This window comes from Hyalella azteca, unplaced genomic scaffold (assembly GCF_000764305.2).
Source record: "Hyalella azteca isolate HAZT.00-mixed unplaced genomic scaffold, Hazt_2.0.2 contig4664, whole genome shotgun sequence".
Lineage (NCBI taxonomy): Eukaryota > Metazoa > Arthropoda > Malacostraca > Amphipoda > Hyalellidae > Hyalella > Hyalella azteca.
The window spans coordinates 166,259-310,437 of NW_025934876.1; the positions used below are offsets into that span (position 1 = coordinate 166,259).

At 38.2% G+C, this 144,179-nt stretch overlaps 2 protein-coding genes across 3 annotated transcripts in view; both read right to left on the minus strand.

Annotated features, from left to right (window-relative positions):
• Positions 1-12,472: 12,472 nt before the first annotated feature.
• LOC108664930 (anion exchange protein 3) lies at positions 12,473-65,785 on the minus strand. Of its 2 annotated transcripts, none has more exons than XM_047880111.1 (20): positions 65,351-65,785; positions 57,972-58,126; positions 56,309-56,489; positions 55,989-56,178; positions 53,955-54,069; positions 53,556-53,681; positions 39,531-39,668; positions 38,944-39,060; positions 35,398-35,590; positions 34,992-35,243; positions 34,535-34,683; positions 31,968-32,227; positions 30,656-30,742; positions 29,990-30,236; positions 25,421-25,677; positions 22,951-23,042; positions 22,665-22,787; positions 17,430-17,638; positions 16,724-16,897; positions 12,473-14,971 (listed from the first exon to the last, which is right to left on the minus strand). In XM_047880111.1, the coding sequence occupies exons 2-20, from the start codon at positions 58,017-58,019 to the stop codon at positions 14,831-14,833; spliced, it is 3,099 nt and encodes a 1,032-aa protein (XP_047736067.1). In that variant the 5' UTR covers positions 58,020-58,126; positions 65,351-65,785; the 3' UTR covers positions 12,473-14,830. The 2 variants fall into 2 exon arrangements, with proteins under 2 accessions (XP_047736067.1, XP_047736066.1); XM_047880110.1 differs by having other exon boundaries at positions 39,531-39,710.
• Positions 65,786-86,803: 21,018 nt separating this feature from the next.
• Positions 86,804-144,179, minus strand: part of LOC108664925 (band 3 anion transport protein) — a 62,397-nt gene continuing 5,021 nt past the window's right edge. The window contains exons 3-21 of the mRNA XM_018151623.2: positions 120,641-120,804; positions 119,019-119,090; positions 118,782-118,962; positions 118,459-118,648; positions 116,661-116,775; positions 115,231-115,359; positions 113,359-113,538; positions 112,662-112,778; positions 111,812-112,004; positions 111,416-111,661; positions 110,802-110,950; positions 109,894-110,153; positions 107,197-107,452; positions 105,996-106,252; positions 105,529-105,620; positions 97,811-97,933; positions 89,526-89,734; positions 88,972-89,145; positions 86,804-87,350 (exon numbers count right to left, since the gene is read on the minus strand). Of these exons, the coding sequence (XP_018007112.2) occupies positions 87,222-87,350; positions 88,972-89,145; positions 89,526-89,734; positions 97,811-97,933; positions 105,529-105,620; positions 105,996-106,252; positions 107,197-107,452; positions 109,894-110,153; positions 110,802-110,950; positions 111,416-111,661; positions 111,812-112,004; positions 112,662-112,778; positions 113,359-113,538; positions 115,231-115,359; positions 116,661-116,775; positions 118,459-118,648; positions 118,782-118,962; positions 119,019-119,090; positions 120,641-120,804 (3,236 nt within the window). The 3' untranslated portion in view covers positions 86,804-87,221. The remainder of the gene's footprint in view (positions 87,351-88,971; positions 89,146-89,525; positions 89,735-97,810; positions 97,934-105,528; positions 105,621-105,995; positions 106,253-107,196; positions 107,453-109,893; positions 110,154-110,801; positions 110,951-111,415; positions 111,662-111,811; positions 112,005-112,661; positions 112,779-113,358; positions 113,539-115,230; positions 115,360-116,660; positions 116,776-118,458; positions 118,649-118,781; positions 118,963-119,018; positions 119,091-120,640; positions 120,805-144,179) is intronic.

The following is a 144,179-nucleotide window of genomic DNA, read 5'->3' on the forward strand; positions in this document are numbered from 1 at the left end:
TAAAATTACTTTCTTTTAGAACGAAGAAGGTCGACATAATTGCGCTGCGCATCTCGCTTGTTGGAGACCACAGCAGCGGCAGCATAAGGCCTGCCGCGTCTGTTCGTCCGGTAGACAGGCCGCTGGAGCAGTCGAATCCCCCGCTTCGAGACACGACCTTCATCGTCGAACCATGGGTCGGAGACTCGTTGGGGTACCCGAACTTTGCGTACAGGAAAGAGATCGTCGAGTGCACAAGTCAACCCGGTATTGCAGAGTTGCACCCGATCGTTGAATGAGAGTGCAAACCATGAGTCAGGCTGACATAGTCGGGTACGTCGGGAAGACTGCAGCTTTTCGCGTGAGCCATCGCCGTCGAGACCGCGCCACGGACGACAGGTATCGGTTTTGTACGCTGACACCGGGCGCACACATGGCACCGTCTACTGCAGTAATCGACGGTCCTATATTGCAATCTCGATGATGTCCGACTCGATAACTTGAAGGTCAGCGGGCATGATGACAACGTCCTGCAGTCCGCCCATGTCGTGCGGCGGCAAGGTCACGTGACAAACCATGCCAAAGCTGGGCAGCAGGTTGTTCAGATCGCTTGCCGATGGGTCGTCGACGCTATCCAGTCGAACGTTTATATTGCCGGTGTCAAAAGTCTGGTGAAGACATCGCTCAATTTGACGAACATATTGTATAATACAGCAACCGATCCATGGCAATACATGGTGACAGCAACGACCGTAAACGAGGCGCAGGTAACCATATAATATCACATAGCAGCTCAAAGGTGTTGGGTCGGACGCCGATGTCACGAATGGTAAGGTGCACGCCTCTGCGACGACGGTAGCTACTCCACCTTAATTCGTCGCTAGGGTATCGGGTTGCATGCGGGGAACCTCTATCAAATTTTGAGTTGGTGGCGACCCTGAATAAGGAACCGCCTAGGACTCGGACCGCTCGTAAATCAGCTGCTCTATGTTCGCTTCGGCTCAGGGTTCAAAGGACAGCACCTGGGCAGCTTGTTAGCTCGGTATGACTCGGCTCGGCCTACTCTTTTCATACTCTGAGGTTACTTTAAAGTCGGAAAGGAGATTCTGACCAGAAACTGATTTCGATCGGATGGCTAAGCAGACCCAGAATGACTCTGCGCCGGGTTTTTATTCGGCCGAACCCTAGGCTGTCCCCGAATTTTGTTAGGGGCGCTCCCGACTTTAGGTCGAGCGATTTTTAAGCTAGTTTAAGCTTGTTGGATGAAAATATCTAAAAATTACCAACGAGCTCAACCCATGCATCTCAAAAATGGGGAGCAGAATTGAAAAATTCATCTAAGTAAAACAATTTAAAGGTATTATCTGAATATAAAGAACTTTAAACAGAATTTTCTATAATGACCTCTAGGCATATTCATAACGCTAGAATTTGAAAATGCCATGTTTAAAATTAATATTCAAACAAAATGCGACGCTTTTATTTTATTCCAAAAACTTGTCTCTCTACTCGAATGTACGTAAATCCGCCAAAATAACTGGGATTTTTCCTGTCAATCTTTTCATCTTTCTTGAAAAAAGACTCCAATTTTGAACTGCTATTTTACTGCTGGCAAAATTACTGGCATAACTTCAATAACTCATATAGGCTTTCTCTTCGAATAAGACTCATCTGAACAATTACAGTAAATGCCTAAATTTTCCATGAGTTCCAGCGCGTCTTTTACTGTCAACTCCCACACATCTTTTGCTTAGGGTTAAACTTTGAACTTTTCATTCGGCGTAGTTCAAGAAGAAGCTTTATGAGCATCTGCGGTTAAGAAGACAAGGAGGGGATCCCCCTTCTCGACCAGGCCGCAATAAATCAGCGGCTGACATTTAGGGATCGCTGCCTGGAGTCAGGTCCCCAGAACCAGAATTAAGAACCGGTTTCATCGACAAAAAATTCTGAACTCGAGATTTCACCCGAGCGATTGAAAGCTTCAGGTAATTACAAATAGAACACGATTTATCAATGGAATATATCTTTTTGTACCAAGAATAATCACGATGGAAAAATAGATTAGAGTTCTTCATGTCGAAATACTAGAATTAAATTATAAAAACATTATATGAGTGATTAAATAGGTATGAATCGTATTTTGAACATGATTAAATGTAAAAAAGAAGTGATTTTCAGTGCTCTGGTTTACCTGACTACAAACTACATTACGTACATAAAATAACATAGTGATGTCGGCGCTAGAGAGTAGGCCTGATGTGGCCTGTCGCCGAACCAATTGAACTTTTCGTGCCTTGCTCACAGAAGATCTAAAATCTTGTCACTTGACCGGATATTTTCAAGACTGACGTTAGTTTGAAATAGCTACTCGACTTTCACCGGGTTCGATATGGTGGCATTTCAAATCTGAACATATATTTTTCCATAGCTTTATCTAGTCTGTTCTTGAACGCGTTTATACTTGGAGCGTCAACGATGTAATCAGGGAGGCTGTTCCACATGTCGGTGCTTCGAAGCGAGAAGAATTGGCCATATTAGTTGTGGTTTCGGAATTTCTTAAAAATTCTATGTAGAATTCTAATGATTTATTTGATTAAGTTTTAGTAAGGCACAGACTAAGTCGTTAAACCTTGGGTGAAACTAAGTACAAAAGTTTTACCCACGTTACTATGACTGAGCTCATACTCGATTTGGCGAATTAAAAATAGTATTTGACTCTAGCCATGATATTATTTTCTGGAAATTTTGCCACGCGTGTGTGATACGAATTAACTTCTACACGAGGTTAGCGAATAACTTCAATTATAATAATAACACACGATAGCAAGCAAGAAGTTCACAGGACTTGAATTGGTTTCCGTGGCAAGCGCAACGAGCATCCACGCGTGAGCGATGCAACCACGCAGCCAATAATGAGATCTGAACGCAGAACACCGATTACATTTTAAAAAATTTATATTTAATTTGGTATCGAGGTCAATGTGAGCATTTATTATCGGATATAATCAATGGCGGAGCGTGTTTGAAGGTGTGAGTGCGAGTGCTGGCCTTTGTCGGATATTTTAGCGTGCAAACACTCGCTAACGCACTGAAGGTATATCCACGAAAATAAAAATATATGTGAACGATCCATGATGATTTATTTCATAAAATATCTGTAGTTCTTTGGAAAATTCTAAGAAAAGATCAAAAGGTCTATGTGATGCTGCCACTGCTTTTTACGAGTTCCAAAATGCAGACATGTAAAATTAAAATGTCTTTGACTTGACTTAAAATGACTTGAAGAATTTATTACGATTGCTTAATATTGACTTTCAGTTCGTGGACATGATCAAAATGCACAAGCCTCCTGTAATTCGTAGGATTTATTTACACAACGGATATTTCTATATTGTGATGTCTGCAACTAAAGCAGGCTTCGGTATATATTTTTTTATCAAGAAGGGGACCAGCACCACTGAACTTGCTGGTAATGCCAGCAATGCATGCGGCGGAACACATACATACAACACGACAATGCCATGACTGCATCTGGTCATAAACGTATTGTGCTGATGCTTTGAAAAATCACAAAAGTTTGGAAATTGTAGTATTCTGATTCAGTCATTAGCCAGTGAATATAACAATACTGGTAACCTGTTAACTACACCAGTTTCGACAGATAAGCAGAAGCGTGCTATCACATGCATGCAGAGAACTAATCATTTACTTAGGCAGTTAGCTTTGATAGATTCTGCAGTTGCATTCAGTCTAAAAACAGTACTGCTATCTAATAAGTAAATTTGAGTTAGCAAAAATGACTGGTGACAGTGGTCAATTCTCCTGAAGGCATGACAATATCTACAATTGCTGTCTTGCTAATTTTTGATCACCGTAATTACTGAAAGAAAAGTTTGGCAATCACTAATCTTTCATAATGTAGTTAGTACACTACAAGAAGCAACAATGTATAATAACAGCTTCTCTCTACGGCAATGATTGACTTATCAGGTCTCAAAGTTGGTTATTTAACAATTTTGACGCGTTTCATGCAAGCAAATAATACTAAAACTTTGGTGCTCTTGACGCACCCCTATATATCATCTGAATGGCCTCATTTTTGACAATCGAAATTCATCAAAATTAACCTTTATCTGAGGGGGAGGGTTAGACCCTAAACTTTGAAATTTTTTTTGTGGATTTCCTACTGTATTTGGCAATAAATATGGTGGATCTCCTATGTATTGGGCAACTCGATTCACCGATGTTAAGTTTACTTTAAAAGTAATAACCTGCTGCGACAAGTGAACATCGGTCATGGCTGACTTGCTTTTGATTACAGCTATTTCATCATCTTCAAAATTGTGTTTTGTGATCACTGGATCAGGAATGGTCAACGCCGGTAAAGTATACGGTGCTATAATAAATAAGTAATACTCAACATACTCATCATTTTAGCGATTTTTAAGCTAACTACAATAACGTTTAGCAAGAAGATTGTAATTCAAACGATTAGTTTTTAACACCAACATAAGGTTTGTTAGCATTTAATTGCTTATTATATGGAAATTTCAAGTTAAAAATAATTGGTATATTGGCCTAGCTACAATCACCTTAAATTCTTATTCAAATATAAATTTTAATTTATTAGAGCATAAAAATAGAGTAAATAGAAAAAATCAAGGCAAACAAAAGTTCGTCCACCCAACTCGCTTGAAGGTTGCCCCAACAAAACCATCACGCAAGCGCCACAACAATGAACGGAAATCCTGTCTCGCATACGGAAATTCTGCCACGATTTGCAATATTCACATTGGAAAAAATTCGATTCTAATAATTAAGTGAAGAGTACAAATATAAGCTTACGTATCCAATCTCTGTGAGCTCGTATTCCAAGCTTATAAAATTCCTTAGATTAGATTAGCCATTTATAGGGTTTGAACACTTATGACCTGGATATTTTTAATAATCATCATCAAGAACAATATTTATATTGATTTAATTTTTTTACAAAGTAATTTATTCTAATGCGGCGGATCCCAGAACAATGTCTGATGTTAATGTTAAAGCATTCATCACAAAACAACGGTTCCTGTTAGGTGTTTAGTCTTAATTACTTCAGCATATGACCATCCCGTACCTGAAAATTTTCAGCAGACCAGAATCGGACGAAGTGACAGAGCAATAGTTTGATCGTCGAAAGAGCTGGTGGATGCTTAATCACGCACTGACTATCGCTTCCGACTTTAAACGCAGCCCAAGTGCTTGTATTAATTATCGGCACACGATTTAACAATAACAAGTTTAAAGCAATATGAGGTTTATGTGTCAATTCCAGTACCTAGTAACAAAGATGATGGGAGCTGATGATGGTGAGGAATTGATAGACTCAGATTCTGCTAAACCATGAAAGAGGAAGTGCCTGATTGTTGCAGACACAGTGGAGTGTGATGTAAAGCTTTACCGTGTGTGTGGATGAGCGAGATAGCCTTTCTTGGGAGGCGAGAGCCGCGCCTCTATAGTATGCCGTTTAGTGTGGCATTTACTGTGAACAACCACACTCGGAACTCAGCCTTGCATCCTTCACCACTGCGAGGTGCCAGCAGGCGATAAAAACTTTGACTACAACGTTAACTACGGACGGGGCTTCGAAAAATTTTATATGTATTTTTATATGTAATAATTTATAGCAGTAATTCACAATATTATCTTAGATTGCTTTATCAGAAATGATCATATTCTTACACAAATTCAAATAGAGCACGTTATAGCTTACGTATATATATTCTGAGGAGTTGTATGAGCTATTATCTCGTATCCAACTGCTTAGAAAGGCTCATCATTAAACACTTTTTACAAGTCAAAATTATTTAATTAACAAAAAATTTTGTCTCCAATTCAACTCTTGAAAATATTTCAAGCAATTTTTCTTTAAAACTCCTGGTTTTAGCCTGTTCGTAGAATTCTTGTTGTTGGAAATAAATTAAGGCCACATCATAATAGCCCTGACCATTACCTGAATTAACATCGGAGGTATTGACGTCAATTAAACTGGCGAGGGGTTATGTTCAAATATTTCATCAATGCTTTGAAAATAATAATCCACAGATGAATTATTGTAAAGTTATTCAGCGATCAGAACTGTGTTCTTGAACATTGTTATCATATAAATGAAAACTGATGTCTCTATGAATGAACAAAGGTAGCCGACAGTTTGTTCTATTTCAACTAAGGTTTAAACTTGTGATTTTTAAAATGAACTACTTTGATTCGTTAAGGAACAGGAGAAACTCAACTCATATTATAGTCAACAGTAATTACAAAACAGTTTTAGTCAACGAAGTGATTGCTATCTATCTGTTTCAGTTTCACAGGTAGATTACAGTATTATTAATTTTCTATTTCAAATTCGTGAACATAAACAGAATCTATTTTAGCTCACTGTCAAAGAAGTTGAACCATTTTCGAAACGAGACTAATGTTTCGCATCCTGATTAACGGGCTAAGCAATTATCCCGTACACCGGGACGCGCAGTTATCCCGTACACCGGGACGCGCAGTTATCCCGTACACCGGGACGCGCAGTTATCCCGTACACCGGGACGCGCAGTTATCCCGTACATCGGGACGCGCAGTTATCCCGTACATCGGGACGCGCAGTTATCCCGTACACCGGGACGCGCAGTTATCCCGTACATCGGGACGCGCAGTTATCCCGTACATCGGGACGCGCAGTTATCCCGTACATCGGGACGCGCAGTTATCCCGTACATCGGGACGCGCAGTTATCCCGTACATCGGGACGCGCAGTTATCCCGTACATCGGGACGCGCAGTTATCCCGTACATCGGGACGCGCAGTTATCCCGTACATCGGGACGCGCAGTTATCCCGTACATCGGGACGCGCAGTTATCCCGTACATCGGGACGCGCAGTTATCCCGTACATCGGGACGCGCAGTTATCCCGTACATCGGGACGCGCAGTTATCCCGTACATCGGGACGCGCAGTTATCCCGTACATCGGGACGCGCAGTTATCCCGTACATCGNAATATAATATAATATAATATAATATAATATAATATAATATAATATAATATAATATATTATAATATAACAAAATATAATATAATATAATATAGTATAATAATCTATGCAAATTAATACTTTTTTGCAGGCTAAAAGAAAACACAAGGAAACACGGAAAGAACATTTCTTTTACATTATTTGCAAATGGAAGTCGGATGCAGATTTCGGTCAGTCATTGCTTGGTGCTTAAAATACATTTCACTTATTATCAAATTCCAAAAGAACAGTAACGGACACTTCTGAACCAGCCCTAAAGGCTCATAAGTAAATAATTGTTCATTTATAACAAGTGCTTGTCGGTTCAAGTGACAGCTCGTTGAAGATGGCAAAAAAAATAATGTTTCACTCGTACAAATAAACTATATGCATCACATGCGACCGATTATTTTCGTCAATTACAGTCATGAACGGAATGTAACATTATTTAATAGCAGCAATGCCACAATAATTAAATTACAGCCATGAAAACCATGCAACTGAAACTGAAAGCAGCGATGACACTGGATCCAAGAGAATTGGTGGAATAGATGTAGATTGTAGACCGGTAGACCGAAGTAGATGGTATAGGGTGTTGTAGCCTTCGTTATGCAGCTGGGCCCATACTTTCAAAAAAGTTAAGAGATCGTAAGTTCATCAGCCAATCATTGATGGCCTTTCAAGCAAAATCCACCAATCATAGACAAGAAAATAGAGCGTAAGTACTGACGTTCACTTAGCGAGTTTTGAAAGTATGGCCCCTGGTCAAAGGAAATTGGCGTTTATATGGGTCAAGTCTCAATCAAATATTCATTAAATCTACGAAATCGTTTGGTTAATTGTTCGATCAATTGATATCATGCTACACAATGCAGTATTTATAATGTTAATAATATCATCTCAGCCACAACAATTTTTTTTTTTGTTCCCATATCAACTTGATTTGCGCTTATGATTTATTCGAGAAATTCCATTGATTAATTCATTACACGTTTTCTATTTTAGCTTCCATGTAACGGAACCTGAATGAAATGAACCCCTTCATTGAAACCAAGCGTATAATATTTTCCCAAGTTTTAGACACCAAAAATCACTCAAAAAAAAAACGTTGGACTACAACGTCTCGGGACCGTTAATTAACCTAGCGAAGCGTACCGCATTGAATCAATGGCCAGAATTTCCTCTACCTTGTTCCTGGACGCACAAGCTTTCGCAACTAAAATGATGTCGCATTTGCGTATAGTATAAACTTCGATAAAATGATAATGATTTCCGGATCGATTACGATTTGATCATCGACGAGCTCAATAATAGGTTTTGAATGAATAATTTTTTAGCCGTTTTATCGCAAGACTCGCTGCTAATTTTGAATGAATTATTTTTACCCGTACTCTCGCAAGACTCAATGCTAATTTTTGATAAGTCAAGGAAGAAAGAAAATATTTTGTATGAATAATTGAACATGCTTATCTTAATTTTCATTAAGTTCCAATTCTTCCATTTTCAATTTCGGTTCTTAAAGAGGGTGCTTGCCACAATTATTTATAGTCACACAGACAATTTTTGAACATTGCAGTTAAACCCACAGAGATTCGCGAGAATGTGGATGGTATAGACTATAGAGGATTTATTTGTTGTTTGGTACAGATCTGGACATTACTTATATTTTATATATGAGTAATTGAGAGTATCTCGCAGTATCGCTCCTTTTCTCAATTTGGGATTGATGAAATTGGGAATGTCGTAGGCCCAAAAATTTTACAGTATACTACACCCGACACAGGTTGCAATTTGAAAGCTCATACCGATAAATTTAAAGGCATTCTTTACCTTGGATTAATATGCATTTTAAATTCCAGTGCAAGCTTAATGTCAACTTTTCTTCAAGCCAGCGGTAATCATCGTAGCTGGCGAAGCCAGATTCAGAATCCATTGATTTAGAAGTCATGAAAAATTTAAATTGTGCAAATCTTTTTCTCAGCGGAAATTCAAAAACATTCAATTAAAATGAAGACGACTGAAAGACTTTCGGCTGATTTTCGATCGTGCTCCACAGCTCCTATGCTGAGGTGATACCACAATCAATTATTTCACGAGGCGATATTCTAAACATGTTACCCCTGAAATTAAATTTCTTTGAGCGCGTCATTAAAAAATATCTCAGGAGTACTAATTTGTTGCAATGCAATGGTAAATGGGTCTCAATAATTACAAAAGATGTTAATTGTTTCGCTTGGTTGAGCTCAATCATTGTTATTTTTTCGATGAAATAGACTGACCAGCCTAAATATTTTTACGAAAAAACCTTTTCACATATTTACATCTCTTGTTTACTTAAATCGCAAGTCCACCGGCACCGTGTACATGCGAGCTATGAAAACACTAAATTAACCATACTTTCATGAAAAAGATTCGGAGCAAAGTTGAGCTCAATCTATACTCTATAGGAAGGAGGCAACGATCACCGATGCAAAAAATAAGAAATTACGAACAAATTTTTCAGGTTGAATCAATATTGAGCAAGCTACTAAACCAATCAAAATATCCGGATATAAACCATTATGATATTTTACTTATAAAATTACTTGGAAATTTTCCGAATCCTTAATTTTTGTTAGTCAACATTCAGAACAAATAAAACATGTGCTTTAAATGAATTGTAGCACGGCATTTCTACCGTGATGAAAAAATGCTAATAAAATATACTATTTAGTGAAAAAGCCCATTAGATGCATTTTCCGACTATCGCGTTTATCGAATCTCCATGAAAATTATGGACACTGATAAGTTCGAAAAGATAAATAAAATTTCAATAAATTTATACGCTGCCAGCTGAGGTAAGATTAGCGCCTAAGTGTAACATTGATCCAAAGTTATAAAAGTTTTGTTGTGCCGTACAGTGCGATCATGTGATGAGTTATGGACCATGTTTGTGCATCACTAAAATGTATAGTGGTTCCAGAGGTTATCATCCAAATAAGACATTATATTTAAACCATCAGATACCTTAATTACGTCCAATTCTTACTCGTTAACCCTATCGAAATTTCAACAACGAACACAATAGTGATGAATTTTAAGACAATAGTGATGAGCAAGTTTAAGCCAGTTATTCAGGGCCAGTTTAATAATTATTTATAACCGATAGTCGTACAATAATTCAAAGTTCTGGTATTCGGCAAATATGAATATGCAATTCAGGATCGTCTAAGAATGTAATGCAAACTTTACCTGGAGCCGTCAGGCGACATCGCCGGGAATTTAAATAGAGCAAGCGTCCTCTCTCACGCCCGCCATGCTGTTGACAGCTATTTCCATATAAAAGTGACATAATATTAAATAGTCTTCCTATTTATTTATATTTAATTTAGGAGTGTCCCTGTTTAAGTGCCATAATAAACTTCTTCCTTGTTCTCGTCTGTGCATCACGCTTAAACATTATCTCACTCCAAACAATTTTGAGCTAGCAAGTGATGAGTACTTCACATCGGGAAGAACAATGAACAGCAAGCTTACAGCATGAGAAGACATGGTTGCTACTAGTGAACAGAGGTGGGCAGTAGCGCGCTACATGTAACGGCCACTACTAGCGGCCGCTACATTTTCAGGAGCGATAGCGGCGCAACATTTAAGCAATTGTAGCGGTAGCGAAGGCGCCCGCTACATATTTAAGTAGCGATATGAGGTTTTGCCGCTACGGCGCTACCGCTACATTTATAGATAAAGCCTTTAGATTTTACTTAATAGTATTAAATATTATTTAAAAACCAGCATGATACATACATAATATTTATTACAGAATAAAACTGTACGCAAGATTTCGGTGTAATGTTGTCAACCTCAGCCTGTTACTAGTGTCAACATGTTAGTTGTTACCAGAGGTGGACAGTAGCGCGCTACATGTAGCGGCCGCTACATTTTCAGTAGCGGTAGCGGCGCTACATATAAACATTTGTAGCGGTAGCGGTAGCACCCGCTACATTTAGAGCATGTAGCGGTAGCGGTAGCGGCCGCTACATTTCAAAGTAGCGCTGCCTAGCTCTGCTAGGGAGTAATGATTAAAAAGTCGACAGTGGAATAAGGTCAGGGAGTTTATTTCGACAAGGAGCTGAAAATTTCTAGGCGTAGTGGAACGGAAATTAAAAAGCCACCAAACTGCTTGGGATAATCATGCAGGCGCTCATTCGAGTTCCTAGATGTTCAGGCTCCTACGAATTCACCTAAACTTGAGACGGACAAAAAATTTAGTCGAGATTTTTCAAAGACGTGCGGCAAGGATAGTTCCAGGATTAAAGGGCAAGTCTTATGAAGAAAAATTAGAAATTATGAAGCTTCCAAGTCTCTGTTTTCGACGTTTGCGCGGCGACCTCACTGACTTTTGGTTTATACCAGGTCCCAGTAGTATTCCTAAAATTTGAAACAAGAACCAACATCAGGGGCCACGACAATAAGGTAAAAAAACTGCGGCGCAACTCATCCACGCGACAACTCTTCTTCTCGCTTCTAGTCACCGACATGTAGAACAGTCTTCCTGAGTATATTGCTGATGCTCCGATTTTGAAGGCGTTCAAGAACAGACGAGACGAGGCCATGCAGGAGCTTACGTTTAGCCTCGAAATGCCTATTACCCTCCAGAACAAATGTAAGTTTAGTAATGATTTCAAATCACCGTCAGGGGGAAAGGTCTGGTCAAAAGGCCAGTTTTTAGATCAGCGAACAAGTCACGGAAAGTACAAGAATCGGCGAAAGGCCTAACCATGCCTATTCTTCAACGTCGAAGTTACTATACTTTACTATATAATATGACCTGTAAGATTTTACCGGTCTATTTAGTTAGATGTAAATTTGTTGAGTAATAAGCTTGCTTGTAAAGGATACTTTTTCTCGGCCAAAAATATCTACGTAAATAAAGCTACCTGTGAAATGCCTGATATTCTAATTGGTTAAAAAAAATTGATGTCGCTTGCTCGCATAGAAAAAATAAACAAAACTCATCTCCGCAATAACTTTGTACGCATTTTTTTTAAACTTTTTGACACTGCACACGGGCAACAACTAAATAGCTGTTCAGACTCGTATTCCATCCAAGGAAAAAATCAGACTTGTATCCTATCCGAGAATCGACTAAAATGCGATGAGCTCAGCAAAGTACTATACTTATGAATTAGCGCTACCAGTCTAAGTGCTCACGACGGTTAATTTGGCTCATTGAATAGTAAATGCCATTTGCACAAACAATATGTTCAAACAACGGCATGGCCTCCACAACCAGCAAGCTCCCACTCTTTAGAAACAACTCAAAAATAACTGGTCTACAATGGAGAAAACCTTTGCTGCGCTTATTTATGAAAGATTTCGAAAGGTTGAGATAATTTTTTACTTTCGCCTCCGAGCAGCAGCCTCTACACGAAGCTGCCGTGAATTGAAGGGAGAAGTACAAATACCAAACACCATTCGGAGAATATTTTTTTCAAGCATGAATTACATTACGTGAATTACCGCAGCATAACAGAAAGAACGAAAGTAAATAGTAGAACAGCCTAACATTTGAAATGATACATAGCTATAACTGAAATTCATGGATTGAAGTAGAATACATCAATTTTATTATATATTAATTATATTATATTTTCATTAATTCTCTCATATATGCGTAACCATACCTAAAATATCTTATATATCAATAACTAAGACGAGAACTAAATTATAATCTAGAATAAAAGATTGATGTCCCGAGATTAAGAAAATTGATAAGGCGGCCGATCTAATTATTTCATTAAGTTTATTGCGATACTTAGCGTACGATAGATTGAGACTTGGCAACATGCAGTCGTTGTTACAACTTATTAGCAGCATATGAATCAGGTTGGTACAATGGTTGACCAGTTCAAATTAAGCAAATAAAATAGTTCAAAAGTGTGTCTCCAAGAGATTTCTCGCGGGACACGTTCAATCCGAATGAATTACGTCGGCAAACATGCAACTAAAGATGCAAAATTGGGGGAAGATGCATTTGGAAAAAACACAGTAAACAGGATTTAGGTCTTCATCGCGTTAACCTATGCCACTCGAGAACGCTTTCATTTGTGTAGCTTAGCAGAGTGATCCTTTATGAATAAGCGCGAGTTTTTAAAACCAAAAAAGACATGCGATTCAAGTGAATGGATCGAATCAGATGAAAATTGAATACTGTAATTAGTTTGATGATAGCTGAAGGGACATAGAGCTTCAAGTGAGATGGGGAACAGGAAACAAATAAAGGATAATAATTCAAAACAAAAGGTACAAGACATAAACAGAAGCACGCTATGTATAACAGGACAATCGCGGGATAATTTTCATTAGGAAGCTAATTTTTAATTTACTCACCCAAATCATTATATTATTACTGAATTTTGCTTTTCAAGAAGACAACTCATACGAACTGACTACTCCCCAAGGCAACGCATAGCGGATATGATTAATGAATCTCTTAAATATATATACGTACTTAGTCATATTAAAATGAAATAACTTGCTTATCCGTTTGTCAAAAACCATTCATTAAATCGAAGACATTTCTTCGAATAATGATGTGTATCAGCACGAAAGACTCTAAATTAGTCAGGCAACATTTTTAATCAGAAGACCTACTGAAGACGACAGAATGCCTATAGTGCGACCAAGATAGCTTATGAGGGATGTAAGCTACTCGCATACTTAACTTTGAGATCAAGAATGCCTAGGGACATTAGGATGAATTTAGGCGATTGGGATAAATTGCAGCGGAACTATGATTTTTTTGTCATAAATAATGAGTAAAAAATTACTCTTGTTCCTGCGTTGTGGTTCATCTTGGACTACAGGAACGACGCCGAATCAATATGGGTGAATTAAGATTGAGTAATTGATTGAGTCACTGAGTAACAAATATCCCTACGATTGTTGCGGGAAATATGATTTCTTCTAGTAACGTCAATACCAGCAATTTTTCTGCGGGCTGGATTATTCAAACAATTCTTGAATAAAAGAAATATAACTGCGTCCAAACTTCAATGCATCACTAAATTAAATAAATTAATTTAAGTAGGAAATAAACAACCAATTCTCAGTTAACTCAACGTTAGCAACCATCCGTCTTTCGATAATTTTCATTTTGGCTTTGGCCAAGTCAAAGATCCGACCCATTTTTTGTAGATCCACTGCATTTTACCAGAGCTCAGAGTCATACAGCTAAGCACGATCGTACAGCAGATACCAATTTTTTTTCTCTGATGAGACACTCCGTAAGGCATTTTGGTCGTAAGTGAAAACCTTCGTGAGGCAGTTTGGTCGTAAGTGAAGACGTTTGTATGGCAGTTTGATCGTAAGTGAAGACGTTTAATGTAAGGCAGTTTGGTCGTAAGTGAAGACGTTTGTAAGGCAGTTTGGTCGTAAGTGAAGACGTTTGTAAGGCAGTTTGGTCGTAAGTGAAGACGTTTGTAAGGCAGTTTGGCCGTAAGTGACGACGACCACAGTATGGCGTGGTTCCGCTGGACTGATTTACTAAGCCTCAAAAAATAATATAGAAATATTTTCCAATATATTCTTGGATTCTTATTATTATTTTTTTGTTGTTGTTGATAAAAAGGTGTTTCGAGATTTTTGCCCGGGGAAAAGTAGTTAAATTTTCACGTTATAGATGCAGTGTTACGGCTCAATAGTAGAGTGTGGAGCCGTGAGGTAACTGAAAATCGACGGATGACAGAACAAGAAGATGACGACGAACTGACAACCGTGTAAGCTCAACGAGTGTGCAGAATACTCGGAAGGCGGAATTTTGCGCTCTCAGAGCCTGCAGCTCTCTTTGTAGAGCAGGTCTTTGCCACCCTCATCGTCTTCGTAGACGCTGGGGGAGCGAATGTTGTGCGCCTCCTCATAAAAGTCAGGCTCGTCGCCGTCGCTTGGTGGGGGTGCAACGCCGTCCAGCTGCAATCACGCGATCAAAAATAACAAATTTGCGCAAAAATAACACGTCAAAGATAAATTTTTCTTCATAATTGAATGTTTTTGGTATATACTGCAGATAATGTTTAGCAGCATATTTGTTCATTGTATTGAAACGTACGAATATATTGAAACACGTACGAATAATGACCAGAGAATGTATTATATTCTAATTTTCAAGGAATCAAATATTCTCATATGACGTTGACAGACCAAAAAGCAGGTCTCAGCAAAGATTTATGATATATTTAACGACGTTTCGAATGTATCAAGATATATTTTCAAGTTAATAGAAGCATTGAAGAATGAAATTTAGGTGGACATAAGTTCACAATACATGTAAATAGGATACAACAAGGAAACTTTAAGCGGAAAATGACTCTGAAAACTATCTCGAAGTTAAGACAATTTTGGTAGTTTGAAAACGGATAGCTGGATTTGGCCAGCCATTGTCGGTCGGTTAATACTGGCGCCATAGCTGCACAATGATGATGCCGGTGGGTTCCTCCAGCACCGTGCGAGCGACGGTCTTTTGAGCTTGTCTCAAGGGGCTCCCCTGTCCTCCAGACTGTAGGTGACAGGTGAGACGGTCTCAATGTCATGGTAGTTACCCTTCTACACCCTTCATTGCAGTAAAATTTACAGATTACATAGGCTTCTTGGAGAACTCTCGCATTTTTTGCAAGGTACATTATTCCGGATAGTCAGGAACTTGGCATTGTTGTCAAAGGTATCACCAAGCCAGTCGAATACATCGATAATTTTTTTCATAATTTAGACTACATTGAAGTTATTGGACTAACAACCACGACATTGAAACCGTCTCAGCTGCCATGCACCTACAGTCTGGAGGACAGGGGAACCCTTGAGACAAGCTCACAAGACCGTCGCTCACACTGCGCTGGAGGAACCCACCAGCATCGTCTTCAAGTTCATGCAGTGCTGGAGGAACCCACCAGCATCATCATTGTGCAGTGGCGTCAGTATATTAACCGACCGACGGTGGATGGCCAAATCCAGCTATCCGTTTTCAAACTACTAAAATTTTCTGAACTTTGAGATAGTTTTCAGTCATTTTCCGTTTAAAATCTCCTTGTTGTATCCTATTTACATGTATTGTGTACTTATGTCCACCATAATTTCATTCATCAATGCTTCTATTAACTTGAAAACGGATGTTGATACATTCGAAACGTCGTTAAAAATATTATAAATCCTTGATGATACCTGCTTTTGATCTATTAACGTCATCTGAAGAGTTTTGATTCCTAGCAAATTGGAATATAATGCATTCTCTGGTCATTATTCGTAAGTGTTTCAATAAGAAAATTCTGCCATCTGGGGTACAGTTGAGTTCTGACGATTAAAAAAAATTACGATAAGAATGCATGGAATATTTCCATGAACTTGAAAAGGAGACAAGAATAGATATTTTTGCACAATAGGGGAAATTGTGTAAAATATTACGTTTAACATCAAAGCTATCGAAATTTCAGCAGGATTCGTGATCAAAAGCTCACAATATTATCATGAATATGGTGAATATTGTTATTGAATATTTATTTTAAGTTACTGCTGAGTTATGTAAGAAAAGATTTGAATCGTTGGAGGTTTGAAATCGGTAGATTTGCATCAAAACGGATGAGGAAAAATCCATCGCAAGGCATTGCAATCGAACAGCGTCATTGAAAAATGAGCCTAAAGTAACATATCAATAATATTAGATCAACTCACAGCTTGAAGTTCTTTAGAAGAGAAAATTCGGGGAAAGACGAAGAATCTGATGGGAATGAGGCAGAGAAGGATAAAAGGAAAGCAGATAGAAACCTTTGACCCCTTCACGACCCACAGCACCACCATCACAGCGATCTGCACCAGCGTGTATAGGTGCATTTTCCAAGTGGGCACCTGTTTTTGGGAGATTTATGAGAAAAATTAATAGACCGTTACATTTACGGTAAACATAAGTGTGTTGATTAGAATTTTATTTTACCTTCCATGTCATTAGTTATATATGAACTCTCTTGAGATATGCTGCATGGTGGTTTAATTATTTCAGACTCATCATTAACATACAACTCACATTTATCATCCACTTGAAGGTAACACATTTTTACAAACATTAACTGGTCAGATAAGAAACCTGATGATATTTCCTCAGTTTTTCTTATATTCGGTCATCTCAGTTTCAAACTCATCGTCATCATACTCCATGTAAGGCTATGTTATACCATCAAGTATCAACATATTTTCAGCCCATAACTGCATCCTTGATTCTTCGACGCAAGTCTCATCATAACCTATTAATGATAGGTCCGTATAGACTAGCTAGGATGATAGTCCGCAAGTCTCTTCATACCCTAGTATGATAGTCGAGCCCACAACCACAGCTTAATCACCTCAACCTGAGGCACAGAGAAACAACCTTCCATATTCTCACCTCTTTAACGTAGGGCACATTATAGTGATGTTTGACCGGAATGAAGAAATGAATAACGCGCTCCAGGAACTGGATGCCAACGGCGCCTACGGCTCCCATATATAGGAAGACACCGAACAGCACAGAGTTCGGAATCAAATTTAAGAGAGGCGACAGGAAGATTGACAGCCCAACCAGCACAGCCACTAGTACGCCGCTGACTCGTTGTTCTGTGGGAAAAATGTCAAGTACCAGTACGAGATGAAATAGCAGGTAGGTTTAACCTCTCAACATTTATTAAACATTTATTCGTACTTCTGTTTAGAGGGCATCCTTCAGGTATAATAGTGAAGTTAAGTTAAGTAAGAAGATGTAAGAAGAAAAACGCGAATTGCTATGTCGTTTGAAAAAGTAGTTAGTTTATATAAAAATTGCAATTTACGCTTACGTCCGGTTTCTGGTCACACCCGAATGGATTTCTGATAAACCTCACCCCCCTCATCTACTTTCACTTGTATTTTATTGCGATTTACTCCCTTCACTTTCTAACCTACTGTCACTTTTTTCATTAATTTATTTGAAAATTTTAGTTATTTAATAATATCGATGCTGCTACTTTTAAGTCTACAATTTTCCACCACGTTTAGTTAACTGCCCAGGGGCCGGATTATCAAAACTTCGTAACTTTTTGTACTTACGACAAAGAAGTTCTGTGGTACGTAAATACACCCTAATTTTGGCATTATCAAAACTTTCGTACGCAAGTCTTAGCTAAAAGCCTAAATTTTTTCCCGCGCAAATTTTTTTATAATACCACCGATAGTAGGTATTACGTTGTCATAGCAACGCCACTCGTAAGTCGATTTTGCGTACTTACGAAGTTTTGATAATACGGCCCCTGGAAAAGTACCCTTAATTTTCAGCTGCTGACCCCATATTTATGATGTCAGCAGCTAAATATGGGATCAGTTTGTTTATCTCGTTACCCTTTCCTATCCAGAATAAAGTATATTTTTTCAAATTTGTGTGCAAATTTCAATTGAAAATACTTTTTCAGGGCGAAATAAAGCATTTATTCCTTTTAAATACTTTTAAAAATCGAAAACCATGTGTTAAAATCAGGAAAAACATCTAATTATATAATTATAATCTAATTTTGTTTTTTCGGCACTAATACACTTATCAAAATTTAACTTGAATTTAAGATACTAAAATAAATTATTTTTTTGCAGGTTTCCAGCACCCGATGGAGTTTGGAGAAGTTCCAACCAAGATATTTAAACTATCAACAATATAATTGACAATCACGAGTTCACAACCACCCATGAAAAATGGGATCCAAATAAACAACTAAGAAGATTGGAATTTGAAGTAATTTGGCGTTCTAAAACAGTTGAAAGTCATCAGGTTTATTATACACGAATTAAAAAATTATATAGTGCATTTTCATTCGAAGTTTACAGTCCATACGACATGTGCTTTCTAAAATATAAAAAATAGTCAGTTGGTAGCCATGCATCAATCATAGAATTAGAATCTGAAGGGGCTTTTAATTTTCTGTGGATAATTTGTGCACCAATATACATCAAATTGGTGATAACTCATATATATAATAATATAATAAATTTCGCCTTCATTTTTTCAGAAATTGAAGAAATTACTTGAAATTATTCCAGAATAAATAATAAATTAGTAATGACATGTAAAATATTACTGTGAAGTGTAAACCTCTTAACATAAATTAAAGATAGGTGAGCATTGTTTCACTTCAGTAAATAATTTCATTTTTCATGGAATTGATCATAATAAAAACAATGAATTAGTTAAGGATAAGACAAATTATACAAACAAACAAAAACACTCTGGTCCGACTTCATATCTTCAGAAACTTTGCGACATCCCAGCTATAAAAACAGGCCTCTGTCAACAAGCGCGTAACACATAGTCAAGCATTAAAACATAGGACACCCAGCTATATACTCAATTCGGATTCTCTCTAGACGGCGAAGCTAGACAACACCCGTTTTCCCAAATGCCCGTTCCAAAATACTCGTACTAGGTTCCACACCATAGTACACGTAACTCTGAGCCCCCATACACAACAACCGCATATTAAACGGGTAATCTGCACCTGGTCGTCAGTTATTGAATAAACAAGCCCTAGAGCAGTTTGTTCAAAACCCGAGATCAGACTAACGAAACTAACGAGAGTGACTCACGTTAAAAACAAGATGAGAGACCCAATATAAACCCGAGAATTGACTCTTCGATCCCAAATACTGAGTCTCGAGCGATTCACCCAACACCATCATCAGACTAAAAAAAGTAAAATCGTATTAAAAGATACAGATGTACAGGGTGTTTCAGAATTAAGTAACCCTTTTAATTTGTTAATAAATAAAAAACTAAGAACGTTATGAAGTTGAAACTTGTTTTATTTAAAAGAAGAACATTTTTATGGTAATATTGTATCCTAGTTTTTAAATATAATATCTTTTAAATGCCCACCACAATTGTTTTGACAAAATAGGGCTCTTCTCTTCGTTGCTTTCATAACCTTCATTAGTGTTTCTGACGAGAGTGCTAATATTTGATATCCGCAAATTTTCGATAAAGATATTTAAATGTGTTTTTTGAAGGATCCTTGTTTTGAAATGGATCCTGTAATCACGTTGAACTTCTGTTATTGACATCGTTACTGACTGTAGCGATAATTTTTGTTCTTTCTTCTTTGCTGTAGCGAATCATGATGAAAATTTAAGGCTTGATAATTAAACACAAATTTAGCAAGCTATACAGGATAATGACGTAACTATGATGCAATATTACCATGAAAATGTTCTTCTTTTAAATAAAACAAGTTTCAACTTCATAACGTTCTTAGTTTTTTATTTATTAACAAATTAAAAGGGTTACTTAATTCTGAAACACCCTGTATATGAATGGAGAACATATTATTTTTCTTTATCAGTGCTACGAAATGTAAAAAGAAAGAACCATCAACTATCTAACATTCCCTCTGTGTTAATCACCCCAAGCTTCCCATTAAAAAGGCACCTTGCGCCTTTTTCATCTCCTACTGTCCTTTCCATTTATGCCCTGCTTCTTCTTTCTGGCCACTCTTTGCCACGTCGTGTTTTTTCTACACGTTCCGCTGAGAAATGTGGACCTTCTCACACTGCCGGATTAGCAGGCTCCCAACTATTTGTGCGTGGCACATGGATATTGTAACGTTTCTTTTTCCGTGCCTCTGTTTTTACAATTCTATTGTCAATACACCTGCATTTCCTCACTATTTATAATTGTGTTTTCGCACTTCTTACCCCCATCAATCAACCCTTTCCTGCGAGGGTGATGCCTTTGCCCTCAACTTTCCAGGCTATTGAATAAAGCGTAGATAATGCCGCCTTTGTTTTATACAATGAATAATATTGAACATTGCTTGTGTGCAAGTTGAGTTGAATAGGAATATGGGTGGAAGCGATATAGAGTGTGTAGGACGCGGTTGTTTCGTGACCGTGGGACCGGGTGTTGTTTACATTGAACGTTGTCAAGCCAATCGCGAGGAAAATTCCATCAGTTGAGGAATTCGGCGTCACATCGAAAGGTAAGCTTGACTGTGCGAGATGTCTGCCTTTATAAGGACCCTACAATTCGCGCCAAACAGTTGTTCTACGGATGTGACCGTCACGTCAGTACGGTCTGCAGCTATCTCCGCAGACACAGGTGACAGAACCCGGACGTCGGGGTAAAAAAATGGCCGCCGTCCGAAATCCAAGAAAACGAATAACGTCCGAAATCTACGAGTAACGGCCGTAACTTCGCTTATTAGTACGGTCAACGTTCATTGCTACAGTTGTGACTTAGTCGTAAGACAACGCGAGAAGCCAAGAGATGTCCAACGATTAGAACGCCTGTAATCATGAAGGTTCAAGTCTCGAACACTGCACAAGAATTGTATTATTGGTACGGTCATTAGCGCGGTAGGGTCATAGTCATCGTCAATAGCAGTACGGTCCACGATCACCAACAGCAGAAGTACGGCAATGAGCTCTGAGTAACATCATCGATGAAACGATCAGTACGAGTAAACAACCTACGGCCAGACTGACCATGAAACATCTATAACAGCGAGACACGAAGGCGATGGAGAATGAACGACCGTCGCCAGCGGGGATGCGCGGTACAGCTGCTGTACGGCCTCTAGAAATACGGCAGCAATCGTGTGCGTACATTACGGTCGTTTACGACAGTTGTACTACTCAACGGAACTGCGACGGATCAACGCTTTCTGGTAATTTGGAAGATTGAGTGATGTAAGCTGATAGATTTTCAATTTTGATTGTGTTCAGACTTCTCTTTTTCATGTACTAGAGACTTTTCTCAACTAAGGATGGGAACTAGAATTTTCAAATTTAATATGAAATTTACCAGTGATTCATTGTCACCGTTACCCTCTATGATTTTTGCCCAACCTATCCATACGAGAACTTATACATACGCACCTAAAGTAAGCCACTACGGAAACCAACCTGACAGAATTAAAGCAATTGCATGACGATCGAGCAACTAAATCCAAAATCTTTAATATCATAAAAAATTTCCATACCCATCGAAATAACTCGTCTTTAATTACTATATATAGTGCCAGAGGACTAGGGGTACTAATCATTGTGTACCAGCACTCTCATCCCGCCACCTGGCCTCATTTTAATCTAAATCTGCAACTAATCTACCATCAACCTATCATGACCACTTTAAACCCCGGACCTAACTCACACAGGTGAAAAAATAGTGAACCACGTCTATAAACCGACCGACTAAAGACAGACTATACCTACTTTAAATGTACTTGACGCCTAACTAATTACCATTACGGTCTGCAGCTATCATCTCAAGGATGCGACATGCAATGTATGTCGCATTATTAATGCGACATAGTACCGCAATATTTTATTTCGTAACTGATGACACTAGTGCTGTCGTCGTGCTTATCAAAAAATCAGATAAATTCTAAAAAAAATTTTTTAACTTCTAAAATACTTCCTGACTAGAGAACAGAACGAACTATTTTTGTCAGACAGCTTTAAGGTTTGTCAAACCTTAAAAATTTCATGCAAAATGTCATATATATAGTCCACACGCACAGTCTCATCTGTAAAAATTGGAATGACGTGCAAGACTGACTATAAGCTTAATGTGTGGATCACGCTTTACTGAATGAACTGAAAACTACAAACAAGTAAAACGACTCACCTAAATAGCCCACAACCTTTGGAGACTCGCCAGGAGGCACATTGCTATCCAGGACGGCGAGAGCTGCCGCGTGAGACAGGGTGCGTACAACAGCGGGAGTCATGTAGGGAGCACCAAGGAACGCTGGGGCACAATTAACAAGATGAAATAGTACTCATCAACAGTAAATGCGACTAGAGGACACGCATCAGTAATTAACAAGGAATGACACTTCTAAATATTCAACCTAATGATAGAAGAAGTGTATACCAGGAACTATAATATACTTAGAATTATTTTTTCTCACCCGCAATAACGTTGCATATGGTCACAACGACGATATCCCAATGGAAACTATACCCTTTCTTCAAGTTGCGCTCGGGTTTAGAAATCAGCAGTCTGGAGAAATAGAAAAAAATAGGACTTACAAAACGAGTATGGAACCTCAGCATATCATCGTACATGGTGACTTTTTGAGGGCGCATGCTGGAGGCCAGGCTTTGCTCAACTAAACCTTTTAGTTAATGGTCCTTTCTGTGTTAAAGTACGCCTGAGTCAGTAAAAGTCTATGAAGTCTAGTGTTAAAAGCCATAAAAGCCGCAGTGAGTCCTCTGCCACCGCTTAAGCATGCTCATGATTAAGCAAGAATCGCTTGCTTGACGAAAAGGAACCATTGGAAGTAATGTATCTCGATTTTGCACGAGCATTTGACATCGTTCTATACGAGTGGCTATTACGCAAAGTAAAGTCCTCGGGCATAGAGGGAAATTTCTGAATGGATCAGAGATCTTCTAGTTACTAGTAGGTAGACACACTAGACAGACGTCAACGGGTCAGAGTTAATGAAGCTGTGTTAGAATGGGCAACAGTGTTCAGCGGCGTACCACAAGGAAGCGTGCTCGGGCTTGATTTATTAGTTGCGTTTATAAACGATCTGTCAGAAGCAGTGTCAAGCGTGTGCTCCATGCATGTTGATGACACCAAAGGTTATATTGAATTCAAGGATATTGCGTTCATAAACGATCTGTCGGAGGCAGTATCAAGCGTGTGCTCCATGCATGTTGACGACACCAAAGTTTATGATAAAGTCAAGTATGCGTCGGAAAAAGTACAGATTCAAAATAATCTTGATAGCCTAGTTGACTGGGCTTATGAATGGCAGCTGTGATTTAATGCTGAAAAGTGTGAAGTACTTCTTCACCTTGGTAGGAACAATGAACAGCAAGCTTACAGTATGACAAGACATGGTTGCAACGAAATAGTGATTGAGAAATCGACAGTGGAAAAAGATTCTGGTGTTTAGGTCATCTAGGAGTTAACATTTTCTAAGCATATTGAAGGGCAAGTTAATAATATATCCAATAAACGGCTTTTACTGATCCGACACTCTTACAAGTTACTAGTTGCAGAAACGATGAAGCCACTGTTTATCCCTCTCGTACGCCCGCACTTAGTTTTGAAACGCTGTGTGGTTAGCCAATTTTATGAAAGACGCAAATTAAGTTGATAGTGTTCAGAGCCGTGCAACGAGGATAATTCCAGGCTCAAACGGCAAGTCTTGTGAGAACATTATAGATTATGAAGCTTAGTTGTCGACGTTTGCGTGGCTACCTCATCGAAGTTTATGCAGGTAAACTCGTGATATATATACAAGATTCCAGGAAGCTTACTAGAATATCAAACAACAACCAACACTAGGGGCCACGACTATAAACTGAAACAACTGCGGTGCAACTCATCCATGCGACAATACTTCTTCTCGCTTTGAGTCACCGATATTTGGAAGCGATCTCGCTGATGACATCGTTGGCGATGAGTGCGGTGCAGCCGAGTATAAATGCGTTCAAGAATACACTAGAATGACGAGATGAAGTCATTCGGGAGTATAGATTTCGACTACAAGTGCCTCCCATTCACAAATTGGTGGATGTCCTGCACCTAATTGGCTTAATTAGGATAGATCTGGTCAGACGGCCAGTCCCCAGGTCTCGCGGAGACAACTCAAGAGTATTATAAGCATTGTTGACTGGCCAACCCGGCATATTCTTCAACAACGGCATTACTAGGTTATGTTATGATCATACTGCATCTGGCCTGACCCAATCACCTTGCAGCATTACTCCATCAAAAATCAACCTGAGCGAACTTAACCAAGCCTCATTGGTTGTATGAAATTAGAGAGGTGAGGCAAGTGAGCGAGTAGAACCGGTCATATTCTGAAAGGTTATTGCGTGAATAGGTTGGGCCAGGAGAAGCTAGGCTGGAATTAATAGGCCTGCTTATGAGAGAGCATGCTTGAGTATTGGCTTTTACCGAGCTTTTATCTTGAAAAGTGTCACTGGTCAGGATTACGGCATGCATAGTCTGCAGCATTTTAGCTGTGGGCTGAATGGAGTTACTGTATGCTAAGGTTGAACGATGCATGGCACCAGGGCTCATTTTAAATGTTAATCTTGAGGCCCACGGATGCTCTTCCGCATTTGGTAGGTATCTATGAATGGATAGAGATGCAGGGAAACTGACTCCCAGGTACTTGTTTCTATTCCAAACCTTAGAATAATTACTTGTCATCAGTTATCTCATGAGTGTAGAGTGATCGAGTTTAAACTGTATGGTACGGACCCGAAAAACAACACCGAAAAGAATTTCTGAGCTAGATGGTGATGATCGTCACATATTTCTCATCTTTCCAACAGTAACGTAGCTCAAATTAAGAATATATTGTTTTCTTCAGCCGTTTAAGACGCTACAAAATTTCATAAGCCCGCTTAACTCACTGGCTGATGTTCGCTTCGATGAAGATGAGCGTGAAGATCAGCAGGGAGGCAGGAGCGCACATGAAAATTACCCAAATGGGGATGGGTTTATGCTCGCCGAAGGGGTTAATAATCCATCCTCGGAAGGAAGGGTCACTGGGCTGGATTCCCGGTGGCATGGTAAGCTTGTCCGTGTAGGTGTACTTGATGAAGTAGTCCACGAGCACCATGGACACGATCGCAATGGGCACGCCGAAGTCACCCAGAGACCGACGAATCTGCATCAATGACAATGTTTTCTTCCTTATTGATCGGCCATATTCAGACACATATTACAACAATGAAGCATTCAATCAATAAATATTCCATATAGGTTGAATGCAATCGATTTAAATAATTATTCGCATAAATAATTGATATTAGAATAAAAGCATTCACTTTGTTATCGGCATGGACCTTTCTTATAAATTCATGCATTGACATTGTTCCGTCTAACTCAGCATGCTTCAGTTGCTGAAAAATTACTAGTGCTAGTTTCGATGATCATATTTTGCTGATATTGGTGCACAATATTTTCAACAATGAGCTAGATCCCGTTCTTGACCTTCTTAGACTTCTATATTTTTCACATTGGTTCCGAACTTTATTTGTAATCGAGCAACACTCGGATAGCCTGCACAAGCAGTGGGGTACTCGCCGTATACCTAACGTACATACTACCACAAAAGAAGCCGTTATCTAGTATTAGTAGTTTTTCAATTATTCAGATGTTCTTCTGTACATTCAATTCGCCATTATCGAATTAAGTACAGTTTAAATTTAACAATATGCCACTGTGACGAGATACGTAGGTGGCATGTGGCAACACTGGTAAATTGTTGCTGATTATCTTACTTTGAGCTGCCACAATTTCAGTGCAAATAAGTGCGCTCCGATTACCAAACATAACCAAATACATATCGTTCATACCTCGAGCGCGTTATCGTACCAACTATAACGCCCTAGCTTGTATACCACTTGCATTGCGTGTACTATAAAGTTTGGAATGACTGTATCAAGGGGAACTTCTGGGTCGAAAAAAAAATTATTTATTAACTGACCGATCTTTCCGAAACTTCATACATATATGTAAAATGTTTATTGCGAGAAATTTAAGTTGAATTTAGTTTTAGTTGGTAATAGAGGTAATTTTAGAAATCTCTTTATTTCATTTGCGTGCCAAAACATCGAGACATATCATTCAATTCGTAATGCAAATATCTAGCGACTCTCTGAGCCTTTTCCCAAAATTTTTTGTTAATGTTATTTTTTTAAATTTTTTCATTTTTTCCCTTCCCCATTCTTAAATATATGATTAAAACAATAGATAAATCAGAAAAGAGGGATTCTAGAGGCACTAGATATTCTATCTCTAAATCGAATGATATGTCATCAATGTTAACAGTCGAATTTCGGATTCCCTTCAGGGTCGCCCCGAGTTCCATCGACTCGGCTTAGAGATTATTCAGGTGCAAATGCGTTCGGTTTTGTATTAAGGCCCTACAAGTTCTTTATTAATAAATGTTCAGCTCACTATGATTTTTGAATGAAACTGCTTGATATTGTGATTTCAGGGCATTGCCTGACGACAGGCATTGAGCAATGTATTTTCAGTTATACAAACAAGGTCTACAAAATTTCAATATTTTCAGGTGAGGTTCACAATTGTATTATATTGTGGTACGGTTCACTTAATTAAACGAGATGCAGCTGGAGAGAGTGGTTGTGGGTAGATGCGTACACGACGTTACACGTTTGACTTTTGCCAAATTGCCATGCCGGCAGCAGTTCACGTGTTTTACTAGTGATGATCAGATGTGGAACGGTGAATGTTGCTCATTTCGTGTAATCATAGTGGGAAAAGTGAAGTTGTATATTATTTTATTTAAAAATAGTAAATTTTAAAAGCTGATAATTATTAGAAACTAATAATTTATTAGCTTTCCTGAAAAATGTTTTTATAGTGGAGTTCGTTGAAAAACACGAGTCACGACAGCGGCAACGGCACTGAGAGAATAGTCGGCATGGCGCAATGATGCCAGTATTCTAGAATACTCAGTTGAGCTTCAAAGATTTTGGCGCTGCCAGCAATTGCAATTTTTAACTTGAGGTATCATTTGACATGAACGTGTTAGTTTAGCTGCTTTTTACAAATATTCAAGATTCTAAATTTTAAATCATCAAGAAAGCTGAGTTCATATGTGGAAATGCAAACTCAGTTTACAGTTCGACTGCGTGGTTAGGTTTAGTCTTTATCAGTCACCGAGCCGCTGCAAGAGAAAGACGTACAGTCAAGGATACAAATCGTAGTCGTAAGTAACCAAGTTGATCGTTTTCTGTGAATATGTGCTTGCCTTCGCTGTATTTCATTCTGATTTTCGTACCAAAATGAAATCGAAGTGTTTTGAATTGGATTATTTTCGAAAAATTAAATTATTGGAGGATAAATTTCCGAACTTGCCATTGAACATGGCAATGTTAGGAAGGTCACAAATTCCAACTGGAATTTCGACGGTAGCAAGTGAGCTATTTTTCTTTACAACCAACGTAGGCAGAATTTGATGGACTTGCGCAAAACAGCTTAGTGACGTGTCGTGAGATAACAAGTCGATAGCAAATTACACTGGATGTGAATCCCCGCTGGTCTCGTCTCTCCCTGAATTTCATTACCTCGAACAATTAATTACTATTTATGTACTTCGTACCTGGAAACACAGGAATTAGCTACCATATTGAATCTGCGCCTTGTTGAAATGATTAAAATCAAGCCCGGTAGATACACTAGGCTCTTTTCAAATATTTTGGGAGAACTTCGGTATTTAGGAACTTTGGTATTTAGGAATGGTATTTAGGAAGAATGTTCAACAGTGTATGTGATTGTTTGGTACTGGTGGATATGAGAGAAGGTTTAAATACTGGTTAAGGTGAATTTTTTTCTCTTCTGTATGAGGTAAAGGTAATGTTTGGTACCCTCAATAGGTAGGGATATGGCACCAGTGAATGGGGTGGCATGTTTTGTATGCGGATAATATGGTATAATATTGAACGGTGTTGAATATTTGAGAATATTGATCGTTGAGTGCAAGTGAATGTTGAAGAATGTGTGTGTATGGGCAACGTGTGAATATGTCGAGTGCTGTTGAATATTAGAGATTGTTTTGTTCGGGCAATGTGGGAGAATCTTTCATTCTGGTAAATACTAGTGAATGTTGTGGATAATGTGGAAAGGTAGGTTGGAAAGTTGTATTGACTGATATTATTCCCGGTTCAAGTTTGTGTTTCCTTGCCATTTGCTTAATTTTGCCACAGTGATACATATTTTGTTTCCGTCTTGTCTGCACATATACACATAGTGCGTACAGCCATTCAAATGCCCCCTGCCTTTCCCACATATGTATATGAGGGAAGGGAGGGGGCTCTTTTAACACACAGTTCAGATTCGGCCGTGTCCATGCCGAAGCTACCAGGTGCCAAATACGCGTGCCCCACGGTCGCCCCAAGCTCGCTCAGTCTGCGACCGGATTCTAATCAGAGCTCATTTCGCTCCTATAACCAGAACGTAAAGCGGGCATCGAGCCGATAATTGAAGCGCTGGGCGAGCTTAAGGCGTCTTCAATTCAGAAGCTAACTACCATCAAAAGTTTGATAGGTTTGTAGCTTGAAAATTAAAAGATAGATAGGTTTTAAATAATGCGAACAATTGCGATTTAAACTATTCAGGAGAGACATATAATTTAATAGATTAAAAAAGAAGTAAAGGTTAAAAAATTTGCTTGTATCCCCAGCTTTTCCATCGAATATTTCTTGTATTGAGGTACCATCATGCGCCGCTTGACCGATCGTTATGCAGTTTAGTGCAAATAATAACGTATAAATACCATTTTCCATAAAGAAATATTTCTACAAGAATAATAAAAACATTTCATTTAATATAAATTTGCAACTGCCTTACACAAAAACTAAAGGATCCGCATACATACGATATATTGGGTTCGACGCGCCTTTTCCTCAGCTAGAATATGAGCTCAGAAACAGGAAAAAATAAAAGATTTTTACCTAAACTTTCCCCTTTTCGGACTCATAATCATGATTCTCTATGCAAAATTTACCGTATTATGCTCCTAGTGGCCATAATAAGCCTCAAAGTTACGATCCTATGGGATAAAATTAAGTCTTATTATTCCAAATTCAAAATCCTATGGCTCAAATTACTGATTATTTTATATTTATACATTTGTGAGCCTAGCAGAAACAAAAATAATGTCAAGTATATTCATCATTCTTTCGTTGAAAAGTTTCAAAATTATTTGTTTTCCAGACTTCTAGTGTTCATTTTTTGCCTAACATTTTATTAGCTCTAAATTTTCTTCAATTTATTAACTTTCAAAGGTAATATTTTTTTAGTTTAGCTGAAATTTGTAAGTTATGAAACGGGATCAAATTTTAAGGTTTACTTGAACGTATTGCTTGTGAGCATATTTCGAACATTATTTCAAGAATGATGTTTGAGAAGTGAATGAACCTATCCATCCTCCAATTTTTAATGCTTACCGGACGCCCGAGGTACTTCGAGTTTCGGAATTTCTTGAGCCTAGTGGCGATGATGAATGTGCAGAACATGAGTAACAGGGAGAGAAGGGCAGTGTTGGGTTGTGGTGGAAGTTTAGGACGAGATGAGGCTGTGGAGGCTTTGGTCATGTTCAAATAATCTTCTGTCATGTTCATCGGGTTCATGGTGAACATGTCCGTATCGTCAGACGCTCCAGATTGCATCACGTCCTCGGTGGTGGACGCGAACCTGCGTTAATTATTAAAGCTATCAATTGGTTAGAAATGTCTGGATGTTAGAGCTGCCTTAAAGTAATGAAATCAAAATCCATTTATTAAAGAAAATTGAATGAAATCGTTGCTAGGGATCTAAGTGGATAATATAAATGATCTTCACATTCGTCAGGTACCTATACACATGAATTGGTTTACGGAAGTAATGCACGAGAAGTTGCACATATCGACGAAGGAATGTTTAATAATAATGAATTTCAAAGAACGAGGCGTCTCCAATTTTGCATACAATAAAATAGCAATCGGAACATCAATGAAATTTTTGGCAAGAGCAGTTGAAGTTTTGACGGTAACTAGGGCAGTATAACTCAAATCAGTATTAGGTCAGATAGAAATAAAAGCAAGGGTAACAATAACACCACGATATGTAGTTACATGTACGCCTCCCGGTCTGATGCTGTCATGTTGCCGAGCTCGACGACTTCGCTCATGCCAGGCATCATCGTGGTGATCAGTGAAGAACTGGCAGCCGGAAATATTATCAATAACACACGAATATTAATCTGATGACTGCATTATCAGCATACTCGTTAACAATTCAGTTAACAATAATCAGTATATATTAGTGAACATTATTATATACTATACCGATCATTGTTAACTGCTTAACCAGCTTTATGTATATATTTTTCGAACTATCGGTAATACACAGTTAATTTAGGCAAAACAGACTGAGCTAAGACAAGAACTTGATGATTTGACAAATAAATCATTGGTTACAAATATCGTGATATACAAATTCATTACTTGAGAGTGATTAGCATATTATAAATATTGGCAATATATTTAGAAAAACATTTTTTTCGGAGATTGCTAGCTCAACCAAATTAAATTTTTATATTTTTTAATTAATTTTAGTTCCTCATAACTGCTGATTTCAATCAATATTGGTTCAATAAAATATTTGAAACAATAAGTACCACTAATATACATATAGGCTACTTGAGCTTTTAATTGTTGACAAAAATATAAAATCAGCTTCAACAAAATGAATTTATTTTGGCCGCTAAAGATGGTCCAAGATATTGTTTAACAAATAATCGAATACTATAATATTTGAATTAAGAGAAAAAACGTTCTGAACAAAAGTCATATCATCACTCAAGGCAAAAATCAAGGAGTCTATAATTCAAATAGAATTTTTCCACATAAGATGCGTTTGCACTGAATACAAAACTAATGAACGATGTTTTAATGTTTATATGTTCTAGGGAAGATATAGAAAAAATGCGAAAGGGTACCAAATAATCCAATTAAAAAAACTTTATTTGAGAAAAACAATGCGGAAGGCACACTCATTTACATTCATTGACTGAATCGTTGTTAACACTAAAACGCGTATAGAAAAGAATGAGAGTAATTTTGAGTCGTAAAACTTTTCTTGCAATAATATTGCACTTCAATGAATTCGTTAGTTAAATGCTAATTGAACTCAAAAAATAACTTCAAAAATATTTTCTGGTTATCACTGACTGGTCTTTCGTGAAAGCATGCAAACATCTAATCATGCATGTCGTTCATTTGGTGCGTAATAACTAATAAAATAAATTTAATTTTATGCGTAAAGAACACTTTTCCTCGAAGTTCAACAAATATCTGTTATTACCATGAATACGGCAGATTAGAGCACGCATTCACGTCAAGAGGGCTGTTATCATCGTACGAGAGATTATTATTCATCACTCACATGGTCGTCATGATGCCGTTTTCACCGAAACAATATTCGGCGAGCAGCGGATGTGCAATGAAGATGTAGACGAGTTTTTCCATGGCTTCATAGATGAAGATGACGCAGACTAATGTCGCATAAATCTCCTCGACGAAGCGTGTGATGTATTTAACGACCGTCACGCCCTCCACAGCCGAGATGATGATCACGAACACCGTCTGCCAAATGCTGATCCACGTCCGCATCACTAGGAATTCTTCTCCAATCGAATCTGCCAACTGTGAGAACAATAGTGTACATCTTAAGTAGTATTTTTAATCGCATTAAAATGTTTAGAAAGTAAATACGGACTAAATATTTAAATCAAATAACTGCCTCGAGGTCATGCAAAAAAAGTTAAAAAAATACAGTGCCATAACTAAGATTCTATAAAAAATAGTATTGTATGCATGACAATAATGCCTGATGAAGTCAGAGCGCCTTTTCTTAAAATTCGTTCTAAGTTCTTTTTGCACATTTAGATTTTTTTAGCCCCTGCCTTCACCCCCGAAATCCTTACGTTTTCCTTCTATGAGGAAAAACGAATTTCCGTAGTTAAGAGATATTTGTATGACGAATCGAATGAAATGTCTGTCGATGCTGTGGCTTCTGGATGAAAGGATCGAGTCATAATATTATGCATTAAAAAAATTTGTCTGCAGTGCCATATAACTGAAAATGTTCGAAATGACCAAATCAATTTTCACCTCTCAACGGTTTTCATCCCACTTCTAAGTTGAGCAGCGGCAGTAATTTAGAAGGTTAGTAATAGAATTACTTTGTTAGTCATTTACTTTGGTAATTTATCGTTTTCAATATATAAAGTTAACTACAATTGCCCAGTCATAACACGAACTAAAAATTAAAGCCCACTCTGTTGTTGCTTCTCAGTACTTCTTTCTTGTGTCCTACGTAATCATTACGCATCCTTGGGTGTAGAGATGCAAAAAAAACGTTTTTTTTTCCAGAGTGTTTTTTTTTAGTTAAAAAAAACGTTTTTTATGTGTTTTTTTTTGTTTTTTATTGTTTTTTTTCTTTCATGTATTTATTTGGGATCAATATATCTATACCCTTAATATACATTGAAATGATGTGTTTTTAAATCTTATTTAACATATCTCATGTGTGATTTATAATTTATCAAGCCTAATACTTCTAGTTCAAAGCTTAAAAGGGTAAATAAACAAATTTTTCATTGATCAATTGTAGGTTATGCCCTATATACACCAATTTGCCCGCCCTCTCTGCTGTCAATCTATTCCGCTTCGCTGAGTGCACGTGCGAGTGCCTGCTGAACAAGCGTTCAACAGCTGCACTTGTGGGAGGCAAGTTCAGTATCTGACTGGCGATTTTTGATAGTTCTGTGGAGCCACACAAGCCAGACCACCAAGTCGATGGTGTGGTGTGTTTCACAGCATTTCAGATGTATGGCTTATGAAATAGTTTCTGTTTTGATCGGTAGTCTGCAATCTCTCCAAAAAGTTTGCCGCCATTAACACATGGCATGCTAGTTGCAATTTCATCTAGGACTTAGAATGCATCAACCTGTGGAGTCAAGGGTGATGTATGAGTCTCACACTCTCACTATGATGCAATATGCAAGGACGATTTAACAAGCCGCGCGGGACGCGGCGCCGCCTGGCAGCCTGCACCTGCTACGTTTATTGAAAGATGATGCAATAGGCAAGTAGCTATGATGCAATACCAATGACTTTGCTGTCATTCAATGATATTAGGAATTTTAAGATACAGCATAGACCTGTCACCTATCATCCTGTGGCCCTCAGGTAAAGTGATTATGGATTAATTTGCATTTATTTATGTTTTTCTAAAAAAAAAACAATAAAAAACATGTTTTTTTTAGGCTGATGTTTTTTATTAAAAAAAACTTGTTTTTTATTAAAAAAAACATGAGTGTTTTTTTTACGTCGCATCTCTACTTGGGTGTCAAACTGTCAACGCGTCTGAAGAGTTTTACCTACTATATTCCCGTTAATGGATTATTCACGTTTCCATGGTGGAATACGACCTCGTTCGAGTATTGTGCTGCCAGAATTTGAAATAGTGAGTATAATTGCTTGAAATGTAAACACGTCCCAAGCTCAGAGGCATTTCGTTCACCACTCTTTTTTCCACTGCTAATATTGCTTTTGCTTGATCAGTTAGTGGTTTTATAATGCAATTATTTTGAACTCACGTATTTTTCTTATTTGCCTACAGGACAGTTTGTATTCACATCGTCTGTTACACATAATGACGATAAAATAAGCCAAATGCTCTAATTTTTATCTGTTTAGCGTGGGTAATAATGTACAAAAATATTATTTGTTAGCGAATATTTCTAACAGTTGTCAGTAAATATACATTTTTTCACCAGTTCGTTCAACTAATGCGATCGCATAACTCTTAGATTGTAAAGATGCGGTGAAATTAGAGACGAAGAACAACCTTATTTGTCAAAAAAAAATCGAACGTTCTCAACATCTTTCGTTTGACCAGCAGTCACACTTCGACTGAAATTGAAACGAAGTTTCCGGTGACGTTACCGAATAGAGTGCCATGTCAAAGACCATGAGAGGGCCAGTCGCCCCGATGATGAGCAGCGGCTGGCCGCCAAATAAGGAGATTATGGCCCCACCGATGCAGGTGGAGATGAGTGTCTCACCAACGCCGATCTTCTTGTTCGTCTTGAGAGCTGTTATAAATGCGATGAAATGATATATATATACTTTCTAATTTCCTCCTAACAATCAAAGATAAGGACTCAAGAAAATTTTCTAAGTTTGCTAGTAAAAGTTTACAAACTGATGTATCTTGAACCATTCTATGTTCTTGAAGAATGTGAATCAGCATTTATAAGTAATTCATACAGGCACAAACTCACTATATATGCCACTGAAATCAAAGCGGTTTAGAAACTATAAAGATGATTGGCAAATTTCTAATATAAAATTAGAAGAATAAAAAGTTCCTTACTAGGTATACATGGTGATCGAAACCCACCATATAAACCTCCGAAAGTGATAGCTGGAGCAAGACTGGCGAAGAGGATAAAGATTGAAGCGGCAAGGACCTGAAGGCTTAGTCCATCTTTGAAGTCGCTGAGATAGAAGGGTAGACGCGACTTGATGTCCATGTAGACGCCGTAGAAAGGTTTGCCAACGCGCTTCATGGGGTCTCGTGGAGGATCAACTTTTTCCTTGTCCGTGTCGCACACGTCGGTTTGATGCTTCACAGGCTGATCAGACGACACTTCTGCAAAGTTAGCGAGTAAAAGAGATATCATCCATTAGTCAGAGGCCTGCAGGCTATATTTTTTAAGGTTTACCGAAATAGTTTCAATTGAATAATTACAGTAAAAAATTGTTGCTAAATGATTATTTGAGATGATTGGTGGAGAAATACTGACGAGGCTCAGCCGCTAGGCGTTTCCTGCGAAGCGTCAGTTTCCGTTTCATCATTATTTGCGCCTTCTCCCGTATTTTGTGCAGTGGGATGAGATCCGTGTTGGTCCAATCGGCAGGGGGAAGTACGAGGGATGCGTTCAAGAATTCGTTAATGGCCGACAACAACTGGCTACGAGAGTGAGAGCGATATGCAACCTGGAAATAAATTACAATTCAATAAATTCCGATGAGTGAATGAAAAACATACAGCCAATTTTCGATATACATTCTAAATTTTAACGTTAGCACTATCGTTTAAATATTTCCATAGCATATGTATATTTGCCGTTTATAAATGAGATGTGCATCATTTATAAAAGATGTGCCGAGATGTCTGAGATTTGCTTCATTTGCTAGTTGAAGGCTGGACCAGTTAGTATTTAACTGTCGATGATTATCAACCGAGCTAGCTCTACCGTTCTGGGACCTCTCTCTCATTGCTGGCTTGCTTTCATATCGGTATGGCGGTATGACGCTATAAATGTGACAATTTTTATATGTGCGGTTTCAGAAAGCTATGCAAGAATGACAAACCATCGATCTCTAACTCAGCATAACGCCAGAGCAGATGTAGGAAGAGCCTACAACAACCGGAATGGGCCGAGAAAACGATACGGTAATGGCTCAGAGCCTCAGAAAGAAGAGTTTTTGCCCCGCAAATTGACTAGCCAAAACTCACGTCGGTCGAACATTGCAAGACATTTCAGGGTAAGAATGTGGGGGGAAATTTGAGAAGACTTTCTGAATGAAAATCTTGTTTAGGTGGCCATATTTGTCATAATTTTTTTATAAGTTCAGGCAAAATTTGTGAAATACATCAATGGAAAAGAACATCTAATTCTTCATATTACGGAACAATAGCATTTTATTTTCAGCCTGAACCCTTCGTACGATAAGCGGCTACATAAGCTTTTAAGTTTGCATCATCAAGTAGAATGATTGATGCCGTTTGTACTGGATTTTCTTGATCAAGTTTCAGGACAGGAAAATAAAAAAAATCCCATCATTATATTTTTTATCACATACCGGTAATTACCTTCTATAGCGAATTGGCTAGAACATTACCCACAAAGAAATTTCAGAAAAAAATATAATTTTAGAAATAGCTACATGGTTTAGGGATGAACTGCAGTAAAGAGCTCATCTTTGGAAAAACTTTCCTTGATGTTCGCTGTATTTCATGAGCATTTATTCTGTTGTAAAAGTTTATCGTATTCGGGGGCTAGGCCAATGCTTATTTTACTGCTAAATTTCCGTAAAATTTCCAACATACAGTAGCTGTTATAGTTGATGGGAAGTAGGGGGAAATTATTTTTAGATTTCAAATAAAATCGTGAAAGTACACGCAAATTTTTTATCATGCGTTGTCCAAAGAATGAAATTGGTTCATGATATATTAATTAAAGTAAATAAGCTATTGCAGGAAGATGAAGCATCTTCGAAAACTATTTCACCATGAGAAGTTATTCGTAAGGCATTGCAACTATGATCTGAAGTAAGTGGTGTCGATTGAACACAAGCAATTAACTCATTCATATACGTTTGCTCCATAAATTTTGACCCAGTTTCCACTATTAATTTTTTTATAAATTATTATTTGTCAGTAATATCGAATAAAATTAAACTCGTACAAAAATATTCCAGAATTTGCTGTGCATTTTTGAGTTGCTAACAAAATTCAGTCATGCTCTTTCTGGGTTGACCTTTCGTTCGAAACTTTAAATTTATGTCCGAATTTATTCTCCTTTCTCTAATGAGGTACATGTCGGTAACTTCTACATTTTGGAAGTAACTTCGACATATTTTGGAGTAAAAATTTACGTTTTCTCATTTCCTGCACGCGATAAACGGGTGTAAATGCTGATAAATTCAAATGTGGGTATGATATGAATGTAGTTACCTTGTGATTGATGAGGATCGCGGCGAGAGAATACGTCATAGTTTTTAAGAAACCGGCGTCGACAAAATACCATTTTCACTGCCGTCCGTGCACTAGGTCAAGGCCAATTCAGCACAAGTTTTGATCTGGTTTGAGCCAGAGGTGTTTGGGTAGTGTTGCTTGATGGCATGATGGACTCGCCAGAGGGGACGCCTGTCGGAGACCACCACTGCCTTGCTTCGAATGGACTATCATGATCCTTTCCCTCAAGAAGTAGCCCATAATACTTTTTGACTGTAACATTATCAGCCGCAAGCCACCAGACAGATCACATCCACTGAATTAGATCAATCAGCCCACAGGAAAATAGCTTGACGTAGAATGGCCCAGCATCGTCTGCCACATGAACGGTGAGCGCCGGAGCTGTACGTATCTGTCCCGTGTGTCGAATCAGCCTACGGTCGAACGGCCATGCGTCGTAGAAAGATAAATTTTGGAACAGAACTTTGCTATCTGAAACTCAACCCAGATGCTGTAAGCTAAAAGTTACGTAATTTAACGAAGCTGCGGAAGTCACTCGTCGGCGGACGATAGATTTTGGAACAGAACTATGCTTTCTGAATCTTAACCCCGGATGTTTTGAGCTGAAAGCGACCGTCTGGTGGTGAACGGCAGGATTCATGCAGTTCCTGTTGGGCCGGGCTGGTTGGTCGCAGTCCGTTGTCAGCTAATTACAGTTCGAGTCAAAGTCAGGGTGTGAAGTGGGCGGTAGAGTATTCGATGCAACGTTCAGTGGTGGACAACCATAACTGTCTGGGCTATTCGCTTCAGAATATGTTGGCGTAAAGCTCTTAATATTTAAAGCCAGCTGATTTCATGGGCTGGTTACTGATGGATGGCTTGATCCGCGGCTGATTGGTGGTCATCCGGAAATCTGAGCACTAGGCGTTCCTTTCAAGGCTGCTTGGTGCACAATTTTGGTGAAGACGGCTGCGTACCCCGCCACAGCAAATGTACATAGCCTAACTAGCGCCGGAGCTGAACTGTGAACAGCGTCTCCAAATCTGAAACTTATTTTCTGTCGTACTCTCTCGCTCCTCGACATCCGTCATTAGGCTGCCTCGTCGGGCTTTATTTCTGACTCTAAATTTCAGCCTGTATTTCTTTGAATGTATGTTGAATATTGCTCGGCGTACAAAATATTTTTGGCTTAAAATTTAGTGTGAAGCTTTAGCCTCGCTACCCTTCACAGCAAGCGCCGCGAATGCGCTGTAACCGAACGTGTATAGTGCCAATGGTGAGCATTTCTCACCGAACGAGTAGTGCCAATGTAAATAGACTCGGGCGTATTCAAAACCGAGGATGGTTACATTGATGTTGCTGTTATATTTACACGCCTCCTCGTTTGAGGCAGCGGGTACGGCTTAGGAATTGGCATTGAGACGTGTTTAGTCTACAAAGATAATTGCTTCGGTTAGTAATAATTAGTATTCAAAGATATTCTGCAAAGGACAACCCAAATAAGGTTGAAAAGGATGAACTTTGTTTAATAATAATTTTGAAGATAGAAAAATGAATTTGCAATAAATCTTTTGCATCTCTTGAGTCCTTAGGGTTAACAGGGACGAACCTCACAGAAATGCTGGTCTGACATCAGCGTAGAAATCGATCGTCCCACTTCATAATAATCCATCTCGCCATGAAACGGCCCCAGCAGGACGAATATGAAGCGAACAGGCAATGGAACCTGGCGAAAAATTCGGCCAACACCACAAGAGACTTAGTAGCAACTAGCAGCAAACGGACTGATATGTTTGATTAACGGAAATACGCGATATAAAGTTATATGCGAAATTATCACTAAACTGAAACAAATAAACGAGGGCACAGGGTTTAGTAATGTAGGTTAGTTTTTGGCTAATTGAAACAATTGTAAAACCAACCTCCGAAGTAATTGAAAACGGTGCTGGTTCATACAAATAGTAGTTTTGATGACAAAAGTGGTAATGTCCAAATCCGAAAAGGGAAGTAAGCAAAGCTATGATAAAAATTATATGGAAGTAGTCATTGAATCTACTCATGTTAGCATAATTGTCTTCTCAACGATACTTTTTGCGATGCATCAGACAATCAGTGCATTTTCATCACACAAATCGCCTTTAACGTATATATGGTTTTGCGAATTCGCAAAAATTTGCAACTGATGGGCATTCTCACCTCAACAAGGTTGTCCGTCATGACGCTCTCGGCAAGCCTGACGAAGACGATGGAAGGACTCTTGAGGAAGTCGACCGCCCCAACGAGCACCGCTGTCGCTTCTGTACCTTCCTTCAGCTTCTTCATGAGGTCCGTGTTCTGCAAGGTCTCCGTGATGAGGGTACCCTCACCGGTCTCAGGCTGTTGTCAAGGATCAATTGAACCAACATTGGCCCGTATGCTAAATAGGGCACTAGCACAACGAAGTATCACTATGCACTACGAAGTGTCCTGTTGGTATGCTAAATACGTCACAGACACTAAGCACTTCGAAGTAGCTCTACAATGATTCGTGTCGCTTAGTGTCGCACTACTGATTCGTATGCAGAAAGACTTTGAAGTGCTACTTCGCTGTTAGAGTACTTTATAGTGCCGCACTACGGTATGAGTCTATTGAAGAATGGTAGTTAGGTGCTCAAATAATTAATTGTTCCCTAAGTAATTCTCATTCTTTGCAGAAGATTGATGTAAAGTGTCTAATTGTGATGGTATATAATGGTACTAGTGAAAATTGTGATGGTGAGCTGAAATTCGCAATGCGTCTGCGCACCTTTCCCATCATATATATATTCAAAGGCCACGCTTCCCAAAGACATCGAACAAAAGAGAGAAGCATGGAAAGTTCTTGCAGAAGAATTCAAAATGACTCCAGAAAAAAAAACAAAAAAGAAAATTCAAAACATGGTATCAAAAACAAGAAAAGTATTTTCTACGTCTACGCTGTTCATCTGTTTCGCCAAGGAAAATGTCAGCCATAGGAATAACACATTGTTCACTGAAGCGGTACACTTTTTTATATTCATGGCATGCTGTTCCTGAGGTTTTTACGCGATGATGCCTTTGCTGTAAGCCAAACAGATACATAGCTGACGAAGTAAACAAGGTTAAATATACCGTAGTGTCGTCGTGAAGTGCGGTGTGTAGGACACTTCAGATTTTTGTAGTGCGCGTTATGCTTTTGGCCCTATTTAGCATACCAACCGTAGTGTTCCATGCCGCACTATGGCTTGTAGTGCGTAGTGCTACTTCATAGTGCTAGTGCCCTATTTAGCATACCAACCGTAGTGTTCCATGCCGCACTATGGCTTGTAGTGCGTAGTGCTACTTCATAGTGCTAGTGCCTTATTTAGCATGTCAACCGTAGTGTTCCTTGTCGCACTAGTACGGCACTACGGCTTGTAGTGCGTAGTGCTACTTCGTAGTGCTAGTGCTCTATTTAGGATACGGGCCTATGTCTGGATAATGCAGTTACCTATTTGAGGTATTTTAGCACTAACTTTAAATCCGCGTCTTATTGTAGCAATAATGTGACATGTATTCAGTCCAAAACGAAGGAGAAGGCTACAAAAGAGAAACTAATTTTAGTTCTCTGCAACGCTAATTTCAATAATTAGAAAATCTATTTAGGTGATTTGGTGGATTAATTTATTAAGTCCATGGTCCATGCTTAATTGTAGATTTGCGCAGAACCAACACTTTCATTTGAATTTTGATGTTACAAGGTCAACATCTTACGTGGCTTCTGTTTCCACGTATGACCGTCAAGCGCGAACTAAGAGCTCTGAATCAGATTGATGGAATGAAACAAAATGTTTTGTTACTTTTTCGATGCTTCCAAAGTTCTTGTTTTTGGGAACAAAGTTTAACAGGTTCTAATTACCAGGTTTTTTGCATTTAGATGCGTCAGATATAAGGAACAGATTTCTTTGTTTTAGTTATACAAAACATTTTTGCATGAGAAATGTTTGATGAATTATCAATATATATTATACACAGAGGGGGGCAGTAGCGCGCTACATGTAGCGGTAGCGGCTCTACATTTAAGGCAATGTAGCGGTAGCGGTAGCGCCCGCTACATATTTAAGTAGCGATACGAGGTTTTGCCGCTACAGCGCTACCGCTACATTTATAGATAAAGCCTTTAGATTTTACTTAAAGGGACCGGCTACCCTCCAACAAAACATTTTTGTTTACAGACGGATCGTTTTGAAACTTGGTACACTTATGTAAAACAGAAATCTAAGACCTTTTTGTTCATGTAAATTTAAAAAAAAAATGAAAGAAAACGTGGAATTAGTAGAAAACGGCACATAAGGGGTACTCTAAAAAAGTTTATAACTTCTGCAAATCACATGCTACAATGTCGAGACACATTCGATTTGTAACAACAATATCTAGCGACTGTAGAACCCCGATTTTTTATTTTCCTCATCGTTTCTTTTTCGGGTTCTTCCCATTTTTTCACATTTTTACCCTTCCACCTTCCTCCCCCTCCCATACATAAGTCAAACCATGCACATATAAAAAGAAACTTCTAGAGTCGCTATGTATTGTTACATGGTATGTCTCAATGAGAGACATACATGGTATGTCTCTCATTGCCGTAGCTTGAAAACTGTTGGAGTTATGATTTTTCTAAGATGGCGTTTTTTGGATTTTTAAATTGTTCAGGGGTGCCAAATAAAGTAAAATTCATTGAAAACAGAAGAATATGCCCAAAAAGTCTTGATATTGTAGCCCAAGCTTTCCCATTGCCAATTATTTGCATTCAAGGTACCAGCACGCGTCTTTAGATCTATTTATGTTCAATTTAACGTGAATAATAGGCTATAAATGGGACTTTTTAAATATAAATATATATATAAATATTCATTTTACATAACTTTACAACTGCATTACGCAAAAACTATTGTATGAACATCCATAGTAGTAGCTTTGGTAAACGCGTCTTGTTTGTAGCTTTCAAACGAGTGCAAACACTTTGCATTAACCTGAATAATGACATATAAATACCATTTATTTGTAAATAATGATATAAAATGATCATTTTATAAAAGGTCAAGACTGTATTACACAAAAAAGTATTGCATGTACATCTATGGTAGTAGCTTTGTTGTACGCGTCTCGTTTGTAGCTTTCAAACGAGTGCAAACACTTTGTAATTAATGAGAGTAATGATCTATATATACAGATTTAATTCAAATAAATCTTTGTACATATTGTTAAAAAATTTTCATATATATTTTTAAAATTGTCTTCCGCAAAAATTATAGCACGCACAGACATACGGTAAACTGCGTTAGACGCGCCTTTTCAGCAGCTACAAAATGAGTCAAGAAAACGGTAAAGCCAAAATTTCCGATTTTTATTGTAGCCGGTCCCCTTAATAGTATTAAATATTATTTAAAAACCAGCATGATACATACATAATATAAATTGCAGAATAAAACTGTACGAAAGATTTCGGTGTAATGTTGTCAACCTCAGCCTGTTACTAGTGTCAACATGTTAGTTGTTACTTGTTAAGTTGTTACGGTACCACTTTCAGGTATTTTTTCATCTTTCAGTTTGCTTACAGTTATTTTTACACAGTTATTTTATGCTTCACCTTCCCTACATGGATGTCTACTTTAATCTACCAATCTCAAAAATAATCCACATATATGTACAAAAAAAGACTGATTTTTTATGTATATGTGGATAATTTCTTAGATTGGTAGATTAAAGTTCACATCCATGTAGGGAAGGTAAAAATAACTGTAACTTTTATTTACTGTATCTAATCCTGGGGTAAACCATACTAGTTCGGTTAGGTTAATTGCAATAAAGTTGCATTGATATGTTTAAAAATGTTTTATTATTATTAAATGGTAATGAGTAAATCCCAATAGCAGAACAATAAATATTTAGAGATTTCCAATAATTTTGCCATTGTAGCGGCTAATGTAGCGCGCTACATTTTACTGTAGCGGTAGCTGTAGCGCCCGTTACAATCCAGTGAGTGTAGCGGTAGCGGTAGCGGTAGCGCCCGCTACATTTAGAGCATGTAGCGGCAGCGGTAGCGGCGCTACATTTCCAAGTAGTGCTGCCCAGCTCTGATTATACATATATTGTTAATATCTAGCTGATATAATATATATTTATATTATCTTGAAGTTAGATGAAGCATAACAATCGGAGGCGATAAAAATCTTGTCAACTCCAATTGTTTATTCATCATCGGTACATACCGCATAAGAGCATACATGCTTTAATTTTTTGAAGACGCGTAAATTATTGAAAGTATTTTTGAGTAAATTGATTACAGTCGGTCTTTAAACATTAAATTGTGTAGAAGCGGAAAGCAGAGACATGACAAATTTCTTCAAACTCGCGTTTGTAACAGATTATCGAGAACAACTAATAAACTAACATAATCTAAATACATTCAGATAAGAACCGTTACGCGACTTGTACAGCATTGGAAACGTTGTGTGGTCACCGAGATTTGAAAAAGACAGAAATTTAATAGAGAATGTTCAAAGACGTGCAACAAGGATAATTCCAGGCTTGAAGGGCAAGTCCTATGAAGAAAGATTGAAGATTATGAAGCTTCCAAGCCTCAGTTATCGACGTCTGCGCGGGGACCTCATTGAAGTATACTCATGGTCTATACAAGGTCCCCGAAGGATTACTAGAATTTGAAACAAGAACTAACACCAGGGGCCACTGCTATAAGCTAAAAAAACTGCGCTGCAACTTCTCCACGCGACAAAATTTCTTCTCGCTTCGAATCACCGACATGTGGAACAGCCTCCCCGATGACATCGTTGGCACTCCAAGTATGAACGCGTTCAAGAACAGACTAGATAATGCTATGGAAAAATATATGTTCAGATTTGAAATGCCTAGCACCTTATCGAACCCGTTGGAAGTCTAGTAGCTACTTCAAACTATCATCAGTCATGAAAAGATCCGGTCAAATGACACGATTTTAGATCTTCTGTGAACAAGGCACGAAAAGGAAAAGAATCGGCGGCAGGCCACGTCAGGCCTACGCTCCAGCGCCGAGATCACTATATGTTATGTTATGTTATGATGAGTTAGGCGAGCGACTTGTATAGCATTGTGATGTACGGACAAACGCCCGCCGTCATTACATAACCTATCGTACTCCAAACGCAAAGAGGATTCACAGTCCAATGACTGTTGAAGCACACATTCTTCAAACGCGATGCCACATTTATACTATCATTATGTAATTTTTTGAATAATGTTATTTCTGGTTTATTTCCCTCAATCGTCACGTGGTTTCACAATTTTGGTATGTTAATCAATGAATCGAATAGTCTATTATTTGGCAAGAAGATGCGCAAGATACTGGATTATAATTTGAATTAGCTTTTGCATAGCCTTGTCTATTTTATTCTTGAACTCGTTAATACTCGGAGTGTCAACAATTAATATCATGCTGAGAGGCTCTTCCACATGTCGGGTGACTGGAAGCGAGAAGAAATGTTGTCGCGTAGATGAATTGCAATGCAGTTTTTAAGTTTATAGCCGTGACCCCTGGTGTTAGTTCTTGTTTTAAATTCTAGTGATCCTTCAGAGACCTCGTATGAACCATGGGGGTACTTGTATAATTCAATGAGGCCTCCACACAGATGTCGATATTCGATAACAGAGGCTTGGTAGCTTCACAATCTTTAATTTTTCTTCATAATACTTGCCATTTAAGCCTGGCATTGTCTTTGTTGAACGTCTTATGAGAAATCTCTACAAAATTTCCGTATTTTGCAAGAATCGGTGATCACACAGCGTCCCTGTTCTTGCTGTCTTTGCGAGACTCATTTTTAATTCAGAACATCGCCAATTAAGCCAATCCATTTTGAGGGTAAACAGACCCCAAATATTCTAGATCTAGTGATTACTAGTAAGGAATCTATGTTAGATGAGCTTCGCGCGCCACGCGGCTCCGTTGGACAAAAGCCACCACCAATCAGTGTTTTTCAGTATTAATTAAGTGCTATACAGAAAAGACGCTTCGGAAGCTTGAACGATTGAACTTTGCGAAAGGCAACTATGTTGGACTCTGTGGTGATGCATTGAATGCGGCGAAATTTTCGGACTGTATCAATTAAGGACATGAATGTGGCTGATTCATGGTCATATTTTAAAGACACGGTTATGTCTGCAGTTGATGCCTGTGTTCCAAGATTACGCTTGGACGATTCAAAAAGTCCCAGTGGATGAACAGTACAGTTATAGCTCAGCTAAAGACCAAGAAGGAAGCATACAAGCGTTATTCACGAACTCGTAGCGATGCTGATTATAACCTGTATGCAAGAGCTCGAAATCAAGCTAAAAAATTCTGTCGTGCCGCAGTGAATAACTTTGAAAAAATATTGCCAAAAATCAAAAAAGGAACCCGAAAGCCTGCTGTTTGTACGCTAGTTTGAAGTGTAAGACAAACGATGGCATTTCTGGTTTGAAAGTAGAACGAAAGATATCCTCTGATGAGAGCAAGGCTAGCGTTCTTAATCAGTTCTTCAGCAGTGTATTCACGATGAGGATTTGAACAGTATTCCAGATATTGAGGTGCGCCTAGTTAGCTCGAAGTTAAAGGATTTTGAAATACCGTTAAAGGTTTTGAACTACACGAAGGAGAGGCCCATTGATAGTATTCTTTCAAAAAACCTTGAACGAAGGAACTTTGCCGACCGATTGGAAAGAAGCTCAAGCAACACCATTTTTTCAAAAAAGGTGACAAAAGTAGCCCCGGTAACTAACGCCTTGTCAGTCTGACAAGTGTTGTCTGTAAGGTAATGGAATCTGTTATGAGTGATAGGATTATCGATCACTTGACGTTTCACCATCTACTATTAGACTGTCAACATGGCTTTATTGCCGGCAGATCCTGCACCACTAACCTCTTGTCTACGTTGATCGATTGGATTCGCCAGCTGGACGAAAGGGAACCAGTAGATGGAGTGTACCTCGATTTTGACAAAACTTTGACAGTGTTCCGCATGAGCGGTTGTTGCGTAAAGTGGAATCTTTGGGAATGGAGGGAAACGTACTCCAATGGATCAGAGATTTTCCAGTAGGTAGACGATAACGTGTCAGTATCAACGGTACCGTTTCAGACTGGGCATCAGTGCGCAGTGGCGCGCCAAAGGAAGCGTTCATGGGCCTATTTTGTTAGTTGCTTTTACAAACGATCTGCCAGAAGTAGTGTCAAGCGTGTGCTACATGTTTGCCGACGGCATAAAAGTGTATAATACAGTGAAGGATGCGTCAAATAAAGCTCAATGGGGGCAATTCCCTGTCAAAATTTTCGTGCCGATTAAGGTCGTTTTAGAGGAACTATATTCGGCTTAGGGGTGAATCAGGAGCACCCTGTCAAAATTTTCGTGCCGATTAAGGTCGTTTTAGAGGAACTATATTCGGCTTAGGGGTGAATCAGGAGCAAGTCGGCCACGTAGGGTGTTTTGCTTCTATTTACCCTGTCTCTTATACACATCTAGATGTGTATAAGAGACAGAGATTCCATTTCGGCGCTTATTTCGCTACGGCAACCGGAACCTAATGCGGACATAGAGCTTCTAATTTACCCGGCCATAAGAACCTGGGGCGTCCGTGTGCCAGCGGCTGACAGGTCTTCGAATTTCGATAGGGTTGCAAGATGATCTCGGCAGTTTAGTTAACTAGGCCGATACTTCCCTAAAAAATTCGGGGACAGCCTAGGGTTCGGCCGAATAGTTGTTACACTCGGCGCAGAGTCATTCTGGGTCTGCTTGGCCATCCAATCGAAATCAGTTTCTGGTCAGAATCTCCTTTCCGACTTTATAGTCGCCTCAGAGTATGAGAAGATTAGGCCGAGCTGAGTCATACCGAGCTAGCAAGCTGGCCAGAGGCTGCCCCTCGAACTCTGAGCCGAAGCTGATTTACGTGCGGTCCGAGTCCTAGGCCGTTCCTAATTCAGGGTCGCCACCAACTCAAAATTTTGATGGGGGTGGCAGCTGCGTTTTAATGTTGACAAGTATAAAGTACTTCACCTCGGGATAATCAACGAACAGCAAGATTACAGTACGAGAAGGCATGGTCGCAGCGAGTCAGTAATGATTGAAAAGTCTAGTGTGGAAAAAGATTTGGGAGTTTATGTCGACAAGGAGCCTAAATTTTCTAAGCATGTTAAAACGCAAGCTAATAAATCCAACTATTTTCTTGGACTGATTAGACGCGGACTGATTAGACGCTCTTTCGAGTTCCTAGATGCAGAAGCGATGAAGCAGTTGTTTGTTGCTGTCGTGCGCCCGAACCTAGAGTTTGGAAAGACCGTGTGATCACCGAGACTTGAAAATGCCAAAAAATTAATAGAGTGTCAAAGACGTGCAACAAGGATAATTCCAGGCTTGAAGGGCAAGTCCTATGAAGAAAGATTAATGATTATGAAGCTTCCAAGCCTCTGTATCGACGTCTGCCTGTGGACCTCAACGAAGTTTACAAGTATACTCATGGTATATACTAGGTCCCAGAAGGATTACTAGAATTTGAAACAAGAACCAACACCATGGGCCACGGCTATGAACTAAAAAACTGCGTTGCAACTCATCCACGCGACAAAATTTCTTCTCCCTTCGAATCACCGCGACATGTGGAACAGCCTCCCCGATTACATCGTTGACGCCCCGGATGTAAACGTGTTCAAGAACTGACTAGATAAAGCTATGGAAAAATATATGTTTCAAAATTTCAAAAGACTTCCCTTTACGCAACAACCGCTCATGCGGAACACTGTCAAATGCTCTGGCAAAATCGCGGTACACTGCATCCACTGGCTGTCTTTTGTCCAATTATTCAAGATAGAAAGGATGTTAGTGGTGCAGGATCTACCGGCAATAAAGCCATGTTGAAAGTCTGATCGGAGATGGTTGATAGTCAAATGATCGCTAATTCTATAATCCTATCCCTCACAACAGATTACATTACCTTGCAAATATCACTTGTGCGACTGACGACAGTACGATGGTTGCCGGGGTCTTGTCACCTATTTTGAACAGTGAGGTCACTTTAGCTTCTTCCCAATCGGCCGGCAAAGTCCCTTAATTCGAGGTTTTTGAAAAAATACTATCAAAGGAACGGTCAGGACCGTTGCTAATTCTTTCGAGCAATCTCTTGTGGAAGCAGTCCGGTCTACATAATTTGTTCGAATTCAGAGCGACCAGGCGCTTGAGAACCTCTTCGACGTGTAATTCAAAACTTGTCAACTTCAAACACATTGGGCTCTCCTCAATAGCTGGAATACTTGAATAAAGTAGGTAATATTGACAGTAGGTAATATTGAACATGTATTATGCATAGATGTTAAGAATGCCAAGAATGCGGCGCGGTTGTTTCGAGACCGTGGGAAGCATCGAACGTTGGCGAGGGAAATTCCATTATAGGAATGTGGCATCATAAACTCCACGGTTAGACCGGCCGCGAGACATCACTATAGCGCGAGAAATACGGCCATGAAGAAAGAGCAACTGTGAAGAGAGAAGCGCGATACAGCTGCAGTACGGCCACTTGAAAAACGGCTGCAACGCACGGTGACAGCCGCGGTATGGTCGCGGAACGTACAGCCGTAAATATGTGCGCAAGTTTACGGTCGTTTACAACAGTCGTACAGCTCAACGGAACTGCAACGGATCACACGCTTTTCCCCGGTAAAATTAGATGAGTTTAGATGATGATGATTTAACTGTTAGATTTCGGACTTTGATTATGTTCAGCTCGTTTTTTTTATTTACCTACTAGAGATGTTTGTTAACGTAGGATGTGAACTTGAATTTCTCAATTTAATATGAAATGTATCAGTGTTTCATTACAACCCTCTTTTTGTATTTTCTTTGCCGTAACGCTTCCAAAAAGAGAACCTTATTCACGTGCCAAATCAAATGCCACTCGGCAGACTACCTGACAAAACGATAAGTAATGAATACCGGTATCTTGAACCTGAACGTAACGAAAATTTGGTGGAGTAGATCACTCCGATTCACCCAACTTTAAAAGATATGAGACGATAGGAAACGCTTCTCTCTATATATATATATATATATATATATTCCTTGAAAATCCCTATTTAATCATACTGTTCAAGTCCTCGTTTGTGAACACACGGCAAAAGAACTGATTAACAACGTTAGTCTTGCCCGTATTAGAGGATAGGTATGTTTTATTGATCTACTATCAAATCAGAGGTAGCGTCGGTTGTCTTACATTTTGAGTTAGCTTGCAAAAATGGCTTCCGGTTTATTTTATTCATTTTTGGCAATATTTTTTTTCGAAGTTTTCGACAGCGGCGCCACAGATTTTTTAGCATGATTTTGAGCTCTTGTGTATAAGTTGCAATCTTCATCGATGCGATTCCGCAAATAAAGCTTGTAGGCTTCTTTATTGGTCTTTAACTTAGCTATAATTGTAATGTTCATGACTGTGGTATTTCATCCACTTAAGTACACATGCGTGAACTGCAAACATTACCTTGTTCTTGAGGAATTACCATGACTCTGCCACATTCATGCAGTACAATCAGTGATACAGCACTCACTGCTTCATGGAGTGCAACATAGTCGCCTCATGCAAAGTTCAAGCACTCGCATTTCCGAGGGCGTCTTTTCCGTACAACATTTAATAGTGGAAAACAACAATTGTTGGTGGCTATTGCCCAACGTAGCCTCTTTGCGGAGCTCGTCTAACATTGATTCATCACTAGTATACACTAGGTCTAAAATATTGGGATTCTGTTCACCCCTATAATACGTATGTTGGCTTGGTAACGTTCTGTACTGAAAAAAAACTCTCACAGACTAAAGGAAAAAGGATGCTGGGTTATTTCTGTGATTTAATTGTAGAGGATCCACCTGTACAGCCTCGTACTTGATGGTTCAAATTACCAATGATGAGCGAGTATGACCTACGGAAAGTCATGTTTGGTATGAGGCAGCTTGAAACGATCATTTTCGGTGGAACTGTTCAATGATCGTGACTCATAAGGAGGCTATCATTGTATTTTACGGACCTCACTGATTCTTTAGAACCACACTTATTCTTTAGCTGATTGGTGCTCACTAGACAGCTTTACTTGCTGAGCCTCGTAAAGAGTTCTAACCCAGATGCCGGATTATCAAAATTTCGTAACTTTTTATACTTGCGCAAAAAGTTACGTGTTGCGTGAGTACACCCAATTTTGGCGGTATTAGTAGTTGCGTACGCAAGACTTAGCTTAGAGCGTATTAGCAAACCACGTTGCACATTAGCCAATCAGATACTCGCTTACATCATTTGTTTACATTATGAGTCATATAATGCCACGCTTCTGTGTCCAGTTATTTAAACATTTTAGGCTATTTAAAACATCCTAGACGCTTTTACTATATTAAATCAATGACAAATGCCGTTTCAAGATAGCAAAAAAATTTTAATGATCAATATGATATAATGAACAACGAGAGTAAAATTTTTGCGAATCCGTCTTGAGGTTAATCTATTCATCGTTTAGCTCCACCAACTAAACTCGTTTTCTATCGACATGTACAGAGAAAAATGTATCAGAATCGCGACCAATATAATTCCTTACATATAAAAAAGGACATTTTTCTAAATAAAACTTAGAGGATTTACCTTAAAATAATACTATTACACTAGTACTAGTACATACTAGAGTCTAGATACTATTAACTAAATGATTACCAATCGCTTCACCCATTCAAAAGTTGTGCGTAGCTCCACTCCAAGCAGGCGTAAAGTTACGCACAACTTCTTGTGCGTAGCTTACCGCGCGAATGTTTTGATAATAACACCGCTAGAGTGACGTCTTCATAACAGCACTTAGCAACACGTAACTCGTTACGCGTACTTAGCGATGTTTCGATGATTCGGCCCTGGACCCATAACCAGCCCTTCACCTGCTGCATTGTTCTTCACCAAAGTTGTGAAAATGATCATAAACTGGCAACTGAAGCTCAACTGGTACAATCTTCGCGCAATGATTTTTTGGCAGCGTTTCAGTTTTACAAATAATATCTGGGCACTTGTTCTCCTGCATCAAAAAAATTTCGCTTTTTTGTTCAAAACAGAATCAGAGTTGGCGTAAAAATATTTTAAACCCGATTTTTAAAATCGGCGACAGGCCGCAGGCCTGTCGTCGATTCTTAATACCACAATACAATCACAGCATTTTGCGGTCACGAGCACGCGACTCACTCACTGCTCGAATTTTGCTCTGCTTAAAGTGGCAGCGCTCAATAAAAATTACTTTTTAAGTTAATAATAAGGAATGCTTCGGGTTCGGCATTCAATTTCTGATAACGTTCATAATAAATGTATTTCGTTATGTGCGAGGCAATGAGTATTTATGACTGAAAAATCGAAGATTACCATAAAGATATTATAAGAATCGATTATTGATTTTGTCTTGGTATATAATGTGTGTTTTTTAGAGTAAGTACCGTCTTTAAATACCGCCGCCGCAACGCTGCGGCCGCCGTTTAGCGCATGTGCGCCACGTAACTCCGTGCAATGGAAAACCACAGATACCACAACAGAACCATTCGATCGAATCTACATAATAGCGGTTTCAGCGTTTATTAGGCCGTAGGCCTGTCGCCGATTCTTAACATTGCAGAACATTCACAGCATTTTGAGGTCTCGAACTCGCAACGCACTGCTACAATTCTGCTGTGCTTAACCGCCCGGCCTCCTTGCCGATTCTGACCAGAAACTGGCGCACAGAGCTGGGATCGAACCCGCGCCTCTCTGCTCCAATCCTGGTACTCTGAACTTTAACCACTGGGCCGCCCTGGCCCAAAAAATAGCGTCACCGCATGGGCGACATTCAAAAATTCTTGCTTATCTACGCATAAAGTTTAAACTTCTGTTTAAGGGATCTGTTTAAGGGATTATAAAATGCCTCCACCGCATGAGAATTCCGCCTATATACTGCGAAATGCGTGCGTTTTCATGTGCTCAGGGCTTCAAATCAGTTGAAATTCATCAACAAATCAGTATATGGTGAAAACATTGAGTGATGGAATGGTGCGAAAATGGGTTAGGGCCTTGAATGATGGCCGCACCAACGTTCATAATGTAGATTAGTACGAAGTGGGTGACCTTCAGTCTTTACCGATGATCTGATTTAAAAAGTAGGCTGTAAGTGTAAAGTGAAAGAGGATAGTCGATTTACGATTTCGTCCTTTGCTGAAAAACTTCCAGCTGTCTCAAGAAGAGTTCTTTACGAAATTGTCTAATCAAGCTGCAAGCTTGTTTAACTACGGCATACAAGAGCTTGTCCCAAGGTACGATAAATGACTCAATATTAATGGAATTATGTAGATAGTAAAGTATGAACTTTCAAGTGAATAAATTATTTATTGAAGAAGCATTTTTCTATGTCAAAACGGTACTCTCTACTCCTTTAACATGCCTCGTATATATGTTGAACTGACGAAAAATTATATTGCCGACATGTAGTGGATTGAGTGCAAGCCATGAAGATAGTCGACGAAAGAGATAATACTGCTGATGGTAAAGTGGAGATTGTACCCACATCTTTTTTAAATAACAAAAAAAAAACATTCTTCTGGTTTGAAATCCACCGTTTACACTCAAAATTGCTCGTTACCAGATTTCATCGAAGAATAATGCGGATATTTCCTACTGTATCTAGAATAATTTTTGATTTTTATCTCCATTTTATCGAATCTTCTTGCTAAAACGGTAAAAAAGAAGAATTTGAATCGGACATAAGGATGTTGATTCAAATGAATGTTTGAATCAACTAGAATGTTTCACTTCTTTGTTGATTCTTCGAAAAATCAAGGAAAATCGGAAGGAAAAGGAACGGAATCAAGGAAAAGGAACGGATTTCTTCTTCCAGGAAAGCTAAATAGGCAATACTTAGAAAAACGTTTTTCCCATTCGAGCAAAACGACTATGAGCCCCATTTTCTCTCTAGCCGCTTATTTTTATTGTCTTATTTCTCGTGGCACGAGTTGTGAGTGGCTTTTTGAAAATGTAGCCATTTAAATTGTTGACTAGAAATGCATAGGCAAATGTTGCTAACGAGAAGTGCTGCCTAGCCATGCCGATCAGTGATGTTTGCTAACGAATATGTACACGCTGCCGCTATAAATATAGTGTCATGCCATGGTGAAGTACCTCAGTATAAGGTCTTGAACTCACGTTGAATGTCTCGACAGTGTCGTGTTTCCTGGCCAAAGAGGGCAGTCTGCTCCTGAACTTTCCGTCGGTGTGTGCCTTCGTCAGGCTGTGCTCAAAGGTACTGTGGCGCCGACTCCCCGCTAGTTCCTACGCGAAAAAAAATGAAATGAACGTAAGTAATTCATGGAAAAATTTAAACTGTCAATGCCGAATCTAAGCCTTACAGAGAAAAATTTAACTATATAATAGCACCATCCATTGAGTGATTCATATGACGAATATAAATAATAAGGTGGACGCGAGATTCAACTGGAAATGACGCTCCTTATCTGTAAATAATTTAATGGAACTAGTAAATAATGCAGTGCTTGAATTTTACGCATGCATGACATTTTAATTGGAAAGAATTGATGGCCTTACGGGGCGAGCTTTCTTGATGGACCTCCTGATGGAGGACCTTAGGTGGCCGGTGAAACTGTTGGGGGTTCCTGAGTCCACGACGCTCGACAGTGTGATCAGGTTTCCGTCTGCGTCACTGTAAAATAAAAGGTTAGCGAAGAGGTGATGCTTGAGCATCTATGTGCGCAAGGATAGGTAACGGTGTTACCATAGCACCGTGTTGAAAAAGCCTCGAAGAACTGGCAATGCATATATTCTAAGAAATTGAAAGCAAAGAAAAAAGCCAAAAAATTCACCATTTCTTATGCGAGAAAACGTTTCAGAGTCCAGATCTTCGTTAGTTTAAAATCTTAAAGCACAAGTACAAACAATAAGTAAACTAAGATCCACATTGGAGATACCTGTATTACAAAATAAATTGTGGAATGAAAAAAAATTAGGTAAACATGAGCGGACAAATTCTTGTCTATTTACAATTTAACGGGGATATGAACTATTTTCGACATTCAGACTAGGCTTTTGTTTAAAAATATACAGGGACTCTAAAATTCGCAGGTCAGAAAAACCGGTAGTGGAGGCAAAATTCTAGAATAATTATCGGACACCGCGACGTTACACTGCGCAGCATGAATGCGTACTGCTGAATGAGGGGGATGCGCAAGCAGGTTTCCTGTTCTAAATACCCTTCCTTATGCTCCGCCAGCCTTGTCTAAAAATTTTGTGATGTCATACCGACAGACGCAGATGCGCCCAGCGCACAACTATGTTGAAAAACACGAGACGAACGTATAGAACAGGGAGTATATCTTTATACTTGAAAAAAGAACTGATTTTAAAAATATTCACCAGCAATATATAAAGATTTACATTTGGTTAGTATTTAGAGAAGAAAACTTTCAAATCCTCAGCCATAGTCTCCGAAACGGGACCGAAGTAAGAAATTGAACAATAAACAGTTTTCCTATTTTCACGTTCGGAAACGACCTAAGAATATTGCTTAGACGAAATTTTTTTATTCTGCGTATATACCAATTGCGACGGAAACCCATTTAGCGAAAAGGTACTCCGTAAAAATTTAATTTCGTAGGGCATAGCTTCGAAAGTAGTATAGTAGTACTATAGTAGGATGGTATAGGTATATACTAAAATTAAAAAATGTTGTTTAATCAATATTCTGAGGTTGTTTCCGAACGCGATAATAAGAACACTGTTCATTGTTTATTCATTACTTTTGTCCCACTTCGAAGAGTATGGCTAAGTAGTTGAAAGTTTTGCTCTCTAAATACCTCCCACATGTAAATTTTCAAAAATGGATGCTATTATGTATATGAGCTTGCCTGCTTGTGTTTTTAATTAAGCATGTGCTTGAATTGGGGGGTTGTGATGCCTGTGGGACCAAATGCTTCCTGTTGAATTGTATTTAGTGGGAGCTGTAGTTCTCTATTGGTTATGGGTGAGAAGTCTACTGAGTGGAGTCGGGTAAGAAAGCCATTATTTTATGAGTGACTCAAGTTTGTGTGTTGTTGTTCACGCGGACCAGTAATTTACGAATGTGTTCGGTGTCGAAATGTTCGTTGTCTGTATCATTCTGTGGAACTAAGTCCTGCCCATTTTTTTGTAAATCGGTCATTTTTGTTCGTGTGTGCAATGACTGTGTGAAAGTTATCATGCAGTTTGTATGGAATAAGCCGTTTGATTGCCTAAACAGCACCAGAATAAATAATTGCTCTGTCTTTGTTGCAGCTATGAACGTTGTGATTGAATACCTTAAGCGTTGTGTTGCTGTCAGTGATGGAATGGTCGTCAGTAAGTTGTACGTAGGGGTCTATGTTTTGTCGAATGTTCGTTAGCGTAAATCTTTTTGTGACAGTGGTGAATATCGTGCTGTGTAGGGTTTCATCTTGGTAGTTGTTGTTATTGCGGGGTCTGTCAAATGCTGAGAAAGTGTCGTGAGGGGCAATATTTTTGTGAGCTCGTTGAATTTTGACAATCGGGTTTTAAGTGCGTAACACACGAAACAGGGACTCCTCATATTGCCGGAGTGCGAAAACTCACAAAGCGGTGCGAGACTCCCTCCTCGACACTGCAAAGCTCGTTTCGTTGACGTGCCGTACTCTGACCAGCAAGGTGGAGATGGTGGCTTCCTTCTGGTCAGCAGGAATTTGCTCGCTCGCAATCATGTGTTGCACAATCCTGTCTACAATCTCTGCAAGATCTGTCTCTTCCATGTCAAAGATCACCGCGCCTTCATGAAATAGGAAAAGAAAACGATAAATTAATGATTTTATACTCATTTTCAGAAGATATCAAACATTGACTGATATCGTTTTATAAGCCAGACGAGTCTCAAGTTCATAAGTCGAAAGTAGACTCACCTTTATCAAGTGCCTTTCTGAGGGAGAAGATTGCGTGGAAGTTGAGGAAAGCGACGTGAGGCTTGCCCCAGCGGTCGCTATGTACGCCCTCTACGCTCTCCTCGTACTTGATCCAGCGAGCCGTCTGCCGCCACTCCAGCCCCATGGTCGACTCCTTCAACTCGCATAACTCCACGAACATCTGAGTGCGGGGAGTCAGTAAAGTATAAATACATTGAATAACGATCATTGAATATAACGAACATAGAATAACGATCCAGCGAGCCGTCTGCCGCCACTCCAGCCCCATGGTCGACTCCTTCAACTCGCATAACTCCACGAATATCTGAGTGCGGGGAGTTAGTAATGTATAAATACATTGAATAACGATCATTGAATATAACGAACATAGAATAACGATCCAGCGAGCCGTCTGCCGCCACTCCAGCCCCATGCTAGACTCCTTCAACTCGCATAGTTCCACGAACATCTGAGTGCGGGGAGTTAGTAATGTATAAATACATTGAATAACGATCATTGAATATAACGAACATAAAATAACGATCCAGCGAGCCGTCTGCCGCCACTCCAGCCCCATGCTAGACTCCTTCAGCTCGCATAGCTCCACGAACATCTGAGTGCGGGGAGTTAGTAATGTACATATAAATACATTGAATAACGATCATTGAATATAACGAACATAAAATAACGATCCAGTGAGCAGTCTGCCGCCACTCCAGCCCCATGGTCGACTCCTTCAACTCGCATAGCTCCACGAACATCTGAGTGCGATGCGTCATAAATGAAACTTTGAGAAGATGAAATGCAATGTACAAATACACTGCACAAATCCCCAGATCTATGTTCGTGAGACTTGTCCAATGTCGACTATTTTATTCCCTAATGACAAAACAAATACCCAAACAATGCGTCTGTGGTAACTGTGCCGTGCCTAATCTACTAATCGAATTGTTTGAACGCTTACTAAACATCTTACGTAGGTAATACTTTAAAAATGCGGACGGATCATAATGTGGATCGATCGAATTTATCGTAGGGTAACTCGAAGTCAAGCATATATCTTTTGTTTCAATCTCGGAAATATTATTAGTAAACCAGAATATTTAAAACCAAGTTGTCATTAGACCATTAATATTTGACTTTGTATGATCCAGACGGCAGACCTTGTAATACGCTGATTAAATAATACGATGTCTTATAACCTTGTTATACAGTACCTCGTAATACGATGCTGTTTCAGCAAAAGACCGAAGCAGGATAACTTAGCCTCAAGCAAACGAGAATGGAGTGGTTAAAAGGGATTACTTTTAGGGTGGGTTTTTAAGCGGCCAAATTCGCTAAAGTACCAGCATGTGTCGAGCCACGTTACTTTGAAAAATGACATCCCAAGCAGAATATGTAAATAAGGCTGCTGAAATTGGAACATTCGTGAAGTCATCATTCATTAGTGGTCGTACACTCATTCGTTTTTCACTCCTTATCCATCATGTATAATTAATTAAAAGTATTTTCGAACCTCAACATCTCAAGATACTCGCACATTGAAATTCTTACGTGTAGCAATTTACTTTTGCATTTTGCTTTTATCAATATAATTACTGCACTGCCAATCAAATGAGCGTAAATAAATACCGCTTTGAAATGCATGAATCACACCACTCACAGGGCGGGGCTCGTGGTCGTAGCTTTTCTTCATAGCGGCGGCGGGCATCTAGAACTGATCTGACAGAACTCGTCCACTCTCAGGCCACCGCTGCCACCGACGGCCTCTGCGGTGCTATATCTGGCCGGAGACGAACGTATAGGGGAATCTTTGACCTGAAAACAAAGAAGTATTATTTTGTTGGTATGTAAAAGGTGGTACTTCTATTTAATAATTCATTTTATTCGCACCAAATTCGTTTGTCAAGACGGTTATTTGGACCAATTAATTTTTATGATATTCTGGTATTCATTGTGATTTGGGAAAAGGTATTTCTATGTCTTAAGCAGTTCAACATACTTGGTAGAATTTGTCATATCCATTTTAATTTTCAACGGAGCGAGATCTATATACAAAATTTATCCAGCACCTCATCTGCTTAAATAAGGACTATTGACAAATATTGCTGAGTATACTTTATCCACGACTAGTTGCAATATGCACCAGTGCTTAATTCGTTAAACAATGTTATTTATTGACATATAGGCAATTTTTTCTCGAATGTCCTAGAAGTGTCCCTTCAGCAGGAAACGTACTAAGAAAAGCATGCGAATCATGCATTGAGGTCAAGTAGTAACTCAGACAACCTCACGGGTTGGTTTGCTACTCTGTCACCTCTGTAAACTTCAACCCTTAATTATTCAAACTTGATCAGAAAGGCCAGAGGCGGAGTCTATATATAGTCCTTGCATGGGTTTCTCGACGCTCCTTCAATACTTATTCTACAAATCAATTCGCGAGCGTCGATTACACCCTTTTAATCCTGATTATTAATATTAAATGCAGGTGTAAATAACAATTTGGAACTCTTCTTCTTGCCAGGTATTGAGCGTCGATAACACTTTTAAAACCGTATTATCAGACGCTATATGTCAGACGCTGAGTTTTAACCCCCGGTCATGCCAGATCGATGGCGAACGTCAATTACACTTTGTTAAACCTTTTTCATGTCACATGGTGAGAGATGATTATCATATTTTCAACCTTTATTTATGTCAAATGGTCAGCGTCGAATCGATAACACATTTGTAACCCTTGCTATAATGTCAGAGGGTGAAAGCAGATATGACCTTTTTGCAGCGGTTGGCTGTAGCGCGCTACATGTAGCGGTAGCGGCGCTATATTTAAAGCAATGTTGCGGTAGCGGTAGCACCCGCTACATATTTAAGTAGCGATACGAGGTTTTGCCGCTACAGCGCTGCCGCTACAGCGCTACCGCTACATTTATAGATAAAGACTTTAGATTTTACCTAATAGTATTAAATATTATTTAAAAACCAGCATGATACATACACAATATAAATTACAGAATAAAACTGTGATTTCGGTGTAATGTTGTCAACCTCAGCCTGTTACTAGTGTCAACATGTTAGTTGTTACCCGAGGTTGGCAGTAGCGCGCTACATGTAGCGGCCGCTACATTTTCAGTAGCGGTAGCGGTGGCGGCGCTACATTTAAAGCAATGTAGCGGTAGCGCCCACTACTATATTTAGAGCATGTAGCGGTAGTGGTAGCGGCCGATACATTACAAAGTAGCGCTGCCCAGCTCTGCCTTTTTGAGAATTTTCATGTCTAATGGTGAGCTGGGATGATACCTTTTTTTAACCCATATTACGGTATTTATCTCAGGCGGTGGCCGCTGATAAACCTCTCAACCTTTTCTTCTTCTCGCATCAAGACTTGTGCTATCACGAATTCATACTCTGTCATTCCCCTACCTAGGTAAATGAGATTAATATGGAAGTTCCTCACTTTAGAAGATGAAAAATACTACTCTTATTTGATGTTCGCCAGATTGAAGGCGAAACCGTTTATTATTGCCTTAAACTTCGCAATCTTGTTTTTAAAACTATTCGCTAGGCGAGGATATTATTTTCTGTATTATTAAGATTTCATGCGATTTCCAGCTGTAACGTAACCATTTGTCAGCCATCAGTTAATTTAATACAGTTAATATAGATACATCAATTCACGAACGGCGAAACATCCCGAGGATAACATTGTACAATTTTTCAGAAATAAATAATGCATTGGGGTGAAACGTACGGTTTAGAAAAAAATCTGAGAATGACGTCTTCTTAGATAGTACACGTACAAGCCAAACGATTCGAAAATTCTCACTAGTTTGGTGCGATTAAACTAAAGAGTTAGGAAGCCCTAAAATTAGTCCAATTTAATTACTAATTCTGATTTGTATGATCTAATTTCCGAAATTACACTGAAGGGACACGGCAATTACAATCAACCAATACAAATCATTCGTTTTTCGAGGAAAGTTAACACGAAGTATATATATGTTTCTAACTCAGATCAAACTAAATCAACAATTTATATAGATCGAAGAAGTTAGTATGATTTTAAGAAAAAATACTCCAACAGCCGTCGTGGCAGCTCAGTTTACACTCAGGCGCGTGGATGACCAAGCCTATCATCAAAACGGAATCTAGTTGTACACGCGTTTACGAATTTAGTTGTACGCGCTACACATCTGCGTGCCACGTTATTTATACATCCGGGTTTCTGAACACCACAGCAGAAGTTCTCGTTAGGAACTTCAGGCCTGCCACTTATAACGCCTTCTTCCAGGCCACTTTCAAGGTTAACAGGTTTTGAAATACACGAAGAGGTTTTCAAGCACCCGGTCGCTCGAAGTCCGATCAAGTCATGTGAACTAGACGACTTTCACCCTAGATTGTTCAAATAATTTGCAGCCGCCCTGGCCAGCCCTTTGGCAGCGTTTCTTTAAAAACGCTTGAACGAAGGAACTCAGCCTACCGATTGAAAAAAAGCTCATGTGGCACCATTGTTCAGAAACAGGTGATAGGAGTAGCCCCAGTAACTGCCAACATGGCTTCGTTGCCGGTAGATCCTGCACCACTAACCGTCTGTCTACTCTGACCAATTTATTAGACTCGTCTGCTGGACGATGGGGAGTCAGTGGATGTAGTGTACCTCAATTTTGCCAGACGCATGAGCGGCTGCTTCGTAGAGTGAAGTATTTGGAAATAGAGGCTAGAGTGCTCCAGTGGATCAGATATTTTCTAGTTGGTAGATGGCAATCTGTCTATTAACGGAACTTTATCAGGCTGGGCTGCAATGCACAGTGGGTGTGCCACAAGTAAACGTTTTTGGGCCTGTTTTGATCGTTGCTTCTATAAACAATCGTTGATTCGTTCTATCTGCCAGAAGTTGCGTCAAGCGCGTGCTCCATGCATTCTGACGAAACAAAAGTTTATAATACAGTTAAGGATGCGTCAAATAAAGTTTAACTGCAAAGTGATCTTGATAGTAAAGTTGACTGGACTGATACGTGGCAGCTGCGTTTTAATGGAGACAAGTACTCCACCTCGTTAAGAAAAATGAACAGCAGGATTGCAGGTTGAGAAGACAGGATTGCAACGAGAGAGAAATAATATGTAATAACTAACTCAGGCGTGGAAAGGATTTGTGAGTTTATGTCAACAAGGAGCTGAAATTTTCTAGACACATTGAAACGCAAGTTCATAAATCCAACAAACTTCTTGGTCTGATCAGACGCTCATACGAGCTCCTAGATGCAGAAACGATGAAGCTATTGTTTAGCGCTGTAGTGCCCCCGATCCTAGATTTTGGAAACCCCATTTGGTCACTAAAACTTGGAAAGGCAAAAATTCAGATGATGTTAAAAGACCTGCAAAAAATATAATTCAAAGCTCGAAGAGCCAGTCTTTTGAAGAAAGATTAAAGATTATAAAACTTTCGAGCCTCTGTTATCGACGTCTGTGTGGTGACCTCATTGAAGTATGCAAAAATACTCATGGTTTACACTAGGTCCCAGAAGGATTACTAGAATTTTAAACAAGATCCAACAACAGGGGCCACGGCTATAAACTAAAAAAACTGCGTTGCAACTAATCTCGCTTCGAGTCACGTACATAATGGAACAGGCTCTCTATATATATTGATATCGTTGACATTGAGTATTAAAACGTTTAAGAACAAACTAGTTAATGCTATTGAGAACTTTAAGTTTAGACTTGAAATGCCTTAATTGCACAATACGAACCTGGTTGAAGTTTATTAGCTATTTCAAACTAACGTCAGGCGCTAAAAGCTCCGGCCGCATGACCTGTTTTTAGATCTTTTGTGAACAACTCATGAAAATTAGAAGAATCGGCGACAGGATGCACCAGGCCTATTTTTCAGCTCCGACACAACTAGATGATATGATAAATTTCGCTTAAGAATAGATGCAGACATAAATTCCCTTGCAATTTCTTGAGGTAGAATCTAGGATTGTCATCCAAACGAAATGCCATTCTTTTTCGTTTAATCGAGCTTTGGTTATCACAATATCTTTTGTATTGTTTGACAAATATTTTACCTTAATGCAATCAAATAATGCAGATCAATCCATATTGCAGTTTATTTCTCAGTATTTTCATTCACTTGGAAAAGTGTCAATGAAAAACCCCAGAAAAATGTTCATTGACGAAACAAATCAACGCAAGAGTATGAAAACGAATCGTGTGTCACGCAGCTCCATGATTGAGTTGATCACATGAGCTTTTTTGAATAGTATTATTGCTAATTTTTACAGCAGTTTTAAAGCTATACAACTTTTAGTCGATTCTTAATGAAAATTAACCTCTTTAATCATATGATTAAAGAGGTTAATTGTGAAGTTAACTATGATTTCTCTACATTCGATTAAGAAATTTTTCCAGGACACATTAGATTTTACAGAAGGATAAACACTGGAGCTTCCTGGATTTATCTTTATAGATACTCCACACATGAGCGCAAACGTTTCTAATTGCGGGTGTGTTGAAAAAGGAAAGGGATCTGAATCCGTAATTAATTAAAAGAATATTAATAACGACGCTATTAAACATATAACCGGGACCAGAAATGGACCTAAAATATCATTTGTATGTCGCTTGAACTAGATAAAGTATGAAAACTACTCACCTTTTTCCAGCTCTTATCCACCTCCCTATTTCTGAGCCCCGGCCTAAGTTCAGAATAAGTTGTTCAGCCCGAAGTTATCTGTTGTGCAACCCATATGGCAGCGCCATAATAGAGCTACATTCTGACCCAAATAAGCTGTTTGAGTTTTTATTTCAGTTAGCAATGGCATAGCACTGTTATAGAGATAGTTGGCCAGTTCTTGTTTCGATAGTCTTGGCTAAATGGATGCTGTACCGGGCAGGATCGGTGCCAGTCTCGTCCTAGAATTTTAACGGTGTTACGGGGCCCTTCTTATTGACTAGGCGTAGTTCAAAACCATAACCTATTCCGCAATAACCCTTCAGCTTCGACACGCTTCTCGCGGTTCATCACACGAAGGAAACAAAGACGACCGAATAGTTTTCATTCAACACGGGAGATGACAACAAGTGTGTAAGAATCGAAGTCGATTCTAGGCTTCGAAGGTCTCCCTGTATGAGAGATAAATACTACGGCTAAGTTTACAAATTGGACAAGCCATAAACACATAATAAAGCTTAACAAGAATTCCTAAAACCTAAACTTGGACAGTTATAATTTCACACACTTAACTGCAAGATCAATATATAAAAGACAAGAGCCCTGGTCCTACTTTAAAACATCGGTGATAAAGTACACATTAAAATCCTGTTCCCTGCGGTGGCGCAAACAGAATAACGCTATTTAGTGGCTACTAACCCGGACTTCAAGGTCAATCCGGCAACATCGCGAACGCGTCTGCTTTATTCATTAAAAAGACATTCAGAACAGTATAGGTTAGATTCACTACAACGGGGTTGTAACGTATAGGAAATTATGACCTAGCTCATTACATAACTCATTACCAAATTATTGAAGGTCATCTCCGTCACTATTAAATTTCAAGAAATTCCACTAGGCATTGTCATTAAGGCAATAACAAACCGACTTCTCATTGCTTGATTTTCTACAAAATAAACAGTTTCACTGAGATCAAAAGATCGTTCAGAGTTCCTAAAGATCTGAATAACTAGCTATCAAACAAATGAATGAAATGTATTTGTAAAAGTATCGTAAGGTAGTACGCGGTAGTTTCATCGCGGTAGTAAGGAATATTTTATTTATCAGGGATCTTTTTTATTGTCATGCACTGGTCACATTCTTGAGAAGGAACTCATGTACACTGTACAGCCCACATCGTCTTGGTTATTGCATAAGAAGTAACTGTCCCAACTATCGCATATTAAAATGTTCCTTCAATATATATCGAGAGAATTGCAGCGATGAAATCGTTTTATACAACAAAAATGTTATTTATAATACTGAATTTATAGATTAGGCTGAAAATAATCGGGAATATTTTCTATCGATCCATCGTTTGGTCCAAGTTGTAATGCCAATTTCGTTTCTCACTAACAACTTGGCATCTGGCAAGGTATTCAAATTCTTGTTGGTATATAATAAGAATCTCGGAACTTTATTTACACATTTTGATTTATTTTGTTCTTTCCTTTTATAGTCTATTCATAGTAAAATTATGTATTTTTTCTTCTTTTAGCTCTTATTCACTATCCGACAGTGGTTGCATGAAATTTTTTGCAGGAATCTTTAAAATATTCTCCCCACAATTAAAAGATCTTTATTACATCGTTTGATGGCAGGGATAGAATCAGCAGTAAGCTGGAAGTAGCTGAGAAATCACCAAACCTTATCCAAGAAAGCATCTAAAAACAATTTTTTCACTTAACTTTCCAATATCTTTTATTTTTTTTCTCCTTCTGAAGAGAATGTGATTTGCACTGGATAGCTGAACGCTGACAAACAAGTTTTAAAAAACTCAATATGCAAATTTTACCATTCACAAGCTTTCTGCTGTTCTTTATTGAGTAATGCGGTCATTTTCTCGGATTCATTATTGCACTTCACAACAATGATGAAGTCTTATGTTGGTATCGAATCATTTGGGCAATTTTTTATTTTAAAATAAGCAGGCCCAGGAATTGTAATCAAGAAAAATGTGGTTGAGTGGATTTATGCACAAGGCCATATCATATATATTGAAGTGAAAATTGACAGTTGTTTCGTATATGCAGGTTTCTAAAACATCTAACCCTACTGAGCTATCATGAGTTTCAAAATTAAGAAATCATAGCTAAAATGCGGCTCATCATATAGGAATAATTTTGACTAAATGAAACATGCCATTAGATTCAAGCACTTGCTCTAGGGTTAACAATTAAAGCATTCATGATTTTCTCAAATAATAACCAAAAATCCTCCTAGTTATGAAGTGAAATAAATTTCAGGATCAGGTATGGAGTTTTAATAATATAAACAATGAGTTGAAAGAAAATGCAGGAGAAGCAAAACATCTTAGCTAGATTTATACGAACCAAGTTACTGGACGTAGCGAGCGGTTGGCGTTGCGGTAGAAGTTCCGATGCTAAATGCAAGCTCAGCCTGCACTTGGTGGAACTTACATATATGAACGCAACGGTAATCGAATCTGCAAACTTCTTAGCTTCGTTGACTATTGGAAGGAAAATGCCGTTTTAATGACGCTCCATAAAGCAGTTGATTATTTCAATCAATTATGCTGAAATTTCTAAAAACACACTAGTCAGAGTGATTCATAGATTTGGCTTTTGGAATAGCGACTGAGTGTTTCGATTGATGACGTGCGATCTATTTGAATAACTCAGAGCTGCAGAGTATATTACTAGTGATCTACCAACAATGAGAACAACGGGAGTCAAAGCAGCGGCCACAACAATCAAGAACAAATGCTGCGGACCTAGCTGGACGGAGCGTCGCGATGTTACCGCAGTGCAGCGCCCAATGAGAGTATCTCGAAACAACCGTCAGGTTACTACGTATAATCTGTACCTTGCGACACCTGAAGTGAGCGACAAGCTGGCTGTACGGAATCTCAATCGTCCAGTAAATGGTGCGTTGATTACATCTGAGCACCAAATATTTTACGAACAACACGATAATATGTCTTTGCTGAACAATCAGCGAACTAATCTGAGAAAACCGTAGAGAAATGCGAGTCAAAAGTTTTGCAGTAAAACAGAAGATAAGTTACACAAAATCTAACTCAAAGGGCAAAGAAAAAACGTACAAAATCTAACTCAAAAGGCAACAGGAGACAAACACATGTAGAAGATTAAACGATAAATGAAAATATCCTGAAGAAATGAGAATATAAAAATACATGGCGACAACAAATTCACGAGTTTAAATCGATTTGGTAAAACACATTTGTTATGTAATTAGGGTTAAAATTTGAAGTACGCTGCACTATTGTGAAAAATAGGAAGTGTCTAATATGAAGACACAGAAATAAAAATCTACAAGTTTTCTTGTGTGAGATCTTATGTATGACTGCTCTGAATTGCTACAAGTTAATAATTTAAAAAGTAAGTATTTGTCGATAATCAGCGCCAAATGGTTCAACAAACATTGCAATGCAACATCGCTTAGCCAACAAAAAACAGTAAATTAAGAATAGAAAAAAAATATTCACATATATGTGCTTACTGACTATCCATATCGATGACTTCCCGTTATAATTGATTATTATCTAGCACGAATTTTAATCCACGAAGGAACATATGAAGCTGGGTCACAATGGAAATTGTCAAGTTGTCAACGCATATGGCATGGAATGCATTGCTGTTAGAAACCGCCTTGAGTTATGCGGTAAAATGTGCAATAACTAAGCACCTTTCACACAGGACGTGAAATACCGCACGCGGCAACAACACGCAGCGGTATTTCACGTCGAACCTCAGCGGACATACGTAATCTTTACTGCTATTCACACACGACGACTTTTAACGCAGCGTCAAATTTGACGCATGCTGCCTGCGTGTGTTCTTCCAAAACTGTTGCCGCATTTGCCGCAACAGTTTACCTTGCAATGGTTGTCAATGTAATCTTTCACACAGTGCGGCTTTTGACGCAGCGGTTTTTGACATACATCCTAGTCTGGTACAGACAACAATTCGTGGAATCTTTCTGCAACATACGGAAATAATTTAAAAAATTGGCTTCACCTCCTCTTAATTTTCCAAATAGTGTGGTAAACTCTTCTTCTAAGGGTCTTAAATGTACTACATGGTGAACCCAGCACCGCCTTATTTTCCTCCTTTGCTGTCTTTATGCAGTAAGTACAACAGGAGAGCCTTCTTTTCTTTTCTTAGAGCAGCCATTTATATAGAGCTCACTAAAACTCTTTACCACTTTCGGAGAACAGCACTATGCAATACTGATAGAGTCAAGCGTAAAAAGCCGCCTCTTCTGAATGATTGTGCGGTAAATACCGCTGCGTGTTTTTTGACGCATGCGGTATTTCCCGTCGTGTGTAAAAGGGGCTTTAGGCATTTAGCAAACCAGACTCAGGATGATTTTAGCTGCCGAATTGACCCAAGTTTTATGCCTAAAGAGCAATGGAAATTTCAGTCTTTATCCGTGGATGTCTTCACGTAGAATCTAAATGCTTAGGATGAGCCGAGTCTAGACCAGGCCTAATTTCAATAAATAATGAAATAAAACTTTTAACTTACCTTTTACTGAGGCTACGTGCGCAGTATTTACTTGCAAAAACATACGACATTTTGTAAAATGTAAATATCTTTAACCGACTTCTTCGTTTTTGCGTTAGATTCTGCAAATGGCTGAAAACTATTTAAAGAATATTAATATGAGCAGAATATATGCTGATTCATCATGTACGTAAGCTAAACTAATGCTGAAATTAGAAAAGGCAGTATAGCGCGCCCACTAATTAGTGAGCAGTAGCGCGCTACATGTAGCTGTAGCGCCCACTACACTTAGAGCATGTAGCGGTAGCGGTAGCGGCCGCTACATTTCACAGTAGCGCTGCCCAGCTCTGCTCATAAGTAAGCAAAACGCGATGAGTGAAAGTATTAATAATCATTGTATTTTTAAGTATTTGAAGGAAGACGAAGGGCAAAACTACCTTCAATTACTCACTGGATTAGCGTATAGGGTGATCAGTAAGTCCGTGACAACGAAATTTCAACATCAGTTCAATGCTCGGGGAAAAATATTTTAATAGTTACACTCGAATGAAAGTGATAAATTTGCTAAGATCATTAGGGGGCAATTAACTTGTAAATGCTATTAAGTGGCATTTATCAAAGAATACTCTAGGAACATGAGTGATAAAAGCTTAAGGTACCTACACGTAAAGATGGGCATCTTAAAGCGATATTTCTTAGTCTACCGTTATACTCACTAGTTTTGTTAACAAATTGGTCATAATGTTATTTCGTGAATATCTTATTATCATGAACAGTAAACGATGAAAAGAAGAAGGCATAGGTCATACAATTTCTGGGAAAAAATTACGGCGACTTGATATGAAAATTTTGATGTCAATTATGACCTGAAAAAAATCATAGATCAATGTCAATGAGAACAACAATAATTGAAACGCTTCGATGTTTTAAAGTTTAAGCATTATTAATAATATCGTAAAGAGAAGCAGTCAATGATGTATTCTGCAGTCGTCTTGGTGGCATACGAGAGTGCAGCAATAACGCATCATGGAATATAAAAATTTAAATCGTTTTTTCATAATAGTAAAAATTTTAACACGCTTGCTGCTAGGAAAGGCAAAACACGTGAAAAAAACGCCTAACAGGGGAGATGTGATCACATGGCGCGTGCGCTATGAGTGATAAATAATGTATAAGTGTAGTGAGTTGGCTGCAGTATTGATAGGCTGCTCATATAGACCTCGGTTGCAGTCTCAGCGAGTCGCATTTCTTACATGTGTTGCAATCCAATCGCCACAATTACGGGCTTCTGCCTTGTAACAATTCTTTTGGATCTCACCAGATACACGATGAAGCTTCAGGGGCCTCACATAAATCAAGAGAAGAGCGAAAGAGAAACTTTGGCATTTTGACAATTTGAAGGCCTCTTGCGTCCGCTCTAGAAATAACAACGAGAAAGTATTGAAAAAAACCATCAAGGATACTTACCCAACTGAAGTGTCCTTCAAGTATGCTATATTATGGTGGATATACGTAATTAAGTGGAGTCTGCATCTCTGCTGACTCCGCTCTGGCCATCATCCTTCACTATATATACGCCAGCAAGCCTAGACCACATTCACTCACACCTATGCCCCCATGTCATTTAATGCCCAACACCGTCAAACAATTTCTGCTCGAGTGCCCGGAGCTGGAAGCACCCATGCTACGTGTCGGCATAACATCCATCGTACAGCTTTGGTCCGAGCCAGCTCGGGTAGTGGCTCTCCTGCCCAGCGCGGGCTTCATGGCGCCGAGGATCATCAATAACAGCCCTACTTAAGATGAAGTGATTTTGAACAGAAAACGCTTTGTTTGTAGCAATAATTGAAACAATAATTCGCAATCACTAGTTTTGGAATTGAATGAATTTATAAAATATAGCATATAAGTTGTACTACAGAAAAAAACCCAACAATCCAAAAATGACGGTTAAAATTCATCCTACTGAGTAATGCCAAGGCCTGGAGAAGACGTACTTCCCTCTAAAGTTGAACATTTCAAGAAAACTACAAATAAGGACACCATTATTGTAATAAGATTCTGTAAATTGCTTGATATCGCATGTTAATCTCTCTCTCGACACCTTGTACAACTGATTGGCGGTAATTGCAAAGCCGATACACGACTATATGATCGTTAAACTCAAACGCTAGTGCGAGGCAGAATTATGGCCAAACGATGGTCACACATCGCAGTTATATTCAAACGACGAGTCGTCGACGCGTCAATGCGGTAACCAGAATTCATGTCACAATTAACGTCCAATTGTAACAGTTTTAGAGTTGAAGTCCTACTATTCATTTCTTGAACGATTACAGTGAAAAATTTCTGCGTACTTCGATCAATTTCCTTTTCTTTTCTCTTGAATACCGGTTAGAGTGTCATCCTAATAAAATTGGGTTTTATTTTGTTGGATGCCCTAAAAATATTGGATTTTTACGATTAGTCAAATTTGACGAATATTATTGCTTCTCCAGCAGCTCGTAAAATAATTAATTCGTTTGATAGTTACTATACGTCGCACAAAATCTATAACATAGAAATACTTCATACAGGCCAAAAAGTATGACAGGTCTGAATTTGAATATTTAAAAAATACTCTTTTAAACTCCGATTGCAGCTTGAAATTCACGGGAAAAAACTACCTCTGGCTCCATGATACGACTAAAGGATATTTATCAAAAGGGACACAGGAATTACCGCATCGAACGTTTTATATTTTATTGAATTGATTAAATAAACTTGTATTTTAATTTGCGATCATCTCGGAGGCTTTCATAAATGTTCAAAAATTGTTTGGATTGAAGACAATTTCACTTCTTATAATTAATTCTGCTAGACCAAATTTCTATTTTTTCCCACAATATATGCCGAAAATATTACCTTTCTGTTTATGGAAAATCTTGAGATTATTTCCTTGAAAACCAGTGATAACCAATAGATTGTTGAGAAATCAAATTTTGTTAATTTACGATAATATTAGCACCTGTAATGTTTTGAACATTGAAGTCAATATTATAAACAAACATCATTTCTTCATGACAGACCTTATGCTAATGCAGTTGAGGTGGCAGCTGAAATAGAAGCGGTAATAAAGTATGGATGGGACTTATTATTCATTATTACTTCATTGAGCAGTGACTCATTATCAAACACATATCCGTGATATATGTTTTACTATATTCCCCAATGGTTTTGTCCATTTAGGACAAATTTGTCATGTCATCATGATGGACCCAATGGCCATCTGTCATTTAGCGCCCACTCGTGCACTTTTCTTGTTTCTTATCCACCTGAACCTATAGAGAAGAACGGTGAGTTGTGATATAAAACTCAGTACTAATACTGCTATGATTTCACAAAACTGTGCTTTAATTCTGAATCAGCTCTTACTTCCGGGATTTTGTCCTACACGGACTTCGATTGAAAATTTAAAGTGACTTTCTATTAACTTGAAATTACATTTTCATATCATACGCATCTATTGCCGGGAGACCGATATTTATTGAACTTATTTACTGGCATACTTTTTGAACTTTATGCCATGTCATCCAAGTAATTTACAGCGAACTTGTATTTCAGAAACCCGGAAAAATTCATTTATTGTGTAGCAAGAAGATTCTTAGTAAAATTTATTGAGCATAAGGCAAATTCTGTTTACGAATCATAATGCGCAGTGAAGAACACCAATTACCCCTCTTTGCTGCACCTGCAATGAAATTTCGGGGCAATCAAACCATTCTCGATGAGCTGCTATTATTGTCTTCGCAGAGAGAACTTTAACTCTTATACAGACAGGCATATAAATTTGAATTTCTGAAGACTCTACTACAATGTATGGACAATTATAAGATAAATTTACTCAAATAAACTTTTCAAAATTTTGCATGATACTGAAGAAATTCATTGACTAAAATTCTAGGAAAAGCGGCAACAACGATAAAAGAAATTAATTATTTTTAAAGTTATTAAGTAAAACCTTCTAGCTGCAATTTGGTTTAATTTTCTCCTGCTACTTTAAAGTAAAGAAATTGAATTTGCATATTCCGACTTTTTGAAAAATGCGGAAAACTCGTCAATTTCATTGTCCGAGCCAAAACTTTCATTTAAATGCTCATATTTAATTACTGGGCATGGCAGCAAATGATGCTATGAATGGATGCATGGGCAGATGGTTGGAGATTGTCAGATGCATGATAACTTAGCCTTAAACAAAAACCAATGGATGAGCTGGGCTTTTATGAAAGGAGATTTTAAGTGAACTAGTATGTTAAAAAAGGTTAAGCGAGATGGTTGGGCTTATGAATTTGAAGCAGAAAAATTGTAAATTATTGTAAGATTATCATTAGCGAGCAGTACGCTACTCAAAATTTTTGATAATGCTCAAGATAATTGATGGACAGGATTTGTTTTTCGAAACAAATACACGCGCTTTTTCGAAACTAATTGAGATTCTAATTCTAAAAATGGTATCATTCGTTAATCAAAATCACTCAAATTTCTAGATTATTAATTACAAGTTTATTCACGCTTTTGAACTAATATAAACATATAATTTAAACATTCAATTCGACATATGTGCTCAGTAATCAGCAAGGCTCTTACCTTAATAAACGATCATATAACTATAACACACTCAGTTTAAAATTTGAGAACATTGAATGTTAACCGCTTCGGATAATCTAGGTAATTAGGTTTGTGCATATTCGGCAAAACCTCTACCCAATTTCCAGCACCATCACATTGACTGTGTTTAGAGATTTTACAGAGAAGGAAGTAGAAAAATTTTCTCATTGATGGTCAGATCACGAAGCCAGTTCAAATTTTTAATTAGCATCGCATAACATTTCTTACAGATGAAAAACCTTGAGTCATTCATACCACATCAACTAGTTGAATCTATGAGGAATTCTATGTTACCATAATCTAATTGTTTAGCATTCACAAACCAATTTTAGCATTCACACACACCAGAAGTTATACATTGCAATGTAGGCCACACTTTTATTGGAAAAAAAATTGACATGCTAGCGCTAGTAGTATATAAATATAATGTGGACAATAATTAATCCAAGACCTACACCATTAATCTTTGGTGCTCAATCCGTAATTTCACGTAATATATGTATAAACTTACATTTATTATTAATTATTGATCATCTTATAACACCTTATAGGATGTGGTTATCGCACTGTAATGCTTAAAACTTATTGCTCCTTTGTCTTCTTGCAAATCCTTCACTGTCGACGAGAGGCTGGAACTAATATTTTATCTTATAGAACAGCTCAAGAAATATTAATTCATATACTAATTTTGCCAACACCTCTGCAGAAATTTCATTCACTAGCTCTTGTTTTACTCATTTTTCTTAATTATATATCAGTATATAAATTATTCATTGCTGTGCTCCTCACGAAGCTTCGTAATTACTCAAATAGGCCACTATAAACTAGCGATCCGCCAATTTTGTGATATTGCATTTAAATAATAAATTTGTCCATCATGCTGATTCATCGAATATACCCCATATTAATTATATAAAATTACATTCGTACTGTCCGATAAATGATAAACCAATATGTGAAGTTGAGATTTCAAGATATTAAAGCGAGTTAGGCCCCTGTTAATAGAGACGAACAAGAGCAAATTAATAATTAGTAGAATGGCCAGGTTGAAGGCTGTGGAATATCCAAATACAGTACAGAAATTTCTCAGAGCAAATCGAGCAAGTCATGGCAATGGCCATCAGCTCCATGCAACAGCGATGAACGTGACCAGAATAACTTCTTATGTCAGTTGTCACATGTGGTACATTTAGAAAGGTTAAAACTAGAACATTTGTGACGATTAACAGACGCAATATAATTCTTTGGAAGACAAAAGTAACACTCTCCTTGCAAATTTCGTATCAATTTGAGATTCTCATCGCATCCTGATCACAAAACTATTCCTATGCTTGGCTCTAATACACATTCATGACATTGCACATGCTCAGGCCCTCTGCTACACTTTCTACACCGTACACTGCACATCAATAACATAAAGCCTGATAGTCAACAATAAATTTGGCGTGCAAATTTAAATTTTTAAACTCCTCAAAATTACTCAAAAAACGTGGCAATTTGACTACTTTGGAGTTCTAACAAATGTAAGAGATCCCTAATATACGGCGCCTGAAATCTTCGCTGTGGGTGTCAATTAATGTATTAATGGGTTATCGTGTACAGCTTACACCCATCATGTTCTCGTTCAGTGTATGCTTGGTGTTCATTAAAATCTTGTAAATTGAAAAACTAAATAATTTTGTAAATTTCGTCTGTTTTGTCAACTCGCCAAGCTAATACCACTTTTTTCATACTACTATACTTGCAGCCGGAAATCGAACATTGGAGCAAGCATCGCTTAAAAACTTCATAACTTCTTCGCTAACTTCTTCTAGCATAACTAAGAATGTTCCCCTGTTTGCATGAAATTCTTATTTCAATAAGCCTAGTGTAATTTCTGAGCGAATATTTTTGACATAATAACATAAAAATCACTTCGTATTTCGTAAGACTTGTTGTTCACTTCTTTTTTCGGTAAAATCGATTTTTTCTGTTAATATAATTTTTACTTTAACAGACTTTTCATAATTTTTCTTGTAGGTGTTAGAGGCACGTACATCTGTGATGATGTGATAGAGGCCTGAAAAGGTTTTTCTTAGGCAAGTTACAGATTATTTAAATTTGTAATACATCGAATAAGATGCATGTTATCACAATTAGATTGTTGTAAATGAAATTAAACTTCATGAAGAACGTAGGTGCGTATTTATGTTCCAAAACGAGGCACCATATCGTCTATCAATAATACTATTTATATTAAAACGTATCCTGAGGCTGGAGAAGATTTCCGTCGTAATTTATTTTGTACAACACACTACTAACGATAGTAATTTTCAGTTATAAAAAAAAAACAGAACTCCATGAAGTCCATGTGACAACAGCCGCAACAGAGTACAGTCATGAAACTAAATAGTCCTAAGTTACAACAATTTTCGCCCTATAATATAGGTTTGGCTAGCCGGGTGTGATGAAGTCGTTATCTGAATACAAATGAAGTCTAATGACGTCCAAGAAACGCAGCAGGTCTTCACGGCTGAATCAAGATCGTTTGTGCTCCATCATTCACAGCTTTCTAAATCCACGTTGAGCTTAGTAAGTTACGGCAACTTACTTATAAATGCGACCAACTATTAAATCAAACAATTTCAAACAAAATATGCTTACAATAAATCTATTAAGCGTGCATGCATGATGATGAATTCCTACCAATCAGAAACTGAAAGTCTTTCGATTAGTTATAAAATCTGCCTGTCTACGATGCGCAGACTGGGGGAGCAGCCATAACCACGAAATTACGTACCCGGCAAAAACGTAAAAAGCGCAAACCGAATGTTAATCGAAACTATTAAAATTATTTCAATTATAATTTGAATGAAAAATTGGAAGGTCTTGCGTTAATCAGGCGTAAAAATGTCGGGAAAAGTGTCGTCACCTTCATATTCGTTTTCTCAGAGCGCTACTTTGAAATTTTGGAGATTTGTGAGTGGACCTCAGATGTCTGACCAACTGACTTTTACTTGAATGCTTCATTGCTTATAGCTGTCACTCTGCTGATGGTCTGAAAAGAAATGAGCCCAGTGTAACGAATTACACCGTCGCATAGCGAGAGGTTTCTGGCATTTCTGTATTTGTAACGTAAATTGAATTTATCGCTCTTTTGTTGTCTTCTATCTGTTTCCTCTATATTATTACCACGTTTTTTACCACGTTTTTCTTAGTTTCGCTTCGTCTCTGTCTGTCATAAAAATTTCAAACCTTAATTTAGAGCACTTTTGAATGTCCTAGAAACTTGAAATTTGGCATACATGCTTATGCTGCCTAACAGTTCAAGATTTGATCACCAGAAAAAAATAATAAAAAAATTAATTTTTTTCTTTTTAATTTAAAAAAAGCCTAAAAATTCACGGTTGGGAATCGAGTTTTTTTGTCGCTAAATTTTACAATTGCTAAAATTATTAAACTAAAAGAATAAAATAAATAAATATAAAACCATTTTTAAAAACCACGTTTTTCCGGTGTTCTCAAAACTAAAAAGGATGAAATAAAACAAATAAAAAACTTTAAAAAACCACGTTTTCTTAACGAATAAAAAAGAAAAACATTAACTCTTAGATAACATTACATAACATTTTACATAACTTTAATGTTATGTAAGAGTTAATGTTTTTCTTTTTTGTCCGTTAAGAAAACGTGCGTTTTAAAAGTTTTTTATTTGTTTTATCTTCTTTTCGCTTCGTGTCCGTCTGTCTGTCATCAAAAATTCAAACCTTAATTTAGAGCACTTCTGAAGATCCTAGAAACTTAAAATCTGGTATGCATGCTTATGCTGCCTAACAATTCAAGATTTGACCATCAGAAGTAGTAAGTTTATAGTTAAAAATCGTTAAATTTAATTAACTGACTTTTGTATGGAGATAAAAAATGTACGGTTGGGAATAGAGTTTTTTAGGTAGGTTTTTAGGTATAATCGAAGTATTGAACTAAAAAGTAGAAAATAAATAAAAATAAAAAACCATTTGAAAAAAACACGTTTTTCTGGTGGTTACAAAACTAAAAACAATAAAATAAAACAAATAAAAAAAAACTTTAAAAAACACGTTTTCTTAACGGACAAAAGAGAAACATTAACTTTGTCAGTGAGTTGTCCTAAATTTTATTCTTGACCTAAAATGAAGTCTAAAGCTTATTTTTTCAAATCTTATGCTGAGAAAACACAAAAAAACGTGAGGCGGGCACTGTGAAGATCTAAATATAATATATTTTGAGGAGCTACAGATTAATTATTGTAAATAGAACTTGGATAACGGATGTGTCTTACAGCTAGCCCGCCCCACGTTTTTTGTGTTTTCTCAGCATAAGATTTGAAAAATAAAATTCAGACTTCATTTTAGGTCAAGAATAAAATTTAGGACAACTCACCTGAAAAAGGTGTTGTTTCTTTTTTTTTGTCCGTTAAGAAAACGTGGATTTTAAAAGTTTTTTTATTTGTTTTATTAGATGAACTCTTATTATTGAAAGTCTTTCAACGTGAAGCACAAATTTGGCATTTCGGTATGGCGTCAATTAACCAAGCTTTCAGTACGTTTTATTTTTGGCCTGAGGTTAATGGATAGAGAAGCTAAGATTTGAATTGAAAATAATGTGTGCACAAAACGTAGAATGATGGGAGATAATATTATTGCGCATAGTTAATAAATGTGCTGACTGCTCCAATCGTTACTGGATATACAGTCTTTTGACTTGCTCAATATTCTTTATTATTCAAGTGTCATGAATAATTCGTCAAGAATATTAGAGTAACTTTAAGATATAGGTTGCTTCTTTTTAGCTCTTCGGGATTTTAAAGATGCTGGGAACCATACGAACCTGTATGGAACAGTAAAAGTTAGCATAAGAACAATTTGCTTGATTTATAGTATGTCTGGTGCGTGACTCGAATTCCTGCTTTCCTGTACATCATTTTAACTGAGAAACATGCAAAGCTTTAGAGACAAATGTATGCATTCGGTCATAAAAATAAGAACAAGAGCACCCACGAACAATACTAAATATTTTTGCAACCTAGTTGCGTTTATGTTCTTCCAAGTACATGGATTGCACTTGAAAAAATGTTTTATATTACGTCATGAGAGTTTGCCTGCAATTTTAGAAATATTATTCCGGATTCTGAGCACGAGATGGAGGTAAATAAATCAAGCGCAAATTTTCCCATTTAAAATACTGACGTAACTAATTTTGCCTAATCGATCAAGACATGGATGAAATAATTATTTGTTTGAAAAATACTTGTGTCTTATGTAATGGTTCAACTTTAAATCTTATCAAAATAAAAGCCACTATCAAATAGTTCAGAAGGATGAAAGTCGAACAAACTCTTTTGTATGACAATAATTGCACCGGCAATAGATCAATCAAGCCACTGTGTTTATCCTAATTGGCATTATATATAACGTATTTAATCTCGATAACAATTAGATAAGCCAATTAGATTATAAGGATTTACACAGTCGAGTTTGGATTCAAATGTTTATTTAGTTAATGAATTCAGAACAAGTAAAATTGGCTGGAAACAGCAACGGCGTTTTCAGTAATAGCCAAGATGCTTTGTAAGGTTTTTATTCATTTATTTATTCATCCTTCTGGTAGCAGCAACGATGAAGTAAAATTTGATAAGCAATAGCGATGAAGTAAAATAAGGTTGGCTTGTTCCGAGCGTGGCTAAGTTTAAAGGGCTCCAGATGTGGTCTCCTTATATAGGCGCTGCGACGTAGCCGCGACGCCAGACAACGTAGACGTTACGTATAAGAAATAACGTAGCACGGAGGAAGGGCTCATCGACAGCACTGGAACCGAAACCGTGTTATTTTCCTTTTGTTTGGTTTACATTACCTATGCTTATTTTTGCTCCTGTGGAAAGTTGGACACATTTTTGGACAAGTGTATCATTTTGCGCGGTAGGATATACTAGATAGGAGCGGCAGGATAGATATAAAGGCATAAACATAATCTTGGTCAGGTTCAAACAGGATTTGACAGTAAAATTAATTTGCAGCAATTTCAGCTATTAATTCAAATCGAAAATTTTCAACTGACCTGACTTTTTTAATGCCTTTATGAATATGGAATGAATGAGGAGCTTAATTGGAGAAATTTAGAGGAAATCGGTTAGAGGAGTAGGAAGTTGCACGGAAAAAGACAGCAAGTAAAGTTAAAAGTTTCACTGCGTGTTAAAAGAAGATGAAAGACTTAAATTAGGATTGCACATTGCGAAACAGCATAACCAATTGCCATCGTGAATTGCACGACCCCATTTCTGACATAATAGAACTATCGATATTTAATAACCTTCGATTATACTTTGAAATCATTTGAAATATTTGCTGTAATTTGATATATATTAAACATACCGTATATTTAACAACTTTGATATGTATTTGATATAGATTTTATTAAAATTAATTTAATATATTTATTTGAAATTAACATAAACTTTGCTATAGATTTGCAATATATTCGATATTAATTTGATAGAAATTTATATAAATTTGCTTAAAATGATACACTTGTCCAAAAATGTGTCCAGATTCCCACAGGAGCAAAAATAAGCATAGGTAATGTAAACAAAACAAATTAAGGAAAATGACACGGCATTCGCACAAAATAAGGAACAGCGAATCAGGTTCATATGAAGTTTGAGAAATACTTAATGAATGACTAGTATGATGCTTCTGGGGACGCTGATTATATAGTTGACGGCAGAAAACTGTTATTCGTAAGTATCACAGAGTGACGACCACCGCTCGGAACGGCCAAATGAATCTAAGAAATCTGACGAGCTTGTTCGCCCAGTCTCGGACATTGACTTGTCCGCACAAGCTGGACAAGAGGCAACCGCACTGCGTCGGAAATAAATAATTCGAGATTACCTTTATTGTTATGGAAGATTGTTAGGAAAGAATATTTAGCGGTGAAATTCAATTCATTATCTTATAATTTCTTATACATTATCTTATACATACATTAATATATAATTTCTCACAAGATCGGTATCGAGTTTTTAGGAGCATAATGGTAAGCAATGTGGGTTTAATTTTTATCCATGATATCACATTGAAAATTCTATATAAAAATATAAATAGTACTGTGCTTGAATAGAAAAATGAACTAGTAATTTCCTCAAAGACCAAAATAAAGTCGGTGAAACAGTTAAGTTTGCCACTATATGCTAAAGAACAAACGGCAATCATGACAAATCATAATGTCAATAGCAAAATTCAAAATCCGCCTTCTGACAATGACACATTATTATAATCACATTTACAATCAACCACTCAACACAACGCCCTTCACTAACAAGAGTTAGGCGGCATGCAGAAGTTTACTTATCAAGAAAGGATCTCAATTTCAAGTTTGATTGATGTCTTCAGTGAACATGGACCGGCTGTTTCCATTCGTAGAAAGTCTGATTGAGCACTAAAAATTTTTTTATAAGCCCTTCAATGAATGAATTGCCTATATAAATTCAAAAGACAAAAATTCTGAATCTATCAACAAACCAACGAAACAGCTCTTCAAGGAGTACGCAACTTGCTAGTTTGTTAATGAAAATGAAACTAAAGTTCAAGTTGTTGAAATATTCTACCTAATTCTTAAGAAAAAATGCAGAAATTAAAAGTTTCATTGATAACATTTTAAATGAAAATATGGTGAATTTGCTTATAATTTTCTTAGCTTTTAAATTCTCAAATGTAGGATTACGTATTATCCTAGTATTGCAGCTCCTACGGGATTAACAATTTATCACAGAAGTCCCAAACAAATATCACGTTCTTTGCGATACTGATACGGAGAAAAGCAGAGCATCAGGACAGATCTGATGTTTAGTATTTTGTTCAAGAGAGTCCTTTTTACGTTTAATAGTGAAATTGGTCCGAAGTTTTGGCCTTGGTGTTATAAGGCGTTTGCTTTTGGAAAGAAGAATTTTATGGGATGTTTTAGTGAGACAGGAAAATAAACAGGGGAGATGGAGTGATTGAACATGTAGAGCAGATAGTGTATCACGATTTTGGGTAGCTGTTTTAGTTTGAAGGTTCTGATGCCTTTGGAACCAGCTGCTTTCTTTTTCAATGTTCTTAGTGTACCTACGCTGAAGTTTACTCGGTGGAGTATTCGTGGTAAAGCCACCGTAATTATATGGATTAATGAAGTGAATATGTTGTTGTTTACGGGGTCTTACATTGTGCAGATGTGATCGGTGGCAAAGTCTTCGTTGTCTGCATCAATCTGAGTGAATAAGTGATGCAAGTGTTGTCGTAAGACCGGTTATTTTTTTCTGATGTGCAGTGTAGAATATTCTTGTGTTTGAGGCTTTGGTTGGTTAATTGGTATGATGTTGGAACCTAACATGCGTTAAAAGGAAAACCAGAATTATTCGAATTTCCAAAGTGTTGTTGAGATCCTGCCATGTCTTTGTTTGGAAGTGTCTGTATCACTGAAAGAAATCTGCGCGTTGAGCGTAGACAGCTAACGTGTCTAAATGGCTGAACTAAACAAAACGAACCAGTCCAAAAATGTTCGTACCTATTTTCGTCTAATATTGATAAAATTTCTAGCTTGGGCGAAGCCACCTGGCGGAAAACGTCATTGCATGACATAAACATAAGCGCTGAATTTGCTAGCAAGTTTTAATTTAACGCATAATAACATTGTATCTGGCCGAAATATCAACGTTATAGTAGTTATAATATAACAAGTAGAACATATCATGCAATAGGGATTAAACTTACGTACGACATTCACATGTTTTATAGTTTTCAGCGTTGGTGTATGTTTTGCCGCGAATACAGGGGCGGCTTTGAAGCCATTGGATATGAAATATTCGAGTACAGCCTTACGATTACTGTCTGTGTTATTGTTGAGCCAAATAAAAGATCATCCGCTGTTAATACGAACTTATTAATTATTTCTAATAATGTATGAATGTAGAAAGCTAGGTGAGCCAAAAACTTAACCTATAGCTTATGATATCATAGACGTGCTTTTAGCAGAATAAGTTACATAATAATTCAACTTATACCAAGTCAAGTATTCCGAGACGTCGGATGACAGGACGACAGACGTCGGATGACAGGACGACAGACGTCGGATGACAGGACGACAGACGTCGGATGACAGGACGAGAGACGTCAGATGACAGGACGACAGAGTACAATGCCGCTAAATCAGTCGCTTTGATGTGAATGGAGATATTGACTAAAGATAATTGAAAGTGCTTGAACAGAAATATTTATTAAATATCTGGACATGCGTAAACTGGTTGCTAGATGTTTGGCTGTAAATGAAAGGAGACCATATTAATCGTCACGATCAGACACATGATCAAATTGTATCGTGCTGCTTCCATCATATATCTATTTGGATGTAAATTAACCAAAGTTTAAATGTCAGGGCCAAATATAGTCAAATATGTTAACTTAAACTAAGGCTTCTAAATCTAAGGAAGCGAGCGAAACCGTGACCGGCTAGGTCTACTTCACCAACGCAAGTGAAGATTAAAGCGTGACCGGCAGAATTTGGCTACACCGCTGTATATGGTCACTCATTTCTACATGCATGGGTGCATCGTTTTAGACAACTTTATGTGGTTTGCGACTGCTCGGCGCCAGCATCAGCTTCCGGCCAACCCTGTTCGCGTGGGCAATGAGTTCGTCAAGCCTGCGTCCGCAGTTGGCAACCTGGGCATTCTGCTGGACTCGGAACTTTCAATGAACAGTGACATTGCCAAAATCACCACCGCTTGCTATGGCGCTCTGCGACGAATACGTAGCAACAGCCGTTGTCTTTTGAGGTCAGTCCTTGAGGCCTTTTTGGTAGCACTTGTTCTGACCATATTAATTGGACTATGCATGCATGGTAATGCCCCACTCTATGGACTTCCGACCACGGCACTTAGTATACTGTAATTCATATTGAACGCTGCTGCTCGAATCGCATGCAATCAGCGAAAATTCGACCATTTGACGCCGATATTGCGCGATCTTTACAGGCTGCTCATTCAGCAGTACACGCAGTACATTGTCGCTGTTTTGACGTTCCGATGCCTCCACGGTTTGGCGCCTCCTTCTCACGGAAGGTCTGCAGCGTGTATCGGATCTGCCTTCTAGACGACGATTGCGCTCGTCATCAACAGCGGCCCTCGCCGTACCATCTACAGGTCTATCTACCGTTGGCGACAGAGCGTTCCCGGTCGCCGCCGCTAGAACCTGGAACAGTCTGCCGGCTTCCGTAACTTCGGCTCCTTCGTTGCAGGTGAGGTTTCAGTATCTTCCATGTGAATTTTAATTTATTAATTGATTATACATGTGTTCTGGGATTTTGATTTTGGGATTTTGATTTTTTTTGTGTTGTTTGCTTTTAAATTTTGACTAGTTTTATTCATCAACATTCCGTGAAGCAACATTCCGAGTGCGCCTTCTTCCTTGTATGAGGCCCGCAATTAATCGCACGTAACGAAAAATCATGAAGTATTGAGAATTCAAACTTGACTACCAGCCTCGCTGTATAAAACATTTGAACGTGTCTATCCATAACTTTATTTTTAAATAAAGCTTATTTCGAAGTAAATCACTTTGGAGTCTCATGAGCTCATTCCACCTCGATAAATGGATAAGGAACTAAAAAATGTTGAAATTCTGCAAAGATTCAATCATCGCCGTTTATTTCACGTCTTACTATTTATCGTGAATAGTCGAAATCATGGTTGTATTGTAATATCATTGTAATTATGTGCGCAATTATTATTTTGCTCCTCGTTCGTTTATGATATCTTTATTTAGAGCCAGAACTTAGTGAACCTGTCGTCGTTGCACGAGTGTATGCTTAAGCCACGTACATGGTTTATTAATGTTTGCTCAGGCACATGTACTTGGTAAAGATCACTTTTTAATGTTTGAGACTTGCCAAAAGCAGGGATTTTAAGACACTGTATATTAATTGAAAATCTCACAAACGTCTTTCAGCCTCAAAGACAGAGCGGTAATAACCTTAAATCAAAGACACTGCTTGTAGTTATCATTAAGCAAAATGCATATAATATTTAACATTATATAACGTCAGCAATGGAGTTGCGCAAGAGAATTATTTTGAAGGACTAAAATATCAATGAGGTGAAAGCAATACAATATTTATTTTGTTACACCACCGCTGCACCTTTAAAGCAGACATTGACGCTATATAGTTTCCGATGTGCAACATCGAGACTTAATAGAACAGCAAAAGATACTGACATTTACACTGAAATTTATAATGTGACTTCCTTCTAACGTTGTGTGCTGACAAGTTCGCTTCCACTCGATACTTCGTATTTGTAGAAAAAAATATTAAAAATATTCTACAGGTCAGCACACCACAAAATTCTGGAATTTTTCAGGGTCTGACATTATCAAATTATGTTCATGTTTGTCATTATAATCGCCCACTGCAGGTATGATGGTGATCGACAGCCTTCAGTTTTCGGGGATATTAAAAAATCTTTTACAATCACGTATAAATAACTAAGAAACGTGGTTAAAATGTCCAACAAGGCCGGCAACTTAATTCAGAGAGTCATTATATACAATTAATGAGCGTTATATTTCTTTAATTCCATTTAAAACCAAATTTAGGGGAGGAATACATAATGCACGAAGTGAAGAGTTGCGGTATACAATTTGCATGGCAAGTTTCACGCTTCATCAATTCGTTATATAATCTTAATTTGCTAAACTAGGATCTATGCTATAATTACTGCCAATATATTTCGTGCCAGAAAAAAAAAAACAATAATATTTTACTTTTTTCTGCTATTACAATGCAAAAAATTGTCTGCTCAATAAGAGAATAAAAAATAATTTGCATGCTTCTGTGAGCAGCACTAAAGAATTTTTAGGTCAGAATTCACGTTTTATTGCGGCCGTAGGAGAAATAAACTTTATACTACACATGTTTTATACGACGTAAAAACAAAACATTTTTTCCCGCCAACAGATTCAAGAACGTGGACAAAAACGTTTCATAAAACACACGATCATTAATTCTATTTTAATGGTAACAATAAATTGTCTCAACCAACCACTGTTGACCTACTAGACTCCGAGACCCTTGCAGCTCTACCCCTTCCCCCCCCCCCCCCACAAATGAAGTTTAGCACTTTTTAAATGTTGAAAATAGTCAAGAAAATATTGCATGTAATTTTAAAGCTTTTTCTGTCTCTATTAATTTACCTAAAATTTTATCCCATGACATCATCACATCATCATAACAGTTTCAGGCTATAGTGTTCGCATCGGGTTATACAGATCGTGTTTTTCGTCACATCCAATTTGGGTGCAATTCTACATACAAACCGAGGCTCACATATTCGAAGCACTTCTTCCCGCATAATTGCTCGGTCGTTACAACATTCAGAAGCTCAATCGCAGTGATTCTCAAACTCTGAAAACGCACTTATTTTCATCAGCGAAACGAAGATAATTTTACATAATAATTCTGGCATGGGTAGCAAAATTGAATTACTCCAAATGCCTATAAAAATTTAGCATATATGTAATTAATTATTGATTTGAATGTGCATTTTAATCAGAAAGAGCCTTTGAATATTTGCTTCAATTAATGAATTGATCAATTATTAAGCAACCTATTTCATCTCAAATTTGATTTTTAGCTGGTCGGCGAAAGCCTACGATCGAACGATTAATTATGATCCTCAACGATGTTAATTTTTGTTTGATTGCGCTATATGCCGGTAATTTCCGGTTGAGTGCATAGACAGCTCAAAACACGACAGCTGAGTAGGCAGAGCTTGGCAACGCTACTTTGAAATGTAGCGGCCGCCACCGCTATCGCTACATGCTCTAAATGTAACGGGCGCTACCGCTACCGCTACACCCACTAGATTGTAGTGAGCGCTACCGCTACCGCTACATCTAGCGCGCTACTGCCCACCTCTGCATGTTGACGCTAGTAACAGGCTGAGGTTGATAACATTACACCGAAATCTTTCGTAAAGTTTTAGTCTGTAATTTATATTATGTATGTATCATACCAGTACTGGTTTTTAAATAATATTTAATACTATTAGATAAAATCTAAAGGCTTTATCTATAAATGTAGCGGTAGCGCTGTAGCGGCAAAACCTCTTATCGCTACTTAAATATGTAGCGGCCGCTACCGCTACATTGCTTAAATGTAGCGCCGCTACCGCTACTGAAAATGTAGCGGCCGCTACATGTAGCGCGCTACTGCATGCCCACCTCTGCGAGTAGGCAATATTACACCCGGGCTCCGAAGAGTCCTTTAATGACTTATCAAACGTAAGTATGCAACGAAATCACGAATTTTGCTCTATAACAACATATAGACACGAATGTGCGTAAGAGTTGCCTTTTGTGTATTGGCGCAAATTACGGGATGGCCCAGCTGGTGTTCCATGCTCATTTTTGTATGTGGTTTACGATACGTATCGAAGTTTCGCTTTCAATGTTTCATTGAAAGCATTAAAAACTATCTTGAAGGCAAAACCATAACAGCGAATCACGAGCTGGGCTGTAATGACCTTTAAATTCTTCCCTTGGCCAGTCCCTTTACGCCATGGCGTGACGAATTCGTCACACAAGGGACTAGCTACCTTTTCCAACAATTCCACGTTTTCTGTCATTTTTTCGAAAAATTCACATGAATAAAAAAATCTTGGATTTATTTTTTACATATGCGTACCAAGTTTCAAAGTTATCTGTCAGTAAATAACCGAAATATAATTTCCAATTTCTAATGGCAATGTCCAATTTCTTATGGAAATTCTATTTCGGTTATTTACTAACAGATAACTTTGAAACTTGGTACACATATGTAAAAGATAAATCTAAGACTTTTTTGTTCGTAGGAATTTTTCGAAAAAAGTAAAAGAAAACGTGAAATTCTTAGAAAACCGCCAAAAAGGGGTACTGTAGAAATCTATCTCCTCCTATGATTTTCAAGCTACAACATCGAGACGCATATCATTCGGTGCGTAAGGACCATATGGATCTATCGATTGGTCCTTGCTATTTTTCGAAATTCTAATTTTTGTGGGTGGGGTGGGCATTTTTCGAAAAAAAAATTATTTCTCCCCTCACCCTTTCGAATTTCCCCTCCCCTTTTTTCAAAATATTTTAAAAACTTTAACGAAATTGAAAAAAAGCTTCTACCAATCTCTAGATCTTTTATTTGCAAATCGAACGGTTTATTACTCATTGCTGTAGCTTGAAAACTCTGGGGGGAAATAGGTTTGCAGTGACAATAAGTGTGAATGTTCAGTAGAGCGCGACAAAGTCCCGAGCGCCTCGAAATAGGCATTCAAGGTGACATGGATGCAAGACTAGACATTACTGGAGCCGAAATTCAGTCAAGGATAGTGGGAACGACTGCATGAGCACCATCCCACACGACAGCAGCCGGGTAACTAAAGATCAGCGTCTTCAGGTTGCATATTTATGTGCCCAACCAGTAATTTTCGCCTATATTAAATGTGAAAGAACTCCCCCACCCCTAATACTTTCACGAACTGTCGTCAAGGCATAAATCAACGTACAGAGATGATTTTGGTACCATTGGATAGGTCAGAATGTCAGCTTCGAAGTGAGACTTAAAACCGAAAAAGTGAATTTTACAATTTTTGTCCCAGAAATTCAGGGCGTAAAGGGTTAAATCTTGATCTGGAGCCGAGCATATTGGGGGAAATTAGCTACGACTCATGATGTCCATAGCCTCTGTTGTGGTTGGTAATTAGTGAGCCATTGAAGATAAACTCCATCCACTCCTGACTTTTGAAAGGGTCGAGACCCACAGCTTGAGAAACACTGTCCTCTTGGGTTTGAGGTACACTATACTGTTTCTGCTTCCAACAAAGGAAGCCCACCCACACAACAAGCAAAAATGGGTCATTCAATCTAATAAGTCATGTATATCTAGGATTTCAGCCTATAGCAAGCCTCGTTCGACAGACAGAGACAACCATATCGTCCAAAAATTGAGAGCCTAGCTATACCAAAGCACAAGTAGGAAAGGGTAACGTTTATCTCTCCTTGCGATGGTCGCCGCCATCTTCATCGCCGTCGTGGGCGGGTGGGGAGCGAATGTTGTGCGACTCTTCGTAGAAGTCTGGCTCGTCGCCGTCCGTTGGCGGCAGAGCAGCGCCGTCCAGCTGGAACCACAGTCCTCAGTAACTCATTGGGGCAAGCTCGGTACACATTATCCACAAATTTTATGATATGGTATGGTTAGTCAAAAGTTGTTCCTATGTGCAATTTGATTGAAGACCATGGAATACTTTTATTGGTAATTTTCTTGTATGTTGTCTTTATGAGTCAAAAGAAGTTTTTTTACTGGGGGCTGGCAGATCAAAAAGCAGGGTGCCAGATGACATTCGAATACGAGCTTTTTAAGTATTCAATTTAATTTTAAAGTTCTTTAAGGGTTTACAACTCTTAAATTTGAAATTTTGAAGTGACTTATGTACAAAGAATTAGGATGGTGGAGACAGATCGAAGATTAAACTTATATTTACTCGGAAAATAATTTCACCGTCCTGAAGAATCCGGTGATTTGTAGGTTGATAGCTGGAGACCCATTCCCAGTTTAGTCATGTGTTCTTCATCCCTAATGACGACAAAACTAAAATCATGAACTAAATTGGTTTGACCTCAACGACCTCAAACCGCCTCTTCACATGCCACCAGCAATCAAGAGGGCCAAGCGAGGCTCACAGCGAGATCCTTCACTGGCGCGACAATGTAGCCTGCAACTGCCTTATGGTGCGGTGTCCCGACGCTTCAAGACTAGCGATGACTGAAGGCTACTTTATCAAGAACAGCGTTGTCAACTCTTTCAATGACCTCCAAGCTAAAACCAAGCATTTCTAACTTAAATACGCTAAATATTATAATTCTTTAGTTAAAAATGCCTTTACCTATATATTTTTTCGCACTAAAGCTCTTTTTTTTTGTCAGAATGCGTTAAAAGTACGCTAGATTTAGCGGCAAAATAAATGAATTTACAACCCTGATCAAGAATGGGTCTGCAGCTATCAACCTATAAAAAACCACCGGATTCTTTGGGACGTTGAAATTATGAGTATTTTTAAGTGTTAATTTTTTATTTGTATGCACTATAGTCCATCGTTTGTACTTACGGCACTTCGAAATTTCATACTTAAATATTGAAAAAAATTTCAATTATTTGAAAATGAATACTGTACTAGTGTACTATATTCGAAATGCCTATTATTCTAAAATGTCATGCTTTTCGATCTACCAACGCCAGCAAGTAATTCCATGTGACTAATCGAGAAAACAAACAAGAAAATTATCACTAAAAATGTGCTCTGGTCTTCAATCAAACTTGAATAAATTTTATGATGTAAATAATTTACAGAGTATCGTATAAATTAATTACCCTTGCCTGGTGTAAAATTTAATTTTTAACCAATTTTTTTATTTGTGTCTACGTTTCCATATAATATATAGGTAGCATTAATTCCCACATAATAGTAAACCACGCTGGAAATAGAATACATTATTAAAATTTTCGTAAGTTGTTTGGAAAATAAAACCGTTATATTCGGAAGCAATTGTTAAACAAATTACGCATATAAACTGAAACGTGCGCAATCACTGCGATTAGTTCACTGAACGTCGATATCTTGTTGAAACTGTCGGCATAATGTAAATCAAAATGCAGTGCATCATCCATAATGTGGACTAGAAACTGAGAGCGCTATACTATGAACATTTACTGCCAATTAAGCCATAATTTTAAATACCCACCCCGCAGAGCTCCCTGGGAGAGAAGAATCGTGGAAGGACGAAAAATCTGATTGGGATGAGGCAGAGGAGAATGAATGGGAAGCAGAGAGAGATCTTGGACTGCTTCACCACCCACAGCACCACTAACATAAGGATCTGCACCACCGTGTATAAGTGCATTTTCCACGTGCGCACCTGGAATTAAGAAAAAGAAGAATATATGCATCTGTAAAATACATTAAAATATTGCTGTCTATAACTTAAATTAATATAAGTCACGACAAATAGCATGAATTGTTTTTTGCTACTTTTCCGCGCTTGATGAAGGTATATTCATCTCAAAACTACAACGGAAAACTGATGAGTTTTTGATAAATTTTCCTGAGAAGCCTTAAACTTACGTATGCATGAAGTGGTCAAACTACCTATGTTTAAGGATGATTTTGGGATACTATCGATCAGCCGTAATAAAAACTCCTGAGCACATTGGCGAAGTTTTTTTCCAGTTTCATACCTTTGCGAAAACTTCCACACCCGAACTACTCGAACACACAGCTCAGCATGCAGACACTTGCCTCTTTCACGTAAGGCGTATTGTAGTGATATTTGACAGGTACAAGGAAGAGTACAATGCGCTCAAGGAACTGTATTCCGGCGGTGGCTGAGATGCCCATGTAAAGGAAGACGCCGTACAGCACCGCGTTGGGGATGAGGTTCAGGAGGTCCGACAGTAAGATGGATAGGCCGACCAGCGCTGCTACGAGAAGAGCGCTAACTCGCTGTTCTGTAGAATTGAATAGAATTAGAATTGCAAGAATTACAAGCGTGATAAGCAGTCTGGTTGAGGTAGCATAGCACAAATGTTTCCCACCAGTACCAATTTTCATTTTACTCTAATGTACATACTTGAACCTATGATAATGATCTCGCTGATTGTATACAACAGTATACCTACAAATTTATGCAATTATTAAATGTGTGTGGAATAATTATACTGTTAACGGGGTCATTTGGGTATAGAGAAAAGTTAAAATTTTGTATACAAATGAAAATGAGTAAAAAATTATGTTCTCATGAATTTTCTTAAACACATTGAAGAAAACGTGAAATAAATAAAAAAAACTGATAAAGGGGGACCTTTAGATTCAATTTACGTGCACATTGAGAAATATCCTTCGATTCGTAATACAATTATTAAGCGACGCTAGAAGCATCTTTTCTTCATTTTTAGAGGACATTTTCATTTTGCTTCCCCTCCTCCTATTTTTTTCATGGCATAATTCAAACAATCAATAAATCAGAAAAAAATGCTTCTACAGCCGCTAGACATTTGCTTCATTAATCGGACGGCATAATTCTCAATGCTGCAGCTTGATAATCATAGAAGGAGAATTATATGAGGTGAAAAATTTACTTTAAATGAGGCGAAAAATGACCATTTCAATGGTTCAGGAGAGCCAAATAATTGAAATGTATTAAAAAAGAAACAGCTTGATAATTTTTCTTAATGAAATCTCTGTAAAAATCAGTAAACAATGTTCATTTTGTATAAATCTGGAACTGCCAAGCAAAAACCAAAGCACACACATAAATAATTTTTGCTGCGTTAGATGCAACTTTGTCCCAGCTGCGAAATGAGCTCAAAATTAGTTCAATTAATGCGGATAATAATCTATAAAAAACATTGTCCAAATAAATCTTTGTAAATTTGATTTAAAAATGTAAATTGTAAGTACATTTGAAACTGCCCCACGCTAAAACTAAAGCCGCGCATACAGTGGAGAAAATGAGTATTTAGTCAGTCACCAATTGTGCAGGTTCTCCCACTTAAAATGATGAGAGAAGCCTGCAATTGACATCTTAGGTAGACCTCAACTATGAGAGACAACATGTGAAAAAATTGAGAAAATCATTTTGTCGGACTTTTAAAGATGTTATTTGCAAATGACGGTGGAAAATAAGTATTTGGTCACCTACAAACAATCAAGATTTCAGGCTGTCACAGACCTGTAACTTCTTTTTTTAAGAGACTTCACCTTCCCCCACTCATTACCTGTATTAATGGAACCGTTTGAAGTCGTTAACAGCATTAAAGACACCTGCCCACAACCTCTAACAGTCACACTCGAAACTTCATTATTATTGAAAATTGTAGACCTGCACAAGGCTCGGAAGACAGAATCTACAAGAGGCAAGCAGCTTGGTGTGAAGAAATCTACTGTGGGAGCAATAATCAGAAAATGGAAGACCTACCAGACCACTACTAATCTCCCTCGATCTGGGTCTCCACGCGAGATCTCAGACCGTGGGGTCAAATGATCACATTAAGGGCGGCGAGGACAAATCTCAGAACCTAGGACCAACGTTACAAAGGCTACCATCAGCAACACACTACGGTGCCAGGGGCTGAGATCTTGCAGTGCCAGATGTGTCCCCCTGCAGCTTAAGCCAGTCCATATACAGGCACGTGTAAAGTTTGCTATAGAGCATTTGGATGTCCCAGAAGAGTATTGGGAGACTGTCATTTGGTCAGATGGAATCAAAGTAGGACTATTTGGTAAAAACACAACTCGTCGTGTTTGAAGGGAATTGAGTGCCGAGTTTCATACGAAGAACATCATACTAAATGTGAAGCATGGGGGTGGCAAAATCATGCTTTGGGGCTGTTTTTCTACAAAGGGACCAGGACGGCTGGCCCGTGTACATGAAAGAATAAATGGGGCCATGTATCGTGAGATTTTGGCTGCAAACCTCCTTCTATCAGCAAGGGCGATGGAGATGAAACGTGGCTGGGTCTTTCAGCATGACAATGATCCCAAGCACACTGCCAAGGCAACAAAGAAGTGGCTTCTCAAGAACCATTTCTAAATCTTGCATGGAGTGACTTAGCCAGTTTCCCGATCTCAACTTCATTGAAAACCTTTGGAGGGAGTTGAAAGTCCGTATTGCTCGCCGACATCCCCAAAACATCACTGCTCTAGAAGAGATCTGCATGGAGGAATGGGCCAACAGGCCACCAACAGTGTTACCGACCTTGCAAAGACTTACAGAATACGTTTGACCTCTGATATTGCCAACAAAGGATATACGATAAGTTTTGAGATGCACTGTTTCTATTGTTCAAATACTTATTTTCCACAATCATTTGCAAATAACATCTTTAATAGTCCCGACAAAATGATTTTCGAAATTTTTTCACATTTTGTCTCTCATAGTTGTGGGTCTACCTATGATGTCAATTGCAGGCCTCTCTCATCATTTTAAGTGGGAGAACCTGCACAATTGGAGACTGACTAAATACTTATATTCCCCACTGTACATGCGGTTTGCTGCGTCAGACGCACCTTTTACGCACTAACAAAAGCAGCTCGATTTTTTTATGCCAGCCGACCCCCTCATTCATAAAATAATGAAATGGTATTGGATCTTAAGGTTTTTTCACAAACTTTAAAACATATGCAATCAAATCCCATACTTATCATAACAACATGCAAATTTTGGCAATTAAACAATAAGATTTCGGTGAGCTTGTGATTAAAGAGCACCTCCGTCATGCATATTGAAGTATACATCCACCAGTGTGGGGGGCACCAAGTGCCAGTTTCTCCCTATACTTCAACTATAACATTTTCAATTCCGCCTATGCAATTTCATCTGAAATGAAAATATTTAAAGCCACGCCTCGCAGACTCAACTGTTGAGATAGATAACTGAAATGCATTCCTAACTTCTTCCTTGTAATTTTTAGGTCGCATTGATGGTTAGATATGTTGTTTGGGAATATTTTGCTTTGGAATCAAGCTATCACTTGTTCACGATGAATCAAAGACATATTAGCCACTGCTAGTCTCATGAAGTCAGTCTTTTCTTGGCCTTGGAAAAGTTGTCAGTTGATGCCATTCTGGCCGGCCCAGCTGCTTTTTATTGCCCGTAAACTCTTTACAAACTGAATGAAATTTCGTGCACGTAGTCCGACATTAGATTACGTGTTAGTTCACTGAATAAACCAAACAGGTTGTACTTGATTGAAAGGAATATATTTAAATTTCAAGAAAAGGTTGATATCTGGCTCTAATATATCTTACATAAAATAAAATATGAAAGATTAAATAATTGGGACAGGACGTGCTCCGTCGCAGTATCCTCACTCTCTCCTTTGAATATATGAATTAATTTCCATGTATTTGGTTCCGCATTTTCATTAAACCAAATGTATTCCCGAAGTTTGTTTTGAAAACAATCTTTGTAATGGACGCGTCGTAAAATAAATAATGTAGGTAGATTTTTGAAAGAATATTTAATCTTATATATATATATATGCTGATTACCATCTCGTATTTATAAAAAATTTATTTATTTCAATCATTCAACGTTGCGAAAGGCTACTGTGTTAAACTTCGTGAATCAGTGAGCCCGAAAGCCTTCTTCTTGTATGCTAGTTTGAAGTGCAAGACAAGGAACGGTATCGATGATTTGAATGTAAATCGACGGAAGATATCTTCTGAGGAGGGCAACGCCAATGTTCCAAATCAGTTCTTTAGCAGCGTCTTCACAGATGAGGACTTGAACAGTATTTCAGCTATTGAGGAGCGACCAGTGGGCTCAAAGTTAAGTAGTTTTGAGATACATGAAGAGGAGGTTCTAAAGCGCTTGGTCTCCCTGAATCCCAACAAGTCATCTAGATCAGACGGTTCCCAGAATAGATTACTCAACGAATTAGCAACCGTCCTGGCCGGCCCTTTAACAGTATTCTTTCGAAAAACCTTAATCGAAGGGACTTTGCCGGCCGACTGGAAAGAAGCCCAATTAAGTGACACCCCTGTTCAAAAAAGGTGACAGAAGTAACCCCAGTAACTACCGTCCTGTAAGTCTCACAAGTGTTGTGTGTAAGTTGATGGAATCGGTTATGAGGGATAGGATTATCGATCACTTGACTGTGAACCATCTTCTATCAGACTGTCAACACCTGTCTACCTTAAATAATTGGACTCGCCTGCTGGACGAAAGGGAGCCAGTGGCTGCACTGTTCTGTCAGGTGACGATGTTGATACCATTCGTCGCTGGATATTTCCTGATTGATTATCAAATATTGCCTGATTTAATGATTGTATTTATTGAGACTTGGAAAACGTTAGCTGAGGCTTCCGTTTAATAAATAATTCCATGCACACAACAGCTTTTGTATGATTTGTGAAACTCATGAATATCATACCATAAATACATGCCCTAAATAACAATGATTTTTCATGCATAAATACGGCAGACGAAGTATGGCTTAAGTAGACCTTTACTTTCCGTCCTAAACGATTTTTTTATAATAAACAGCCGTCAAGGTATCAAGCATATGAACAATCGCCGTAATTATATAATGTTCTTTTTTTTAACAAATCACGTCACATAGACGTGTTGATATTTTGCAAACCTCAGACGAAGGCCGCAGGAGCTCAACGATGGTTCCGTGTTATGAAGTTCTATCAAGTAGTTCCGCATTGGAAACTTGAGAATTGATGAATCTATTGCGATTCTATTCATACATCGTTAATACTTACTATGCTCTTTTAATAGAATCAAGTTATGTTCTAAAATGCGATGCCGATTAATGGGTGTAAGATACAATGGTAGAGATTTCTATACACAATAATTATACTCTGTAATTCATCTACGCAGTTGTATAAACTATAATAGTAATAAATGGGATAACCTGTTTATGTAATTTATAACGGTAGATTTTTCATCATAAACGGTAGATTGAAGTTACCAGTATCGCCTTCTTTCAATGCCACGAGTAGCTCATGTGCAAAGCAGTCAAGCAGTCAAGCTCGTCAAAAGTGCTAGCTGACGCTTACTAAAGCTCAATGCTACTGAGCTTGTTTTTTTATTGCTTTGCATTCAGTCGATACTTTATCTTATCTAGTTGATATAAATATTTGATGTCAAGCAAGTTTGTAACGCCGCATATTGTAACGCGATGTTTATTGCTATCTAGTTGGTGTAAAATTTGATGTTAATCATGTTTGTAACGCCGCATATTGTAACGCGATTTAATTATAATCTGATATATTTTGCTACTACTTTCACGTGTTAAACTGTGTATATGTAGACAGGCAATATTTTTTTAGCAGAGTCATAACGATTATACTATCGTTATCATATGTGCCTATTTGAATTTCTTAATCGTCGATTCCATGTATTTTTGACCAGTGAAATCCTTATTGTTGGTTATAATCTTTCCTTATGATGTTTACATCTGATAACATATGATTTTCGGGGTGAGCTATATTCAAATGATTCAAAGATTTCGAACTGATGTTTTAAGTATACAAATTAGTTCATGTCAAATTGAGAGACCAATTTCCCGTAGGGAGGAAGGTGCTATTGTGAATCTGAATTTGCTATTTTTTTAAGATCCCTTAGCTAAATGTTTTACTGATTATTAATTCTTGCTTACAGCATGGTTTATCGACATGCTGCCATTTGTATTTTTTTTGCATTTTCAATAACACTCAAATTCAGGAGCGTTAACACTTCCGTTTGATTTGATAAGATCGAGGACGAACTAATAATTTCCCCGTACGGAGGAAGGTGTCAGGTGACAATGTTGATACCATTCGTCCCTGGATATTTCCTGATTGATGTCTTCCTTGTTGAAGATAATATCCTTCACATGCGATATGTTCATGAGCATTTCCTTGCATTAGCCTTTCCTGTTTATCTAGTCACGCCCTTGGTGACGTCAATCAGCGAAGCTATATGAGCTCTGCCCAGACGCGGAAACTTCAGTCTTGGGCCGAGAACAGTCGTGTGTAAGCCCTTACTCCTGTCCGTATCTATCAGGGCAGTGACCCTAAATTAATGTCAGTGTAGAAGATACACTCTAGACTTATCCATACTTCAACTGGACGCCGAAGACTTCAGTGTTAAAGCTCCAACTTATAAACTTAGATTATCCTAAACTGTAAGCCGAACTATAATCCTAAAAGTATATTATATAATCGTTTACGCTGTTTCTCTATATCCTCGGATCCCGCTACTGTCGCTACATACGAACTACCCTCTCAGGTCATACTTAATTACGATTCTATATCGCATCGTCTACTATACCAAATAGTAACGTGTTACAGTACCTCGATTTTGCCAAGGCATTGATAATGTTCCGCATGAGCGACTGTTACGTAAAGTGAATTCTTTGGGAATAGAGGGAAATGTACTCCAATGGATCAGGAATTTCCTAGTAGGCAGAAGACAAAGTATCAGCATTAACGGAACCGTATCAGACTGGGTATCTGTGCGCAGTGGCGTACCGCAAGGAAGTGTTCTTGGGCCTGTTTTGTTTGTCGCTTTTATAAACGATCTACCAGAAGTAGTGTCAAGCGTGTGCTCCATGTATGCCGATGACACAAAAGTTTATAATACAGTTAAGGATGCGTCAAAAAAATTCAACTGCAAAATGATCTTGATAGTTTAGTTGACTGGGCTGATGCGTGGCAGCTGTGTTTCAGTGCTGACAAGCGTAAAGTACTTCACCTCGGCAAGAACAATGAACAGCAAGCTTACAGCATATTGCAACGAGAGGGTTATTATTGAAAAGTCTTGCATGAAAAAAGATCTTGGAGTTTGGGTTGTCAATGAGCTAAAATTTTCTAGGTATATTGAAACACAAGTTAATAAATCCAATAAACTGCTTGGGCTGATCAGACGCTCCGACGAGTACCTAGATATAGAAATGATGAATCTGTTTTTCACTTCCGTCGTGCGCCCGAACCTAGAGTTTGGAAACGTTGTGTGGTCACCGAGACGTGAAAAGGACAGAAATTTAGTCGAGGGTGTTCAAAGACGTGCAACAAGGATAATTGCATGCTTAAAGGGCAAGTCTTATGTAGAAAGATTGAAGAAATTTAAAAGCGAAGAAAACACCACAAAAATTTAGCTTATCTCTATTGGAAACGTTTCGGATACCAGTTCCATTGACAGTTCGATAAATCTAGAACACAGATAAAGGCAGAAAATTAGTTTGGAGTTAACGGTTCATGATACTGTTATTGGTTTGAACCGCAATTATTATAAATCCCTCCTAGAATTATCAGTTCTAAATTCGATTTTCATATTTGCTGGTAAATTTTACAAACAGATTGACGGTATGGGCATGGGTCCTCGGCCCAACCTTTGCGAATATTTTTATGTGTTTTCACGAGGTTTCATGGCTGGCCAATTGTCCTCCTGATTTTAAGCCAATTTTTTATAATAGATACGTCGATGACACCTTTCTTATTTTCAAGCATCCTTCTCATGTAAAACTTTTCTTTGATTACCTAAACTTGCAACATAATTCTATTAAATTTACCATGGAACTTGAAACGAACAATAGTTTGTCCTTTCTGGACTGCAATATTACTAAATCTAATGGCCGTTTTCAAACATCTGTTTACAGAAAATCAACTTTCACCGGCCTAAGCACCAGCTTTTTTTAGTTTTTGTTCTTTTAGATTCAAGTTAAACGGGCTTCAAACACTATTACACCGCGGCTTTCGTATATGCTCATAAAATGCCTCGTATCCTACGGAACAACTGAAATCTAGAAGCGATTTTAAATCTACCGTCCGTTGAAAAGATTTGATCAAAAGGCCAGTCTAGCCAAGAAAAGTACAAGAATCGGCGACAGGCCTATCCAGGCCTATTTTTCAATGCCGCGGATACTATACTATATGAAATTCCACTCTGACGGTAGATCATTACGTAGTTACCACATGTTATATTTGATCTCTCTCTCACCCAGAGCTATTCACGAAAAGTATTCGTAAAATCGAGGAAGCATGCAATTTGAGTTTAAAATAGGAGATTGTAAGAAACTTTCATTACTCACCTAAAGTTCCCGCAATTTTTGGGGACTCTCCAGGAGGCACGTTGGTATCCATGACGGTGAGAGCTGACGCGTGGCTCACTGTGCGCACCACAGCCGGGGTCATAAATGGCGCACCCATGAATCCTGCGCAACAGTCAACATGATATGACACACCACAGCAGTCAACATATGATACACCACAACAGGCAACATATGACACACCACAACAGGCAACATATGACACACCACAGAAGTCAACATATGACACACCACAACAGGCAACATGATATGGCACACCACAACAGGCAACATGATATGACACGCCACAACAAGCAACATGATATGACACACCACAACAGGGCAACATGATATGACGCACCACAACAGGCAACATGATATGACACACCAAAACAGGCAACATGATATGACACACCACAACAGGGCAACATGATATGACACACCACAACAGTCCCTCGCAGAGACTTCCTTCGCAGACGCGGTCGAGAAAGCACGTGTCAGATCTCTCCGAAACTTCCTTTGTCTGGAACTGTTGTCTGAGCTGACGATCGTGTGTGAGTTGAGATAATCGTGGGTGACGGTTATTTTTCTTTGTCGGCCAGTTGTAAATATGTACAGCTTAGGCCCAAGTGATGAAATTCAGTGTTTCGGCGGGAAATCAGGGAAGTCAGTAAAAATAAAAGTATAAATTATCTAGTGTGGAAGTGTTCAGGAAATTACTCTTGAACATATAAATAGGACTCTGTTAGAAAGCGTAACCAGTTTTGAAGAGTGAAATTGTAACATTCACTAAGTGAAGTAGTGAAGCAGAGTGTCGAGTTTTTACAATAAATCAGTGACATAAATAAATGAATAAAGCAGTAATAGGCGAGTGAAGCAGTGAAGCTTCAGGTGTAGCCGCGACGCCTGAGAGCCTACGAAGTTGTTTATGACGTCCTGTCGAGCTTCCAGGATGTTGAGCACAGTGTTGTGTTCAGTGTCATAGCTCAGTGTTTAATACAGTGAACCCAATTGAATAAAATATTCAGTGCAATAGTAAAACAAAACAAAAAACGAGGTAAGATGGCTAAACGTGTTGTAATGCAACCCAATATGCGAAATTTGTGCATAATTTGCCAGGAGCTTTGTAATGCGTCACTTGTACTACGGTGCAGTAAATTCCGGTTATTCATTCATCTGAAATGTAGCGAAATGCAAATTTAATTGCTCGTTGGCTTGATCAAACCAGAGTTTCCTATGAATGTAAGATCTCTGTGTTGAGCATTTGCAAAAACTTCAACGAAAGCGAAAATATACTTATCGCAGCCATGAGGGGTCGACCTGAACTAGAGGCTGGAGAGCCCGCCGATTCCAGCCACACCTCCCCTCGCGCAACTTTCACTTCCCATACAGCCCATGCAGCCAACTTTGCCTCTTCTTCTATACCCTCTTCCCCACTTCTTCCCTCACTCCTAACCTTATACCTACCCAAGCCTTGCAACTGCCCTCAGCCCTTCCAGTGACCCAAAATCTGATCCTACCGCTATTAATTCCACTGATTTAGGCCCAAACACTAGGATTACCTACGCTGCGGCTACCGCACTAATCCCCGAGAATGGCGACTTAAGGCCCGTTTACACTAGGGGCAACACACGAGAGTCAAGTGCCTCAAAGCGCATGCAGAGGCGCTTTGCAGCCTCTGCATGCGCTTCTTGACCGATTGACGAGCTAGCGATTGACAGGGGCCATGCCTCATGCAACACAAGCGCGGCGCTTAGTAGATAGCTATTAAAAAATTGATATCACTTGTATGCTTAAATCGCAAATTAACTAAGAATTTGAATTGAATTAAAAATTTAAATCAAATTGAAAATCTAAATTAATCAATTAAAGAAATTCAATTCGTTCTATGGTTTCAATGTATTAATTTATGATTCTAGATTCTACGAACTGACTATGGAGCTGGTCTCCGAAACGTTTTCTATAAAGATATGAATTGTTGTGGACTATTCTTTTCTTTTAAATTCTTAGTTAGTATATAGATGTCTGTGGTCTAGTAAGGTTGATTGTGTACGCTGGTCCGGCACTCCAAATGTCGACTAAGCACCACTCTCGTTTGGAGTCACTCTCTAGTAGAGAGCCTAATTGATCTTTATAGAGAACATGAATGTCTATGGAGTGTTCGGTCAAAGGAGTCCAAAAATCGAAATACAAATGATGTAAGTTATTTTTACATGACTTGTTTAGTTTATGTGATTTTAGCAACTCCTGACAATTTATGCATTACCGTTTAGCGATTTCAAAGGATGATGTATTATCGGTACGAATATTGGAGCTTTTTATTTAAGAATAGACTATATTTTTTATAAACTGTATGTTTTTGAATGTGCTACTTCTCTAATTATGATGCCTATGCTGAGTTCTCGTTTACAAATGGCATAGTGCGCAGAATGACGGACCGCAACACACCCGAGAACAATGGCCCACAGCTCAAATTCGGTGACATCCATCCTCATTGACGTCTAGGTGGCAACTAGTGTTCAAAGCGCGCGGTCTCAAACAACCGAGTACAAAAGTAGTGTAAACGGTTGTGCGCGGTGAGGCACTGCAGCAAACGACTCAAAGCGCATGTCGTTGCCACTAGTGTAAACGGGCCTTTAGAAGATGGCTTGCCATCATCCCTTCCAGCTCTTCCAACCCTACCGTCCCTACCATCCACCCAAGTTACAGAAGTACCCTCAAGCAGACCACCAGCAAGGAAAGGTGTTTGCTGGAAGTACCTGCAAAAGAAATGTGATCACGGGCACCTGGCAGAGCGGTGTCGCTGCAGCTAAGCGCACCAATGAGGGAAGACTGTCATTTTGCTGGCTAACATCGAGGGGCTCTTCCCACAAAAAGCGCGTTACAAGATTGGCGTGCTTCTTGAGATGGCCGACGAGGATGGGATCTTTATGATTGCACCAACTGAGTCGCACCTAAGAAAAGATATCCTCGATGCAGAAATTGCAATGGAAGGATTCCAACACTATTGCGCGGACCGGAACGAAGGGAGAAAGAAGGGCGGAGCAACTGTCTACCTTAGGAACTCCCTCGCTAGATGCACTGTAGAATTGAGATCGAAATCTGGAAACTCTGACGGCTTTGTTGAGTACGTGCTACTTCACATAAAAAATCGACCTGTGCGTAGCCATAGTCTATAGCCCTCCTGCTTGTCCACCGGAAAATTTCAACAATACCTTAAAGAAATAAAGACCAGGGTGGCTGAATTGGGTGATCCAGCACCCAGCCTAATAATTGGGGGGGGGGACTTCAATCTCCCACGAATCCGTTGGACAAGCCCTGACGGCTTAGAGGTCGATGACCGCGACACAAGTCAAGAAGCCCAACTTGTGAAGTTTGCTGCGGAACACTTGCTCAGTCAGCAGGTACGGTTGTCGACAAGGTAAACAATATCCTCTATCTCTTCCTTACTAATAATGAAAGAATGCTGGTTGACTTTCGGGTTGACGAGACCTCACTGTCTGACCCTCGCTTATAGTGATGGTGGAAACGACAATTGGAATTGAAACCCAGCCCAGGTCTATACCCCAAGAGAGACTGGCAGGACTTAACTTCCACAGTTAATCGAAGAACAGATTGGGTGGCGAGTTGGGAGAGTTGAGTTGACGAAATCGAATGCTGAGGAAATCTACATAAAACTGTGTGAGAAACTAGCACAGGTATGTGTGCGTCATATCCCAAGAAAAACAGACCATAAAATCCACAGCATTCCGGGAGACCGACAAAGCCTTATGAGAAAACGCAAATGATTAAATATACAAATAGCTGAATCCGCTAGTGATATGAGGAGACAGAGGCTAGTAAATTTGCACTAGGAAATCGAACTCAGGCTGAAGGACTCGCACAAGATGAAAGAACAAGAAGCGCAAGAGCAAGTGGTTGAGGTCATCAAAGAGAACCCTAAGTATTTTTTTAAATAAGCTCAGTCCAAGACTAAAATTGAGACGCCAGTGGGCCCGCTTAAGGATAACGAAGTAATTGTCAGAGATGACCATGTGAGTTACTGGGATCGCAGTTTGAATCAGTGTTCAGTAGCCCCGCTACTCAAGGGAGGAGAATGAAATTGAAGTTCTCCAGGAGCTGCCAGGCGGATGAGGTTTGGAGAACATTGAGTTTGGACCAGAAGACATGGAAATAAGTATCAAAGAACTGGCGACGTTTTCAGCGCCAGGGCCCGATGGAATTCCGGCAGTGCTGTTGAAAAATTGTGTTTGAGCAGTGAAGGCTCCGCTCACAATGCTCTGGAAAGCCTCGATGACGAAGGGAATTATTCTTGAGGGCCTCAGTGTGGTACTGATAACGCCAATCCACATAGGAGGCCCGAGGGACTGACCCCAAAATTACAGACCTGTGACATTGACCTCACACCTGATCAAGGTTTTTGAGAAGGTAGTGGCCAGGAGCCTTGTCCACCATATATAAGAGGCTGACCTGTATTGTAATAGACAACATGGTTTCCGGCGTAATCGTTCCTGTTTGTCGCAGTTACTGGAGCACTATCACCGTCTTGTGGCCCAGCTGGAGGAGGGAGCTGGCGTAGACGTAGTATACATAGACATTGCTAAAGTTTTTGAAAAAGTTGACCATGGAAACACCAAAGTGTCTCGGAATCTCACATTTGGAGACACTTTGACTTCTCTGAAACACTTTGGCGTCTTGCTTTCGGCACGGTCGCTCAGAGAGCCCTTGAAACACTTGAGTGTCTCGAGACAGAGGTCAATTTTCTCTCAGTGTAGTTTCGTGAAGCCTATACATACCGATATAAATTGTATAATAAATAGTTGTATAAAAGAACAAACTTGTGACTAATTCCACTGCGAAGGAGAGAAGCGTTGAAATCAGGTATAGAGACGGAGAAATATAGTTTTTCTAATTTTTTTTCTGGACTTGGGAGGCGGCCATGGATTAGATTGGGATCGGCCGGAGGAGTAGAATATGTCGGAATAATTTCATCAGGCGCTGGAAACTGGACAAGAATAGGGCAGAGACTCTGAGAAAATGGTTTCGTTCCCCGTAGATTTATCAGTATCTTCACGTTCGTTCGTTCGTTCGTTCGTTCGTTCGTTCGTTCGTTCTTTCCCATCTGTCTCCTAATCCCAAATTTCGAGACACCTGGGCGGATGTAGGTGTCTCGCTTTCGGCCCTATCGCTCGGAGAGGCCTCGAGATACTTAAGTGTTTCAAAACAATGGTAAATTTTCTCTCAGTGCATGAGCTTGAATAAAGCACCGAACGATATATAGCTTCGGAGTTGCATAAGAAAGAGCTGGGCATAATTTATGTTATCAAAGTTATTTCTCCAAGGATTTAACACATTTCATCTGAGAAAAAAGTATCAACTTTGAGGTAACGCCTATGAAAATAAGCGAATGTTTTTGATTCGAATACATTCCAACTCTCTTCCGCATTTGTAATTCATTATCGGATATATGTTTTCTTAATCTGTTAATAATGAAAATTTCGCTTCTATATTGATTATAGAAGCGAACTTCTCCCCAGAAGCGTACTTCTCCTAGCCTACAGCTATATTGATTAAATTGTTGACAATTTAAATGAAGACGCCAATAGAAATGTGCAATGTATTCTTACAAGAAGACTGCTTCTGTACTTGATTCAAGAGACATAGATCCTTGATCTACAAATTTGTTCATTATCGATTATAGTGAAACGGAGAAGAATTAAAATTCAACTGATAGTTCCTACCCGAGTGACATAATAATAAGTATAATAACTGTAATGACGGTACTTGCAACATAATAACTGTTCAATTTACTTATCCCCCAAATGGCACATATTGCCGAGGCAGACAATAAAAAACGGAGTTCAAATTTAGTAATTTTATCCGAGCTACCGATTATTGATATACAAAATATTCATAGTGATTACAGTGCTTGCAAAATCGATTCGCCGATCAACAGATTCGAGAAAACCAACGATCAAATTAACCACGACATCTTACTCAGCAATGACCAGTAGCAATGTCGTGGTTACTCAGCAATGACCAGTCCATCTCGAAAATATGTACAAAAAACAACACGCAACATCCCGTAGTTGCCAAAGCAATTCTAAGCAACATCCGACTTCTAAACTCCACAACTTTAACAGACCACGTAATTTCGGTTCACACTCAGCTAGAGCATTTCACGATAAAAACAACAAACATCCCGATGCATCTAAAGAAATCGAGAACATAACCTCCACAATTTCTAATCCCGTCTACGCGGTCACAGATCTAAGCGCAAGAAGCTTTACTCCCGAAAATTTCAATTAATCACGTGAGATGAAGACTGAATTCGCTCATATAGCTTAACGAAAATGCATTCATGTGATCTCATTCATTCCATCCGTCATCTCTCATAATGACACAATATGCTAACATCTCCAGTAAGTGTCATACACAGCCACGAAGGATTTCACAACGTATATCCAAAGTAAAGTTATAAATCGCAACCTATCGACCTCATTCTCATAATAGCCATCAAATCTGCTTATCGCAGACAAATTTGTGCTCGTAGACCTCTGCATGGAACAAATTGGGCCTAGCACAAAAAAAAAATATCTCTTGAATCATACAATTTTCACACAAACCAACTCTATATTAGAAGAATTGGCAGGAAAATTATTTACTGATTTAAATACTTGGAATCGGGAAATTGGACACAACCCGCACAGAACGCCGATGAAACTTCAATTCCCTCATAACACACTATTTTCTTCGTTGTCTCAAAGGGTATCAAACCCGTTCAGGCCACACAACGAAAACTTGTACAAGCATAGTATCAAGCCACTTTCGATAACATTACACTCATGCCACATCATTATAACCCAGGAGGAGACTCGCCTCCCTACGTTACACACAGCGTAGAGGCATCTTAAATCCTGCATAACAAAAACTCATTTAAATAATTCCAAATAAATAACTAACCCCAAAAGCACGGTCTTCTCCACCAGAACTATCGTAACAGTTGAACGCACCCTGAAAACATCCCAATAGGTGGCACCAGGCCTCACTTGCATACCAATAAGAAATAATTGCACGAAACAATATATACAACTTAATTTTTACTTGCACGTACAAAAATCGTAAAGAAGTAGTGAGGTAAGACCGTGAGTAGTGTAAAAGTTAATCCGGCTAAAACAGAGGAAAGAAGACAAGATATGACAATGGTGTTGCTCGAATGTCGATCTATATATTACAAGATATGACAATTATTAATACTCCAAGTACGTTTGCGTCGAAATTTCAGTCTTTTCCAAGTAAGTCAAGAACATCGGTATTTACGAACTTGAATGTACCCGATATATGATGGTACATTTCCGCTATTCTCATCACCTACAAACCTACCAATTCTGTAGCACAAACCTCCATCAATAGTCGGAATGGCTAATTCGGCTTATGAAATTATGCGTAGCTGCAGTTAGTAGTGCAGCGCAGACGAGGTTAGTAGAGCCAGGGTAACAGCCAAATAATTATTAAACTTGCAGCAGGAACCCAATGCACACAAATGAAGGTCGAGCAAGAATTCCTTGAATTTTAATACCGAAACAGAACTGTGTATATATAGTATAATATGAGGCCCTAGGCCTTTTTTCAATGCACATCATGGTATAATTTTTCTGAAACCTACAACTTTCATTGCAGAAGCGTCAATTACAGATAAAAACAACACAGATTTTCCATACCTGAAATCATGTTGCAGATGCACACAACGACAATGTCCCAATGGAAGCCTGTCCCTTTCTTCAAGTTTCGTTCAGGCTTGGAAACGATCAGTCTGAGGAAATATAAATTTTGACATTCGTTACATGGAATGAACTTGAGCTCTCAATTGAACATGGTGGTACGATGTAGGTTCAAATTCAAAAATGCAAAGAATGCGCAAGCATGGGTGTGCTGGATTAAATTTTCGATCCGCAAACATGTTAGTCGCCCCACTACTCCCTCAGTAACTTAGCTATCAACTTAGTAAGGGTCATTCAAAACGGAGAATTCCAAAATTCACTAATAGGCGTTTTCAAAGGCTATTCAAAGCCAAAATGTTCAAAAGTTGTGACCAATATCGCAAGATTTCTTCTTAAAAATTATATCAAATTTCAAGTAGTCGTTCTTCCTCTCTTTTTTAGTCCGTGATTAGACCTGCTCCACTCACTGGCTAATGTTCGCTTCGATGAAAATAAGAATGAATACGAGCAGCGATGCAGGGGCACACATGAAGATCACCCAAATAGGAATGCTTTTATGTTCACCGAAGGGATTGATAATCCATCCTCGGAACTCAGGGTCACTCGGCTGGATACCCTTGGGCATGGTGAGTTTGTCAGTGAAGGTGTACTTGATGAAATAGTCTACAGCCACCATTGCTACGATCGCAATGGGCACACCGAAATCGCCCAACGCTCGACGAATCTGCAACATATAAATTATTATAACCTACACATTACATCGATAATACGCTTACAAATTATACTAATCGAAAAGTTTCAAATATTGGGAATTAGGTGTGGTTATTATGAATATAATTTGGTAAATGTTAAACATAAATAAAATCTGTAGCTGGAGAAGACTAAATTTTTAGGAGATCAAGGTTTAAGTTAGCGAGCGAGAAGCTGGAAGACATGCGAGATGGTGCATGCCCAACCTAGTCAGTCCCCTGATGAAATGAAAATTAGTGGTCGCTGTGATGTCCAAAATTATTTGGGATTTTCTTTGAGTTCATGTGTTGTAATAAGTTTTTCCATGCTATTTATTCGCAGGTTTTGTTTGTACCTATCCAAGTAGGTTTGGCTCCTTTTGCATTGATTTTTTTATTATGTGTTTTGTATTAGTGTCGCATTGTAGCGGCATGAGCAAATGGCGGCGAGTGACCGTGGTTATTGTGAATGAGTGTATGGGTTAGTCTCCCATCTTGTGGTATGTGTAGCTGGTAAGTAGGAGAGTCAAGCTGTCTTGTTCGCATTGCGCGGTGTTATTTTCATTGTTCATGTACATTTCGACAGTCAGTCGCTTTGTGTTATTGTCGAGGCTGTGTTAAATATTTTCAGAAAATCTGTGTAGTGTTTAATTTCTTGAATGAGCATTTTTCAGCCATGACTTCTGTGTGCTGACCTAATGTTTAAGTTCGGCGACGAGCTGTTGCTTCCCACGATTCTACCTTGTTGATAATAAAAAAAATTCTTTATCTACATTAATCGGGTGTTTATTTGGCCAACTAGGGAGGGCAGAAATGTTTTTAAGATAAAACGAACTTACTGTAAATATTTCCACGAAAAGCTCACGAGACTAGAAATTTCGGTCTCGAAGCATAAAAAAAAAAACTTCAGCATACCTGACATCAGCGTTTGAATACTCACCGGACGCCCGAGGTACTTTGAGTTTCGGAATTTCTTGAGTCTGATGGCGATGATGAATGTGCAGAACATGAGTAACAGTGACAGCAGCGCCGTGTTGGGTTGTGGTGGAAGTTTATGAAGAGATCCTGTTACCGGAGCTTCAGTCATGTTCATATATTCGTCGGTACTGTTCATCATGTTCATGGCGAAACCATCGTCAAGTGATACCGCGAACGTCCCGTTATCTACGTCAGGATAATCGGTGGTAGACGGGAATCTGTGTTTCAATTTACGAATTATTTGGTTATTTATTGATATGAAAGCAGATGAAGTCATAGTGAATTTCTACCGGTAATTATTAAGGTAGAAAAATTCATTAAAGTACAGAAAACTAAAACACGTAATGAAAAATAGAAGGGAGCCCCAAAGTTTCTGAATCTCTGTAAAATGGTGGAAAATCGAAGCCAAGGTTAGAAGAATATAGACATAATTATTCCATTAGATATTTTAGAAAGTTAATTTGTTTGCGTGTTGCAGTCTGAAGATGCAAATACATATATTGAGACTATGCGAACAGCTATCCTGTGGAATTGTAACCGGGGCCTAAAAACTAATTTCAATGGCGAAATCATTAGGCATCACAAAACGAAAATTAGATTAAAAAACACACCTGAAACTGGACATGATTACAAATTTCATTCACTCATTTGATAGTGGGAACTGGATTCTTGCGATTGGAAAACAGGAAAGTGATTCGCTAATCTCTTGGATTCTTGGATTATGATGTCAATCCTGAGCAACACTGGGTTCACCTGCTTGTATAGTACATATATATATTTGTCAGTTTGTCAGCATATAACCTGCAGGTTCTGAAATTTGTTTCTTTATTTGGGACGTTAAATTTATTCTATAATATAAAATGTAATTCTTCGAATTTCACACTAGAGCTAAATAGAAATTCCATGCTTAATGTACTATGGTGCAACGGGTCATTAAATTACTGTACTGTTACTAAGGGGACCGACTACCCTAAAATTTTCAATATTGGCGTTTTCCGGTTTTTGTGCTCATCTGAAAGCTGGAATTCTGCTCTTTCCAATGGTACTACCACTGCCATCGCTGTACGCCAATATTTACGTTCATGACGTCTCTTTAAAGGGAAGCGGGTGGGAGAGTTCTGTAACTAATTAGATATAAAGTAATTAGCTGCTGAAATCTTTGGATATAGTTTCTACTTGAGTTGTGCTGCAGTTGCATGCTTAGTCTCATCTTAAAGCTGACATTCTGAGCTTTCCAACGATACTACTGCGATCCATGTACAGCAATATTGACGCACACAGCCGGGCTTTAACGGGGGGGTGGGGGGTGGAGTTACTTCAGTAAATAGACCTAAGAAAATTACAGCGGCAAGACTACATATATTGGTGTATCTGGCATCTGAGCTCAGTTACCCTCCTAACTTTGTACGGAGGGGTGCGCTACAAGTTGCTGCCAGCATCCTTGAGTGGATTAAGCTACAGAAGCCTGTAGTTTGGTATCCATGCTACATTGAGTGCCTATTTCGAGGCGCACGGGACTTTGTCGCGCCGTCCTGAAAAGTTCAACTTATTGTCACGGAAAACCTATCTCCTCCTACAGTTTTTAAGCTACAGCAATGAGACATATACCATTCGATTCGTAAAGACCCCACCTATCGAACTGAAGAGCACTTTTTTGAATTTCAGTCTGGTTCGTTTTTTATATGGGGGAGAAGGGGGGAGGGTGGAAAAATGAGAAAAATGGGAAAAACGCACATAAAAAAAACTAAGGGGAAAATAAGAAAAGTGCTCTTCAAATCGATAGGGATGGTCTTTACAAACCGAATGATACGTGTCTCGATGTTGTAGGATGATATTTGTAGGAGGAGATAGATTTTCTAAAGTATCCATTTTTAGCCGTTTTCTATGAATTTCTCGTTTTCTATCAATTTTTTCGAAAAATTCATAGAAGCAATATGTTATTTTTTTACATTTTACGTATGTATTGGAAGTTTCATGATGATCGGATAATAACTGTAGAAGTTTTTCCGGAGGGTAGTCGGTCCCATTAATGGGAAACCAAAAATGATGGAAATTGGAATGAGATTGTCGGGTATAACGGGGATTTCCCAATCCCTTATTAATTAGCTTTCCCGGGCAAGGCCAGATCAATCTGATGACGTATTTGGAAAGTTTATACGTTTTAATTCTGGCGCAGTAGTTATGAAGAGATAATTTGAGCGCATATTCTCAATACCAATCGTGTTGGGATATTACCGCGTCCTGAAATTATATTTTAGGTGATTTAATAACGTGGCATCTCAAAGCGAGAGAATAGAAGCTCGAATTAAGAAATAGAATAATAGTGTATATATAATTTCATTTATTAAAAAAATTAAATTACATGTATCTTCCATTTACTAACGGGATGTGAAAAATAAATCAATATTACATGGAAGTGTATCCTGAAAAGTAAACATGCTGGTAAATTCATCTTCCAATATGTTTTAATGAAACAAAAGTCAGATGCCGAGACTTTCACGTAACAAATTGGAACACACCCGCACTACTAGCGTTGACTGGGCGTATTTAGGATATGAGACAGATATAATCACGTTATCTTCAGTTATTCACAAATAAAAGCTGTTGTCTATTCACAACTAAAAGCTTTTGACAGCTAGTGCTGTCTTCCACTACTTACATGGTTGTAAAGAAACTGTCTTCACCGTAGCAATATTCGGCGAGCAGCGGATGGGCAATGAAGATGTAGACGAGTTTCTCAAGGGCTTCGTAGATGAAGATGACGCACACGAAAGTCGAGAAAATCTCCTCGACGAAGCGTGTAAGGAACCTCACGACAGTCACGCCCTCCACGGCCGAGATGATGATCACGAACACCGTCTGCCAAATGCTGATCCACGTCCGCATCACCAGGAATTCCTCCCCCATTGACTTCGCAAACTGCCAAGAGTGACGAGACGTTCCTGTCATTTGTTGACCAATTCCAAACAAAATTTCAAAATGTTAATACATAAACAATTAATATTCAACAAGAAGTATGCATCCATCTGCTTCATTCAATGTTCTTGTTACCTCTACAAAACACCAATTCGGAATATTCCATGAACTTCGAGCCTGAATAACGAGTCATTTTACTATCTCGATCACGCTTGGCAGGGTTAAGATTTTAGTAATTATATCGAGTTTACTCATTGCTAACGAAAGTTAATTCGAACAGTGACTTGAATAAAAAATTACGCTCGAGAAAAACTTTACAATCTAATGATAACTATATGTAAAACAAAGAGCTTCTACCTATGTAGGCAATTATCATCAGCCAAGATGATATCATAATTAACTGAGGCTATTAGGCGTAACAAATTATTGGAAAGCTAATTCAAAACCGTTTAATTGAGTCGACGGACTCACGTTTTACTTATTTCCTCTAAACTATTGAATGCGCAACTCATTCCAGCGTTTGAACTCGACACGTTTTTAATTTTTATAATATAGAGTCATGCCAGACGGAGAATATCATATGTTTGCAAGGCGTGTTCATATGAATTTGTGTGCAGAACTAAAACGAGGTAGAGCATCCGATGATGTTACCGAGAAGAGTGCCATGTCAAAGACCATGAGGGGACCAGTCGCTCCGATGATGAGCAGAGGCTGGCAACCAAACAAGGCGAGTACGATTCCGTTGATGCAGGTGGTAAGGAGGGTTTCACCCACGCCAATTTGTCTACCGGTCTTGGCAGCTGTGATGAAATATTATTCAGTTGAAATGCTAACAGAGCCTGTACTCAGAATTGTTCTTAAAAGATTCTCCAGTACAGAATTGTATAATGAGCAGCTTTATCAGCGGTTCAAATGTAACTTTTCTAGAATAAAGTTAGTATATATCAATACTATTTGATATCATTGATTATTTGTGGTCTACGGTTGTGTGGTGCAAGGGATTCAATGATAAATTACTCGTTTCCATGCATGCTATTTTTATTTTGTATCTTGTAAAACCGCAAAAGATCGCAGCAACTGCTTGCCAAAGGGAAGGGCTTACATATATACGCTATTTATAGGCAAGTAGTGCTTCCATCGGCAGGCCATTATAATTCGATGTTGTTGATAGGTAGCCAAAATTATACACATATCTAGACAAAGTGTAGTTAAGAATAAAAAATAACAATTCTAGCTTCATAACTGTACTGGTTAAAAAAACTCACCATACAGGCCACCGAAAGTGATGGCTGGCGAGAGGCTGGCGAAAAAAATGAAGATAGCAGCAGCGACGACCTGAGGGCTCAAACCGTCAATGACGTCGCTGAGGTAGAAGGGTAGACGCGACTTGATGTCCATGTAGACGCCGTAGAAGGGCTTGCCCACGCGCTTCATGGGGTCGCGAATGGGTGCCTCTTTCTTTTCCTTGGCGTGCAGTTCAATAGGTTGCATCACAGGCTGAGTTGGCAACTCTGCAACGACAATGTCCTGTGTAGATCAGCTCATTTGTTAGTCAAGTGACGTATGAATGTAATATGGAAAATTAGAGCTAAATCATTGATTGGTCAGGAATTTGTGACGCACAATGTCTTTGAAAAAAACTTATTTCTAAAAATACTGACGGGGCTCAGACTCAAGGCGCTTTCTGCGAAGAGTTCGCTTCCTTTTCATCATCTCCTGGGCCTTCTCTCTAATTTGGTCTATTGGAATAAGGTTCGTGTTTGTCCACTCGGCTGCGGGAAGCACGATGGATGCGTTCAAGAATTCGTTGATGGCCGACAACAACTGCCCACGAGAGTGAGCGCGATACGCCACCTGAGAAGATGATCAGCGTTTTAATTTATTTCGTGACGACACACAAGGACTATTCGCAAGACTGAGCGCAACATGACACCCTTCAACTCACAGTGAGTAATTATAACGAGTTCAAGCTGTTCATGGAGCATTTCTCTGAGTGAAAGATCTGCATTGAAAGAGAAAATATCACACGTGAGAAAGTTGTCGACACACTTGAGAATGTCTTTTCGCTAGAAAGAACGTAAATCCAAAAGTAAATAGAAATCAGGAAAAGAAATGAGCGGGTGGGACGAAAAAAATATACTATTGTTTTTATGTATATTATCATTGACATATAAAAGTAGGTAATACAGAATGTGTGCCCATCATATTTCTTTTTTCCATTAAAAGATTCGTGGAAGTTCTAATCATCATGGAAAATGAACCGTTATATTAATTCGATGCTCAACCTTTGGTCCCAGGTGTTTGGCTCCCAGGTGTTTGGCTCCCAGGTATTTTCGGGAATACAGGAGATATTGATACAGAATAACTTAACAGTCTTTGAACACACCTGTCACTAGACTGTCCGTGGTGTTATTGTGGATAAAACGAAGATAAATGGATGGTCAACCGTCAAACAGCCAGCGGCAAAGTATGCTTTAAAGCAAGTTTCAAGAGGGAGCTGACTGGACTAACCTCACTGAACTGTTCGTCTGACATCAGCGTAGAAATCGATCGTCCCACTTCATAATAATCCATCTCGCCCTGGAACGGCCCCAGCAGGACAAATATAAACCGAACGGGCACGGGTACCTGGCGAATAATTGCAATAATTAATTATAATTATAATGGATACCAGGCGAATAATTGTAATTATTCATCACAAGAGACGCAGAAATCCGCAATGCTAATGTATAAATATTAGTTTTAAAAAATTACCGCATTGCTACAAATTAAGCGCTGTGCGAATTTATTGATCTAACACCAATGTCGATATCCCGCTTACCGGTAGAACTATAATTACAAAAAAAAATTTCGAATAAACAGAAGCTCGCATATCAGTATTCTGATTTTTTTGATAGAATTGATCGCGTTGAAAGAAGATTCGGTCTTCTTGCGAAACAAAAAGCAATGATTAGAGTGGATGAATTGAATTAAAATTTAGTCTCGCAGCGAAACAAAAATGATAATTTGAGTAAATGAATTGAAGTTATATTTTCATATAATGGAATGCTTAAAATTGACGACCTCTCAATGAACATGAACCGCTCTATCTTTTTTCTTCCTCATACACGTAACGCATACTCATATAGTTTATTTATAAAATTTGACTGCACTGCTTAGGCGCCAATTGCATTGAGCATTAATGCTGGAACACCATGGAACTTCGTACTTCAACGAGGTTGTCCGTCATGACTCCTTCGGCGAGCCTGACGAAGGCGATCGTGGGGAACTTGAGGAAGTCGACTGCTCCTACAAGAACCGCCGTAGCCTCAGAGTCATCCTTCAGCTTCCTCATGAGGTCCATGTTCTGGAAGGTCTCCATGATGCGAGTCCCCTCGCCTGTTTCGGGCTGTACGAGACAAACATGTAACAAATCAACAATGTCTCAGCATGCTCCTTTATCTTTCTTTGAATGATATTTAAAGATCAGTTGAACGAGACTTTGCGTCTCATAATTGAAAGTCGGGCATCAGTGAATTCTCCCAGTTTAACTACGAAGATTGTAACTAAGCATTGAGACTAGTGTCGTAGTGTTCAATTACAGTAGAGTGAAGTGGAAAAGCAATGGGAGGTAGTAAAACGCAGGCTGTGCCGTCAGAATTAGCAGCAAATAGGTGTGTCATGTTATTGTAATTAATTATCAGTTCAGTGGGACATGTTTTATGGTGAGTTCTGAAATGAGAGACAGATCAAAAATAAAAAGTGTACTGATTTATGTTCTTAAAGTCATGGAAGCTCTGGCTCATATCCAAACAGCAATGCGGAAAGCTTTGTGTCTTCGCCCACGCACCTCACCGAGACGTGGCTCTTTTCACTGCACGTTTTACACACTTATATTATTACGGCTCGAATTGGTGAAAACCAAGATCCTGAATGAAGTTTCATACAAACATTAGCGAGCTATATTTAGTAGAAATTCATATGTCAGTCTCACAAACAATCCCTGACGTTGCCGTATACAACTCTGTCTGCCCTAAACTCATTCCCCATTCTGGCCACCAAAAATATGTTGATGGATAACTGAGCATCATATAGGCGATATCAGTACGGTACATTGACGATAGTGAAAAAATACCTAAAATCCAGATTTACAAGATTTTATGTGTTATTTAATAAATCAGTATATTGATAGTCTATACTGAATCGGTGGATATATTAAATAGACTAAATAGACACATCCAAACAAAGAACGTAAATTTGTTCTTGACAACTCCAAAATCCTATAGTAAAACTATTAGAAAATATCCTATAGTATATCCTATAGTATATTAGGCGACCGTTCTGTCGATTCTGCAGGTTTTAAGACTCCATTTAAAGCCTATGAAAGTTAGTGACTCTTCCACGAACTATAGCGAATTTCAGGGGATCTTTCCAACAAAAACATCTGTTTAATTCAACAGTTGACGCTTGGCTATTGGGCTGCAAGATTTCCTGCCATTAACGATTTCAGCTTTATTTGCTAAAGTTCGCGGAATTATTCATCACAACCGCGACTCCTGGTTGCTCAAAGTATTCATGTGAGTTCCTCGCCCGTCAATAAAGGCAGTCTTCCTCCCAGATCTTCCGCTTCAGTGGGCATCAGGGAATCTCGTTCAATGAGGACCATCAGTAAGTTGAAGCAAATTATGGAACTCATTTCCACCTGAAATCCACATCGAACACAACGGCAAGTTAAGTGTTCAACCGGAACTAGGCACCGCCACAACAATAGATCAGATCGATATATGATAATATTATGTGCTAAACGATTCAACTATGTAGAAACGACGGTTCACATAATATAAATCTCAACTGCTGGCATCGTTAGTCAATGCTTACTCACCCCACAAAAAGCCGTGAAAAAGAAATAACTTGGTCGGTAAGATCTGATCTATGCACTGGATGCCAACTAAGCACATATTTTCTTCGTAAAATTTAGCTACAGCACTTTGCTTTGAATTCACGCGCAGGCTTGTTACATGGCTGCTCCAAACTAGAATAATCATATCCGCGATATGATTCTTCGCGATAGAGTTCACCACATAATAAATCTCTAGCTCACGTTGTAAATCTCGATGGTGTCGCCTTTTTCGGCGAAGGAAGGAAGTCTTTTTCTGAAGCCGCCGTTGGTCTGTGACTTGGTAAGGCTCTCCTCAAACGAACTGTGGCGCCGGCCCCCCAGGCTCTGGTTCTGCATCACCCAAAGAATATAAGACGTGGCTTGATATAGGACAGATAGACACACTCCGATCACAATTAAAAAGCACGAAAGTAAACATTCAGATACATCATGAATTTATAATCCCATTGTACAAAAAAATTAAACCTACCTAATTTGCAGATTAATGATACAATAAACAAGTTTTTTTAGTCGTCAGTATTTGTATGTGTGGGTTTGTGTTGTTGAAACCTGACACCACAAATAGATGGGGTTATTAGGGATACTTATGATACTTATCGTGTCGGGATATTACCCAGACCTGAAATTTTATTCATCGTGGGAGAATAGGAGGATATTTTTTTAAATGGAGGAGAGAATTGTTTCAAAAATCAGAATTTGACTAGTCAAATTGGTAACTAACTAACTACACATAATTTTATTTAGAACTCGCAAAATACTTATTGTGAATATTTTCACTTGCGAAAACACGATTCCAAAATTGCAGGGATTATCAAGCCAGGACATGGCCGGTCAAACCTATTAATTAAATATATTATATAGATATATATATTGTATATATGGAAAATTTAGTCATATAACGAGATAATTCTATCAGTCTTTCTATATCATAAGTTCACAAGGAATTTAAAAGCAAAGAAAACGCCAAGAAAATCTGCGTATACGTTGGAATGACGTCGCGTAACTTCTACATCCGGGTTTCTGAACACCGCGGCAGGAGCTATCGTTCGAACTTGCTTCTCGGCAAGCCTCCTCATTCTTCAGTGCGCCTCCATGCTGAACAGTGCGACGTGGCTGTAACTGAGAGTGATTTCGGGATGCTCGGTTCCACTTCTGGCTGCTGGGATTTGAGGAAATGGGAGTCTCTACATATCTTCATACGAAAACCGTGTTTAAATAATGCGTTTAGTTCATATACCTCTTGAAATAGTGAATCGCTAGGCTTTTATGTTTTAGTGTTTTTCTTAAGTTTTATTCTTTTCGAGACCCCTAGTACTAAGTTGCTCCGATCGAGTACTGTTTTTCGATATAATGTTAGGTCTTATTTAGGTTTCACGTCTGTCATAGAATTTTGACTTATAAATGAAATTATTCATTTTTAGATTATCGAACTGATGAGGGAGCTAGCTGGACTCCGAAACGTTTTCAATATCGGTATGGATTTGCTTGGCGTTTTCTTTTCTTTTAAATTCCTTGTGATAATTTTAAAGATATTGCGTTCAAAATCCAAAGACAAATTTGATACATAAGCATAGGCAAAATTTATTAGAACAATACTGAGATTAGGGATGGTATGAGTAGTAAGGCCTTACCAAGAGGACTTTGTTGATTGTGGTCCTCCTGATGGAGGCCCTGATGTTGCCAGTGATGCTGTTTGATCTAGAGTCAACGATGTTTGACACTGTGATCAGCTTGCCGTCTGCATTGCTGCGTTGAATGAAAACAATACCATACTAAATTAAAAATACAACATCGGGTCTATGTCAGGTCCAGCAAAAATATGATATAACATGGTAACAGTGGAAAACAAAGTTATCGATAAACAAACAAAAAATTCTATCTGTTGCGGACGATGGTTACGGTACGGCCATTGCATAGTGACAGTGGAATATAGATATTAGAGCCTATGGTGACGCAAAAAAGTTAAAAAAGGAGCCTGCCATGAAATTCTGTTATTGCAGCGACTATTGATGTAAGTTCTCTGTGTCACAGGACGTCACTAACACAATTGACATCATTTAAGGGAATACAAATTTTACTACATACAGAGTATATACACTGGCATCGCTATATATAGCATCTTGTCTAAAGGCTGGTGGTGGAGATTCGATGTCGCCAGAAAGAATGAAGAAAATATAACTCAGTACTCACTGCAGTGAGTGACAGGGAGCGCATTTTCTCGTCGACGAAAACTTGAGGTCACGGACAGACGGACGGACAGACGGACAGACAGACGGACATGGCGAACACAATAGTGCATTTTTTCCATAAATGAGAAAATGCGCTAAAAACACTGAGTGGCACAAGAAAAGAATATGTGGATGGTGTCAAGCATCAACTTACAAATTGCAAGCACTAGGCGGAGGACCTAGTGCTAATGATTGATACGTTTGATTAGCTGATGCTGCATTGTAACAGTGTATGGTTAGTTGTTTGAAGAGTTGTAGGACATATGTTTCAATGGTGGACCAGATTTTGGTGTCTTTGATGGTGTGAAACATTTGGAGAGGTCGCATGCCATAGGCCAGCGTTTCCCAACTTCACTCCAGCTTCATATCCCTTCCTAGGAGTAAAAACGCTAGAAGGCGTGGCAAACTTGAAAAGTTTAGTGCTCAAAGCCTTAGCACCGTATGTGTGCTAAAGCCTTACCTTGCCTCACACTCAAAGCCTTACCGCTGCTTGATCATGCGCATGAAAAACACGGTCATTCCGCATCTGGCCAAACCTGTGCCCGGCTAAACCGCTATTTGCGGTTTGGGCGCTAAAAACATTTTCGGCTAAACAAAAATATTTTACGGTTGGCCGCTAAAAAACAAAAACATTTTAAAAGCACGTTGCAATATTTCTGCTCCCTCCTCCTAAAAAAACTAATCTGACCTAAAATAACCTTATTGGTTGCATGAAGCAAGAGATAAGGTGCACGTGTGCAGGCAAAGCCAGTCATCGGTTGCAAGAAAGGTCTAAGTTAGGCCAGCGTGAATAGGTTAGGCGAGAAGAGGTTAGGCCGGAGGAGGTGAGACCAGATGTAGAACACTCTGCCTATGATCAAGCATGTTTAGGTATGGGTTTAAGATCTACAGAGCCATTACCGTTTATCTGTGTGTCACTGGTATAGATTACGATGATCTAGCGAAGTCTGTGGCTTCTAGTTTTATGGCTGGGTAGAGTTACATCACACTTAGGCTGGGATTTATCTAGAGCGTATTTAAGAGTTATATTTTGGGGCACTTGGCTGCGCCCCCTTAGGGGAAGATCGCAATGACGCGTTTTTTTTTATTAAAAATCACTATGGCGTTTTTTATGGCAGGGAAATAACGAGATGTGGAATGATTTTATACATCTAGTAGTTAGTCGGTCATGTTTCTGGGTGTTTGACTTGACGTAACTCACAGGGTGATGCGAGACTCCCTTCTTGCCACGGCAAAGCGCGTTTCGTTGACGTGCCGAGATCTAGCCATCAAGGTGGAGGTGGTGGCTTCCTTTTGGTCAGCAGGTATTTGATCGTGCGCAATCATATACTCTACAATCCTATTTACGATCCCTGACCGATCTGTCTCTTCCACGTCAAGAAGAACCGCTCCTGTACCGAAAATTGAGGAACAAACGGTAAACAAATGAGCTGGTTTATCTGGCTTCTGTAGTTCATATGAATATATTGGAACCGTTCCTCAAATTGGCTGTATTGCGTTCACAAGTTGAAGTACACTTCTTACCTTTTTCAAGTCCTTTCCTGAGGGAGAAGAGCGAGTGGAAGTTGAGGAAAGCGACGTGAGGCTTGCCCCAGCGGTCGCTATGCACGCCCTCGACGCTCTCCTCGTACTTGATCCAGCGAGCCGTCTGCCGCCACTCCAACCCCATGGTCGACTCCTTCAACTCGCATAACTCCACGAACATCTGAGTGCGGGCAATCAGTAATGTATAAATGCATTGAATAACGATCATAGAATAACGATCCAGCGAGCCGTCTGCCGCCACTCCAACCCCATGGTCGACTCCTTCAACTCGCATAACTCCACGAACATCTGAGTGCGGGGAGTCAGTAATGTATAAATACCTTGAATAACGATCATTGAATATAACGAACATAGAATAACGATCCGGCGAGCCGTCTGCCGCCACTCCAGCCCTATGGTCGACTCCTTCAACTCGCATAACTCCACGAATATCTGAGTCCGGGCAGTCAGTAATATATTGTACATCAAATAAGAAATGCATAGAGCGCATGCAATTTTTGAGCACAAATCCATATTACATATATGATTTATAGGCATCAATTTAAAGTTATTGCATACTTAACTTGGCTCTCTATTTACCTATAATAATTAATTAATATTACTTTCAAAGCTGTAATACTCGTGGTAGTGGAAGCAATACAAAAAGTTAATGTATGCACAGTATTCCCTCATCTATCTCAGGTGTTACGTTCCAGACCTCGGCCGCGATAGGTGAAATCCGTGATGTAGGGTTTTTCGACTGCTAGTACACATTTAAGTATTTTTCAAGGTTTTGTTAAATTTTCATCGTTTTAGTGCCCATAAATTAATTAAATGCTAAGTTTTTCAATATATCTTTTTCTTCATGTAATTTTAGATATACAGTATTTATATATATTTTTAAACCTGCCGATCAATTTCATCAGAAACCTACAAACCAGCAAATATCGGTAATTAACTTTTCACATTAGTATTTATTGAGAACCCGCAATAATGTGACACCGCGGTAGGTAAAGTGCGAGATGTATAGCGTGAGATTACTGTATGACCGTGGCAAATGTGATGGATTATTTACTGCTTTGTGCGAGGACAGAGGCATTTAGGGTGAATAGAAATACACAGCGGTTGAATGTACGGAGAAAGAAAAATGTTTTATGTATTTTTATGAAAGATTGTGTTTTATGTGTGATCCTGACTGAAGCTGTGGAAAATCTAGTGAAGTTTGAGGCGCGTGTGAGAGAGACGAATGGGTGGCGATGGAAGTAATTTTGAATAATGGAGGGGATGAAAGTGCTGGCTTTGGTGTGAGAAAACTGGTGAAAAGTAAGCTGCAATAATTGCGAATGTACTCCTTATTGGAGAGAGTAAGTAACTGCTGTGGCTATGATTGAAAATGCAATAAGAACTTTGGAGAACGTTTATAGTCTGAGGATGAAGAACGACTATAAATAAATCACGACAAGAGTATCTCTTATAATGCGGCAGTAAGAACGGATCATTTTATGTTACATGTTGATATTTTATGCATCATAAGCGTTTTTGCACGGCTAATATGGCAGTTTAATTGTTTAATAGTAGTGTGTTCAGGTCTTTCTGAGGCCTAGAACTTTTCATTTTTTCGTTAGTCAGCAACGTGGATTTCGAGGGACACCAAACGACATCAGCGTTTCTCGACACGTTGACTCCCATCTATGTTTAACTAACGTTCAATGAATGAGTTACAACAACCTTGTAGTAGCCACGTTTAAATGATGAAAATATTATTTTGTTTGAATGAACGTACTAAATTACTCCTGAGTAACTTATTGGCAAATGGATGAGGTAAATCGAAGGATAAATGCAAAGAAGCCTATGCTCACGGGATGTGGTTCGTGATCGTAGTTTTTCTTCATAGCGGCGGTGAGCTTCCAAGAGCTGATGTGCCTGAACTCTTCCCCTGGCAGGGACGACACTCCTGACACCGACGGTCTGTGCGGGCGCACCTTCGTGCGGTGGTAGGCTGCCGCGTCGTCGAATCTGTGACCTGAAAATAAACCAGTCAAGAAAGTGTATCAGTTAAACGACAGCTAAATCTGCTTTCAATGCACGATATGATTTGCGAATTAGGACTTAGTATACGATAAAAACTAGTCGAAAATAACTAACAATGTCAGTCTTCTTCACAAAAATGAATAATCATCGTTACCCAACGTAAGGCAGTATTAAAACTTCGCTTCAAGTTTATCCTTGAGTCACAAAATTTCTATGGAAATGAAATTACACAAAGCTTGTGGAACAACCGAGCGTCTGAACTTGCCACATTTTTATAAAACTTAAATTACGGTTCCCAGGCTATAGTCGACGCGGCTTAATTTGCTAAACAAGTTCTGAAATACAATAGATGCAGCATGCAACAATCTCTACTGCATGCGCTGTAGAGATTGTATCATTGAACATATAGATTCTAATAAAGTATCACATGGATCAAATAAAGCTTGCCCTTCGATCACCAAGAGTCTTCGAAAAACGAAAAATAAGTGGTTCGAGCTTGCATTCTCTGGGGCGTTGTGAAAACGCAATAGGTTATTGTTAGTATTTTATCTTCGAAATTCCAGCAGGTTGTAACTTTCTTCATGCTGCTTGCTAAAAATCTATGCATTTCATACATTTGCATCTATCAGCCAGGTTAAATGGGGCAACCACTAATTTTGGCGTTTTATAGTAATTATATATGCATAGGTCTTGATTCATACAATCCGTACCTGCAATAATTTGTATAATTTTACAATCCGTACCTGCAATATAACAATAGCATGCACGATATTCATTTGAATGTGTTTGGAGTCTTCTGTTTGCCAACGTGTAATTTATCCCAACAGGATTCTCCCGCTACAAAGTAGATGCAACCGATACGGCAACATTGTCCATCCATCTGTATAGTGACGTTTAGGGCCCCCATTTTTTAAACCAAATTTATTATAAAGTTTTAATTGATACGAGGTTGTTCTTTGTTTTATTTGAAGTTAAAGCTAATTAGGAGAGTATGATATTAATTAAACGCCTATAGAGTTATTCAATTTTTAATGAAACACTATTTTTGTAAAAGGTGCCAAAATGGGTCCATTACCCCACCCCTGGGGCAAATGGGCCCATGAGCTTGGGGCAAGGGGGGCCCACCCTTGGTCCCTTTACCCCAATTGCACATTTTTTTGTTTAAAAATGATAAAACGGCACTTTACAGATCAAAATAAGAAGAATGTAATAAAAAATATTACGTTCATTCATTTGTTAACAACTAAAAAATCAAATCCTTAATTTGAAAAATCTTATATTCGTGGCTTAAAAAATCTATCACTGACGTGAAAAATATTTACTTGACATAAAAAAAATCCTTGACTTGAAAAATATATCCTTGCCATAAAAAACACATCCTTGATATGAAAAAATTTATCCCTGACTAGAAAAAAATATATTTACTTGATCAGAAAAAAACTTCGTTCCAGTTTCTTCCATAATCCAGATATTATGTGCAAGGAATTCGTACTTAATCGTGATTTCAGTCATCACAATAAAAACTCATCAACTTTAGTCTCATTGGTGTTGGCTGAAATCAACTTTTGGCAAGGCATGAGTCAATTGCGCGATATGGGGTCATAAATACGCATAACTAGAACCTGCTGAAGTGAGGCGGCAAATAAAAAAAATCATACAATATGAAGTGTAATTTGTAATTTAAAAAGCTAGTCATATTTTTGAAGTGCTCATTGAGACAAATCTAATTATTTATAACTCAAGACTTCTACAAGGGGTATTGAGTCAACATGCATGGGCGCTTTGCTCCGTGACACGCATGGGCCCGTTACCCCACTAGATATCATTTCAATTGATATCGTGTCAACATTTTATTTTAAAAGCTAATATAGTCTAAACTTGAACTCAAAAATATCCCTATAAATTATACTTTCAAAATATAATTCACAGTAATTTCAAAAGCTTCATATGAGTAATCGAAAACAGTTTTATTTAGCAGCAGAAAAACTTGTATCTGGGCTAAAACATTTTTTTGCGAGTAACTTATCATCACAAAATCTTAGCAAAACGTAGAGCCACACACTTCAGCCCAGTGAAACTGTCGGCCGGCGGTAGAGCACACGGACCAATATCTGACATACTTAGCGGGAAACCGGCTATGGGCCCGTGCCCCACAGTGGTCTCTTTGCCCCATGTTACCCTATCATTATTTTATCAAGGAGTCTTTATGGCTGCACCGTGAGAGATCATTCATGTTTCGCTGTGTATGGGTGCAGATTTAAGAGGAGAGCGTTTTTCAAATTTATTGTCACAGAATGTTCCTGTAAGGTGTTTAGTCATAACCATTTTCTTCCGAAATGCGCTTAGCGAATGAACTGAAAAAAAATTGATATCAATGATGCGGCAAGAACTTCTTATGTTAATAATATTTTAATAAATGTAGCGTAGTGGAAGAGCATTAATTGGCGGATACTTTTTGAAGCTCTTTTTAGCGCATTCTCTCATTTATGAAAAACAGGCGCTATTGCGCTCGTCATGTTCGTCCTTCCGTCTGTACGTCCGTGACTGAGAAAATATGCGCTCTCTGTCAGTCACTGCAGTGAGTACTGATCTATTTTTTATGTTTTACTTTGACATTTGTCAAATGTAAATAGAAATAATCTAAGAATGTTGTCGTACCACACTTTACAACTAAATCGTGAAGGCTTAAACCTTTTCTCCTTGCGCGTCTATGTTTTCCAAAATTGTCGAATTTGCCTTCATAATGTGATACGTTTTGCGTCGAGTCGAGGTCTGACATGAATTTTTGTTTCAGATGTTGTATAATTCGGTTGCAGCGTGGAATAATAGTCCGGCTTATCTAAATTATCAACATTTTAAAGCAAGCATTTCACGATGTCATCAGACTTGTTCAACATAATAGCATTGGAAAATACTACATTGAAAATATCTTTAGACGTTTGTCATTGGGAATCGGCTTATTTCTAATCAATTCAATATTAAAATAAATGTGTTCATTTCTAATACTTGCACATTTACATATTTTGTTATAGCGATCCATGCCACTTATTCTTTATTCAATGTAACATTTCCCTGGCCACGCAAAGTCGAAAAACACAGCTGGACCACGAATGTCAATGATGGATATTTATTTACTGTTTCTATTAGATGATTCAAAATTCGTGCAGCGTGTCAGACCTATAAAATAGACGCTTCCAGATATTTATGCCTGAATACTTGCAGTAGTTCCATCTGGCAATAAAATCTTAAGATGCTCTAAGTAGCACATGCCTGCAGTTCGCGATGCAACACCAACCCCAGGCCATGCTGTAAGCACCACTTTTGACGGCGAGCAAGCATCGCCCACCAGCAAAACTGAAAAATAGAATGAGCTTCGCAATGCTCGAACTCGGCTATAGAGCCCCCTTTATCTCGATGCCAATTATACCACTGTAAAAACAGCGGTGATGACTACTGTGCTACAGTAGTGAAATATGTTGATTGCTACTCGATTTTGCCTGGCATTTTATCCGAAAGGATGGTACTACTGTACATAGCATGCTGCGAAATTCAACATGACATAAATTTTTTCCAAAAAATCTCAGTCGACTACAAAAAATTTTCTTGCACGTTTCTAACTATACATTTTGCCACAAAAAAAAATAAAATTTGATAATAATCATAACTCAGTCTTCACAATGTGTCACCTTGTGATTTTTTGTGTGTCACCTGAGCATTTTTTCTCTTAATGTGTAAAGACGGTGATTATACCAGCCCTTTTTTTAGCACTGAACTCGAAAGTTGTGAGTAAAACCTGAACTTGTTAGATGCATTGTATGTGCTGCAAAAGAGTTTCTATACAACCGTTTGTAACAAATAAACTTTTATTGAGAAGCAAATTATGCACCGTATGTTAACGTTAGGAGGGACTGGGTTTGAGCGATCATCTACTAAACGAAGACGATATTCCTGTTGTGAGTACGCGCCATTTTTAATATTATGCATTTAGACGGAATATACAAATCATAAAGAAGATGATTAGAGACTAGCATGATCTCTTTTTTTATATAGGGAGCGCTTTACCCATAATTTATCACAAAAATTGTCCACCAATACCAATTTGATGAGCGTTCGGAGACAGATGCCCACTGACGTTCACTGAATATTTTTATTTCGAATTTTGTGCGGCTGTTCTCATAATAATATGCATGCAATCTCATAATAATATAAATAATGCTTTGCGCATGAATTTTCACGGACCTAACTTATCCGTTTCATGAGTCACGCGTGTGTATCATACTCGATAATTTTCGCACAAGACTCGTTATCGAGTGAATTGCCTCATTCACCAATCTCGCGCGATGAAAAGCAAATTGCCTTTGGAAGTTATTCTTTCCGGAACCTCTTTCGCTAACTGGTCGTAATGCTGGTCAATGAAAAAAAAAATAAAAAATATACATTTTTCGATAACCATGAATAATCCATTGTTGCATTTTTTATAAAGTGGTCTTGTTCTGACATTACGCGGGTAGGTAGAGTAGCTGGGCAAGAAAAGCCAGTACACAACCCCAGTTGAGTAGTGAATCAACCACCAGTACACAACCGTAAGATCTGTTGTGCAAACATATAGACAGTTCGATGCGTTTGAAGGCAAAATACGCCGGTAAACATTTTTATTTTTGATGTCATGCATGCTCATTTTTGTCTGTGCCGAATTTTTGTTCATCTCAAGTTCAAGGTATAAGCATTAAGCCAGCATCAATACAGGGTCCGGTAAGAATGATCGGTGCGGTGGTGATGATCAGTTCGTGATCAAATCATAATATTATTGTGATGGTGCAGTTATATCTAAGATCGAACAGTCAAAATTACTCGATAAAAACACCATTAACATGATGAAAATAGTGGACCATTTAACGAGTTATGTCTACGTGAGCATGGAAAGAAGCGAAATTATTGGTTTTCAACATATGGAATCCTGACATACCCATGGAATGATCTTGTGAACTGTGAACTTGACTTCTTGATTGATAAAAACCTGATGACAGCACGGTCCAAGGACATCACATGCATATTTCGGCCCAACGTAGAATTTCATTGGACCGAAAAAGTAAAACAGCAGCAATTGTTGTGGAAGGGCCGAATTCAACAACATTGAAGGAACAACAATTGATTAAATCTCTGTTTGATAAATATAATTTCCCTGGATATAACTAACGAAATTAGATCATAGCCTTCAGAATCTATTCCAGTAAGCTAGCAGCTTTCTTATCATTAATAATATATGGAGCCCGGTATATGAACTATAAATGCTAACAAATTATGGATCGTTTTAGTTCTATTACATATGACATGGCGCAAAAAAAGGAAAATTAAATATATCATCACCTCATTACTCCCATACAATTCTTCATCGTTTATTATAGACATGATAAAAATACTTAATACGTAAAAATTACGATCGGCATGATCTATGCAAATCGGCCCCTTAGGTCATTCAGTTGCTCGAGGCCCATGGATTGATAAGTTTTATCCCATTTAAGGGCAATGAGTGGCACCGGCGCGGTGCCCATGCGGAGCTCTCACATTTGTCGGCATGAAAGCCGATTTATCAGAGCCGATTTTTCAATGGTCTTAGTACGGCTGTCCTGATTTTTTCCTAAAATAAAACAGCTTTCTTCCCAAGTAGGATTTTGCTCGACAAGGAGGCGCTAAATGGTAATCAAAAATTACTTTAAGAAAAAATTGAAGCATTATTGATATGAATGAATTATTGTTATAATTTACAAGAATTTCCTTTTAAATCTCTCACGGACTCCTAAAATATACTTCAGTGCATCACATGAAGTACTATCGGGAGCCTGCACGATAACTCACTCTATAATTGTTCATTCGGCGCGACGTCTACTTTTCTGGGGGTATTCCAATGGCCTGGGCCTCCGCTTTTATCAAATTGCAATCCACCAGGGAACTGTTTCTTTACCGCCAAACCCTGGTGCGCTGGTGCGTCTTAAACTTTGCTCTGTTATGGGACCAAGTTTTGGTTCAGAGTGTGCAACTAAATGGCTCGAACTGCCATGCGCTATGATGACGCTGATGCTGCAGGGATATGACTGCAAACTGGCATTTTGTCGTAAGAATTATTGCTAGCACCAATTTCTTCATTTAGAAAAATCGACCGGGCTTTAAAGTAGACAAATAAAAATAATTTGGTTATTTTTAATAAATTAAAATTGGTTCACTCTCCGATCATTGATATGATCTTCTTGTTAAATGACTTAGGACTTGTCTATGAACCGTCGAACAGACGTGTGAAGAGAGTTAATTTAAGGATTTAAATATAAAAATAACGCAATAACACACATCTGATCACAATCCGACTTGAAAACTTGAATTTAAATAGCAATAACAGTATAGGAACTTAAGATTAGAACAATTTAGAGCTAGAACTAGGAACCAATTAAGCCTTTCAATGATGTCCTGTTGAATCTCTCTGAATATCAGCATTTCCTAACGCCACTGAAATTTGTAATGCCGAATGAGGAAAATACGAAAAAAATCATCGCAACATTTATTTTGATGAACAACTATTAATATCTCTTTATTTAGATAATAAAATTCACCTCGTTATCATGAACCACACAATTCCTTGTCACACTATCAATTTCAGTGCAAATTTTTATCAACTTTATGAGCCCGCTATAAACTGTAAAAGTCCAGAATAAACTGGAAAAAGTTCTATTTTAGTTAACACCACTTGAGTCAGAATAAGAGTTTTAGGTTATAAAGAAATACTTACACATGGACTGACTTTTGTCAAGACAGTTTTTCTTTCAAGCGAGCAAATTAAGCTACATAGTTTTTAAACTAAACTAAACGTTAAGCAAACAAGAGGTAATTATTAGGAAATAAATTCGATAACTAATAACAAGAAGTAATATTATTTATAAATAGGGTTGTGTAATACGATTTTCAATTGCTATCAGAATCTAATCGTAAAATCATGGTCTTGACTTTATAGGAAAATAGCCTACATTCTGAATTTCAGAAGTGCTTCTGACGAAGCCAGTGGCGTTACGAATCGCTTAAAAAAATTTCTTGCCTTTGCACGTGTTCGAAAAATATGTTCTCAATGTATATGTTTATAGAAGCAATTATTGAGTGGGAAATTGAAAATTGAGATGAATATGATGACACGACTTTTCACTGGTAATTATTTCGTGTTCAAAATAAACCTCAAAAGGAGAATTTTTCATAGGAATTGTGATCAACGTCACTTTTTACAAAAAAAAACGATTAGCTACTTGAAGCACAATCTTGCGAGGCGACCTACAAAAGTTGTGCTTGAATTGTGGTACGTGCAATTACTAAATTTAAAGCTGGACCAGTTACTTTGTTCCTAGTGATGTACTAATTATAGGTTTACATTGGATTTGAGCTGTCTTAAAACAATGCATTAACCACAGTCAAGACTCTTAATGAAGTGATGCATTTTCACAAGATGTTTCCTCCTATTAAAATTTGTCCTTTAAATATGGGTCTTGCATGGTGCTCATATTAATAAATATGTAAATAAATAATTTGGTGCTCATAATAAAATAGCTATATAGTCGTGATTCCATAGTATATAGCTCTGTGTCTCTGTAAATAATTACCTTAATTTACTCCGTCATATTGAAATTGGATAATTTTGAAATTATTTCACTAGAACTGTTTAGTTCTTCAAATTTTTCATTGCTGCTTGAACTAAAACTTCACCGTTAGAGCGTTTTTTTAGGCTAAAACTTCAAATTAGGCGTCACTATTGATATAGAACTGTATTGGGTTTCGAAATTCTTTTTGACATATATTTGATTATAAGCGTAATTATAGTAAGGAAATAATATGAATTTCTATCTAGCGATTTTTATTATTCATATTTTTGATAACGCTTTTTTCCGCATGCAGATTTAAATTTCACATTACTAGCATTTTTCCAGTGCCAACCTACTCCAAAAGAGAATGAACGGCTTAATTTGGAACTCGATGGTGGATAACACTCCGAAAAATCCTTGAGACTTAGCAATACTTAAGTTAAGGGCACCTTGAATGGCCAGAGAACCACAACATTGAATGCTCATGATAATTCAACCGTTGAGTACTCATATTGATTGTACTCTCATATGAGTACTCAATGAGTTCTCTCAAATGCAGCTGCTGAGACGTCTCCCGATTTAAATTGGATAATCTCGATCATTGCAAGAATTGAGTTAATTACATCAAAAATTGACAATAAAAAATATGATATAAATTGTACCAGCAATTAATCGTTCCTGTAAAACATTATGAGATAAAACCATTGCGTTTTTCCATGAATCTTCGAGCAAACGAGGACGGACCCATACGTTAAGAGCTCAATTTTGAAGGAAAAGCTGGTTATCAATGAAAATATTGTACAATATTTCGGATCCCATCCGAGTAAAAATAACAGTAATAACTGGAAGCTTGAGATAAAGAAAATTTCGAGCTCACACGAGTACTAAATTAAACCTTGCCATGCATGGCGTTCTGTAAAACCACTCGAACTGCTGATAATAGGCGATAAGAGCCTACATATATGCAGTGCCTACCTTTACTTGCTATACTTGGAACAAAGACTGATAAAATATACGGCGAAAGCAATAAAAGGCTTTCAAGGTTTATTATATAGAATATATAAATTGAACATTACACGAAGTAATGTTTGACTTCGCGAGAGATCGGCTGAGAAAGTTATTGGTCGCGCTTCCCATTCAATTTACTTTTGCACGAGCCAAGAACAAAATTTTAAGTTGGGCGTCAATAAAATTTAACGTAGCGTGTAATCAACCGCCATTGTTCGAGATATTAGCGTTCTTCTGTGGAAACTGTTCGCTGATAGAGGAGAAGCGGAAGCAAGTCTACAAGAAGTTCGGTACCCATATTCATGCACATTAACCGGATGCGAGCGTTGTTTGTGTAAATTTGCCCTCTTTTGTCTCCGTTTTAACAGCAAAAACGCATTTGCAAACATGCAGCAGGGCCTCACATTGCTTGAAGGGACACGAGCAACTGTTCCCAAAATTCGACCTGGTTCTCAGCATGAAGCCCGTGTGAGCACGTCTTTATCAACCAAACCACGAAAATACGAGAACATTAATCGCTAGTCTCAGTGACCGGCTGTCAAAGTTTCATCAAATGGAGAGCTGAAGAAAAGTTCAAAGCAAATTTTTGAACAAAAGTTTATCCCCTCAACAACGGCATTCAAATTCTCCCTGTAAATGTCGTTTTCAAGGGTCGTTCAACGAACACTGAATCCCATGAGCATTCGCAAGATTACTGTCAGAAGCGGGAAGGTCGAAAACGTTCGTGAACAAGGTTTACAAACCATGTTAGTAGCTCTAAATCTTGCTCGGAAACGTTTGGAAAAATAATGTTTTACCATGTAAATGAACCATTTGAAAAAATATATATACAGCACACAAGGAGCCGGAAATATATTGTTCAGTTTAATTCATATACATAAAAGAATATATTATATATGTAACACATCATGAGAGGAAAGTAAACGACCATCGTTTAAGCGAATTATGCCTGCGATGAGGTCAAAAGCCTAATATTCACTATTTGAACACAGGACAGAAGGACAGAGCAAATGCATGGATTTGAAGTTCATTGCCGAAGAAATAACACCAGAAAAAAATACTACTTGAATTTGAACCCCCACTGACGTAGAGCTATTTATTTTAAAATCAAACTTTCATATTATCACATCGTTTTGGGGACTAAAATGCATTCATAAACATAATTTTTCAGCTTGGAATGTTGTTCCTACATTGTACTAAATTTAAACGATGTAACAAATCCTATTAGCTTGGCACGCTAACTTTAAAATGAGAGCCCTCAAAAAACCTAACATTAATTTCAGATGAATAAAATAAACATTACGCAATACAATAAAAACATGAAATTGTAAAATTAGGCAATTGACGCAGTATGAATCATTTTGAATAAGACAAACACGTGATGGAGATATAACTGTTAAAATTGATCAAATGGAAAGAATAATGGAATTAATAACTAATTTTTTATTGCGTATGAAAACAGAAAACAAATTCATCGAATTTTGAAGCGCAAGTTCTTGAAATAGTCTTGTCCAATGCCATATTTGACATCCATCATCGTGAAGCTGCTCTAGGCATTAGTAAGTTTTCTGTAATGCAGGTTTCGTTGAAGACCAGAGAATATTTCTTATTGACAATTTTCTTATTGTTTTTCTCTATTCGGTGGATTAGGATCTTGATAGGAACTGAAATGTCAAATATCAGGTTTCCAAGGGACATTTCATTATAATTTTTTTTACGACGTTTCGAATGCAACTTCATTTATTATCAAGTAGAAGAGGAACGCTACTGCAGGAGGAACGCTCTAGTTTTGCAACGCTAGAAATTAAAATTTTGAAATGACATTAGTACAAACACAGGTATTATGAATACAGATTGTAATCAAAGCTTAAATTACGAGAACAGATTCAATGTCCTGACGAATCCGGCAGTGTGTAAATTAATAGCTGGAGACTCCTGCTTGATGATGAGAGCCTCGATCAGCTATGGCCAGTCTTGTGGCGTCTGGGCATCTCATGATGATTCTGGTGTGGGTCTCCAACGTCGCGCGAGTGAGGGTCTCATTATGAGCCTCCCTCGTGTGGTTCTTCGGTCCTCCGGTCTGGAGGTGGCATGTTAGGCGGCGGCTCAAAGTCGTGCTGGTCAAACCGATGTAATTTACGTTCTGGAGAAGTCTACAACCTTCTTTGTGGCAGGAATATTTGTAAATAACATTAGTTTCTTATAATGGTCCCGACTTTGTGCATGGATTACTTTTCATTATTAAATTCTTGAGTTTCTTGTTTTTGTGGTAAATCAGGAGTTTGATTCGGTCGGCTGCGATTGTGCTTTTGATGTTATTTAGCATAATTGATTTTAGGATTCTTTCGTCGGTCTTGTGGCCTTCAGTCATCTGATTTTGGTAATAAATTGTTACAATACGCTCGTTGGATGTCGGTTATAATAAATACATTGTTACTATACGTTCGTTGGTGTTGTTGGTTGTCCGTTTGGTTATGACGTGCTCGATAGTTCGAGATTTCGCTGTCAATAGTTTTATTCGCATAACCGAAGTTTACCAGAATTTGCTTGCAGGTCTGGAGTTCAGTTCTCAAGTCACTGGCGGATGTGCAGGTTTTAAATGCTCTGTGTATTAAGGCGCGAATAGTGCTGGTTTTGTGTCGCTTGGGACATGCACTTGCTTCGTTCAGAACTCTTCCGACGTCTGTACGTCGGACCCTCACTCGCGCTACATTGGAGACCCACACCAGAATCGTCATGAGATGCCCAGACGCCACAAGACTGGCCATAGCTGAGGCTCTCATCATCAAGCATGCATGAGTCTCCAGCTATTAATTTACAAACTGCCGGATTTGTCAGGACGTTGAAACTGTTCTCGTAATTTAAGCTTTGATTTCAATCTGTATCCATAATACCTATGCTTGTACTAATGTCATTTCAAAATTTCAATTTCTAGCGTTGCAAAACTCTTCCTCTTCTACTTGATATTGAATGAAGTTGCATTCGAAACGTCTTTAAAAAAATTATAATAAAATGTGCCTTAGAAACCTGATATTTGACTTTTCAGTTCCTATCAAGAGCCTAATCCGCCGAATGGAGAAGAACAATAAGAAAATTGTCAATAAGAAATACTCTCTGGTCTTCAACGAAACCTTCATTACAGAAAATCTTCCGCCAAACTACACCAATAGTAAGTTTTCGTACACATATACAACCTTAATTAAAATCAGAACAATTCAATGCTATAAGTTATAGCAAACGAAGACATCAATTAAGATTTTTATCGCTCTTAATGGTGGCAGAGAGGATTGGTTATATAAATTACCTACCTGACCAAACTTCATAAGTAAAAATTGTATACGAACCAAGTCTTTCGCGATGCTGAACCTACAATGTCGTGGCAGATGAAATTACAGTGCTACAATGCACACTTTTTCAATCATGAATTTCTTAATTAATTCAAAAAGTTAATCATTCTAATATTTATTTTTCTTACAGGATTAGAATCTGAAAGGACATTTGAGCAAGGTTAAATCTAGTTGGTCTTATCTAATTCTTAGTGAAGAAAGTGGAGATTAACGCAAAATTTTAATAATGCAAACAGTTAATAATTAATAGTTAAATGCAAACAGTTAATAATTTATATACGTTTTCATCAACCACAGATGAATTTTTTTCTGATGGAACACAATTTTCGGCAAGTGTCCACAACTACTTTGCAGATTACACGCAACCAACCAGCAAATGTTACCGCGGAGCGTCGCGATGTTACCGCAGCGAAGCGACCTAAAGGAGTACCTCGAAACGTGCCGTCAGCTGCATAAGCTCGTGCCTCGTCTCGCCTGGAATTATTAACGGGGTGGCTTTACTGATCCGCAATGATGGAATTACTGCGCACTGGTTAAATCCAGATCAGGACAACTATTTCATGGAATAAGATCACACTAAAACACGAAGCAAAATCGTATGATTATTGGAGTCAATTTAAACACGCATTTAACAAGAAAACATTGGCTTCTTTCAAAATTAAACCAAAGGCATGTTAAAACATCGGAAAGAATACCACTTCAAAATTCGCAAAAAAAAATACCACGAGAGTTTATAGCTACGATGATTTGCCTTGCAATGGAGAAATTAAGAAAAATTCATCAATTAAAAAGTATGAAGTGATATAATGAATGGTAGTCCAATTTCTGTAAACCCATTAGGCACAATTATTGGAACAATATATTTTTAGTTATAAAATTCAATGCGGACTGTATCTTGCATATTTTAAACTCTAGATCATCTAAAACTATAATTATTATTATGGACAAAATAAATAAGATGACGAAATCGTGCGCATGAATAATTTTTTATAAGTTCACGTCACGTCACATTACAAGGTTATAAGCGCGTCAAATTATTCCTTGACAATGCAGTGGAAATCATGGTCGTTTTACAGTGAACGAATATGTTTCTAAAATTCAAGGCGAAAAAATTTTAGCGACGAATATTATGGAGTCAAGAATTATAAATATACCAAGTTGATCGAAGAATTAAGGAACCGAGAGACACAAAAATAATAAAAAAGCATGAAAATCTAAATAGCTTATAAATCACGCACACGTTTTTAGGACTAAGAATTAAGTAAGGAGAGCGTCGCGTTATGTCTAGAATTAATCGGCTGGTTGTTGGCCGTCCCGCAGCAGTGTGATGATTTATGTTGACTTGCAATAGGTTCATGTGCAAAGATTTGGGTAATTCAACTCAGCAGCTGCTTAGGTGCTGTATTTCTTAGGAAATTTTCTAGTGTAATATGTGTTCTGTTTTGATTTAATATAATTTGAGATTAGCTTGAAATGACTAAGTGTTTTTTATTGAATTAACTGTAGGCTTTATTTATTTATTTATTTATTTTTTTTTTTTTGAAAATACAGACAAAGGTATTGCCTCTCCTATGCTCGTTATTCCTGTGATGAGGTTTACTTGAATTGATATCTTAGATCCGCGTTAGCGTTAATTACCAATTTTGACGTTTGTCGTTTTTTAATATAAAAAGTTTCGAAAATCAGTTATTTAAACCTTGGCGCGTAAGATCATATCACAGTCTTCACGGTCACAATCTGAAAACACTCACGAACGATCCATTATTATACTCCATGATACAAATAATGACCGAGATACGCGTATGTCCGAGAAATAAGAACACGTATAAGCTGCTCACTGTGCGAGGCAAAACGGTAGATGTCACCATGAACGCGGAGCACATTCATATTTTCATTCGATTACACCTGGCATGTAACGTCAATTGAAATAAAATATTCGAGTCAATATAGAAAAGTGTTATGAAATCTTTTGCACTGCGTATATCTTGGAAAACTCGAATTTAACCAATTGAATCAGAGAAAATGAAGCTAGCTTTAATAGCTGATATTAGAACACTGTTTGCTGGACATTCAACTTGAATTAAATTTGACTTTTCTATGAATGAGAAAAACGTGATCATTTAGGTTCAACAGTCTAAATATAATGTAATTTATACGAAAAAATAACTGCAGCCAACGTCTAGCATCGATCACGCCCACAGCATTTACATATAAGACCATATTAGCATTTTTATGATGGTTAAATGTACTGAGTTGGTGCAACGGTGTTATACATAGGTATGGTGCAGAGTGTGGGTAGCCTTTGATCTTAACATACTGGTTCATTAAAATTAAGATTTAGTTAATATAAAGTAGAATTTCGTAGCCAAAATTTTATACAAAATAATCTGAAAATTTACAGAAAGACCCTCTATTTTTCTCTAATCAAATGATAAAAAAATCATTTGTTAATAATTGAACACTATCTAAATTGTGAATAAAATTTTAATTGAGTTGCTCGGATTGCCGCCGCTTGGACTAGGACGCTAGAAGTTGGTAGTCTTGAAGTGAGTTGTACGATTTTGTTGAGCAGTTTTCTTTGACGTACTGCGATAAATAAAATATAAACCCTATCTACGTACGATTGTTATACGAGTACGATTGTTGTATGAGTAAACTCACGATGAGGTTATTTATGATTGAAACATGCATTTTAATGGATGAAGTCGATACATTCACGATAATCATCATGCAGAAATCCAATTTTGCAAATAGAATGACCAAAATTATTTGCAATTTGGAATACGGTATTTAATTTATAATTTAGATAAAAAATGTTAGCATATATTTCTTAAATCCTAATGAACCAGTATGTCAAGATCACTTTAGCCGGCAGAAAATATTGTGATGGTAATTAGGTGGCAATGAGAACAAACATCGAATTCCACTCGTGAATAATTTGCTTTGCAAACAACATGAGGGACTATAACATCACAATATGGCGTAGGTCTTTTCCAAATAGCAAATACGAAATAAAATAAACTTATAAGTTAAATCTATGTATTATCAGATATCTAATGTATTTTTTTAATTTGAATGTAGAATTGAATATTTCATTCAGGCTATTCAATGTAAGAAACACGTGAACAAAGATCTACAGATAGAGTGTCATGAACGTGAAAAATAATTTACGTAATAAGTAGAGCACCTGTTGAGAGCGAGCCTTCTTATATGACGAGTATATCGTCCATTACAAGTTTATGACTAGCAATTCATCGGGTTTATAACACAGAACTATAGACACGTCTTTGCGTTCCTGGTCGAAATACAAGTAAGAATTATTGTATTTTTCTTTTTCTGCCCTTCGAGGGGTAATACAAACGCGTTATATCACATTGTTCTCACGGTAGTTGGATGAGAATGTTATCTATGATGAGAGATAAAAATTTAGAGAGATACAAGAAAACGCTCGTGAAATTTAAACCACGCAACAATGTGAATAAAGAGAGATCTTGGAAATATAATGAAGCACTTATAAGATAATTTAATAGATTCTGTCAATCAATAAGTTTCATGTTTAAGAGTTATCACAGTGTGATCAAATATCGGCCGCTGCATGGAAGTAAGATTGTGCTTGATGTTGAGGCATCCAAGCTTGAAACAAAACATTAAATGGGTTCATCAACAGTTTATAAAGTGTGGAAATTCAATGAGATAAAATTAAGCGACAGCCAGCACTCATTAAACATAGCTAAACAATTTACAACTCTGTTGATTTGTTTGTCATTGGATTGTGTGGCCCCTTTATCAATTCACTTGTTTCGATGGCAGTTTCGGCAGAAGTCAACCTGCGAGGTCCAAGTTGCATGCCAAACCCGCAGGATAAATGAAAATAATATAATAAAAAAGTTGGAAAATCCTATATATACATACAGGCACAAAGAGACTGTCAGGCGTTGTAATGCGAACGGATGGGCAGAGGCAACATTTATGAAATTTAAACGATTAATTCATGTCACGAAAATATTTTCTGAAATGAATGAATGCAGTGACGAGAAGTGATAAACCTAACGCTAGGCATGACATTGAATCAGAACGAATATTTGGAGTTTTGTTAGGTTTTTCAGCCACCATCGGCTACATATGAAATGAGCGGTAATCGTACAGCTGTAATCGTATAAACTCATGTTGTACTAATCCCGGTTCAACTCCCACAGATTTTGTCTACATAATGAAGAATAGGCGATGTTCTCCTTAATGCAAGGAGGACTTCACTGGGAATCTGTAAAATTTAATAAATTAAAATGCATCGGACGTATGCAATGAAAATAAAATCGAGGTAATGAACTTTTCCAACAGCTGAACTTGGGCATATAAACGCTTTTCAGGATGCATGCTCACATGCAGGTGCATGGAATTTTTACTTGCACCTCCTGTGATTGAAGGTTAAGTGATTTTTAAGTGATTCATTTTTAGCCAAACTGTTAGTTTCAGCAAGCTAAACAAAGTTAGGGGCTAATATATTATATATATATATATATTTATTTATTTATATATTAGTATATTTACTTATATATTAGTAACTAAACTTTGGTTAAAATCCAACATTCATTCCACACCATTCAATTTTAATTCAATTTTTATAGGCTCATTATCACTAAAATTTATCTATCAATGTATTTTCTTTTGAATTCAAGTGCGAGAAGCAGAGTAAAAACATCACTATATAGTGACGCTATACGTTTTTTGTTATATTTATATATAAAAATTCAGGATTCCTTAGAACTATTTAAGCTCAAAATCCTTGATTGAAGTGCTACAAAACATATCCAAACTCTCTCAGCTGGTAACGCTAATTACAATTTCTCTCGAACCAATAGGCATACGAAAATTTTTGATCGAATGTTCGACGTACATTTGAAATGCACATTTCACATGCTTCAATTATTTCTCCCAGTGAAGTTAACGAACGGCAGGTAGTTTAAGAAGATAGTATTTCGTCGTTGCATTTATTTCTATCAGTGATGACAATATATTTCTCTCAAAAATCATGTTCAGTTCAAGTCTTATGAGACTGAAGTCGGCGTCGCTTCGTCATGAAAGGACGTAGAAGTAGTTCATTTGTATGAAACATAGAAAAGCAACACAATACAAATAAAAATTAGACTTTTATTATAAAATCTGATCGAGCTTCAAAATAAATGAAAATTTTACCAGATATCACCACAAAATTAAACAACAGAGAAGAAACCTGCAAATTTTTAGAAGCACTAAGGAAATTTTCCAGAGAAATGATAACTAATGAAATGATAACAAACTAAAAAAGATCTATTGTGCTAAAAAAATATGTTAATAAAGAAAATAAATACAGTCTGGGAGAATCAAAAAGGATTAGAGAAACTTTCATAGGTTAAAGGATTTTTTATGACCGCTTGAAGTAATATTATTATGTTAACGCGTAGAATAATTTATATTACTTTTTTTAAATATTCAGATGAATTGTTCTTGTGCAAGTATTCAGCTGGAAGAAATTTTGGTATTGGATCGATTAATTAATTTTTACAAGTTCCTCAGAAATTCGATTGAATTACGCAATTAAAAATAAAACATATTCAATGAGCCCATGCAAGCTTGCATCCTTTTGAAACCTTGAAGATTTTTTTATAAAAATCTTTACTTTCAGGTTCAGTTACACAAAAAATGTAGTTAATTAATTAGTTAAAATGTGTTATCAAATCCAGAAAGTTTCCCTGTATGATTGCAGTTTTACAACTGGCCAAGAAATTCAAGCAAATTAAGATAAATAACGTCAGAAGTTGCTTGAAGGCCTTTGGTCTAAACTCTATTCTACAAATTCTTCTGACTCGAAACATATCTATGAAAACAAATCAATTAGAATAAGTGAAAGTTTACCCTCATTGTTTACAAATGCCATAAATTCAACAAAATTGCTATTTTTATGATGAATTATAAGTTGGAACAATTTATAATGAAATGAAAGAATCATGACTACGGTCAATTAGCAGGGATGTAGGTGGCTTGTGACAAAAGATGCTAAATTTCAAATATTTTTCCCGTATTTTAAGTAGCTTTCAATTTAGAAGCAAGTCATCGATATTTGAGATCACATTAGCTTCATGTTTATTATACTGGAATGCACTAACCGTTTCAGCGTAATTTACCGACAAGATGACGTCAACCGTGGATGCGGGTTTATAGAAGATTACAGGTGTCAAGAACGATAACAAGACTGTAAAGTCGACTTTATAACAGTATACACGCTGCCGTCTAATTCTCGCAGCAAGGAAGTTCTTCACAATAAAAAATTACCACGTGTGATTGACTCGTATCCAGGAGGAAACGCTAAATGCACTCGATGTCTCCTAATTCACACAGTTCACTTAAAAAATTCAGCATTTGCTGTTTTGAAGCTGAGTTTCTATTCACTTTTGATGAATTTGACTCTGCTTGATAATTTTGAAATAAGTCGCGCCTATATTCAATCATATTTTTCATAAGTTTCTGAATCGTTATCTCCGTAATAATCGCAGGGCGCTTTGCCTCCACCATATGGGATACAGAGCATCATGTATCGCAGCGACGTCGACGCTCTGTCTATTTATGTATGAGTCGTACCTTGCTGCACTAAATGAGTTCAAAATTCATACAATTTTATAAGCGCATAAATCATTAGAATGCAAGCCAAATACCGAGATGAGGGAGAAAAAAAAGTGAAGCTACACTCGAATTTCTCATTCGCCGTCAGTAAATTATTGGAGGGCTCTTTTGGTTGGAGGGCTCTCTTGGTAGGGGGCTCTAGATCTCTATATATAATATTAGAGGGCTCTCTTGGTAAAGGGCTCTATATCTCTATATATAATATTGGAGGGCTCTCGTGGTGAGAGTGCGTTGTACCAAGTACAGAGAGGGTCGTTAAGGGAATATAATTTCACTATTGGATGTTTTGTGCAAAACATTACCCGCAATTTTTCTGAAAATTTAATCTGCCCTGGTTAACTCTGAAGTTAAGTACTCAAATCATTAGATAGATAGTTAACTTTAACTTAAATCCTAATACTGCTTAAAAAGTGAGCTAACCAAGAATTTAGAATAATAGAAAAGGATACGTAAATTCACCCAATCTCAAAGTAAAACGATTAGGATGCCAGCTCCATTATTTCAAAATATTTATAGAATGCAATACAATCAGCCGTGAAAATTCAAATCCAAAAACGAAGTATAAAAATTTATCTATTTACAATTGCACGAGGATGAGAAGTCGCCATTTTGATTCGGTTATCGCGTCGGAATTTCAAAAATCGATTTTTTAATTATGTCATGCCTATTGGAAAACGGAAATTTCTGAAAATTAATGCAAAAAATCGAATCCCATGCAAATTACCGTTCTAAACACGCTCGTGAATTTAAATTGACGAAAAAGTAAATTATGAAAATTTAGTCTCAAAAATAGGGCAAAAAAAATTTTTTGCCTTTTCGCATTTATACCAGAGTTATACCTTGCAATAATTTTTTTATAATTTTCTGACCCCATCAGAAAGAAGTACTCTTTTCGCAAGAAGTCAATGTGGTTTTGAATATCTACAATCACTAGGGTAGAATCATTCCGATTTTACCCTAAATCGTTACTCTTCCGAAAAAATTTAATTGTCCTTTTATTGAAGGTCGTAAATTATTTAAAAAATATTAAGAGCCGTACACTTTATGGTACTTGTAGAAGATTACTGCCCATTTTATTTTTGGAAATAAAAATATTTCTTTGAGACTCTGATGTCCCCGAGACCGGCAGATTGGTATAAAATATGAGTCCACGAGTTGAATCAGCCGTCACCAGCCGGCCGACTGACATATTTGCCGGCCATGATTTAGCCGGCCAGACATATTTGCCGATTGACATTTAGCCGGCCATGGTCACTTCAAAGACATATTTGTGTCTGACACGCGTTTTTCAGGTGGCCGGCGAATAAGGCCAGCGGTCGGCCGGCGCCAACATGCTCTGGCCGACCACTGAACACACACGCTCCGGGGAGGAGGGGGCGGAGCTGAAACCAATCGATTGCGTTAGGCCAGTAATTTATGAGCTTTGCGGTTCCCTCATCAACCACTGGGCATGCCTAGACAACTCAAATACATGATACTGGAAACAGAATTTATGCGTTAACCTGCAAAATATTCTTTGCTTATTTGGACTTTTAGTATTATCTACCATGAAAATTTGAATCATAGATGCATGGCACACCGATCTGTGGACAATTAATTATTGTAAACAACATGTGCATGGCGAAAATAGTTTGAATGTCGCACAGTTCACGAACATCGGTGAGCAAAATATTCCTTTTTAATAGCAGTTGTAACATAACGTTTAAATAATATATCTCAATGCACGCGCTATAAAGTAAATTGCTGGAATAATGTTCGAATTTTCAGACTTATATTTGCGAATAGTTAGAGTGACTGAACCCAGTGAAGAATTCCCAAAGGCAAGAACTCGGGGGACAGCCCTTGATGCAGCGTCATAACAAAACTTGTAACCTTATTTAACTCTCGGGACTTTTGACATTTGTTTTCAATTCTGGATTTTATTCATTCATTCTATTTGAGAAATAGTCATGTATGTTTTAACCAGAAATCATCACATTTCCAAAAAGTTGATATAGAAGCAGTATTAGCAAATTATAACTGTCAAAAATTCTATTTTTCCTTGGAAACGACACTGGCGACTGTTGGTGACACTGGGTATATGTTTGTGGTCACAATTAAGGAACAGTTTGGATTCATGCTAATTTTCTTGCATCCTCTTGAAAATGAAGGTAAAGCGCTCTCGAGGTCAGCAGGCTTTTATAATTAATAATCGACAAACAATAACTAAGTAGGTCATTCAGAAAAATTATTATTTTCAATTTCTTTGGAAACATTTACTCATTTTTTCGATTATTTCCACCTGCATTCTACTAAGAATCGATCTCTAGAATGAACTGGTTATCTTAGTTTTATTACGAATGTTATTATTGTTTATTAAGATTTCTAACTGCACAGTACAGCCAAAATATTGTCCACTTGAAAAATCTCACTTTCAATCTCTTCTAAAACCTTGATCTAAATTTATATTAGAGTATTTCACGTGATTTCTATAATATTTCGTCTCCAGAATTAACTAATAACCTTATAATTAAAAAACAAGTTCCTCCAGAATTATATGGATATGAATGTGTTGCACATTACAGTTTTCCTCTAGTTGTGCATTGCCGAAATCTCTCAATCCATCATGACAGCTCTCATTCTCAATCACTTCAGATCCATTCAAGTAAAATTAGCCTAGAATATTTCTAAATACTTTTCTGTTATTTTCATTGATTTTGAGCGTTGAATGAGCTGATCACCTCCAATTAATTTTTTTTTTGTTAATTCATCCTCTTGAGTTATTGGGATTTCAACGTGAACGCGAGACAGTTGAAATCGGCAATCATTTTATGATCGGATGGAGGCTTTATGTGGGGAAATTCTTGGTTTAAAACTCCAGGTTTGAGGTATAATTTAGAAGCAAAGCTCCGCTGGTGGGTTGCGGCAATATAAGCAGCTAGGTACGTTACGTGAGTCATAAAGTTCAGAGTACCAAGATTGGAGCAGAGAGGCGCGGGTTCGATCCCAGCTCTGTGCGCCAGTTTCTGGTCAGAATCGGCAAGGAGGCCGGGCGGTTAAGCACAGCAGAATTGTAGCAGTGAGTTGCGAGTTCGAGACCGCAACAAGCTGTGAATGTTCTGCGATGTTAAGAATCGGCGACAGGCCTACGACTACTGAACGCTGAAACCGCTATTTCTATTTATATATTACGCAGCGTTGCCAATTGGTATTATTTCGTACCAGATTTCACAAAACTAGTATATTGAGACGGTGTCTGGTATTGATATTATTGATCTGGTATTATTGCCTAAATCTGGTATATTTCTGGTATTTTCTGATTTATTGCAAATTAACTGCATTAATTTCCACCTCTAATGTTTGAACTACCGCCAGCGTAGGCGTGGATTATATAAATTACTTTTCGAACGGCGTTGTTGCGGGAGATTAACATACATTGGCTATCCCGACGGGATAGTGGAATAAATTGGCGCAAAAAACTCGGGTAGAAGGCCAGTAAACGAAGTTAAAATCTACGTTATAAATCTTTATTATGGAAGCTAAAAGAACACTATTCCACGATCTTCAAACTTATAAACACGGACAGTTAAAATACCCCACGCTAGGTACACACAGACGGCTTAGAAATATCCTACGCTAGGCGAACACAAGACGGCTAAGAAACACAGACGGCTAAGAAATATCCTACGCTAGGTAAACACAAGACGACTAAGAAACACAGACGGCTAAGATTGCCCTCCGCTAGGCAAACCCAGAAGGCTCGGAACACCATACACTAGGTAACACAGACGGCTCAAAATTCCCCAATGCTAATTAAGCTCAGACTGATAAAAATTACCCTACATAGGTAGGCGCGAACGGCTTAAAAAATGCCCCTACACCAGGTGAACACAAACGGCTAAGAATATCCTACACCAGGTAGCACAAACGGCGTACGATGTTCTTCCACTTATGTAAGCACAAACGATTTACAATATTTTCCATTTGGTAAACACAGACGATTTACGGATTCCTCATTAGATAAACAAAGGCGACTTACAATATTTTCCATTAGGTAAACACAGACGATTTACGGTATTTTCCATTAGGTAAACACATACGATTTACAATATTCCTGGGTCAGGTGACCACTGACGATTAACAAGATTTCTCAATCAGTCGTACACTGCCGGCTGACGATAATTGTCCGCTTGGAAAACACAGACGGTTTCTTCCGAAATTTCATACGGTACAAAGCGGGTGGCCACTCCCGATACTGGAAGCTAAAAAATGAGAGAGAGCAGACTCGACACACTACCCTAGTAACCAGCGGAACCCTGGTCGACAAGAGACTGGCGAGCTGCGCAGCTACATTCCCCCCCGCCAAGACCAGGGCTCACGCTGGGGTGCTCGACACTCATAATGTTCCATGTTGCCTTCGAGTCTGATACTCAAGGGTTCTAGGCTGGACTCTTGGCACGTCTCGCAGGTAACCCCGAGATCTGGTCCGCACGGTGACCTGGTGGCCGACTTCTCGCTGTCGGCAACTACATCTGCTCCTCTCTCCAAGATTGGCGAGCCGGTTTCCCGCAGTAAGGTGAGGTCTCCTCCAGCAATCTGTCGATCTTATCGACCTCCTCCTCCAGAAGTTCCATATGTTTCTGTAGGTTCAACAAATGCTGCTCCACTACGGCATCTTTTGCGGCGTCGCGTTTTGGCGAAAGTGAAACTCTTAACAGGTTTAAACTTTGATGGAGATCCGACACAGCAACTCGCGGTAGATC

Excerpts from the sequence above, each read along its gene's own strand:
- LOC108664930 (XM_047880110.1), bottom strand. The coding sequence starts at position 58,019 with ATGCCCGCCGCCGCTATGAAGAAAAGCTACGACCACGAGCCCCGCCCT. Across the intron at positions 35,244-35,397 it reads ACGCCTAGCGGCTGAGCCTC|AAGTGTCGTCTGATCAGCCT; the intron begins GTCAGTATTTCT and ends CTAACTTTGCAG. Across the intron at positions 22,788-22,950 it reads CATATGCAACGTTATTGCGG|CGTTCCTTGGTGCTCCCTAC; the intron begins GTGAGAAAAAAT and ends ATTGTGCCCCAG.